Source organism: Schistocerca piceifrons, chromosome 5, assembly GCF_021461385.2.
Source record: "Schistocerca piceifrons isolate TAMUIC-IGC-003096 chromosome 5, iqSchPice1.1, whole genome shotgun sequence".
In the NCBI taxonomy this organism is placed as follows: domain Eukaryota; kingdom Metazoa; phylum Arthropoda; class Insecta; order Orthoptera; family Acrididae; genus Schistocerca; species Schistocerca piceifrons.
Window position 1 is genome coordinate 74,831,381 of NC_060142.1, and position 129,087 is coordinate 74,960,467.

At 43.5% G+C, this 129,087-nt stretch overlaps 1 protein-coding gene across 2 annotated transcripts; it reads right to left on the reverse strand.

Annotated features, from left to right (window-relative positions):
- Positions 1–1,931: 1,931 nt before the first annotated feature.
- On the reverse strand, positions 1,932–121,692 carry LOC124797895. Of its 2 annotated transcripts, none has more exons than XM_047261011.1 (6): positions 121,575–121,692; positions 51,013–51,305; positions 38,536–38,778; positions 33,652–33,897; positions 26,859–27,287; positions 1,932–2,209 (listed from the first exon to the last, which is right to left on the reverse strand). In XM_047261011.1, the coding sequence occupies exons 1-6, from the start codon at positions 121,651–121,653 to the stop codon at positions 2,180–2,182; spliced, it is 1,320 nt and encodes a 439-aa protein (XP_047116967.1). In that variant the 5' UTR covers positions 121,654–121,692; the 3' UTR covers positions 1,932–2,179. The 2 variants fall into 2 exon arrangements, with proteins under 2 accessions (XP_047116967.1, XP_047116966.1); XM_047261010.1 differs by lacking the exon at positions 1,932–2,209 and adding an exon at positions 20,040–20,765.
- Positions 121,693–129,087: the final 7,395 nt, after the last annotated feature.

A 129,087-nucleotide genomic window follows, 5' to 3' on the forward strand; every position in this document is an offset into this window, starting at 1 on the left:
AGTTTTATTACGAAAAGTAAATGATTGAGCTGTGGTAAAAATTGCTGTTTTGAAGAGCGCGCCGCAGCGCGTAGTGTGAAGCAGTCGCCCTCCATTTCTGGCGGTGGCGCCGCTGTGGCAATCGCAGCTTTGGTGTCTCCCTCTGGTGGGAAAGGGGAAAGGTTGCCTGTTCACGTGCATTTAAGGGGCGCTATGAGCTCGTCAGTGGGTCAGTCTGGGTCAGTCTCTCGTCCCCAGTTTGCTAGTCTGTCTCTCGTCCGCATTTGTTAGGCAGTTAGTGTCTGTCTGTCGTTCCGTGTGTTAGTATGTCTGTCGTTCGGATCAACCTTTAAAGCTGGCAAAATGAGAGTCTTTCCACTGCGTCAGTAAGAGATCTCAGCGAGTGGTCGCCCTGTCGGGGCTTAGTTCCTGCATCTGAGTCTGCGTGTTAGGCCGCCAGTCTGCTCGAGTTTGCTCAGGCAATGGTCATTGGCGGTTGGTCGACCGGTTGGTCGGTCGCGCACTGAGACACAAGATGACTTGTCCGTCTTGAGTGTCGGCGCATGTGATGTCGCCACGTGAGTCCAGTGGGCCGCGCCGTATAGCGAGGGGTAGTGACTTCGCGGTCGACACAAGAGCAACGGGAGTCAACCCACGACATCAGTCTGGCCGGTGCGAGCTGCGACGCCGTGAGACGGGAGATCGGCGCGCCTTCCTGCGTCTGTTGAAGGGGCTGGCAGCGGACGGTTCGGGAGAGCGTTTTGGGGGTGCTGCGCCAGAAATTCTCGAGAAATCGCAGTTTATTAGAAGTTAAGTGATTGGCGAGATCTTGTCTGATTTACTCTTGTTAAATTCTACTTGTTTTCTTGGTGAGGCCACCAGCCGTTTTGCTTTGGGGTCGTCCCACCATTCTTCTCCGTTTGTCCACACATGGGAAGGTGGTTGTTTATAAATTGGGTGGTCCGTTTTTTACCTTGTGGGGTAGGGGCGGGTTAGAGCAACCTGCAGTTCGGGTTGTTCGGTAATCTCCCTATCAATCTACCGTACGTTAGTAGCTGCCTCTGTCGTGTTTGTCGGATTTGGTGTGTTAACGGATTTATTGCTTTGAGTGTAACAGCCTAATACCTGAAATATGTTTTGATCTTTGGAAACTTTGATATTATTGCCTATGATCTTGAGAGGCGGTATCTGTGTACTGTAGAGCATCTTAACTATTGTTTGGCCAACCTTGTACAATTTTGTATAAGACTGCATTTCATGGGCTTTTATTTAAATGATCATTTTAGTATATAAAGTTGCCACCCTTTCACCGTAAGACTTTTCTTAGAAGTTAAAATCAAGTTGCACCTTCGGTGGCAAGGTTAATATTTTAATTGTTAGTGTTTGGTACTATTTACATCCCTCCTATGGGGGTGCATAGTTTGTGTGCTGGTGTAAACGGTTAAAACTCTTAGTTTAAAGTTATCTGGTGTGTAGCAGATTTGCAGCAGTGTAGTCTTTCAGAGGCTGTTGTGAGCGGTCGTAACTACGGCCGTGTAAAAAGGCAGCGGCAAGGTTCTCTGCCCGAAAGCTCATACAGTCAAAACTTGTTTCTTTCTGCCTCTGAATAAATTGTAACTTTGATACTTAGAGAGTGCTTTCTGATTATAATTTTAAATGTGTTTCTTTAAATAAAAAGTGCTTTTAGGCACTATTAAAGTGAATAAAATTCCCATTTGTTAAAAGGAATTTGGTTATGATTTCATCAGTTACTCCCTGGCAACTACTTCCATGCTTATATAGTGTGATTAAATGTGTTAATGTTGTTGATGAATCGCTAGTAAATAAAATAAGTTCTTAAGAATATTCTTTGAAAATAAATCACGGTTTAATGATAATGCTTAATTTAGAGAAATACCATAGATGTGTCGCAAGCAAAGTGCGACATTAGAAATAAACAGTCTCTACACTATAACAATTCCATATCTGAGCTACATAGAATGTACGAGCAAAGTAATGAGCTTTGACGCTTCTGTGTAGTTGCTAGTCTTGAAGCTGGTGTAGAACTGGGCCGCGACCAATTGCTTATGTTCTCTTCGCATAGAGGCCGGTGCTGTCCCGTTGTCATCCTGGAGGGGGTCGGTCATCGTGCAATTGTCTGACGTCTTCTTCACAGCCCTCTCTGCTCTCTCGTTCCCGACTGGAGTGCTGGAGCTTGATTTTACGCCTGGACAAATCCTTCATCTCGAAACTGTGAAACCAAAGAACATACAATCTTCCACATACGCTTCGATTACCCAAATACTCGCCTTAAAGGGTCGCTGCAACATATCTACGGCCTGCAGCGCTGCATCAGCAGCCTGTGTTTGTGATACATTTTATTCATTTTTTAATTTTAAAATTCTGGTTTTATCCATACCTTACCATGTTTGTACAGTTCTGTTCATCTGTATGTTATATATCTGTTATTCACGTGTAACAGGCACACGAAAATAAATAATAATTCGAAAAGTGCTCTATTGCTTTTCTGGTGGGTTAGTTACCACAAAATTTCCTTTGGTACTGTCGTAACACATGTTCAGACCAGTTGTGTATAGATCCTAAGTTCCACCCTGGTCAACAAGCCTCACCTTTGAAAAATGAGTGTGTGAATTCTTAAGGGGAGCCGGAGGTGCCTATGCTGCCCATGTTAAAATCACTAAGTTTGAGGAACATTTATGAATAAACTACCAAATAGAAAACTTTGAATTTTTTTTACATATAGAGTAGTTTAGTATTGCAGTTATGACAGAGGGATTTTGGTGTATCTTTTCTAGTTTCCTTCCAATTATTTTTTTTATTAATGACCCAAATTTTTTTACAAATAATTGCTTTATAATCAAACTGAAATGAAACTACTGAACATATTGCCAAATGGCTGTGTTAAATGTAAGTTTGACCACTAGGAGTGCTGTATAAAAATTTCATCTCTCTAGCTTAAGTGGATTTTGAGAAAATGTTCCTTATTTTCGAAAAATTCTAATTTACGGGAAATGGCTATCAAAGTTTCTCAATACATTCCTACACTATAGGATGGATTATCAGGGTCTTCTTCTTCATCCTCCAAAAGCTTCCTCTTCTGTCTTCTTTTCTGGCCTGTTGTTCCATCATACTTCATATGCCTTTCTCTTCTTTCTGCTCCTCTTATCCTTTCTCTGTCAATATTTCTTGGTGCTCGTACAGTGTTCACCCCAGCTGTAAATCCTAATGCCTTCAGAACTTCACACTGTTCCCTTGGTTGTAGGTAGCTATTGCATCATAAATGACAAAGTGCAGTGTTTTTATGCTTACAAACACCCTTTTAGGAATCACTTTCCAAATCAAATTGTTTACGCTCTCATTAGGATTCTGCGTCTTCCCGTGTAGACATTTGTGTAACGATTCTGGCTGTGCTAAGTCATGAAAAATTGGTTTTATTGTTCCCTCCTGATTCTTGTACATACTGCATATTACCCGCTTTACACAAGAAGTATAATACTACCAAGAACAGGCGCAACACTGAACTAATTCCAAACGGTAAACAGCAAAGAGACGATGTTCCGCACTCTTATTCATTGTAGTATCGCAACTTGGTATTAATGTTAAATTTCTTTTCCCTACGTTCTTCCTCTTCTTATATACACGGTTACTAAAACGTGGCATCGTAACCAGAACAAAAGTGTACGACAATATTAAATGGAGCAAGATGTTCGAAATTCTGAGGAAAATAGGAGTAAGCTGTAAGGAAATACTGGTAATATTTGTCACAGAAAACAATGTAGCCAACCCTTGCACACTCGCTGTAGATGCATTCAGCGGCCGCCCATTTCCTCTGCAGGCATGGGGGGAAATGGTAATAACTCCACTTCGAGGGCGAGTAGAACAATAATTCAAAGTTTACATTAAAGAGGAATGTTCCAATTAATTTTCGGTAGCAAAAAAAATCGTAATTTTTTGGATTTGACCACCTCCGGCTCCCCTTAACGGACCAAACTGCTGACGTCATCGGTCCCTAAGCCTACAGACTACTTACCCTGACTTAAACTAACTTACGCTAAGGACAACACACACACATCCATGCCCGAGAGAGGACTCGAACCTCCGACGGGGGCATCCGCCCGGAAACATCATTGGGAAAGCTCTTTCACTGACAGATTTTCTGTTGCTTATATCCTTCACATAACTGCTCTTTTTTTTTCAGCAGACCTACAAAGTACTTAATAGGTTTTACTTGTTCCGAGGTATTTCTTCCCAATGTTATTTTGACAGAAACTTCAAATTTGCTGATTTCGTCGTTTTGGTCTGTGTTACACTTGTTATCATTCCATTATCTTTTCACACTTTTTAGATACATACTTCTCATTATCTTCTTTGGTAGATTATTAAGACACTTGCTTTTTCTAGTGCTTTATGTTTAGGTTTCTCAGAGCAAATACTTAAAAGAGTTGATGACACGTAGCAACCCCATTAATACGAAAAGTTCGAGATTGGTCTGATGAGTATAACAATGGCGTGGACTAGATAATGGGACAACTGTAATGCCTTTTACATTAGTACAGAGACATTGAATTGTTGCGTAAATGAATATATGATCATTTCCAAACATAGGACATCATCGTCAAATGTTACGATATATCATAGCATCTGTGATACTCATATGTTTGTAAGCTCTTTGTATGTATCAAAACATGTGGTGCGTGGTAGAAATCTTCTCGGTTACAAATGTAAAGTGTTCAGTAAGAACAATTTACGTGTCCAACAATAATAATGCAGTGGGAATACATTTACATCTGTTGGACGAATGTTATGAAAACAAACACTCCAAACCGACGTTTCACGTAAGTCACATGCAACGAAAATCTGTAACGCAACCATTTGTGTGTGGCGTGTTTATAATTATGTATTACTTATATTTTAGGACAATTAATCTGTAAAAAACACACCACATGTCGTAAAGACAGCGTGTAAACCGTCTGAGGATGAAACACAACGATTCGAAACCGGTAACGGTACCCTTTGAATAAAGGAACTGAAAGTAAATTTGTGGCTGGTTGCTGTCCTAACACCATCAACATTTGTCTTCAAACAACAGCCATAGTCTCCATCATGTCATTATATGACAAAATTGCATGGGACAACTGTTGTCGCCGTAAACTCTGTAACTGAATATTATCGAACCTTTTTGGTTTCTAATGCAGAACGACACAGTATTCGAGATGTTTTTTCAACATCTCCCACGAAAACGAAAGTTTCTTTTAGGGGAATGGTTTTAAATCCCGCAGATCATCATTCAAGGTTAATGTGGCATGGATCCACAGGAGAATCCAGCCTGTTTCGAAATCCAAAGGCGATCCCACACCGTGATAAGCGTGTGTTTACGTTCCTTTCCGCAGCCCCTGTAGATAATACGACAGGGAAATAAACTCCTTCAACTGTATGCTTTAAAGCAGAAACTGTAACGCTACAGCGAAGGAAAACCTGTTTCTGCCCGAGTTTAGTTTGTAGGAGATCCACGCACAGTTCGATTTGAAGACGTCGCTCCTGTTGGTTGGGAAACTCACTTATCTACCGCCCTCCTTGGCCCGCTGCCCTGACGAACTGATAGCGCCCTGCTCCGCCAATGACGGTCACAACATTCACGCTCGGCGCTCTGGTTTCCGCGCAGAGTTCCATCAAGTGAAAAGAGTGGCGTCCCGGGAAATGTTGTCGCAGGCAGTGAAAGCTGCGGTCTTACTACTCTCTCATACGATGGAAATATTCACGTACTAGATTTCACGGCACGACATTACTGCGAATGCGAGTACTGTAGCTTTTCTGCGTGTCACTTTATTTTACAGGCCCGTCTTGATCACTCAAACTTTTACACTTCACTATTACCGGTTTCGGCGCCTGCCATCTTCAGATCATAAAATATTCCGATGTAGGTATCAAAGTCAAGTTGTACACGTAGGTACGTAGTAAACACTTACTATGTAATACATGTAAGTACATAGCAAACACTTACTATGTACCTACATGAATAATTGGACGTTGACGCTTACATCAGAATATTTTATGATCTGAAGATGGCAGTAGCCGAAGCCGATAATAGTGAAGTGTAAAAGTTTGAGTGATCAAGACGGACCTGTAAAATAAAGTGTCACAATAGGATCACGGACTCATTTTCAGGGTTCTTGGCTTCTACTGATTTTCTGTGTGTAAATGTGAATAAAGAAGTTAGTAAAGTTATTTTATACCTTGCTTCATTCGTACATCAGTCTGCCAGATGCCGCACAGAACGAAGTGGCTGAGGCAATGAACTCGAATTCGGGAGGACGTCGGTGCAAATCCCGTCCTGCCTTTCTCGCCCTTCCTCAGTCCGAGTGATCTCGTCATTGAAGTATGGTTAAACCATAACCATCCTCCTTCTACTTGTTTGCCGTTACAGTCCAACATTCCTTCCTTCCTTTAATTTAGAAATATCGTGAGGCTAGAGTAAACACTCCATTGTCTGTAGTTCGTCCTCCGTATTCTAGGTGAAACAGGCACTGGAATAGAGAGGAAACATTGTATTACATTATCGGTTCTTAATCCTTCGATAATTGGAACAACTTTTAACGCCAGTTTTGATCGTGGAACCGTTGGTGTGTTCTTATAGTATTTTATTATTACAACAATCTGTAAGCCGAAATGGAAAACGTTCTAAGTACCAAGCCCCCACGTTTGTCAGGAGAATCAAAACTCAATATGTCTGTCTCTTTTTGTACATAACTTATTCCTATCAGAAGAATTCAGAAGGTATGCAGCTAACACAGAATTATACTGCCTGCCTCAACACATTTAAAAATAATGAGAGAAATTAGGAAATAAATAATTTATTAAGAACTTTGTAACTGCCATACCAAGAAACTGATTGGTTCTAAGTGCAAGTAAGAAAGTTTTTGTTTCTAGCGCCATTAATACTCAGGCACTAAGTATTATATGTGATAATACACGTACAAAATACACTCAAAAGAAAAAAGAAAGTCCCACCACGAAGAAAGTATCTGAAAGGGACGGAAATCGGTAGATGTGATGTACATGCACTGACAAATAAATACAATTTCAGAAAAAAACTGGATGATTTATTCAAGAGAAAGAGCTTCACAAATTGAATAGCTCACTAACACGTTGGTCCACCTCTGGCCCTTATGCCCTCGGATTGCCCTTGATTGTCAGAATTGCTGGATGTCCTCCTGAGGGATATTGTGCCAAATACTGTACAACTGGCACGTTAGATCGTCAAAATCCCGAGCTGGTTACAGGGTCCTGCCCATGACGCTCCAAATGTTCTAAGTTGGGGAGAGATCCGTCGACGTTGCTCACCAAGGCAGCGTCTGGCAAGCACGAAGACAGGTAGTAGAAGCTCCCGCTGTGTGCGGGCGGGCGTTACATTGCTGAAATGCAAGACCGGAATGGCTTTCCACGAAGGGCAACAAAGCGGGGCGTGGGATATCGCCTACGTACCGCTGTGCTGTCAGGATGACGCGAATGACAACCAAAGGAGTCCCGCTATGATAAGAGATAGCATCCCAGACCATCAGCCCTGGCTGTTGGACCGTATGACGGGCGACAATCGGGTTGCGATCCCTTCGCCTTCCGGGGCGTCTACAGAAACGCCTTCGGCATGGAATTTTATTGACTGCAGTATGTCTTCATTGATGAGTCCCGCTTCGAACTGAGCCCCAGTGATGACACTATTTTTATGAAACCCAGTCTCACACGTACCAGGTGTCACTCCTAAGAGTTGTCAGGCGTATTTTATCTGGTGTTTCGGCAGATGTTTGCAAAATTTTGCAGAGTGCAGTCGGAGTCAGCTCAAATAAGTGCTACTCATCACGTCGTTTATGCGACTCCCAGTGCCAAAGCGAAGCGTCGTTTAGTTTTCCGTTGTAAACAAAATGATTTTTGTACCGAAATCCCATTTGACAGAGCGGTCCTAAATTAGTCCCGCGCAATATTCGTTTGATCGATATGTGTTAGCAGGGACGGTAAACACGGAGAATGGGCACGTAAAATTTCGCTATAAAAGTAATTTTGTTTATAACGGAAAACTAACCGACACTTTCCTTTGGCACTAGGCATAGCATGGAACATGTGATAAGCATTAATTTTTTTTTTGCCTAAGCTTCTACACAGTGCAAAAAAAGCAAATATGTCCTTAAACACCAGAGAAAATGCTCCTGGCAATTTTTAGAAAAGACCCTGTATACGTACAGGGAACGATCAAAAGTTTTCCATTCAAAGGCCATACAGTCCTGAATCGATATTCCAGTCAAGCAAAAGCGCATTGAGGCAATCATCTCAGCTATGCAAAATGTTCAAGGTAACTGTTCGTTACACCACTGTGTTTTGCTGCCTGGAAAGGCCGTAATTGGCTGCTGCACATCCTTCTCCCACAGGAATCATAAAGCCTTCAGCGGCTTTTTTAAGAGACCAAATGCGTGGTAATCGCATCAGGTGAGGATTACACGGCGGGTGCTCAAGTGCATCCCCTTGAGTTAGCGTAGCTTCGCCGTTACAGTGTTTGCGATGCGGGGATTTATGTTATCATGAAGCAGCAAGACCATTTCTCGCAGTTTCCCCGGTCGTTTTGCCTTGATTGCATACATATTCTTCATTCACCGACGGATGACTACCTGGGTTTGTCCTTCGGCCGCCAAGGAAAGAATAATAGCACGTTAGTCCTGTCTGGACGCATTTTTGTTTACTTTTCCGCATTCACCACACGCACGTCTGAAAGACAGAAATGCCACATTAGGACCTTCCCGACATGTCGGTGCTTATGTACTCGCATTGGAATCGCGCTACGTTTCATATATGCTGCTGCACCTCCTTCAAAGGGACATTTTTTGATCATCCCTTATAGCTGCAAATGACAGAAGTACGAATGCGGTCTTCTGCGAGAGCCTTCTTTTAATTTGGTGCAGAATTACGCTAACGCCATTAATCTGTAAGTGGGCTGCTTCTGTGTTGGCAGCGCTGTGTAGCGCTTTGTGTTGGATCTCTGACTGCGCTTTCTTTGTAAGAGACTCTGTGGCTGGTTGGACTCGTTGAAAGTTAATCGCCAGTAGTGTTGGGCAGTTGGAAGGTAGTCGCCAGCAATGATGGAAGTACTGTTTGGCAGTTGGAGGTGAACAGCCAGCAGTGGTGGATGTTAAAAGTGAGAAGTTAGCATTGATAGAGGCTAGAGATCTGAAGTGTTAGCGTAGGCTAGCGATCTGGAAATAACCGACTTGGAGACTGAAAATTATTCGTGATTATATATCTTTGTATTGGATGTCAATGACGATTTATATTCGTGTTTGAACTGGATGTCACATTATTAAGGTAAAAAATACATTATTTGGTTTGCAACAAATTCTTTTCTTTTGCTAACCACATGCCTATTAGTAGTTAGTGGCTTTACTAGCTAGAATCTTTTATTTAGCTGGCAGCATTAACACTCGTTGTATTGCAGTAGTTCGCGTAATGAATGAAAAAGTAGAAGTAGAATGGTTATGGTTTAACCACATATCAATGACGAGATCATTGAGAGGGTATACTCGGACTGAGGAAGGGCGAGAAAGACAGGACGGTATTGGGCTGTTATTAAGTTTTCCTGCTGAGGAAGTGAATTTACTTGAAACGAAGTTTTAATTCCACACTATTGACTAGTTTCAACTGTTCTCTGCATTTCAAGTGCACGTTTTCATCTTCTAGCACGTATGGCAATATGCCAAAATAAAGAACCAAACATGAGAAGCTGTTAATAGAAATAGTACCCAAGACTGGTGTGGTTCTGGTACTCCACGAAAATTTACGTCCCGATAACCACAATGAAAAGCTTCATATCAGGTCGAGGCCTATGTCATAGGGAATCTGGACATGCACTGTAAGGCGAACTATGCGTTTTAGTATGGTTCACGAAATTCTGATGCTCTTACAGTATCCTCTGATGTCTTGTTTCTTTTATGATGTAATGTAAGATCTTGTAATGTTTTGCACGTACGAACATACGGGCTTCCTACGTCACCGTAGCTGCGCAAGCGCAGTGACGCTCTCTGGCAACTGCTGAAATGAATCTATTTCTAACAGGTTGCGGGAAAATATTGCGAATTGTTGTTCTAAAAGCGTTATTTTCAAAGTAAATTTTCCTTTTATGCAAGATGAACTATGTGCGAAAATGTATGATGAATTTCTTAAATCACAGAGCGTTTGCTCTCTTTTAAAAATCAACTCTTTTATGACGAGCCATTTAGAAGAATTTCGAGCCCAGATCGGAGATTTATGTCGCTATTAAAAATTTTACTGGCGTATTTGTGTGATGTGTCATAAAGTGTAACATGCGCTAAACAGATCAACATTATATGTGAAAGCTTAACTTCTCTTGTAGCTTATTAATCTTCGAGACAAATATTATATGCGAAAGCTTTGCTTTTCATTTAGCAACACCATGTGTATTAATTTAAATCATTAACTTTTCCTGTTGGTGGAATTCGGATTTATACTTTCGTAATACGAAAATATGCAGCGTACATGTTGCTGCACATCAAAGATCTTTCCAAAACGTGTTTTTTTCTGGGTTTCGTTTCCTAAAGTGCCGGGAAATTCTGCGCTGCTGTATAAAACCATATCCATTCAAAAGATAAGTTTTACAGTTCCGAGGGAAAGTATACTGTCACTTAACACGGAAAAAATGTCATTCTTTTGAATTAATTATTTGAAGTCAGGTGTAATTTTTTTCTTTCTTTCCAGATTGCGTTGCGCTCCAATATTGTGGGTCAGTGTTGACATGATAAGAAAAAGTAAAGAGAAAGTAAGCTCAGTACGTTCAGTTTTACTCAGATGTTTCAGAATCAAATAACGTAGAAGATTCATCTTCTCAGTCATTCAGCAATTTATGTACAGACACACACATATAAATAAAGAAGTTTCAAATTTAAATTTTTGTTCCAACGCTGAATCGGATTTCACTTCTCTAAAAGTTTCGCCCCACTGCGGAGTTTGTCGTCTGTAAGGTTGGTGTACAGTCGGTGATGAATACAGCATTATTCACTGTTGGTGTCAGATTCGTACAAACTATAGAAATTAGTGAGTGGAAGCGGTAATTACTTGTTATTCTACTTTCGGGGAGGCGTTGATTTTTATTGTTTTTTTAAGTCACTTTGTTGAATTTTATGATGGAAACATTTAAATTTCGGGGAATCTTTGAGTAATCTCCACATAAGTTTAGGAATCTGGAGAATGTATTTTCAGTTGCACTATTCTAGAGCAAATGTTTTATTATGACCTATTTATTTCATGCTGTAGGACGTATATGAAAGTACTTTTTATGAGAGGCATTATCGGTAATACTCATTACTCTCACACAGAAACATTCTAAAATAATTGTTCGGTTTTTCAGTCGGCTATGACGTAACACATTAAAACAAATTCTCTTAGCAGAAAATACATTTGCGGTACAATAATGGAGGCGGTGTAGCTGAAGACGTGTGCCTCTCATTAAGTATTACGATTTCTGCAGATATCTTAACGTCATTATTTTACACCCGCATCCAAACTTGTACTCCGTGAGACACTGTACGATGTGTGGGTGCATTGTGAATCTTGACATCTTCCGTCCTTAATTGCTCAATTCGCGGGCAGGGTGTTGGCAGAGAGATTGTCAGGACCCTTGTGTATGAGTCCGAATACTTCTAATACTTTAGTGCCCTGGTCATTACGCGAGATGTATTTTGGACAATTTATTATCTTCTTGGCTAATTTTCTTGGTGAGCTCTTGGATTTTTTTGAGAAACGCGTGGACGAGGTACGTTTTTCTTGCAGCATCACCGACTGCGGCCTGTGATAAGTCACACGCTGGTTTAAGAAACCCATTGGCAGTCGTGGATCTCTCCTTTGAATCTCTTCTTTCCTTTAATCGAACTGAGCCTACACAGAATACACACACAATATATATATTCTGTGTAGGCTCTCTAGCGGCTATTAAAGTGAAGACACATAATTACACTGGTGTCCAAAATTAAAGCAACAACCGCTGTTTTCCCGTCCTGTGTCTAATTCACGATATTCATACAAACTGTCAGCAGGTGTCGGTACGATAGTGTTCTGCGGAGAAAATGGCATTCTGGTCAACGGACAACCACGCCAACGATGACGTCAAGGCACCTATCAAAAGGGGTAGCGTTTGCCGGGACATCCACAGTCGCTGTGTTCACAGTTACAGACGGTGCAGTATGGCACAGAGAAGACGCCTGCCAGACTCTCTGCGATGGAGGAAGAGTGGAAGTAGGATAATCCCAAACTGGAGTGGCCCGGTGGCTTAATTCGAATCGTTTCGTTGTTTCTCGGATGTGTCAACTGTTTGTAGAGACCGAAACTGTATCCCGAAGACCAGGGCAGGGCCGACCACATTTGACATCAGAAAGAGAGGACCGTTATTTGGCTGTAAAGGCACGACGGTACCGCCTCAGTACTGCACGACAACTGGCATCTGGCCTCGCAGCATCCACTGGGCGTTTTGTAACGAGCAAACGATGTGCAGAAGGCTTTGGAAGAGTGGACTTTATTGTAGGGACCTGCTGTATGTATACCTCTGACGCATCTTTAGAGAAGGGAACGTCTGGGATGGTCGAATATGTTCTTTTCACGTATGAGGCCCGATCTGGTCTGGAGAGAAATTCTAGACAGATTCGCATCTAGAGGGAACATGGAACACGATTTCGGAATCTAAACATTGTGGAAAGAGACCAGTATCGAGGAGGTGTGGGTGGGCGTTATGTTAACCACTCAAAACCTTCTTCATGAAATTGTTGGGTGAATCGGCAAGGTTTAACTGCTGTCAGGTATCGTGACGAGATCTTCGGACCTCGTTTGCGGTTGTTGCGAGGTGCTGTGAGCCCAGACTTAGTACTGATGGACGATAATGCTCGATCTCATAGAGCACGGGCGGTTGGTGTTTTCTTGGAAACGGAAGATACTGCACGCATGGCGTCGCCTGCTCGCTCTCCTGATTTGAATCGCACGCAGCACGTCTGGGATGCACTGGGGAGACGGGCTGCATTACTTCAGCATCCGCCAGCCACTCTCGAAGACTTGTGAACAGTTCTGCAGGAAGAATGGTCGTTATTGCCTCAACATGAGACCGACGAGGCATGCCGTGAAGGATGTCGTCATTGTCAAATCTCTACTGCTGACAGAGGCGATCACATTTCATACGGAGCACATTAATCGGTTGTGGGAATGTATGTGGAAATCCGTTAAGTAGGGAAAAACGAAGAACATTTTTGTCTACCTCTATGCATGTTGCAGGTGTTTACGTTCTCCATATTGTTCCCACGTTACTGTTACCTGTTTATACTGTTTCGTGACAAAATACATGCAACCTTGCAAAATTTCCTTTTACTGCTTTAATTTTGGACACCGGTGTAGTAACCAGCTGGTACGACAACACTGAATTCTCAGTAACCAGTTATTTGCAGCTGAGTAGAGTTCTAGAATCTGACTGTGAAGTAATTAAGCGATATTAGCATTAAATTCTGAACAGTGATGTTTTCTCTGTAAGAGCATAAACGTTCCATTTACCAGAGATCGTCAGCTGATACTTACGAATGATAGAGAAGCCCAAATACAGATGCACAACTTGGCTACAAGCACGTGGGCCATAGCCAAACGGTCACTTCACGAGAAACGTATATATGTAGCACTCTAGTCTCAACAGCGCGAGGTGGGCAGAACGTACGCCGCCGGCCAGAGTGGCCGAGCGGTTCTAGGCGCTATAGTCTGGAACCGCGCGACCGCTACGGTCGCAGGTTCGAATCCTGCCTTGGGCATGGATGTGTGTGATATCCTTAGGTTGGTTAGGTTTAAGTAGTTCTAAGTTCTAGGGGACTGATGACCTCAGAAGTTAAGTCCCATAGTGCTCAGAGCCATTTGAACCATTTTTTAGAAAGTACGCCGCTCCGAATACTTACAGCAATGGAAGAAAACCATCTCAAGCAAAAATCATATCTATAACTTTCTTTCTTTTTAGGGTGTTTTCAGAAGAGCAGTGACTGGACTGGAATATTGAACCTTTTGCCGTCTGTTTGTAACAGTATGACCTCTACTTTACCTTTCATAAAGGACGTCATAAAGCCTGAGATCCTGCGAATTATCCGTCGTAGTAAATAGTTGTACCTGTCATCATTTAATATTTAACTATTTTTCTATTGCACTAGGCATGTCATGTTTTAGAATCTGTATCTTCATTTTCAACTGTTTATTTTTTATTCTCCGTTCATATTTTATTTTTTATGATGGTATGGCACGAGTTCGTTACTGTCTCCAGACACCCACATCTGACTATTCAGTTACAGCGAAATCCCAGCACTTAAAATAATTGTGAAGTACACGGTCCCATCAGATGCTATGTTTCTACTGCATGTACCAAGTATTTTAGGTGGAAAAATGTCGCCTCTAATCAGAAAAAATACTTAAACTAAACTATACAGCCCTATGGGTTTCACGACACACGTTAATGTCCACTGTATTTTCCTCATCAGCAGTGACATCCGTCCGTCTATCTGGCTCACCCGGTAAAAATAGAATTTGAAAGGAGTGTCCACTACACACAAAAAAGTAATAATGAACGTGACTGAGCACTTACCGATGCAGTGTCGGAAATAAAAGAAAGATCCAGGAGTGGGGCTAAAATTGAGGGTGAAATAATATCCATATAAGTTTCGCTGGTGACACTGTTATCGTCAGAAAAAGTGAGGAAGTTTACAGGACTGTTGAGCAAAATGGAAAGTCTTTTGAGTACAGAATATTGATTGAGAGTAAATGAAAGGAAGTGAAAATAATGTTGAGTAGCGGAAATCTGATTAAACTGAAAATCCAAACTGTGGTCCACGTAGAGGATGAAGTGAAGGACATTTGCTACCTTCGAAAGACAATAATATGTGACAGATCGAAGTACAGAGGATATAAAGAGCACATAAACACAGGCAAAGAGTACATCTCTCGCTGCAGGAAGTTTAGCAGTATCAAACATTGGTCATAATGTGAAGAAGATATTTCTAAGAAGGTGCGTCTGGAGCACTGTGCTGTAGGAGCAAATCATAGACTATTGCAAATCGAAAAAACAAGAGAATCGTAGTGTTAGAGATGTGGTGTTACAGAAGGACGCTGAGAATCACGTGGACTAATAAGAATGGAATCAGTGAGGAGAGGAATATAGGAGTAGCACTAATTACGAGAAAATACATGATTAAAAGACGTGTGTTAAGACATGGAGTAATGTCCATGCTGCATTTTGGAGCCACACGGCAAGACAAGAGTTTGGAATGTGTCCAACATTATATTGTGGGTGTTGGGAGTAAGTGCTAGACAGAGATAAAGAGGTTGACTCACTAGAGGAAAACTTGGTTACCCGAATCAAACCAGACAGACGACTAAAGGAATGATTCTGTAAATAAAAATATACCACGTTTCTAAATCGCACTAAAAAGTATAAGGGGCACTCAAATGAAAACGACACAGGAAGTAATCGCCATAACCGTTAATACGCTTATCCCACTGTGAGACGTCATTGTCTTCATGGAAAAACGTTTACGGTTGCTTACTGAACCATAATTGTACCCAGGCATGCACCTCTTAGTGCGAAGCAAACCGACGGCCACGAATGTATTTCTTCAGGGCTCCAAAAATACGGAAATCGCATGGGGAGAGATCGGGACTGCGTGCAGGATGTGTGAGCGATTCCCAGAGTAACTTCTGCAGGGTACTCGAAACAACACTTGCAAGATGTCGGCGGGCATTATCCTGCAACACAATGTCGACCGCCAACATTACTGGTCGTTTGGATTCGACGCGGCTATCCAATTTTTGCTAAATTGTCCACGTACCCGCAGTGCGTTAATTACAACGCCGTGTTCCAGAGAGTCAGCGAGCAGTGGGTTGACAGACGGCGTCGTGCTGTTACGGTATAACGCCCGCCCACATATAACCAAGCCTGTTTCGACTATGACGCAGACGTTTCGCTGGGAAGCCCTTACACATACTCTATACACTACCCATCTCTCCCCTTGTAACTTCCATATTTTCGAAGTTTTGAAGAAACACATTCGAGACTGCCGATTTGTTTCGGATAAAGATGTGCAAGTCTGGGTACAATCGTGGTTCCTTAAGCAACCGCAAAAATTTTTCCATGAAGACGTTGACCGTCTTGTCTCACAGTGGGATAAATGAATTACGGTTATTACTTTTGAAACAATAAACAGTTTACTCATTTTTTTCCATCTGTCTCATTTCCATTTGATTGCTCCTTATATAAAATAATCTCTGTTGATCCTATACAGACTGCAACCTCATAGATATAGTCCTCAAACTTCGTGATTTATGACAATACTTGTAGGGCACATGCAATAGATACAAATAAGAAAGTGGACTATTCACGTATCAATTATGTATGACATGTACGCTACGTGTTTCGTTTTAAAACCTTACAATTATTTTCACAGCTATTAAAGAGGGGTCACTAACCTGTACGGGATTAGGAGAAATAATTTATACTTTTAAGTCTGGTTTAAGACGTTGGTGTATTAAAAATTGAATTTTACTTAAATAATTATTTTCTAATTTTAGTCTTTGAGTGTGAAATTTTTCAAGCGATTTCATACATTTTATGAGATTACAACACAGCCACGTGATAAATTTCATGTTTATTTTAGTTTCTCTTCACCTGACTCCATTGCTATATTGCTTCCCACATACAGACGAGAAGGTAAAAATCAGAGATATTCGAGCTCACACAGAGGCTTTCCATCAATCGTTCTTCCTGCGAACCATTCCTGACTGGAACAGAAAAATGGGAGAACACACCACACAAAAAGTGAGTTAATATCGCACTCTCATCCATTTTGTCCTATGTTTAAAATTTCAAGTCTCTAGTTCATTGAGAAATTAGGTTCAAATCAATTGCAAAATTTGCGATATTCATCTCCTCTCGCCCCTCCCCCCCCCCCCCCCCCTCCTGAGTCGTGCTCGTCTGCTCGTTTACAGCCTGGAGAGCATTCTGACACCACCTGCACAACATAAAGGGCAGCCTAGCTGTCAGGCATTACGAATTTTATCCACCTCCACGCCCACCCCTACCGAATAGACCGACAAGAAAGTGACTTAATATTGCATTTTTAACCACTTCTGAGCTATGTTTATTACTTCAACTCTCTAGCTTATCAGGGAGTTATTTTAAAATCATCTTTAAAAGTTGTATCGACCAGACAGAAAGGCAAGAAAGTGGCCTAATAAAACGTGGCAAAAATAAACTTTGTGATGGAAATACTTCCCTGGGATGAAAAATGACCTCTTACTGAGGAATATATATTAAAAACTAAGAATTATAAGACATTGGAACATACATGTTGAGGTGTGGAGCATTATTAGAAGACAACATCTCCTGGTCAAAGAATCGAGAAGGCAGAGTGGCAGAGCTACCATTCCACAGACAGCAGTGAGGGGGCAGATGGTTGGTGGAGTCTCTTCAGACTGCACCAGTTGCTTCTTGTCAGTGTCAGGAAGCACCAGTACTATGTTTTGAGTTTTAAAAAAATGTTCAAATGTGTGTGAAATCTTATGGGACTTAACTGCTAAGGTCATCATTCCTTAAGCTTACATACTACTTAACCTAAATTACCCTAAGAACAAACACACACACCCATGCCCGAGGGAGGACTTGAACCTCCGCCGGGACCAGCCGTACAGTCCATGACCGAAGCACCTTAGACCGCTCGGCTAATCCCACGCGGCTTTGAGTTTTATTTTCAATGCATGTTCATTTTCAGTTCATGAACATTATCCGTGTTCACTGTGTCTTGTCTGAAGGGAGAACTGTAGGAAGTTCAAATTATGAAAAAACAAAACAAACAATAAGCAGGTGGACTGTAAATTGCTAAGGAGAAAACTGTTAGACGTTCAGCTGCTGCTGCTGCGGAGTAGGTAATTCGTACATTAAAATCTCTGCCTTCACCTCCATGTCTTATTAGTAGCAATGATATACTTGCTGTTCCGCATCATATTACTTCCCCATCCCCCCGTCCTCAAAACGCCGGAAACCATAAGTTTCCTGTTGTGACAGGAGGAGAAAAGCATGATATATAACACAGGAAATTCGTCATTCGTTGATCTAAAATACTTCTTTCAAGCTGGTACAGATCTTTTAAATAACATACACAGAATAAAACATTTCACACCATAATATACAGTTAAATGGTCCATTAAACTACCAGTATCTCATAGCACTTCTTTTTCTTGTCTCAAAGTGTACTTTCATCTTTGGCTGAATAATGTTACGTCGCTGCTGTTGTTGTTGTTAAAGTTCATTCACAACAGATTGCAACACGATTTCCCTAATACACTAACTCATTGTAGCTTATATTTGTTACTCGAGTGCAGTGATTCCGCAAAATAAATTCTACTTTTTGGTGATCTATTACTCGATAAAGCCAACTGTGGTCCCACACTAGCAGGAGTCAACTTGGTACTTGGCTACCAATAGTCACACACCAGTTCAGTTGTTACCACTGCAGGAGAAGGCAATGGAACGTATTGCAAAAGCGTTTGAGTTGAATAAATAACAGTAATATAGAGATTCGGCATTAGATAGAGGTGAGTGGAGAACACGGGGGTGGCGAGCGCTGGGGGTGGGGGGGGGGGGGGGGGGGGGGAAGAAGAGTGATGAGATTTCACCACGACCAACAAAGAAACAAAGAAGCATGATCAACATTCATCTTGTAGTAAGTGTGATACTGAAGATATGGTAAGAGTGACCTTTTTCCCCCAGTGCAGTGCACACCCGCATGACATATGTGGATGAATTCACCTTACAGTCACTTGCACAGTTGAACATTCTGTGCTCAGCTGTCTAGTGCTCCATTCGAGAGGCCGTTGGCCACTTATGGATACTTAGAAGCAGAGACGCTACAGTCTCCCTGTCGACCGCGATGTAACGCAGATGTATAGACGAACCAGTGGTATGGCCATACCTGAGTGTGTGTCGGTGTGAATAGCAAAAGACATGCAATATTAATCGACATACTTTCGTAGGCAGCAATCACTGATTCACAGTACGTGTCTGTTATGTCTTCAGGAAAAAAATGAAGTATGCTGACCACTGAAATGAAATTTATGAGGCACCCAGAAGGGTCCCAGTGTGAGATATTAGATAAAAATGGAGACATCAGAGCTGGGGGGAGGGGGGGGGATTTATTTAGTTGACAAACGAATAAAAAGAAGGGGCCTAAGAATGACTAGAGGATATTGACTGGATGACAGGAGGAAGACTAACAAAACAAGTATTGAACGACAAACGACAAGGAAAACGAGACCCCAGAAGACTGTAGAAGAGATGGCTGGCCTTAGATTGGAACAGGCGAGGTGCCCACTACTTTAAGGGGGGTAGGACGTCAAACGGGCCGACTTGGAGCAGGACATTTCAATTTCCACTGTCTATACTTTTACAAATAAATTTATAAAACTTTGTCAGCATGACCAGGAAGGATTCAGAATTCACACTCTTAGCAGTGGCAATTGTAAAACATAACGAAATAATTTTTTTACATGTGAAATTTCATCATTTTTTCACTTACTAATGGCTGAATTTGTTGTTATAGGTACAGTTTTATTCATAAGTTAGAGAGATTCTTCGATGAATTTTGCACAGCATACAAACCATACTTATAGGTGTACGAAACTCTAGAATTTTCCAAATCTATTAAAAACTGTGCTAAAAATTGAGGTAGTTAACTACAAAATTTATGTTTTTTCTAAACATGAAGTTTAAAATACAACAACTCATTCGTTCTTTCATAAATTAAATAAATTCTAGAGTTTCATGCACGTGTAAGTGTGGTATGTATGCTGTGCAAAATTCATCGAAGAATCTCTCTAACTTATGAAGAAAACTGTCCCTATAGCAACAAATGCAGCCATTAGTAAGTGAAAAAATGATGAATTTTCACACGCAAAAAATTTTTTATTTTGTTATGTTTTCGAACTTCCACTGCAATGAGTGTGAATCCTGAATCCTTCCTGGTGATGCTGACAAAGTTTTACGAATTTATTTGTAAAAGTATAGACACTGGAAATTAAAATGTCCTGTGATGTCTCCTGCTCCAAGTCGGCCCGTTTGACGTCCTGCCCCCCTTAAGTGGTTTGTTTAGACCAAACTTAGATTCACACTTACTACCAGAGAATAAATGAAGATCAAGACACAGTATGCAAAAAGTATCGTCGATGGCGTGGGTACAGCCAATGATTGAAAGGTTGCTAGACCTTTAGCGCACTATGATGTTCCCAGAATATCGGACAGTGCGCTCCTCGGTCACGAACACCCTCTGGCTGGGACCCCAGTTGGCCTCGTCGGGTAATACGTGAGCCCACTGTCGGACAGCCTCGCTGTCAGTGTCACTGTTGCGGGGGGCCTGTCTGGAGCAGACGGTCGCCTACTGGTTTCGCTCCTGCTGCAGCTGGGAGAACACCTGGTCCATCTCGGGCAGGCGACGGCGCAGCTCTCGGTCCACGTCCATGGAGAGCAGCTCCTTCTGGACGCGCAGGCGCAGCGGCTCGGCGAACGCGGACATGATCTGCTGGCGCAGCAGGTTGGGCAGCACGTTCACGATCAGCTCGGCCACGTAGTCGGCCGTGCCCAGCCCGTCGATGCGCGCCTGGATATTGCCGATGCGGACCAGCAGGCTGTCCAGCGTGGGCCGCTTGCGGGTGTCCAGCGGCTGGCTGACGCTCACCGTCACCTGTGGGGGAGGGCAACGTCGTCACCGAGCGTGCACTCACTCACGGCACCAGCGGATCAACGGGCAGGATCGGGTTAAGCAGGCCGGAAAAGGCAAGTACAAACATTCATGCAGACTTGCCCAGGTTTGCCTGCGGGAAAGATACATCTTCAGTGAAACCGAGACGTACCCAGATCCTTCGTATGGCAGCCACACTCATTAACCGCCATTAGGCACTCAGTGGGAGAAATGAGACGGGGTTGCAGGCTGTCCCCGATGTTATTCAGTCTGTACACTGAACAAGCAGTAAATGAAACAAAAGAACAATTTGGAGTGGGAATTAAAGTCAAGGGAGAAGAAATATAAACATCGAGGTTTGCGATGATATTGTAATTCTGTCATGGAAGAGCAGCTGAATGGAATGGACTAGGTCTTGAATGGTTCAACAGAAAAATGTTGAAAATTAGATAAGTAGATCACAAAACTAATGACGAGGTACTGAATAGAATTAAAGAGAAAAGAAATTTGTGGCACATCAAAAGCGAAACGAGTATAATGGAACGTAGTCAGTCGAATTAAGTCAGGTGATACTGAGAAAACTAGATTACGTAATGAGACAATTACAGTAGCAGATGAGTTTTGCTATTTGGGCAGAAAAATGCTTGATGATGACCAACAGAGAGAGGATATAAGATTAGGTAATGAGACAATTACAGTAGTAGATGAGTTTTGCTATTTGGGCAGAAAAATGATTGATGATGACCGAGGTACAGAGGACATAAAATGTAGACTGGCAATGGCAAGTAAAGCGTTTGTGAACAAGAGAGGTTTGTTAAGAAAGTATTTGTATGGAGTGCAGCCATGTATGGAAGTGAAACATGGACGGTAAACAGTTTAGACAAGAACAGAATAGAGGTATAACGGAAAAATGTTGAAAATTAGATACGTAGATCACAAAACTAATGAGGAGGTACTGAACAGAATTAAAGAGAAAAGAAATTTGTGGAAAAACCTGACTAGAAGAAGGGATCAGTTAGTGGGGCACATTCTGAGACATGAAGGAATCACCAATTTAGTACTGGAAGAAAGTGTGTGGGGTAAAACTCGTAGAGGGAGACTAACAGATACTGTAAGCAGAGAAATGCAAGTTGCAATTTTTACTCGGATATGAAGAGGCTTGCACAGGATGGAGTAGCATGGAGAGCTGCATCAAACCAGTCTTCGGAATCAGGACCACAACAACAGCCACTCAGCTTCATAGGAGTTAGACTCTTCATTGCTGGCTAATGGTTACTGAGACATTTAGCTTTGATTTAAACTTTCTTGGGTGATCTGTCGGACTGTATTATTGAAACCTAACAAAGTTTCTGCGAGTTAGCTGCTCAACGTCTTCAAGTGTTACTTAACTGTTGCTGTGTTAGTGCAGTACCGTCGCCATTGATAATCCAGACTTTTATGTTTCATTCAGGGTTATCATCTTTGGGATATACTTCTTTAGGGCCTTTTTGTTCGTCTGTAAGTTACCTTCTACGTGTAGTGTAGACTATCCATCTGATTGTACTATGACACGTAGGACACGGTACCTTTACCAGGTTTGTGATACACTTCCGTTTACATTATTTATGTCTCTAAAAGCCCCTATAGATATGGAAACCATTTGTCAAATTTTACTATACTTGTTAAATATGTGACGATTACAGTAGCGTTTGATGTCTTTATCAGACATATAGCGCGTTTGACAGAAATTTTGATTGGCGGAAAATGTGACAAGATGGCAGACGTTACTTTTGTTGATGTTTCACCGCATGTTTGGTGAAATATAGTTTTATTAAAATTTATCTCACCACATCCGGGGTTTCCATAACCATGGAAACTACGATCAAGGATGAAGACAAAATAGCACCGGAAATTACCAAAATAGCAGAGGTATCTAAACTTTCCCAGCCTAATATTGCCCTGGAAAACCTTAAGAATAAAACCAATATTCTATACACAACACATCCACCCACCCACCATCCACATCCATACTCCGCAAGCCACCAGACGGTGTGTGGCGGAGGGTATCTTGAGTACACAAGCCGCAGTGCAATAAAATAGAAAAAAAATACTGGTTCTCCGGTTCTTCTACGGTCCATGTTTCCACAATGTGGTACTTTACAATGTGGTACTTTAATGAACTATGTTTAGAGGAACAAGTATATGAGAATAAATTTTCGATCCTTGTGTCTTCTTTTATAATGGGAGGGCCATTTACGAGTTTCACTGTCATTCACAGAAAGTTGATTTAATCATTAGGTTCCGAGTATAACATTTCTTTTAATTGGTTTCCATGTGTATATTTCTCTCTCAATTTAAATCATTCACTGGACCAGTATCTTGTTTTTTACATCTTCTTTAAACACAGTGCCAGAGAAAATGTCAGAAACACTTTCTCTGCATTCGTAGCCATTTCCACTAGTGTAAAAATACATTAGACACGAACAGCGTGTGCTTCAAAAGTGAAGTTAAATTGAAAAACTTTGTTAGTATGTGTAAGGGCTTGTTTGTGAAATATGTGGCTAGAGAAGGTAGAGAAGAGCGAATTTGACAAACAAGCTTGATCGTCTGCGACGGCCTTAACGGAGCGTCTAAAATCGTCTATTTTCCTATGCGTCTTGTGCTTGTTTTGCTGATGGCTATTTCATACACTGGTTCGCCAGAAAATAGCAATCGGAAAGGGCGGGCTATAACTTTCTCATAGGGGACGTCGACGTCCAGAGGCCCCTGCTGGAGAAAAGCATGTAAGTGTGGGCGAAGTGGTGGTGCCCGGCTTAGCTGCCCTAGTTTTGACTCCCCATCGGCCTTATCTCGCCTTGTGCGTTTGTGTGTTGTCGACGATTCCTTACTGCTGACAATGCTTTGATAACACGAAATCCTGTGTTTGTTAATTACATTGCTAGCCACAAGTATTTCTACAGCTTCTTCAAACACGGAGTCGCAATTACATCGAGGCAGACAAGAGGCTCTTGGTCTCTCTGTAGCTCATGACGTGGTCAGCAACAGCAGTTTTTTCTTACTGACTTAATCTGTTGTGACATCTATGTTCATCACTTCTGTCTGGTCAATGTATGACTTCCAGGATCTTGTGTGTTGCTGACCTCCTTAGACGCAGGTCGCCTTTTACGAACCCAGCTCGTCTTCACACGCATCAGTGAATGGAAAACACGTTTTATTGAATGTTTTTCGTTGAGCCAGCCAATCTTGAAGGACATGCTGAGGAACGCTTGGCCACAAAAAACGAATTCAGCGACACAACACGGATGGGGAATCGAAACCTGGACAACCATGTCGCCAACCGTCAACTTGCCTGTGCACTTTCAATGGAGTCTACAGCTTGCGACTAGGCATTCTGGCGCCTCGCACACAGAGCATGCAGATCTTTTGTCCAGAAGAGGGCTCTGGCAGTCAATGTTCCCTGTGATGACGTTAGAGCCTGGCTTTTATCAATGCGGTTTTCTAACGAACAAATGAAGAAAGTGGGGATACACAATAACTAGCCACTCCTTCACTCCACTTCAGGTGTGCTCCAGGACTGTGTCCTGCCCCTCCCCCCCCTCCCTTCCCCTGCCCTGCATGATTTACATCCTTTACACTGCAGACATCACCAACCTAGCTACGTAAGACACCGTCCAACTCTCGCATGCCTCCCTCCAATGTCACTTGAATCTCCTGGTTGAGTGATGGAAGCATCAAGTAAATTCACAGACAAGGCAAACCACCACCCATGATCCCACCAGTAAGCGATACCGTCATCCAGGTTTCCACTTCTCGATCGACGACAGACCCACCACTCCAACACTTCACAGAAAACTAACATGGAATGCACACCTCCTTACCTTCCAACACAGAGCCCATAACCAGTTGATAGTATTGACAGGCGTCACCTGGGATCTGCATCCTTCTACCTTCTACCTCGTCCATATATCCCCTCATCTGCCCCATCTTAGCATAATCCAACATTATCTGAACCTCTGTCTGTCATAAGTTCTCCAAATCCCTTGATATGCTAGAGAGACACAAACTCAGCCTCACTTTCAGCGTCTGCCTCCTACTTGCGTTCTACGCCTAGTGATCCAGTTTTCAGACCTCCTTCTACATACGGATCCAATACATTAACCACAAAAGTGGCCCCAATAACTTGTTCACTAACCAGTATACCAGATACCTGCTGTGCCACTGCATCCATATCCCTCCTATGTACCTTCATGCCTTATTGATCCTCTCCAGTTGAAATTTCAACCAGCTGCCATTATAAACAGAATAAATCTGTTCTGCGGTATATCCTTCTCTCCAGGCCTAATCACAATGGCCCACTCCATAGGATCCTTCCGCTATTTTTTGCTCCTCCTCCTTAACGATTCTTAGTCACCACCTGCAGTTCCACAAGGCCGCATAGTTACACTCAACATCCCACCTCCATCGTGAACACGATCGTCTCCGTGCGTCATCAGCATAATCATCATACCAAACAGCTTTATTATCATCGAGCTGTAGTAAAATTTGCTGTTTTGTAGAGCGTAGTGTGAAGCAGTCGCCCTCCGTTTCTGGCGGTGGCGCCGCTGTGGCAATCGCAGCTTCGGTGTCTCCCTCTGGTGGGAAAGGGGAAAAGTTGCATGTTCACGTGCGTTTAAGGGGCGCTATGGGCTCGGCAACGGACAGTCTGTCAGTCTGAGTGTAGTCAGTGAATCAGTCTGAGTCGGTTAGTCGGATGAAGTCAGTCGGAGGCAGTTGGTCAGCCAGTTAGTCTGGGCGAGTGTGGTAAGTTGGTCAGTCAAGTTAGACTGGGTCTGTCTCTCGTCCGCATTGGTGAGGCGGTTAGTGTCTGTCGGTCGTCCGGAGTGCTAGTATGTGTTAGGCCGCGCCGTATAGCGAGGCGTAGTGGCTTCGCGGCCAACACGACAGCACCAGGAGCCAACCTACGACATCGGTCTGCCCGGTGCGAGCTGCGACGCAGTGAGACGGGAGATCGGCGCGCCTTCCTGCGTCCGTTGAAGTGGCTGGCAGCGGACGGTTCGGGAGAGCGTTGGGGGTGCTGCGCCAGGTCTTCGTCAGACATCATAGTTTATTAGAAGTTAAGTGATGGGAGGTACGTTGTTTCAGTTACTTGTTAAATTCTACTTGTTTTCTTGGCCAGTCTCTCGTCCCCAGCTAGCTCGTTTGTCTCTCGTCCGTATTTGTTAGACAGTTAGTGTCAATTTGTCTGCCTGTCGGTCTGCTGAACGTTAATAGCTGCCTCTGTCGTGTTTGTCGGATTCGGTGTTAATGAATTTATTGTTTAAAGGCCGAATTCTTGAAATATGTTTCTATCTTGTCTATCATCTTGCGGTGCACTTGCGGTGGCATATAATTTGAGGGTTGTACCATTTCCATTCCTCTTACAGGGTCCATAGTTTACATGTTTGTGTGAGTTGTTAAAAATTTTTTTGTTTAAAGTAATCTGGTGTGTTGCAGGTTTGCACCAGTGTACTGTTTCAGAGGTTGTTGTGAGCGGTCATGACTACGGCCGTGCTGAAAGGGAGCAGGCAAGCTTCTCAGCCCGAAGGCTCCTACTGTTAATATTGTTCTTTGCCTCTAAATAAAACTGTAACTTGATATTTCGAGGGTGCTTTTTTGCTTGTAATTTTAAATCTGTTTTGAAAAGGCTTTTGGGAATAAAATTCATATTTGTTAAATTGTGACTTGATATTTCGAGGGTGCTTTTCTGCCTATAATTCTAAATTTGTTTTGAAAAGGCTTTTAGGAATAAAATTCACATTTGTTAGAAGTAATTTTCCATCAGTTATTTCCCGGCAACTACTTCCACGCCCACCTAGTGAGATTAAATGCGGCAATGTTCTTGATGAATCGCCAGTAAATAAAGTAAATTCTTTAAGAAAAGATTTTGAAAGCTAAAATTAACGGCTCAATTATCATCGATTATATTGTAACAGCAACAGAGAATCGATATAAGACCACAAACTCCACGAGGCACGGACGAAAGGAACGTTTGCCTGTAGGTCTGATCTCGCGAGGCAGTGCGCTGCCGGACGGCCGCGGCAGAAGCGGCCCCACCCGCGGTGTTGGGGCGCGGCTCACCTGTATGTAGTCGACGGTGAAGCTGGCGAGCCCCGAGCTGGTGACGAGCCCGGCCAGGCTGGCGTCCCAGTGGCAGGAGCCGCGCAGCCGCTTGGTGCCGACCTGCGCGTGCGCGGTCAGCACGTTGCTCTCCTCGATGAAGGTGACGGCCGGCTCGCGCGCCCACTTCTCGTCCTCGCGGTCGACGCGGCGCTCGAACACCACCAGCTCCTCCACCTCCTCCTCGAACTGCGCCGCGTTCGCCGTGCTGTTGTCGGCCGCGTCGTAGACGGCCGTGTCGCCCGACGTGCCGTTGGAGGCGGCCACCACGCGCCGGCGCACCTTCATCAGCTTCTGCGCGCTCACCACTTTGCGCTCCATGTCGATGGTCACCTCACCCACTCGGTGGAAGGTGGCCAGGCCGGTCATCATCATCCCGGAGAGATCCACCTGTCACCAAAGAACAGCTGCACCTTATCCGTCACAGTACTGGCTGTACGACTTGTTCCTTTTTATTTTATACAGGGTGGCGCAGGGAAACAGGAAATTTCGAAATAACGCCATTTCCATGAATAAATTCGTGAAACTAGTAATTTATTAACGAAAGTGAATGTATTCAGTATGCCATTATTCAGTATATCTTTACAATCAAAATGTACAAAAGTGTCTCTTTACTTTTTAAACATGACATCGGAAAGATGTGCTCCTATTCGGCGTCCACACTCTAACAGCCTGTTACGAAAACTCTGGAATGCGCGGTGTAGCAAATCTTGGGGAATGGCAGTGAATTCGTTTTCAATGTTCTCCTTCAGTTCGTGGATTGTTGCAGGACGTGTACGGTACACCTTGCCTTTAAGATATCCCCACAGGAAGAAGTCGCACACACTAAGATCAGGGGATCTCGCAGGTCATGCAATGTCACCGTTACGTGAAATAATGCGTCTTCCAAACAACTGACGAACTGCTGCCATCGATTGTCGAGCAGTGTGTGACGTGACTCCGTCCTGCTGAAACCACATGTTTTCGACGTTAAGACTAAGCTCGTACAGTCTCGGTGTGAAGAATGTTTGAAGCATTTCAACATATCGAGCGGATGTTACTGCCACTGCACTACCATCCTCACGTTCAAAAAAATAAGGGCCGATAACACCATGACATGGTACAGCACACCATATTGTGACCTTGGCGCTATGTAGTGGTCGCTGGTGAAACTCACAAGGGTTGTCCTGTGCCCAATAACGAAAATTCTGTTTGTTCGCGAATCCGTTCAGGTGTAAATGGGCTTCGTCTGATATCCATAAGTTACCAAGGAAATTCGCGTCCTCGTTGATTTTAGCCAATATCTGGCTACTAAACTCCATACGTGACGCTGGGTCTCGTTCATGTAAGTGTTGCACAATCTGCAACTTATAGGGATGGAAGTCTAATTCGTGCAGTATTCTTTGTAAGCTCCGTCGCTTAATCCCTAGCGAAGATGCATGCTGTCGAACGGAGCGGCGAGGAATTCTCTCGATTGCAGCTCTAGCAGCTGCAATGTTCTCTAGGGTACGTACCGTTGGAATGCCACCTGGAGGTTTCTTTTTCAAGGCAGATCCTGTTTCTTCAAAATTACGCACCCACGTTGCAATCGCATGCGCAGATGGGACACGTCCATGACGTCCAAGCTGATAATGCTGTCGAAATGTTCTCTGCGCGGCAGTCGCACTATCATCATTTTTGTAAAACGCTCTCACAGCTACTGCACGTTCCGTACCAGTCCAATTCTCCATGATTACTAAATGACAATGCGTTCACATCAATTGTGCAAAGTTTCTAACACCTGCCGCCGCTACAGTGCTGCCAACTGTAACGTTCAAAATTTCCCGTTCCCCTGCGCCACCCTGTATTTACACGTCTACTTCCGTAGGACCAAATTGAGGAGCAAATCTCCAAGGTCATGGGAACGTGGCAGTACATGAAATTACAACATAAAAGTAATAACAGACAAAATAAAATGTTTATGAATCCAAAAAAGACAAGTCCTAAGTTTAACTAAACGCAATCAACAGTATATCATAGGAATCACCTTAATTTTTCAATGAACTCCTCGACAAAGTAGAAAGAGTGACCCATGAGGAAACTTTTCAGTTTCGATTTGAAAGCGCGTGGATTACTGCTAAGATTTCTGAATTCTTGTGGTAGCTTATTGGATGCAGCGGTATACTGCACACCTTTCTGAACAAGAAGTCCGATCCAAATGCAGGTCAGATTTCTGCCGAGTATTAACTGAGTGAAAGCTGCTTATTCTCGGGAACAAGCTGATATAGTTAACAAGAAATGACCGTAAGGAATATACAGGGTGGTCCATTGATAGTGACTGGGCCAAATATCTCACGAAATAACTATCAAACGAAAAAACTACAAAGAACGAAACTCGTCTAGCTATAAGAGGGAAACCAGATGACGCTATGGTTGGCCCGCTAGATGGCGCTGCCGTAAGTGAAACGGATATCAACTGCCCTTTTTTAAATAGGAACCCCTATTTTTTTAACATATTCATGTAGTACGTAAAGAAATATGAATGTTTTAGTTGAACCACTTTTTTCGCTTTGTGATAGATGGCACTGTAATAGTCACAAACGTGTAAGTACGTGGTATCACGTAATATTCCGCCAGTGCGGACAGTATTTGCTTCGTGATACATTATCCGTTTTAAAATGGACCGTTTACCAATTGCGGAAAAGGTCGATATCTTGTTGCTGTATGGCTATTGTGATCAAAATGCCCAACGGGCATGTGCTGTGTGTGCTGCTCGGTATCCTGGACGACATCATCCAAGTATCCGGATCGTTCGCCGGATAGTTACGTTACTTAAGGAAACAGGAAGTTCAGCCACATGTGAAACGCCAACCACGACCTGCAACAAATGATGATGGCCAAGTAGCTGTTTTCGATGCTGTCGCGGCTAATCCGCACATCAGTAGCAGACAAATTGCGCGATAATCGGGAATCTCAAAAACGTCGGTGTTGAGACATCGATTGCACCCGTACCATATTTCTATGTACCAGGAATTGCATGGCGACGACTTTGAGCTTCGTGTACAGTTCTGCCACTGGGCAAAAGAGAAATTACGGGACGATGACAGATTTTTTGCACGCGTTCTATTTAGCGACGAAGCGTCTTTCGCCAACAGCGGTAATGTAAACCGGCATAATATGCACTATTGGGAAACGGGAAATCCACGATCGCTACGACAAGTGGAACATCAGCAACCTTGGCGGGTTAATGTACGGTGCGGCATTGTGGGAGGAAGGATAATTGGCCCCCATTTTATCAATGGCAATCTAAATGGTGCAATGTATGCTGATTTCCTACGTAATGTTCTACCGAAGTTACTACAAGATGTTTCACTGTATGACAGAATGGCGATGTACTTCCAACATGATGAATGTCCGGCACATAGCTCGAGTGCGGTTGAAGCAGTACTGAATAACATATTTCATGATAGGTAGATTGGTCGTCCAAGCACCATACCATGGCCCGCACGTTCACCGGATCTGACGTAACCGGATTTCTTTCTGTGGGGAAAGTTGAAGGATATTTGCTATCGTGATCCACCGACAACGCCTGACTACATGCGTCAGCGCATTGTCAGTGCATGTGCGAACATTACAGAAGGCGAACTACCCGCTGTTGAGAGGAATGTCGTTACACGTATTGCGAAATGCATTGGGGTTGACGGACATTATTTTGAGCATTTATTGCATTATTGTGGTATTTACAGGTAATCACGCTGTAACAGCATGCGTTCTCAGAAATGATAAGTTCACAAAGGTACATGTGTCACATTGGAACAACCGAAATGAAATGTTCAAACGTACCTACGTTCTGTATTTTAATTTAAAAAATCTACCTGTTGCCAACTGTTCGTCTAAAATTGTGAGCCATATGTTTGCGACTATTACAGCGTCATCTATTACAAAGCGAAAAAAGTAGTCCAACTAAAACATTCCTATTTCTTTACGTAATACACGAATGTGTAATAAAATATGGGGTTCCTATTTTAAAAAACGCAGTTGATATCCGTTTGACTTATGGCAGCGTTATCTAGCGGGCCAACCATAGCGCCATCTGGTTTCCCCCTTCAAGCTAGACAAGTTTCGTTCATTGTGGTTTTTGCGTTTGACGCTTATTTCGTGAGATATTTGGCACGGTCACGATCAAGGACAGGCCAATGTAAGAATATCCAGACTAGTCAACAGGATCGATAAGAGGTTCGCGAACTTACACCACTTATTGCCCTAACTGCCCGTTTCTGAGCCAAAAATATCCTCAGGGTTCCCGATCGGATATCAATGTTTAAAGTACCTTAAGTATCGTGGTATTTCAACACTTCCACCAGGATGGAAAACAGAGAGATTTTTATCAACATTTACAGTGCTGTATCGGTATGTCGGTTCTTTGTTTCAGCACTGTAGAATAGTATTGAATAATAGCTAGCAAGGGTTGTCGTCGTTGTCTTACACTGTGCCTCGCAGCTCGTTGAGAGAGATAAAAACCATTTGATAGAATAATTACTTTTGCCCATTGCAAGTGGTTACGTAAAGTGAAGGCCCTAGTAAGTCACTGCTCTCGTTACTATATGGAGCAGCCTTCATTTGTCTGTACTTACCAATCTGTACGCGTGTTAATGTAATCATTGCAAACGCTTGGTAAAGAAAAAGACTGGTCGGTGTCAAATTCTCCACAGACTACATGCTGCCACGTGCATGGGCGCCCGCAGAAATTTCTGCATGGCGAGTGTTAATATGAGTTAGTCAGTTTAGAGGCATCTCGTGACACTAAAATTATGGTAACGTAATGCAATAACCGATTAAAAGAGAGTTTTTCCAGAATCTCTTCTAAAAAAGAATGAGAATTCTTCTGTTGTTCTTATTGTCTTTAGTCCAAAAACTGTTTTGATGCAGGTCTCCATGTTACTCTCTCCTGTGCAACACTCTTCATCTTCAAATAACTACTGCATCCAGTATCCTTCTAAATCTGCTTGCTGTATTCATCTCTTGGTCTCCCTCCTCTATTTTTACGCTCCGCATCTCCCTCCAATACTAAATTGGTGTTCCCTTGAGATCTCAGGATGTGTTCTATCAACGTATCTCTTCCTCTAGACACCTTATGTCGCAAATTTCTTGTCTCGCAGTTCTACTTATTAGTTACATGTTCTACCTTGCTAATCTTCAGCATTCTTCTGTAGCACCACATTTCAAAAGCCTCTATTCTCTTCTTATCTGAACTGTTCATCGTCCATATTTCACTTCCACACACGGATACACTCCAGTCTTCCGAAAAGACTTCCTACCACTTACATCTATATTCGATGCCAAAAAATTTCTCCTCTGCAAAAATGCTTTTCTTGTCATTACGAGTCTATATTTTATATTCTCTCTGCTTCAGCTGTCATCAGCTGTTTTTCTGCCCAAATAGCAAAACTCATCTACTACTTTAAGTGCCTCATTTCCTAATATAATTTTCTCAGCGTCACATGATTTAATTCGACTACGTTACATTATCCTTGTTTCGCTTTTCTTGAAAAAATGGCTCTGAACACTATGGGACTTAACATCTGAAGTCATCAGTCCCCTACAACTTAAAAGTACTTAAACCTAACTAAACTAAGGACATCACACACATCCATGCCCGAGGCAGGATTCGAACCTGCGACCGTAGCGGTCGCGTGGTTCCAGACTGAAGCGCCTAGAACCGCTCGGCCACACCGACCGGCTTGCTTTTGTTGATGTCAATCTCATACCCTCCTTTCAAGACACTGCCCATTCCGTTCAACTGCTCTTCCTAGTCCTTTGCTGTTTCTTGACAGAATTAAAATGTCATTGGAAAACCTCAAAGTTTATATTTCTTCTCCCTGGACTTTAATTCCTACGCCAAATTTTTCTATGGTTTCCTTTACTGCTTGCTCAATGTACACATTGAATAACGTCGGGGATAGGCTACAACCCTGTCTCATCCCTTCTTAACCACCGCTTCCCTTTCATACCCCTCCACTCCAATAATTGCCGTCTGGTTTCTGTACAAGTTGTACATAGTCATTCGCTGCCTGTGTTTCACCCCTGCCGCCCTCAGAATTTCATTGAGAGTATTCCAGTCAACTGTGTCAAAGCTTTCTTTATGTCCGAGCTGATCCTTTCTCCCCTTGTAGGTGAGCGACAACATAATATTTTCACACTCTGAAGAGAAAGTTGGCGATCGAAATTTCGTGAGAAAGTCCTGAGGCAGTGAAATACGCCTTCATTTCTGTCCACGTCTATGATAGGGTTCTCGGAATCTCTTTATCTCAGTGATTTGCGTTTCTCCCTTCTCCAAGTCATCCATATCGCGACATTAGTTCACAGTACACTTGTTTCTTCTAGGTAATTCGTAACCTGTTTCCTCACATCCATCTGTCTGATACCTTCTAAGAATGTGCATTCCTGATTAATTTTAATGTTGAAAAATGCAACACGATGATGCCAACAGCGTCCATATCCTGAAACTAAGTGCAATAGAAAATAAAAACGCGAGCATTAAATTTTCATCATTAGTGACGCAAAAAATATATGTCATTAGGAAAAGAATATACTACAGAAATAAAATCATAATTTCTCAACACGAGGAAAAAATATTGCAAAAATAGATCACAACAAAGAAAAAAGAGGTAATTTACTATACTGACACTGCAAGAATAGTCGCGGTAACACTAATGACAACAATAAACAAGCAACCACCAGCCCAGTGCTCTCTCGATCCGCAACCCCTCTTGAGTTTAGTAGGTAGTTTACTTACCACAACTGTTCCGTGTCCGCCCTCCCAGGTGAAGTTGGGCACTCCCATGGGATCGTAGCCCATCTCCCGAATCTTCTTTCGGACGTCGAACATGGCCGTGTCAAACGGAGAGATAGAATTGGGGAAGCGCTGCGGAATTTTGGCGACATTCTTGTTGATGTCGCCACGCACGTTCTTGTTGACCTCTTTCAAGATGAAGGGCTTGATGCTGTCGAAGATGAACGTACCCACTGAGTTCAGGATTCCCTGCGGACAAATTCATAAGACAGAATCCCAGGTGAAACGATTTCTAGTATCTAATGGCGACATTACAAACATGGGTAATACATCTTCCTGCGTCGCCCGATCTCGAACAACGCATTAGACGATAAACTTCTATTACTGCCATAAGCATCTCGTTTATACCGGGTGATCAAAAAGACAGTATAAATTTGAAAACTTAATAAACCACGGAATAATGTAGATAGAGAGGTAAAAATTGACACACATGCTTGGAATGACATGGGATTTTATTAGAACCAATGAAAAAAACAAAGTTCACAAAATGTCCCACAGATGGCGCTGGACAGCAAAACGTCAGTGACTGCGCATGACGATCGTGTATAAAAGGAGCTGCAATGAGAGAGAATCAGATGCGCCAGCAGTCGCAGCATGTTGACATTACCTGCAAAGGCGCTTTTGGTGAAGCTGTATTATCAGAATGGGGAATGTGCTAGTTCAGCGTTACCATCCTATCGCCATAGGAAGGGGATTCGAACGTGTAAAGGTCCGTTGACAAATGCAGCTGTGGCGAGAATGATTTCGAAGTTCGAAGCCACGGGGTGTTTAGACGATAGACCCGTAGTGGCCGACCGAGCACAAGGCGTAATGCTGCTCAGACAGTTCAGGAAGAAATGGAGAGTGTAGCGGGTTCGTCTATGCACGGGGAAGTCAGCGCTCGTGCAGTCGCACGTCGCACCGGCATTCCATACACTACTGTTTGGTTGCCACTTAGGCGTACCCTCCGATGCTATCCGTACAAAATCCATCGGCATCATGAACTGTTACCTGGCGATTTAGTGAAGCGGAGGGCATTTGCGGTGGGGGCGTTGCAAAAGATGGCGGAAGATGACGATTGGTTGAGTAACGTGTTGTGGACCGACGAAGGTCTGTCAACGCCCACAACTGCAGAATTTGGGCTACCGCTAATCCTAGAGCTGTCGTGGAAACTCCACTGCACGATGAGAAGGTCACGGTATGGATTGGATTTACCACATCTACCGTTATCGGGCCTTTTTTTCTTCGAGGAAATGCGTGATTCTGGTTTTGTAACTGCTACCGTAACGGGTGAGAGGTACGCCGGTATGTTAAGAATCGCATCATCCTCAGCCTGGCTGATAAACACCTGCTGGAACGTACGATGTTTATGCAGGATGGCGCTCCACCCCATATTGCTAGTCGCGTGAAAGATCTCTTGCGCGCGTCGTTTGGTTCAAATGGTTCAAATGGTTCTGAGCACTATGGGACTCAACATCTTAGGTCATCAGTCCCCTATACTTAGAACTATTTAATACTAAAGACATCACCCACATCCATGCCCGAGGCAGGATTCGAACCTGCGACCGTAGCAGCAGCGCGGTTCCGCACTGCAGCGCCTAGAACCGCTTAGCCATCGCGGCCGGCGTCGTTTGGTGACGATCGTTTGCTCAGCCGCCACTTTCGTCATGCTTGGCCTCCCAGGTCCCCAGACCTCAGTCCGTGCGATTATTGGCTTTGGGGTTACCTGAAGTCGCAAGTGTATCGTGATCGACCGACATCTCTAGGGATGCTGAAAGACAACATCCGATGCCAATGCCTCACCATAACTCCGGACGTGCTTTACAGTGCTGTTCACAACATTATTCCTCGACTACAGCTATTGTTGAGGAATGATGGTGGACATATTGAGCATTTCCTGTAAAGAACATCACCTTTGCTTTGTCTTGCTTTGTTATGCTAATTAGTGCTATTCTGATCAGATGAAGCGCCATCTGTCGGACATTTTTTGAACTTTTGTATATTTTCGGTTCTAATAAAACCCCATGCCATTCCAAGCATGTGTGTCAATTTCTACCTCATTATCTACATTATTCTGTGATTTGTTCAGTTTTCATATTTATACTAACTTTTTGATCACCCGGAACATCTCAGTGAAAATGTTGTATGACCACTGAATGACCTTATTAATACTTAGTAGGTTATTCAATATTTTACAATACGTAATCAAGCGAATACAAAAATTTCACCATTAAATTTATATAATTCTGCAAGCAGTTGTTTCGTAGTCATTTGAGTCTGAGGAGAGTAATTTATCTTTAAATACTGCTTTGAATTATTACAAAACTCGCCCGTTATTTCCGCTTCGGCTTCCGAAATTAATAATTTCTTGTGCTCGGTATTTACGCTGCTCTGAAAGACGTTAATATGGTTGGTATCTGATGGCGATTTTGACAAATACTTATGACTTCAAATCCTGAAGCACGGAATGAAAGAATCTGAAAATAAAATTTCTTTAGTCTAAAATAAAAAACAAAACAATAAGCAAAGTAAATGCAATATGTTCTAACGTGCACATCTGCGAAATGAAAATATGCTGCTATGTATACATCTTGCAGCTCTTTCCTGTACTATATATCAAAAACTTTTTCACGAAAGTTCTGCAATTTCTTAAACCGTTTTCATTGCGGCTTTCACTTCAACGTACAATATGACCTTGAAATAACCCCTACACATGCACTGATAAATTGAACAGTGTACGCAAGACGAATTGCCCCGTTCACGACTGGAACCACTGTGCTTTCTACTGGACTGCGCTGAGAAAGCAGGTTATATACAAACGCCGCAGAACACCAGCACAAGCAGTCTGGCCGAGTATAGCAGCTTCTCTAGCAGCCAGAAAGGCACACAGTGGAAGACCTCGCTCAGTCCTCACGCCTGTGATTGAAGATCATGGGCTATATTCAACTGATGAAAGTTCTAAATTCTGGAACCAATGCGTGATTATTGGCAGCAGATGGTGAAATTGCCTTAACCTACTATATCATGTCCTTCAGGCCACAAGGTCACCGTGGCAGATTGCGGTTTGTCAGTGGCACTTGTAAAAAGGTGGTGCAGATCCATTGTTTTCGTCTCACTTTCTATTTACAAATGCAGTGCCATTTACAAGAGATTGTTTGTGAATTTTCATAATCATCGTGGGTTCTATGATGAAAACAGCCGTGCAATCTCAATCAAAATATAGGCAAGCGTTCTTGGCGATATCTTAACACTGCATTGTGTACTACCGCAGATGTCGATTTGGGTCAATTATCAGGATTTTTCATTAAAGTAATACCTACCTTGCCAGAGGATCTACTATGTCAGCAAAGACCGCAGATATGATTCAAGCGCAATGGTGCACCAGCACATACTCACAACATATGCATCAACTTTTGACCATGACATTTCAGGATCACTGGATTGTTTGACGCAGCCTCACACCTTGACCTCCACCGTTCCCCATTCCTCGTCATTCAGATCAATTTGCCAGCGCTTTTCCATTCAGCGTTACGCATATAGCAAAGATCGAGTCCACCGTGTATGCCTGTAGTCCACCGTGTATGCCTGTGCATAAAATTACAACCGAGTCACCTTCAATGAGTGTTGAGTGTGTGATTCCTTACTGTGAAGGGCAGAAGGGTGCATTGCTACAGCTGGAAGTCACGCTGAGCACCCATGTGAACAACTTTCACGAAAGGACCTCTCACTCTTGTGGCCAACTGGTTGGATCTCATAAGTATACATTTCCACATTCATGTTTATTGGCCTTGTTTTTATTGTAACGATAGTATCATCTCTCAGTATATTCCACACTTTTTTGACACGATACATACAGAGAGCTTCAAAAAAGTGTCTCATACTCTTACAGCAGATAGTAGGGTCACTACCAGAAAAAAGTCCCACAAACATATATGCAGAAACATACACTTGTTGAGATAAGCCATTTTGCCCCATCACAACTAACTCTCTGACGTTGTATGTGTCCAACGTGATTGCCACTCATTGCAACACATCCTTCGTTTACTGCTCGAGAAGGATTGACCATATGATTGACATGTCACACTGATCACCTACCTCTCGCAACAAAGATTCTTCCATATCCAGTGTGTAAAGTGATCAATGTCTACGGAGAAACCTTGTCCTTGTTGTGAATTATTCGGCCTGCAAGTTAGGGACAACTTGTTGGACCATTTTTTAGATGGAATGTGTCATTAACGATATCGTTATGTGTACATCCACATTCAATGACGTTGAAATCGTATTCTGATAACAGCACAGAATCAAAATTTTATGTTCGGAATGGCTGATGTCAGGGACAGATGTAAGGGCTATGTCCGTCAAACAGCATTACAGACTGGGATATAGTAGATACAGAAACAAATTCTACCGATTAGCCACGACCCTGAACTTGAACAGGGGCAGAATCTACACCATACCTAAAAAAAGTGTGACAACTCTTTCGAACAGGCAGGCAGAATTCCAATTTAAAAACCATTTTGTTTGTAACAGGAAAGAAATCAACACCTTCTGTCCCACTGGGTTTCGCATGAAAGATGTATTTGTTTGGGGTGACTGCAAAAAAAAAAAAAAAATTTGCAAATATCTGCCAAAACATCACAAAAATCGCGCGTCACAGACTGACAGGAGGGACACCCGGTGTGTGTGTGTGTGTGTGTGTGTGTGTGTGTGCATGCCCCAGATGACCTGTGAGTAGGCATTGCTGCTTTACATTACATTTCTTGCACAAAAGACAACCATGTTACCCGATTATCACTTCAGACAGCTGTTCCACGAGTACTAGTACAGAACAGTGAACGCCTCACTTACCTGGAAGACAGTGCCCATGAAGCCGAGGTTCTCGAAGTTCATGTCGATGTCACTGAAGGAGATGTCCATCTGTATCTCCTCGGCAGCCAGGCTGCCGTCACGCTGCACTTCCAGCATGGCGAGGCCCTCCACCTGGACTCCAGTCATGGTGACTGTGTAGGGGCCATGCGAGCCCGACAGCCAGGCGCGCAGTGTGTATCTGCCCACCACCTCCAGCTTCTCGATGCTCACACCCACCGACATCTGCCACACAAGCGGACAGGGACTCATTTAACTTCTACTCTCGGGGACCAATAGATGCTGAGCCGTGCCTGGCTCGTGTTCCCTCCATCATGTATTTTATTTATTTATTTATTTAACCTTATCAGATTAGGGTCATCAGGCCCTCTCTTACATCGGACCAGTGTGCCACACATGCAGCATTTCACACATCAGAGTTACATCATGACAATAGTTTAAATAAGAAAATTAGATTACTCTAGTGACAATATGAATAAAGAGAAATGACTAAGACCTAATAAAGTAAATGGTGGCAGTATTTTTACAACAGGTGCTATACATACAATTTATGATAAAAGCAATAATAATAGCAATAAAAAACAAAATCAAATAATAATGATAAACATGAGAAAAATTGGCAATAGTAATGAAGATTTGTGCAGATGTACATTAATATCTTGGTGTGTAAAGTAGATGTTTACTAGTATAGCGAGTTTTGGGGAAGGGAGATTGTAGGAGGGGGAAAGAGGGAAGTAATGAGGTGAAGTGCATTCATGTACAGAGGAAGGCATTACTGTTGCTGAAGTAGATACATCATTAACTGTTCTTTGAAGCCGGACATGTTTTTAAGTTCTCTAACATAGCGAGGGAGGTTATTCCAGAGTCGGGTTCCTGCTACTGTAAAGGACTTGGAGAAGGTGATTGAGCGATGCAGTGGAACAGAGAGGATTTTATTATGATGGGAACGTCTGTTTCTGTCATGTTATTCCGACATAAGCGTTAAGGACGAGGAGAGATATGAGGGACAGTGCACATTTATGAGGCAGTAGATGAGACAGAGTGTATGGAAATGTCTGCGTTTGTCTGCACGCAGCCAGGACAATTTTGCATATGCTCGTGAAAAGTGATCAAAAAGTCGAACGTCACAGATATATCGGACGCAGGCGTTCATGACCAGTTCCAGACGTCGCCAATTTTCCTGAGTGGCCTTGTAGGATAATATCGCTGTACTCAATGATTGGGAGTATAAACGTTTGTACTAATTTCTTTTTCAGATCGAAAGGGAAGAGTTTTTTATATTTTTGTAGGACATGAAGGGATGCTGATGCTTTTTTTGCACACTGCAGTTACATGCTCTGTCCAATTTAGATTTTCATCTATTATTACTCCCAAGCTCTTTGCTGAGGGAGAGAAGTTAATATTTGTTCTATTTAGGATAAGAGATGGTACGGATTCCCGATGTTTTGGGCTAATGAGCTTAGAGTGACCAACAAGTACCGCTTGGGTTTTAGATGGTTTTAGTTTTAGTCCTATGTCCTGTGCCCATTTTGATAGTGCATCGAGGTCAGTATTGAAATTTTCAATAGCTTTCTTAAGATTGCTTGGTTTCGCACTTAGATACAACTGAAGGTCATCAGCATACATATGATATTTGCAATACGTCAGAACCGATGACACATCATTGACATACAGAGAGAAGAGTATAGGACCTAACACTGAGCCTTGGGGAACGCCTGACACTACCTGCCGCCATTGTGACTTTATATTCCCAGACAGGACGCGTTGCTGACGAGACGTCATGTATGAGCGAAGCCATTGCACTGCACTTGGTGAGAAATTTAGACCGCTAAGTTTGGCTAGTAGGATGTTTTTAACGTACTTCCACCTCACTACGTTAATTTGAATTACTATTATCACTGAGTTACTGCATCGCCTGACCGTGACCGGCGCTAGCAGCACATATCGATATATCCCCTTTCGTAGAATCTTTGCTCGACTGCTATTACTTCCCGGTCGTTGTCTGTCTTAAGCGAGTTCGGGTTGCGAGTTCGCGTCGCGAGTTCGGGCTGCCAGTCAGCTGGAAAGCGTCTGGAGCGCAGTCCGGACCTGCCAGTTTGGGAGTTGCAGTGCTCCACTAGTGCACTCGGGTTGGAGCAGCAGTGAGGTCTGCGTAGACATGGCTCGCCCGATCATTGCCGCCACGTATCACTTGAGCCGGGCCACGGTGTTGGTGGATCGTCGGTCGGTCGTCCTACCGGACGACGCCTTTTGGCTCGCAGATCGTTCATGAGTCGGCTATATGTGTGCGTGTGTGTGTATGTGCGTGCGTCGACTCTCTGTTGTGGATTGGCAAGAGAGCCAACCCACTATGAGAGGAAGCCGAAAGGAACGCGTTTTAGCTCACGCAGGCTGGCGTGAGGTCTGGAACAGGTCAAGGAAATAAGACTAACAATAAACGTACGTAGCTGCTGGAATACTTAACTTTAATCCATAATTGGTGAACATCGCTGTTGACGGTACATGTTTTACAGCATCAATAGTAACTGGTAATGGCGCCTTGCTAGGTCGTAGCAAATGACGTAGCTGAAGGCTACGCTAACTATCGTCTCGGCAAATGAGAGCGTAATTTGTCAGTGAACCATCGCTAGCAAAGTCGGCTGTACAACTGGGGCGAGTGTTAGGAAGTCTCTCTAGACCTGCCGTGTGGCGGTGCTCGGTCTGCAATCACTGATAGTGGCGACACGCGGGTCCGACGTATACTAACGGACCGCGGCCGATTTAAAGGCTACCACCTAGCAAGTGTGGTGTCTGGCGGTGACACCACACTCTCGATTTGTCTTTGTGCGTGCTTAGTTACTGTTGGGTATCGAACAGGTCTTCGTGCAAGTGTTTGTCAGGTTCTGTGTGTAGTTGTGTGATTTGATTGACAAGTTATTTTAAATGTTGCCTGCGTATTGGCTCTGAGAGGTCGGTCGTCTCATTGGGCGACGTGTAACTGGTTCTCTGAGCGCTTCTGGGCCTCTTCAATTACCATCTTGGGGAACTTGGGTCGGTCCTTTCTTGGTGCAGGGATGTCGCTTAGCCGGTGGGTGTGTTTCCTCTGAATGGCTCGGTCCGAGCCAGTATTTGATAATTTCCAAGAATGATTGTCTATCGAAGTGGCGGGGTCCGAACGATACATATCGAACGTGCGATCGTAAAGCGATTATGCGACTCTGGTGGCGGGCGTTATGAGTATGTTTACGGTGGTCGCTACAGCAACGACAAAAGAAGAGCGTTACAAAAATACTTTTAATTGCAAAGGAGACAACTTACTTCACTCGTCGTCGGTGTTGGAATCATGTGAAAGTTCATTACGGTGGTCTGGATGGATAATTTGGAAGAGTCGAACCATGTATTCTTCCTGATACTCGTTCGTTTTCCGCACTGTCCGCAATGAAATTGTAAACGGTATTTCAGCATCGGCACTGTTCTTACGAAATTTTAAACACTTCGCACCGCCACAGTCTACACAGTTCCTCCTTTCCTCGTCCAATAGTACTCCATAATTGCGAAAAAAAGTCAAACTATTTCCTACGCTGGATAAACATGGAATTAGATTTTTCCATGTGAGAGAATCCGCCGGAGAAACGTCAAGAATGCCAGACAATCAAACTCACTAACCACGTAAGTCGTCTGGGATTCCCTAGCAACTCACAAATAATACGCGGAGGTATGTAATTTAGAGCAAATAAGGGAGCGACGGGAAACAGGTAAAAATGACGATCACAAGTAAGTCATCACAACGCCCGCCACCAGAGTCGCATGATCGATTTACGATCGCACGCTCGATATGTATCGTTTGGACACCGCAACTTCGATAGGCATTCATTCTTGGAAATTACCCAGTATTTCCGCCGTCGTGTGTCTGGAAGTGAGTGGGAGACGAACCAGCAGTGCAGTCGCGACGGAGCAGCAGTCGCGGACCGACCAGCAGGCAGTCGGTCGGTTGGTGCGGACCAAGGAAGATATCTCCGCGGGGTGCAGTCGGTTGGGTCCACTGCCGGTCCCTGCGCAGTGTCGGAGCGTGTGTGGAGCTGTCCGATCGCTACGAGCTTCGTGGTTCACCGGCCCAGGTCGTCAAAGCTGAGTAGTGGTTTCAAGTACCCAAGCCACGTCCATTCATGTTGTATGGTTCGTTCCGGTGGTTCGCTGTTGGAGAGGGTTTCGTGTGAGCAACACCGAGTGTTTGTATTTCCGTAAATTATCCGCCATGCGGTGTAATTAACTATTTTGGTTGACTACAATTAGAGTGCACCAGTGGAATTTTCTGCCTTGTGGTCGTTAGTGTTCTGGTTACCTGCTCTGGGCACTAACGTAAATTCAGGCAGTGTTCTTTTGGGTGAAGTTAACTATATTACCGTGTTTCAGATTCAAGTGTACTAGCAGAATTTTCTGCCCAGTGGCCGATTACCTGCCCTGGCCACTAACGTAATTTCAGGCAGCGTCCTTTCCTCACCTGTTGTCGCTGTCCAACATGCTGTGTAATTTTGACAACTAATACATACTCCACTGTGGATTATCACGTTTGTAACTCCTGTACCGATTAATGGGAAGCAAGCCGTTGTGTCGGTCGTTCCGTGGCTGACCTAGAGATTACCTGGCACCAGGCATTGGATATGTAGTTGCTGTGGTCTTTGGTTCCAAAGACTAAATTGATGAAGCTCTCTACACTAGACAGTGCTGTGAAAAAGTGTCAACCCTGTGTAGCTACTCCTCCAACCAACCATTTTAACCATCTTACTTAAGTCAAGTGTTGCCCCCCCCCCTGCACTCTACATTTAGTTACCCCTACACTTCCCTCGATTACCATACTGACAATTTCTTGATGCCTCGTTATCAGTCTCTCCTTTACTCAAGTTTCCCATACATTTATTTTTCCCCAGTTTTATTCAGTACCTCCTGATTAGTTATTCAGTGTAACCATCTAATCTAGAGCATTCTTCTCTAGCACCACATTCCAAAAGCTTATATTCCCTTCTTGTCTGAACTGTTTACATTTCACTTCCATAGTAGCCAACACACCATAGAAAATACCTTCAGAAGAGACTTCCTAGCATTTAAATTTATATTCAATGTTAACAAGTTCCTCTTTTTCAGAAATTCTTTTCCTTTTAGTGCCAGTCTACATTTTATAACATCTCATATGTCTTACGCAGTGAGGAGGGATGGGGAGGGGTGGAAGGGGCTGCAGCTACATGATCTCGGGGAGGCTGTGCTGAGATATGTAGTGTATAAACTCGATAACTAAGCATTCTGGTTGTTGGAAAAGGTATTGACTATGCTGGCAATGACAGGTATTAACTTGCTGTATTATAACTTTTGCTTGTCAGAACAAGCCACAGCCTGTTGGAATAAGTCACTCAGTGGGTGATGTGTGGGCAGTTTGTTACCAATGTTGTGTAAAAATTGTGATGTATGGGACAATTTCCAAATATTTCATGTAGCAATGGATATATATGGAGTTATTTGTTACAATCTCATGCAACAACAGTGATATCTGGGGTAATATCTTACAATTTTGTATAATGCTTGGGGTGCTATTTGAGATCTAGTAGCTGACACCCACTGCCATGTTATGGCACACACACTGCTGGATTCTGGTGTTTTAATACTATCTGAAGTGTAGCAGCTGACACTCACTGTCAGCATACTATTTTTCTTTACTATTTAACAAACCAGTGGTATTTTTGAAGTAATAGAAATCACCACGATTGAAGGGTGGTGGCAGTCGCCACATTAACTTAGCATCATTGCCTCACAATAGTAACCAAGTAATGGTAGTAATCATGTCCCACCTTTGCCCCACAACACCATCTTATCTCCAGCAATGGTAGTCACCTTGTCAACTGGCCCAGCAGTATTTGGTTATGGCAGTCACTGACTGTCAGTACCCCACAATAGTATCTAGGATAATGGTAGGCACAATAGTCAAAAGAGTTGTGTCTGGTGTTGTGGATATTCCAGTATCAGACAGAGAGGCTTTGATTGCCATATATTCTGCAGCCTGATGATAGGACTCTGACTGCGGTTGTATCAATTTTAGCCAAGCTAAGACCTGACTTTTATTGCCCCAATAGTATCCATCATGCATTCATGATACATAGGGCAATTTGTTACAGTTTTGTGTAACATGGTGTCATATTGGATACTTTGTTTCAATTCTGCTGTAACTTAGCGATGTATAGGTCAATTTGTTACAAATTCTGTTGTAATATGGCGATGTATGGGGCAATTTGTTACAAGTTCATATAACAATATTGATGTTTGGGGCAATTTGTTGTAAGTTCATGTAAAAAGGTGATGTATGGGGCAAGTAGTTATAATTTCACTGTAATATTGCGATGCATAGGGCAGTTTATTACAATTTCATGTAACAATGGTGCTGTATGGGGAAATTTGTTACAGTTTGGTCTAACAATGGTGATGTGTGGGAAAAGTTGTTACAATCTTGTTGTAGCAGCGAGACAACATCAAATTTTTTTTAATCATACATCGTTTGCGCTCGAGAATTTCTCGAATTTTACCCGGGTACGGAGAGGCCTGTTCCTGATCCCTCCTCCACGAGAATAACCCGGCCCACAGAGTGAAGACTGTGTGCGCGTTTTTGGCCAGCAGATAGATTGCAGTCGTGGATCACCCACCGTATTCCCGCCGGGCGGGGTAGACGTGCGGTCTGGGCGCCTTGCCACGGTTTGCACGGCTGCCCCCGTCGGAGGTTCGAGTCCTCCCTCGGCCATGAGTGTGTGTGTTGTCCTTAGCGTAAGTTACTTTAATTTGGATTAAATAGTGAGGAAGCCTAGGGACTGATGACATCAGCAGTTTGGTGGAACTTATCACCACCACCTCACCACCACCACCGTATTCGCCGGATTTGGACCCAGAATATTTCTTGTTCCCCATACTGAAGTTGGCAATGGAAGGGAACAGTTACGATACAATAATTGAGGACATCCAAGAAACTATGCTGCAGCACTATATACAATTCCAAAACCGGACTATAATCCAAGAAAATTGAACTGCAGTACTAAATGCAGTTCCAAAAACGGACTACAGTGTCAGTTTCAAAACACTTTTAAAACGATTTTAACCTTGCTTTGATTCAGGGGGAAACTATTTTGAATAAATACAGTGATTTGGTGAAGATAATCCATGGCTTTTATTTTCCATAACCACAATCCTAACTGAACTGACACACACATCGTAAATATTTCAACTGTGACATTGATTTGACATTTACGAGCACAGAGTAAGATTTAGATAATATGCCAAAGGCTGAATCGTTGGTGATAATGGAGGAAAGAGAATATCCTTCACATCTGATTGCAGCATTTCAATGCTCCTGCTATAACGCTACTTATAGGATATCTTGCAATGAGATAAATTATGACTAACAAAAGGGTGAAGCAAGATTGCTGCCCAGTTCTCACACTCTGCAACATGCGTACAAATTTGGGGTGGAAGAACGGAGTAACGACTGGATTCTATTTCAATTCTTACACAGTTTTATGTTTTAAATGCTATTCTACAAGGAAGTGAAAATGACTCCGTCTGCTCTTTCAAGACTGTGGTGGACTGTCGATATCAAAAAGGCAAGACAACATCTAACGCCTTACCGGATAAAGACCGTGCGCAATCCAAGGTATTCTAAAAATGCCACGTTTCAAATATTTGGAAAGTACACAAATTCTTTACACTGATACGAAAACCGTAACAGAAGCCACTAAGTGCAATAAGATTTATATTACAATACAAAAACTTCTGAGCAACAAGACAAGGAAAGGAAACAAGGATAAAATTTTGCAGAATAATGTTGATTCCCACACTGCTATACGGAAGCGAAACTTGGACATTTACGAAGAGGAAAGGACCTATTTTGCAGTCCATTAAATTATATTCGAAACGTAATGGGCTGCTGTAGGGAAGACTTGGTTATAAATGAAGACCTACACGAGGAACTAAAAGTATACAGCGCAATAAATAACGTAAGGGAGTATAGGAAACACTGGAGCGATGCTTTCACATTTGTGTAGCCAAGCTGCCCCCACTCTGAAAACGGGTCGGGCGAGGTCCTGAAGGTGTGTGACGACAATGGTCACAGAACAGGTTAATAAGAGCAATTGTTGGTAAGGAAACCTTTTAATGAGGATTGTGTCTTTTGGCTACTCTTCACGTACATACTCTCCTAAAACATATTTGTCACAGGATGTCGCCCTTTTCTTCACCCCTTCAAATAGGCTCTGCCACGATACCGTGAGTCCAGCACCTTTCGAAGGAGAAAATGTGGCATACCTACAGCCTTAGACTTGTTGTTGAGACAGTACGAGCGATACTTAAAGACCTGATCGGTCGTGAAATTGAAATCATAGTGAAAATAAAAAATGTTTAGTTTGCAACATTTAGCTATACCTTCCAGCTACGTCTTTACAAAGTAGCCGTTCCGAGTTAGACAATTGTCACAGAATTGTACCAAATTCCAAACACTCGTCATAGAAGGCACCTGCTTGTGCTTTCCGCCGATCCTCTTTGCTCGTCTGCTGCTCATTATCTGTGCCAAAATGATGTTCTCTTTGCCAGTGATTCATGCCAGCAATGAGTTGAAAATCAGAGGGAGCCAAGTCCGGGCTGTACACTGATCAGCCAGAACATAACGAGAACCTACCTAATAGCCGGAATGTTAAAATGGCTGTGAGCACTATGGGACTTAACATCTGAGGTCATCAGTCCCCTAGAACTTAGAACTACTTAAACCTAACTAACCTAAGGACGTCACACACATCCATGCCCGAGGCAGGATTCGAACCTGCGATCGTAGCGGTGCCGGAATGTCCACCTTTGCCACGGATAACAGCGATGAACCGTCGTGGCATGGAAGCAATGAGGCCTTTATAGGTCGCTGGAGGGAGTCGGCATCACATCTGCCCACATACATCGTCTATTTCCCGTTAATTCCGGTGAGGGGAGCAATGAACTCTAACGCCACGTTCAATGACATCCCAGATGTATTCCGTCACATTCAGATACGGCGAGTTGGGGGACCAGCACATCAGTTGGAACTCGCCACTGTATTCCTCAAGTTACTCCATCACGCTCCTGGCCTTGTGACATGGCGGCGCATTATCTTATTGAAAGAAGTCAGGAAAAAAGGGGTGTACATCTGCAACCATTGTTCTGTACACCTTGACCATCACGGTGTCTTGCACGAGCTCCACTGGACCCAAGGATGTCCACGTGAATGTTCCCCAGAGCTTAATGGAGCCGCCGCCACCTTGCTTCCGTCCTGCAGTACATGTGCCAAAAGCCCGCACGGCTAGCCGTGCAGTCTAACGCGCTGCTTCCCGAGCGGGAAGGCGTGCCGGTCACCGGCAAGAATCCGTCCGGCGGATTACTGGCGAGGTCCGGTGTGCCGGACAGCCTGTGGATGGTTTTTAAGTCGGTTTTCCATCTGTCTCAGCGAATGTGGGCTGGTTCACCTTATTCCGCCTCAGTTACACTATATCGGCGATTGCTGCACATTCACTGTCTACACGTACGCATACACCATAGTTACTCTATCACACAAACATTTGCGGTTACACTCGTCTGGTATGACATGTTCCAGAGGGGATCCACTCGGGGCCAAACTGCACAATAACCCTGGGTTCGGTGTGGGGCGGCGGTGAGGTGGGTGGACTGCTGTGGCCATTTGTGGAGTTGTGAACCACTGAGGGCTACAGCGGGAGGAAGCTTTTCCGTCGTTTCTAGATCCCCGGTTCAATACACAATACACGGGTGTCAAGGAGTAGTTCCCCTGGATTCGTGCCGTCCCACCGACATGATGAAGAAGGTATCAGGATTCATCAGACAATGTAACGCTCTGCCAATGCGCCAACATCCACCGCCAATGGTCACGTGTCCATTTAAGTTGTAGCTGCCGATGTTATGGTGTTAACATTGGCACACGTATGGATCATCGGCTTCGGAGGCCCATCGTTAAGTGTGTCGGTGCACTATTTGTTCAGACACACTTGTATTCTGTCCGCCATTAAAGTCTAACGTCAGTTCTCCACAGTTCGCCGCCTGTGCTGTTTTACCAGTCTGCCCAGGCTACGACGTCTGACATAAGTAATGAAGGGTGGCTCGCCAATGCCACGAAGTATGAAGTGGTTTCACTTTGGTTTGCCCAGGTGTTGAAGAGTCTCACCACAGCACTCCTCGTGTTGTGTTGGCAGAAGAGCCAACACCGTGTCACTAGTGGAGGCCGAAATGCACGCGTTTTAGCTCACGCAGGCTGGCGTGAGGAGGGAAGAACTATACTGACGTGAGGTCTGGAACATGACAAGGAATTAGAATTCAGAAAGCGGACATAATTAGTTTGATACTTAACTTTAATCCATTAATGATGAACGTCACTCTTGACGGTACATGATTCACAATATTATCTGTTCAGAATACATTCATAGTAACTGAATATGGCGCCTTGCTAGGTCGTAGCAAAAGACGTAGCTGAAGGCTATGCTAAACTGTCGTCTCAGCAAATGAGATTGTATGTAGACAGTGAACCATCGCTAGCAAAGTCGGCTGTACAGCTGGGGCGAGTGCTAGGGAGTCTCTATAGACTAGACCTGCCGTGTGGCGGCGCTCGGTCTGCAATCACTGATAGTGGCGACACGTGGGTCCGACGTATACTAACGAACCGCGGCCGATTTAAAGGCTACCACCTAGCAAGTGTGGTGTCTGGCGGTGACACCACATCTCGAACACCCGACAAGTCGGGAAGTTTCCGAAATGCTAGTGTCGAGTTTCTGGGCCGTCACGATCTGCCTTCGGCCGAGCTCAGATAGATCGCTCGCCTTCTCATGGACAGCATGCTCTCTAATAATACGTGTACCACGCATGTGTCTGACCAGCACTCATTCCTCACTACGTGACGCTGTTATCGCCTGGCGGGCTACTACCGATAGTAGATCGGTGGTCATAATGTTCTGGCTGATGGCTGATCAGCGTGTCGTTGGTGCTGAAATACTTCCCTTCGGAAACGCTGCAGGAGTGTCTCTGTGGCAGTTGCTGCGTGCAGCCAAACGTTCTCATGAAGGAGGATTTTGTTGTCACACGTGACAATTATGTTATACTGGCTGGACGAAAACAGGCGGAAGCCATAAGCATGATCTAATGACAGCACGTCCTTATCACTTGGTCTAGGCATTTGCACGTGTTCACTGTGCACTCAGACTGTAAAGTGCGAAGTGATACGACCGATGGGCACACTAGACACACATCGTAATTTACATGCCAAAGTTTCATCGGTTTTCTTTGTAGTTTTAATTTGGCGACCGATCAGACAACGAAAAAATTGGCCCTCGTATTTTGATAAGACAAACACTTCGCTATGAACATTCTGTTTGTAGCTGCAACTCTGCGGAGTGTGAAAGGAAACATTTCGCTTGGCAGATTGACATTGTTGGTGCATTGGTAGTGCACCGTACGGCTAATCCAGCGTTCCATTCCGACAACGACGAGCTGAGAAAGTAACCCTTACACGGCTTCGAATAGGACATTGTCCGTTGACACATGGTTTTATGTTACGTCGTGAGGAGCCACCAACGTGTCAGACATGTGGGACACAGCTGTCGATACGACATATTTTAACTGAGTGTGTTTTATATGCGGGTTTGAGGGAAGATTTCAGTTTCCCACCAGACCTGCCCTCTATTTTAACTAATAATGAGGCGAGTGTCGCTAGAGCTTTAAGTTTTCGTGTGATGTCTGGACTTCTTCCCAAAATATTGGGATTGAGATCTTAATGTGCTGTAAAGTGGTTTGGTCACCCATTATTTGTAAGTGGTCACTCAGCCACCGTTAATTATTTTTACCTGTTATGTACTGCTATTTTATTTTTAGTTTTATCTAGCTGTTTTGATGTGCTGTGTCCAATCTTGAAATTTGAACATTTACAATTCTCGCAAAGATCGGCTCTGAATTGGTCCTTGTTTAACGGATCTTGGCTGCATTCGTCAGCATTTCTTTTGGGAACGGGCGCTGATAACCTCGTTGTTGTGCGCCCTAAAACACTAATCATCATCCAGCATTCCACATCCCCATTGTAGTACACTGTTGCTGTCTCTGACATACAGACTAGATAGCATAGTGTCTGGATCGTGTAAAAAATGTAAATGTCGTGTGACTAGGGCTTCCCGTCGGGTAAACCGTTCGCCGGGTGCAAGTCTTCCGATTTGACGCCACTTCGGCGACTTGCTCGTCGATTGGGATGAAATGATGATGATTAGGACAACACAACACCCACTCTCTGAGCGGAGAAAATCTCCGACCCAGCCGGGAATCGAACCCGGGCCCTTAGGATTGACATTCGGTCGCGCTGACCACTCAGCTACTGGATCCGGCCAGAGCTGAGTTGGGTCTGGTCACGCCTGAAACTCACCAACGGTGAGGCTGACTGACCTGCGTGTCCTTGAGGTTGGTGCGGACGTGCTCGATGCGGAACTGCGACAGGCCGTAGACCTTGGACTCCTTGAGCGTGATGCGGGCGCCGGTGAAGGACTTGGTGTTGTCCGGGATGTCCATGGGATCGGGCACGGGCGCGCCCGGCAGCCCCTTGGGGTCCTCCTGCCGGAAGTGGTCCAGCAGCGCCAGCACCTGCTCGCTCATCACCCGCTCGCCCTGCTTCTGCACCAGCGACGACGGCGTCGACGACTCGTCTTCCGCATCATCAGCTCCGTCCTCGTCATCGCTCGCTGCAGGACAATTTACATCTCAGTTACTACTGCTCCAAAGTATCGAGGGAACATGATTCGAAAATACACTACTGGCCATTAATAATGCTACACCAGGAAGAAATGCAGATGATAAACGGGTATTCATTGGACAAATATATTATACTAGAACTGACATGTGATTACATGTTCACGCAATTTGGGTGCATAGATCCTGAGAAATCAGTACCCAGAACAACCACCTCTGGCCGTAATAACGGCCTTGATACGCCTGGGCATTGAGTCAAACAGAGCTTGGACGCCGTGAACAGGTACAGCTGCCCATGCAGCATCTACACGATACCACAGTTCATCAAGAGTAGTGACTGGCGTATTGTGACGAGCCAGTTGCTCGGCCACCATTGAAAAGACGTTTTCAATTGGTGAGAGATCTGGAGAATGTGCTGGCCAGGGCAGCAGTCGAACATTTTCTGTATCCAGAAAGGCCCGTACCTGCAACATGCGGTCGTGCATTATCCTGCTGAAATGTAGGGTTTCGCAGGGATCGAATGAAAGGTAGAGCCACGGGCCGTAACACATCTGAAATGTAACGTCCACTGTTCAAAGTGCCGCCAATGCGAACAAGAGGTGACCTAGACGTGCAACCAATGGCACCCATACCATCACGCCGGGTGATACGCCAGTATGGCGATGACGAATACACGCTTCCAATGTGCGTTCACCGCGATGTCGCCAAACACTGATGCGACCATCATGATGCTGTAAACAGAACCCGGATTCATCCGAAAAGATGACATTTTGCTATTCGTGATGGTACGCATTTCTCCTCCTTACACGAGGCATCACAACAACGTTTGACCAGGCAACGCCGGTCAACTGCTGTTTGTGTATGAGAAATTGGTTGGAAACTTTCCTCATGTCAGCACGTTTTAGGTGTCGCCACCGGCGCCAACCTTGTGTGAATGCTCTGAAAAGCTAATCATTTGCATATCAAAGCATCTTCTTCCTGTCGGTTAAATTTCGCGTCTGTAGCACGTCACCTTCGTGGTGTAGCAATTTTAATGGCCAGTAGTGTATGTTGCAGTGAAGACAATTACATAATTATGCTTTTCAGATATGGTGCAGAAAACTATTACTAGACCTTCATTCATTTCCTTAACGTCAAGACTGATGCCGGCGTCATGAGGTGGGAGTTGTAGTTCCTCTATGGTTATTGTCATCAGAAATGGAGAGGATCAGTGACGTAAACGCAGTCTGGGAACGTGGGATGCTTCAAATACGCCTGTGGAACTAACAATGAAGTATCTGCTCATATCCCTCGATTCCCTGGACAGGAACCCGTAAGAGTGCCTGGAGAGCAGATGGTCTCTCAGGAAGACCATGGACATATTATCTGTCACATGTGTCGATGATGTTGATCTCAGGACTCATGCTGTCATAAGATTGTTGCCACTTCCACAATGACACAATGCAATGTATCAACTATGTCCGCCTGGTACTCTCACCATCGCCTGAGAGACGGCTCATAAGTAACATTAACACGCAAACTATTGTTTCCAGAATGAGATTTCCACTCTGCAGCGGAGTGTGCGCTGATATGAAACCTCATGGCAGATTAGAACCGTGTGCCGGACCAAAACTCGAACTCGGGACCTTTGCCTTTCGCGGGCAAGTGCTCTACCATCTGGCAACGTTTAAGCCACTTACGTGGGATGCTTCAAATACACCTGTGGAACTAACAATGAAGTTGTTTCTCCCTCCACGTATTGCACATTCTGTTAACGCGAAAAAACTAGTAAGGCAGTGTGAGAGTAAAAATTTTGCTGTGTTCTAACATCCGGCGTTACTCAACCGTGCGGAAGTGTCGCCAGCCGCCATTCGGGAATGCTAAACATTTCAGCAACGTTACTGGGTCAGGCGAAAACAGCCGCTCGCCACTCTTAGCAGAGATGCGAACAAACCGACCGCAAAATGGTTTGAACAATACAGACAGAACCGCCTACTTTTCTACCGTAAAGTTACACTAGACAAAGTAAGTAGGTTGCAACAAGGCCTAGTGGCAGTGTCACTAAGCTGTAAAGACCCTGTAACGAATCCGTTGTACAAGTGTAGCGCAACTGAAGACCGCTGACGACTCGGGAAGAACAGAAGCAATTTGATCATTCCGAATAGAGCAGAGCCTCTTCTCAAGTGACATATACACACACACACACACACACCCCTTGCTTCCAGCACATAACAAGTAGGATCCATGCCGTTCACGTCGCTCGCATTCGATTCTCTGGTTATGGTTTGGTAACACCCAGCGCTTGAGACTATTATAGAGTTGATCTTGCACTTGCTGCCCTGTGAGACGATCAGCGATCTGAAGCTACGTCTGAAGGAGTCCAGCATCCAGTACTGACGGCAGAACAGCAGCCAGCGCTGACGGGTAAACCGAGAGTCCGACAAAACCACTCCGGTCACACGCGTCTGAAGGCCTACCGTTCCGGCGGGCCAGATTCAGCATTCAGCACGACTACACAGCATCCGACATCGTGGTCCATCTGAGGTGACAACGTGGGCACCGATGCGGGATCGATAGAGAACTCCCAGACATGGCGTGTGAATCGAAACACACACACACGTCATAGCCGGCCGAGCGGTTCTAGGCCCTTCAGTCCGGAACCGCATTGCTGCTACGGTCGCAGGTTCGAATCCTGCCTCGGGAATGGATGTGTGTGATGTCCTTAGGTAGGTTAGGTTTAAGTAGTTCTAAGTTCTAGGGGACTGATGACCTCAATGTTAAGTCCAATAATGCTTGGAGCCATTTTTGAACACACGTCATTGTCACCGCCTTCTCTGAGAGCAAATCCTGCCCCGCCAGCAGGTGGAAAAACTGCCGCATCACAGAGTTCTCGACTTCCACGCCAAGTTGAACCAACGCCCTCAGCGGCGGGGAGTTGGCTATTGGATTTAGTGGATTCTTCTCCGGATTACGTAGCTGCCAGTAGGTGCAGAAGAAGCAATGTTTTTACGAGGGCAGTTCAATAAGTAATGCAACACATTTTTTTCCTCGGCCAATTTTGGTTGACAAAACCGGAAATTTCTTGTGGAATATTTTCAAACATTCCCGCTTCGTCTCGTATAGTTTCATTGACTTCCGACAGGTGGCAGCGCTGTACGGAGCTGTTAAAATGGCGTCTGAAACGGATGTGCGTTGCAAACAACGGGCAGTGATCGAGTTTCTTTTGGCGGAAAACCAGGGCATCTCAGATATTCATAGGCGCTTGCAGAATGTCTACGCTGATCTGGCAGTGGACAAAAGCACGGTGAGTCGTTGGGCAAAGCGTGTGTCATCATCGCCGCAAGGTCAAGCAAGACTGTCTGATCTCCCGCGTGCGGGCCGGCCGTGCACAGCTGTGACTCCTGCAATGGCGGAGCGTGCGAACACACTCGTTCGAGATGATCGACGGATCACCATCAAACAACTCAGTGCTCAACTTGACATCTCTGTTGGTAGTGCTGTCACAATTGTTCACCAGTTGGGATATTCAAAGGTTTGTTCCCGCTGGGTCCCTCGTTGTCTAACCGAACACCATAAAGAGCAAAGGAGAACCATCTGTGCGGAATTGCTTGCTCGTCATGTGGCTGAGGGTGACAATTTCTTGTCAAAGATTGTTACAGGCGATGAAACATGCGTTCATCACTTCGAACCTGAAACAAAACGGCAATCAATGGAGTGGCGCCACACCCACTCCCCTACCAAGAAAAAGTTTAAAGCCATACCCTCAGCCGGTAGAGTCATGGTTACAGTCTTCTGGGACGCTGAAGAGGTTATTCTGTTCGATGCCCTTCCCCATGGTCAAACGATCAACTCTGAAGTGTATTGTGCTACTCTTCAGAAATTGAAGAAACGACTTCAGCGTGTTCGTAGGCACAAAAATCTGAACGAACTTCTCCTTCTTCATGACAACGCAAGACCTCACACAAGTCTTCACACCCGAGAGGAGCTCACAAAACTTCAGTGGACTGTTCTTCCTCATGCACCCTACAGCCCCGATCTCGCACCGTCGGATTTCCTTATGTTTGGCCCAATGAAGGACGCAATCCGTGGGAGGCACTACGCGGATGATGAAGAAGTTATTGATGCAGTACGACGTTGGCTCCGACATCGACCAGTGGAATGGTACCGTGCAGGCATACAGGCCCTCATTTCAAGGTGGCGTAGCATTGAATGGAGACTACGTTGAAAAATAGTGTTGTGTAGCTAAAAGATTGGGGAATAACCTGGTGTATTTCAATGCTGAATAAAACAACCCCTGTTTCAGAAAAAAAATGTGTTGCATTATTTATTGAACTGCCCTCGTACTAATAAATGGCGTAATTTTGAATATTTTGCTATTGAGTCTAACGACGCCGCGCAGGTCATCAGTCTGCATCTGGCGAATTAGCAGCGATTCCTAGGCCGGCATATGGTGACCCCTACAAATCCCTCTAGAGAAGTGCTCCAGTCCAACGCCAGTAAGAGTTGGATGGCCTCCAACGATCCGGCACACGAACATCAGTGACAATCAAAGAGGGTGTGACGGAAGGAAGACTGTGTTATTTGTTCTCAAAAGAACACTGTCCAAGTTATATCTTAAAGACTTTTAAGTGCGGATTTATCGCGGTTCAGAGGTAACAGTCTGCTAGAGTATCTCATTCCGGTACTTTGCAAAATCTGCAATTTAACGGGACACCGCTAATCTCTCATAGATTTGTACCAGGAAGATGTATTACTTGTAGAAATACTAGTGAGATGGTAGGTGCTCTTATGGACCAACTTTCTAAATTGTTGGAGGATTGTTGGAGGATTACAGCAAAAATATCACTTAACGAAGAGCTAACGCAACAAGTGCAATCGTTACTGCTAGAACAACAGTCTCAAACACGTTTGTGCGAGACTAAAACTGTAATAAGTGCTCCTTCGTCATTTGTTGATCCTTCAGCTGCAAATCTAATATTCGCTTCTCCGGGAAAGCATCAGGGCATGTTACTGTGTTTATAAGGGACGGCCACCTTAAGTCGCTGGTCGGATGAAATGTGCTTGCCGATGGTCGGGTTACACATCACGGAAGAGGCAAAATTCCGTATCTTATATCATTAAGTGCTTAACGAAGTACCCACATTCAGTAAGTTAACAGAGGCTTTTGCGTCAGACATATAGAAAAGAGAAAATACACGATTTCGTAGGGAGAAACTTAACAGTTTAACACGAAAGTCTAATGAAACAGTGGCATCATTTTCCGACAGAATACGCAAAATAATTAATGCACAGCCTTATGAACTAATGCAAAAACCAAATGTGGACAGAGTGTTGCTAAAACAAGCACAAAAAATAGAGAGTTGCTCATGCTTCTCAGAGGTATCGACCCAGATGTTTCCTGGCGGGTACAAACGGAAAATCCTGAGGATCCAACCGCAGCACTTAGCGATGTATCGCATTTACAGGAACTGGACAGTGCAACTAGGACGCGCACGGAACGGAAAATAGTCACATCTGGTAGAGAATGTTACCTCTGTGGTCGGCAGGGGCAATTAAAAGTACAGTGTCGCCAACAGTACGGGCATAAGACTTGGGAATGTGGATCTAGGGAACAGGGCAACGGGTGTCGGTGCATGAGGAAGGAAGAGACTCCTGTCATTCCAGCACAAAGCGGCTGGTATAATGTGGTCATCGGTCTGCATGAGATTCTCCCTGGTATCCTTGTGAACTTCGAGTATGGGTGTGTCCGGCTGGAAATTAAGTTCGTGGGTGGAACAGCCAGTGGTAAGATGCTGTGATGCCTACAGTTATGTCAGTACTGGGAGATGGTTATGAATTTCATCTCTTGAGGGCTTGCCGTACAGTGGCACTGCATATGTGAGTGGAAGGGCAGTTGTGGTTCGATCGGTCTTCGTGTCATCGTGCTGGCAGGCGCGTGTTGCTGCGTTGCAGGCATTCACTACGGGCGAGGCCTTCTTTGCCACAACCGGAAGACGGTTGTGGCAAAGAAGGCCTCGCCCGTAATGAATGCCTGCAACGTAGCATCACGCGCCTACCAGCACGATGACACGAAGGCCGATCGAACCACAACTGCCCTTCCACTCACGTATACAGTGCCACTGTACGCCAAGCTCTCAAGAGATGACATTCATAACCATCTCCCAGTACTGACACAACTAGAGGCGTCACAGCACCTAATGAATACGTGCAACGTGTGTTCGAGATTGCCTGTAGTAGCTCACCACTGGTCGGCAACCGCCTACAAAAATGTAGGATGGGATATGGAGTCTGAGGTCTATTTAGACCTGTCTCACACAATTAAGCACAGGATACGTCGCAAATTGTGCCCATGTTTTGGTTACATGACTGTGGACTTTTCCGTATGGGCTTATATACACAATGACTTTATCTTCCTAGACGTCTAAAGGCATTGTGCGAAGGCCAAGCTCAGCGTGATCCACGTCCATGGGCCAGTGTTGCTATCGGTGGAGGTTCGAGTCCTCCCTCGGGCATGGGTGTGCGTGCTTGTCCGTAGGATAATTTAGGTTAAGTAGTGTGTACGCTTAGGGACTGATGACCTTAGCAGTTAAGTCCCATAAGATTTCACACGCATTTGAACATTTTTTTTTTTGTTGCTATCGGAGTGTCAAAAATTTGAGTGTGCGTCGCGTTTGTTGGATAATCTCGCTAGAGGCAGCGTCAGAACTCATCTTAACAAGAACGACGTCCCTGACGAGCGATAAATCAATGCCAATGAAATAATCATGAGGTATCTTCACATCAACACGTAAGGAGTGCTCAACTACCAGTGCTTTGGGTCGCCCCTACTCATTCGAAAAGGTGCTCTCCTGTAAGAGTCGGTCATGATACTTTGTTCGACTTAGAAGCGCGGCAACGCTGAAATAAACAAACACGACACGCACACAGCAGCACAAATGGTTGAGCACAGTTCGCACTGCGGAACTACCAAAGACAGACTGATTGACTGAGCTACCCAAGCACGACTCACGACCCCTCCTCACAGCTTTGCTGTCGCAAGCATCTCGTCTCCTACATTCCAAACGTTACAGAAGCTTTCCTGCGAACCTTGCAAGACTAACACTTCTAGAAGAAAGGATATTGCGGAGACATGACTTAGCCACACACTGGGGGATATTTCCATAAAGAAGTTTTCACTCTGCAGCGGGTTTCGCCCCTCAGATGTCATCGCTTCCGACATTCTCCACGGCTGGGGCAGGCCTGCAGACTGCTTCGCTACCTGCATAGTGGTGCCTTACGCAGCCTGCTGTCAGCCTGGGTCACTCTGATCTTGATGCCAAACCGAATATGGCGGCCTTAGCTAACTAAATAACTACACAACAACTCACCGCAACTGAGGACTGTGGGTTTGGTTTCCCGCCACCCCCCCCTCCCCCCCTCTTCCTTGCCACCACTGCAGGGAGCGAACATTAAGACTTATGTGGACTACGATCAAATAAATAAATCGACTAATTTCGAACTGAACGTGACTGTATCTGCCCTTGCCCACCAACTAGAAACCCCATGAACCCCTGATCCTTACAGGGATGGCATTCTTTTGACTTCTATACTTACATCTACTTACATGCTCTGCAAGCCACCGTGGGAGAAGGCAGGCGGCAGATGGTAAATTGTACCAGTGCTTAATCATTTTTATTCCTGTTCCACTCACAAATAAAGCGAGGACAAAACGATTACCTATATTCTTCTTTACACACTCTGATTTCTTTTACTTCCCTTCGAACTTCTCATATGAATATTGGCAGCAGTAGGATTGTTGCACAGTCTGTCGTAAATGTCGGTTCTCTAAATTTCCGCAGGGATTTCCTTTTGAGTTCACAGAATATTTCCATAGAACTTGAATTTTGATCAGACCTACCAGTAACAAACCTAGCAGCACGACAATGAATTGCTTTGATCTCTTCCTTTAATTTGGCCAGGTGGTTTTTCCCAAAAACTTGAGCAGTTCTCCATAAATATTCAGACAAGTATTCTACACACAGCCCCCTTTATGTATGAGTGGCACTTTCGTAGCATTCCCTCAATAAACCTTCCCTACAACCGACCTTGCTTGCTCGTTCCATTTCATCTCAATTAACAAATTTACGCCTAGATATCGAACCGACATGACTGTAGCAAGTAGCGCACCACTGATCCTGTATTTCGGACTCTATAGGAATTATTTTCCTACTCATCTACATTAAATTACACTTTCTCGTATTTAGAACAAGCTGCCATTCATCACACCTAATAGAAATTATATCCAAGGCATTATGTCCTTCTACAGTCACTTAGAGGCGGCACTTCCTCACACACTATAGCATCGTCAGCATATAGCGGCAGAGTGCTGCTCTTGCTGTCCACCAGACCGTTGTCCGCCCCGGTAGCTAGGTGGTCAGCGTGACAGACTGTCAATCCTAAGGGCCCGGGTTCGATTCCCGGCTGGGTCGGAAATTTTCTCCGCTCTGGAACTGGGTGTTGTGTAGTCCTAATCATCATCATTTCATCCCCATCGACGCGCAGGTCGCCGAAGTGGCGTCAAATCGAAGACCTGCACCAGGCGAACGGTCTACCTGACGGGAGGCCCTAGCCACACGACATTTCCATTTACCAGACCGTTAATGTATACAGAGAACAAGAGTGGTCCTAGAATGAGATTTTCACTCTGCAGGGGAGTGTGCACTGATATGAAAATTCCTGGCAGATTAAACCTGTGTGTCGGACCGAGACTCGAACTCGGGACCTTTGTCTTTCGCGGGCAAGTGCTCTACCATCTGAGCTACCTAAGTACGACTCACGACCCGCTCTCACAGCTTTAATTCCGCCAGTACCTCGTCTCCTACTTTCCGAACTTCACAGAAGGTCTCCTGCATACCTTCCAGGAGTGCGAGCTGTGCAAGGTATGCAGGAGAGCTTCTGTGAAGTTTGGAAGGTAGGAGACGAGGTACAGGCGGAATTAAAGCTGTGAGAGAGGGTCGTGAGTCGTGCTTGGGTAGCTCAGATGGTAGAGCACTTGCCCGTGAAAGGCAAAGGTCCCGAGTTCGAGTCTCGGTCCGGCACACTGTTTTAATCTGCCAGGAAGTTTCAGGAGTGTTCCTGTCACACTTCCCTGGGGCACTCCTGACAATACCTTTGTCTCCAACGAACACTCACAGTCCAGGACAACGTACTGAGTTGTTATACTTCGAGTCTTCGAGACATGCAGATATCTGACAGCCTATTTCGTATGTTCTGTCCTTCTTTAATAGTCTGCAGTCCCTTTCCGACATTTGAAACGACTTTCCGAGCCAACTATAGGAAAGATCACAATTTATGACGGATTTCGATCCGTGATATAAAAAATCCTAGATGGACTGGGTATTGATACCCGGAAGTTAGTGAATATAAAGAAAACAGGAAGAGCATACTGAAAGCATGTCAACCGGCAGAATATCTGCTTGAAGTTGGAAATGTAAACCGTATGGCAAAGCTGATGTGTACGCTTTGAAACACTGGATTTCTAGGATAAAAACAGACGAAAAAGTCCACACATTGTGTTGTACATAAGAGGTTTTAACACGTAATCTTCATGTTTAACGCTACTGGTATTTGGACAAGTCTTGCTGATTCACTTATGGTCATCGTCGTCATAATCACTATGATAATTATCATCATCATTGTCGTCGTTGTCGAATTTGAAATCTAGTTCTTGGTAGAGACCTCTTCTTGATTTATTTTCAGGAGGTACTATTAGTTCATAAAAATATTCACAGCATCATGTTAGGCGAAACACCAAATCGTTATCGTCAGTTGATAAAACCGTGAATAATACATAATGTTAAAGCTGTAATCGGCGTTAACGCTGTGAACAGATTCATACCACACAAAAGGGACTGAACAGCTGATCACTGTCTACTGGCAGAGCCAAAGATGGTCACAGAGGTTGATCACTACGAACATCTTTGGTTCAACCAGTAAACAGTGCTGTTCAATTACCTCTGTGTGGTATGAGTCTGTTCCAAGCGTTACCGCCTATTACGCTGTTAACATTATGTATTATTCATGTCTTTATCACCTGGCGATAACGATTTAGTATTTTACCTAGTAAGATGTTGTGAGTACTTTTATGAACCTGATGAGGAACAGACGACTGATACTGGTAGTGTAAAGGAAGTATTGTACCAGTAGCTCAATGCGGTAATGACATTCCTCAGAACTCTTCTTGGGTTTCCGTGCATTATGGGCTTGAGCCAAACGCACCCACGCCACATTCATGATTTCTAATGCTAACCGCCCACGTCTTTCGTTAGTCCGTCGTCTCGGTCTTTACTTAAAACCCAGATCACGTAAGAAACAGATTGACCGTCCTTACGGCGGAACAGGCAACCGTAAAAATAGTTTTCCAGTCGGTCAACAGATGTCACAGGCGACGCTACAATGCTAACTGACCTGTCCATGTCGCGGAATTGGCAACGCTGTATCTTCGGTGACGTGAATGACGCTCATTTGCGTTCGGCTAGAGCGCTGCGCGCGAAATGCATTCGTCATACTGCTGACTGTACCTCATTATCGGCTCTGGTTTTTCCCGAGTTTTCAATCGAAGAATGTAGATTAGCTCCTGTAATTCTACAAACCAAGTTTATTTCTCACAATCATATGCGAAATGAAATAAATGAAAAGCAACACACAAACATTTCTCGCGAGTTACTGTTTAAATGCAGACTGTATTGCAGTCGCAAGGGTTTTACACTCGCCTTCCATGCCGTCGATTTCCTCTTTGCTATACAGCTCTTCTGATTCGGATTAACCACAAGACCGCTACGGTCGCAGGTTCGAATCCTGCCTCGGGCATGGATGTTTGTGATGTCCTTAGGTTAGTTAGGTTTAACTAGTTCTAAGTTCTAGGGGACTAATGACCTCAGCAGTTGAGTCCCATAGTGCTCAGAGCCATTTATTTTGATTCGGATTATGGTGGTAAAAAAGATCTCCACGTGCAGGTTAACACTAGAAAGTTTTCAAAATCCGCACTCGGTTATGATGCGAATTAAGGCTGGACATATTTCAGTGATAGTCATTTCAAATTTAAATTCTTTTACTTTGCATGTAACTTATCGTAAATGATATAAGAGTGGCACAAAACGATGAATTTTAGATTGTTGTTGAAAGGGGCTGCAAACGCGGTAATATACAAGTGAAAGCGTGTTTTTCGAGCATATTTTGGCGGTGTTAACTTTGAAGAGCCACAGACGGCAAGCCATAATTATGTTAAAAATTTACTTTGTACAGTTTAAAGATAACTACTACCACCGGTGTGTCAGAAACAGCTGTACTTCACTGACGCCAGATAGTGGAAAGCTGCACACATTTGGCCAATGTTGCCACATATTTCACAGAACGGAGTGCCATCTAGTGGTTGATTCCAGAAGTAAGGGTGTGACGCTGTTGCCGCCTGGTGGCCGTTCCCTGACAAGGGTTGCCTGCTAGACCAAGCGATCGGGCAATCTGTTCCTTACGTGATCTGGGCTTAAATATTGGAATACAGGCCAATCCTCCCTGGGTCCATCCGCCAGCCATTCGCCCAGCTATACGCCCTGTCGACCTCTGTTTCATTTCCACTACAGCCGCACATACACCTCCCACTCGACCCTATCTGTTCACGAGCCACACGTTAGTTTTCGTGTTCCTCCCAGTAATTTCGACATGCGTATCTCCCCATCGCTCGCTTAACAACCTTCAGTCCATAACCAATTTTCGCATTAAAAGTCCGCGGCTGAATGCAGCAAGTCAAAACTGGTAACACACAATGAGAATGGCTTCCCTTTGTACGCCCACGGTAAGCATAGTTTGAAAGCTTTGTCTAGATTACCAAAAGCACTCCAACCATTTCTACGCTTCTGTTCACTTCTTTTCCTGTTCATCAATTCACTAGTTTCAGATGCCCTGAAAATTACCGAACTATCAGTTTAATAAGTCACAGCTGCAAAATACTAACGCGAATTCTTTACAGACGAATGGAAAAACTGCTAGAAGCCGACCTCGGGGAAGATCAGTTAGGATTCCGTAGAAATGTTGGAACATGTGAGGCAATACTGACCCTACTTCTTATCTTAGAAGAAAGATTAAGGAAAGGCAAACCTACGTTTCTAGCATTTGTAGACTTAGAGAAAGCTTTTGACAATGTCGATTGGAATACTCTCTTTCAAATTCTGAAGGTGGCAGGGGTAAAATACTGGGAGCGAAAGGCTATTTACAATTTGTACAGAAACCAGATGGCAGTTATAAGAGTCGAGGGGCATGAAAGGGAAGCAGTGGTTGGGAAGGGAGTGAGACAGGGTTGTAGTCTATCCCCGATGTTATTCAATCTGTATATTGAGCAAGCAATAAAGGAAACAAAAGAAAAGTTCGGAGTAGGTATTAAAATCCATGGAGAAGAAATAAAAACTTTGAGGTTCGCCGATGACATTGTAATTCTGTCAGAGACAGCATAGGACTTGGAAGAACAGTTGAACGGAATGGACAGTGTCTTGAAAGGAGGATATAAGATGAACATCAACAAAAGCAAAACGAGGATAATGGAATGTAGTCGAATTAAGTCGGGTGATGCTGAGGGAATTAGATTAGGAAATGAGACGCTTAAAGTAGTAAAGGAGTTTTGCTTTTTGGGGAGCAAAATAACTGATGATGGTCGAAGTAGAGAGGATATAAAATGAGGACTGGCAATGGCAAGGAAAGCGTTTCTGAAGAAGAAAAATTTGTTAACATCGAGTATATATTTAAATGTCAGGAAATCGTTTCTGAAAGTATTTGTGTGGAGTGTAGCCATGTATGGAAGTGAAACGTGGACGATAAATACTTTAGACAAGAAGAGAATAGAAGCTTTCGAAATGTGATGCTACAGAAGAATGCTGAAGATTAGATGGGTAGATCACATAACTAATGAGGAGGTATTGAATAGAATTGGGGAGAAGAGGCGCTTGTGGCACAACTTGAGTAGAAGAAGGGATCGGATGGTAGGACATATTCTGAGGCATCAGGGGATCACAAATTTAGTATTAGAGGGCAGCGTAGAGGGTAAAAATCGTAGAGGGAGACCAAGAGATGAATACACTAAGCAGATTCAGAAGGATGTAGGCTGCAGTAGGTACTGGGAGATGAAGAAGCTTGCACAGGATAGAGTAGCATGGAGAGCTGCATCAAACCAGTCTCAGGACTGAAGACCACAACAACAACAACAACATCATTTATAAAACTCATCCGCTGGTTCTACGACATTATTATTAATTTGTAGAACCTAATTTTCGATATGTTGGTTATAGTTGCAGAGCGGAAGTGCTGTAACAAATATATTTGAAAATTGCGTTTGGGGGCGGGGGGGCAGGGTTTTGTGTTCGGTTCCTATTGGACCCAGGAATGTGGCGTAAAAAGTGTTTCATTTATCCCGGTTAGCGTCCAATTAGAACATCTGTCTTACTGTAGCTATGTTGTAACACATTAAGGAAGGTCAGAGTGACGAACCGGTGTTGGCGCGCCGGCAAATTGCACGAATCGATTCATTTCTTTTGCAAAGGATTTTAATTTGCCTGAAATTCACGCTCAGCTTATGACACCAGATTATACGTGCAAAAAATACTTTTCTCTGGGAGGATTTTGAAGCACGCCACTCCTTTATTTTACATTTTTCAAATTTTGCACCAAGTAGATAAATGGATAAACTTCAAACGATTTTTGCAACCTCATAACCTTTATCCGATGTCGAGATACGATGCTCTAAAGTCGAGCTAAAAGTGGCGAATAAAATTAATTACTACGTGAACTGAATGCGCGGAAACGGTTTAAAGTGACTCAAATGGTTCAAATGGCTCTGAGCACTATGGGACTCAACTTCTGAGGTCATCAGTCCCCTAGAACTTAGAACTACTTAAACCTAACTAACCTAAGGACGTCACACACACACATGCCCGAGGCAGGATTCGAACCTGCGACTGTAGTGGTCTCGCGGTTCCAGACTGTAGCGCCTAGAACCGCACGGCCACTCCGGCCGGCAAAGTGACTCAAATAAATAAATAAAAAACTATGTAAAACTTGCTTTCAAAAATCTAGCTTCATTCTGATTTTATGTGGGAAAAGCACGTTTTTCGTGCTATGACAGGAACATTTTTCATTGTGGTGCATTGCTACATTATGTTATGAAAAGTATCCGGACACCTGGCTGAAAATGACTTACAAGTTCATGGCGCCCTCCATCGGTAATGCTGGAATTCAATATGGTGTTGGCCTACCCTTAGCCTGGATGACAGCTTCCACTCTCACAGGTACATGTTCAATCAAGTGCTGGAAGTTTTCTTGGGGAATGGCAGCCCATTCTTCACGGAGTGCTGCACTGAGGAGAGGTATCGATGTCGGTCGGTGAGGTCTGGCACAAAGTGGGCGTTCCAAAACATCTCAGAGGTGTCCTATAGGATTGAGGTCAGGACTCTGTGCAGGTCATTCAATTACACGGATGTTATTGTCGTGTAACCACTCCGCCACAGGCCGTGCATTATGAACAGGTGCTCGATCGTGTTGAAAGATGCAATCGCCATCCCCAAATTGCTCTTCAACAGTGGGAAGCAAGAGGTTGCTTAACACGTCAATGTAGGCCTGTGCTGTGATAGTGCCACGCAAAACAACAAGGGCTGAAAGTTCCCTCCATGAAAAACACGACCACACCGTAACACCGCCGCCTCCGAGTTTTACTGTTGGCACTATACACGCTGGCAGATGACGTTCACCGGGCATTCGCCATGCACACGCCTTGCCATCGGATCGCTGCAAGGTGTAGCGTGATTCGTCGCTCCACACAACGTTTTTCCATAGTTCAATCGTCCAATGCTTACGCTCCTTACACCAAGCGAGGCGTCGTTTGGCATTTACCGGCGTGATGTGTGATTTACTATCACATCGGAAACAGCGGACCTAGGGATGTTAAGAAATGTGGAAATCTCGAGTACAGACGTATGACACAAGTGACACCCAATCACCTGACCTCGATCGAAGACCGTGAGTTCCGCGGAGCGTCCCATTCTCCTCTCTCACGATGTCTAATGACTACTGAGGTCGCTGATTTGGAGTAGCTGGTACAAGGTGACAGCACAATGTACTTGATATGAGAAACGTATGTTTTTGGAGGTGTCCGGATACTTTTGATCTCATGGTATATATCTGTGTTCAGGAATTCATCGTTCTCCTTTATAAATTGAGAGGATATGTGTTATTCTGAAATAGTTTACTTTCAATTAATTACAGTGCAGTGTAATTTACTTTTTATTTAGTAATTGCTATGCTATTATATCCCGTTATATTGTATTAGATTCTTTTCAATGCTTACATCCACGAAGCTGGAGACCAACTCCACTGATCTACCGAGGAGTAGATCAGAATTAATGGGCAGAGAATTGATATACTGAGTGCATGCAAATGATATTTCTGAGGTCACGGAGACGAAAGAAACCCTAGAGAAGGTACTCAGCACAACGGAATGGATTTTCTGTAATCAGAATGGTACGAAAATAAACAAGTCTAAAGTGACGGTATGCAGTATTGAAGAAGAGTATGAAACTTTAAGAATAAGAATTGGAAGGGAGACCTAGAAGACGTGGAGGAATTTACGTAAATAGGATGAAGGATCACTAGGAAGGGTAGAAGCAGTAAAGAAATTATGAGCAGAATACAACAAATCAAAACTGAATTTAATTTGAGAGAGAATGTACCAGCAATAATATCACCCTGGAAACATGGAAACGGATCACGAAATATTTGTCTAGAATGTGACACTGTACGGGTGTGAAACTTGGACAACAGGGAAGCAAGAGAGAAGACAGCTAGGAACCCAGGGGATTTGATGCTAGAGAAGGATGATGAAGATCACTTGGAGAGGCACAGTTACCAATCAAAAGGTGCTGGGAAGAGAACAGGATACCAAATCTCTGTGGAGGCACGTCCACCCTAGAAGAGACAAACCCATAGGTACTGAAACACATTTCAACATCATTGGAACACTAGTAGAGGGAGATGTTGAGGGAAAGAATCACCTGGGACGACCAAGGATGGTATACATGAATCAGGTTGTGTATGATGTGGGATGCACTACATACGTAGAAATGAAGAGGACGACAGACAGAAGAGGGAAATGACGTACTGCTGCAAACATACCTCAAGATTAAACACTAAGAGAGAGGGGTGGCGGGGGGAGAGAATTGCTACAGAAGTTCGCTTATTTTAGCCACACCAGGAGGAGATTTGTTCTGGAACAGACAGGATATCATGGGATGTTTTCGTTAGACTCCTAATAGACTGGACTCGAGCTATTAAATTCAGTCGCTCGGTAAAAGAACAAAACCATAGCACAATGTTGAAATTTATCTGTACTACACGCTTTCTTTCTTTCTTTCTTTCTTTCACTGGTGCCATGTCCCGCGCTGACGCATGGTCGGCATTGTTAGGAACGGATTTGGCAAGGTTAGTGGAAAAGGGTGGCCGGATGCCCTTCCTTCCCTCACCCCCTACCCCCCCGGGACGGAATTAGTGTACCCCTGCTGTCTGTGTCGAGTGTAATTAATGGAATAGTGCGAGCGTGTTCAGAAGTCTGCGAGTCGTGTAACTGAGGCTGAGCGTGGGGACAACCTGGTATTCACCTAGCGGGATGTGGAAAGTCGCCTAAAAACCACATCCAGGCTGGCCAGCACACCGACCGACAGCGGTAATCCGCCGGGCGGATTCGATTCGGGGCCGGTGCGGCTACTCGAGTCCAGGAAGCAGAGCGTTAGCGCTCTCGGCTAACCTGGCGGGTTTATCTGTACCACACGCAAACAGAACGAAACAAAGGTGGCTGTGGTACGCTCTATTACCAAGCGCTCCTTCTTCGTTTCCCCTGGATAACGTTTTGAAAAGATCTTCTAGGACACCTGAAAATGGTTTAGGCGACGTGAAATCTCCTTCACTATCTAGTTTTTCAGTTCTAAGTTTCCGTCTATCCTAAAGAAAACCAGTGGAAGCCGTAGCATTGGTGTGTGTTTATTCTTCAATATAATTTCATAGGTGAAATTGGTGTCTCGTTTCTCGACTGTTGTGAAAACAGACGTGATCGACACTGAGTCAAAAGATTTCTCAAGCTCAATGAATTGCTCCGTTGTAAAATTTGACTCATGAACTGTAAATGGTACGTTTTTCTATAGCCACTACATCTGTTCCTAATGTTTTCATTTGTAAAAACATTAAAAGTTCTGGGATGACAAACTCTCAATGCGTAACAGCTGAGTGTCAGACACATCTCGCAGACCACAATCACAGAATTTTAAAAACACCATTAGGGAATCATATCAACGTGTGCAACATTTTCGCTGTTTGCTTTAGACAGGGGCGGTACGATGCTTGTCCCTGTTGTTCTGCATTCATCTCGGCAGTGACTCAGTTCGCCACCAGACGCCGACGGAGTCTTCCCGGGGCGTTATCGCGCTAGGGGCTGGACTTCAGACCGAAGCAGAGAGAGCGCTAATCGCTCCCGGATGTTGCTTGCCATTTGCGCTGGCCCAGGAACACGTACTGTACAACGAGATGGATGAGCTGGGCGGCGCATCTGTCCGCGTATGCCTACATCGCTTTCCTGGATTTTTCCTCTAGCACATTTGTGGGAACCGCTCTTTACTTTCTTACTACTGCTGATAATATTTCTAACTTTAACAATACACCAAACAACTGCTTACTTGTAGGTAAGCCAAGCAACTTAACTGCACAATTAGTATAGTAAACAAAACGTATCCGGTCGCCTTTGCATTCAGAAATAGTTTTTTACTCGGTTTGTAAATGACAGATTTCGCTCATGCGCACTAAATTTCGGTGCACGGGTTGGAGCCGAATTTCCATTCTGTATACTTTCTGTTCTGTGGTGCTGCCGCGTTACTCATCTGAATGAATACCGACTACCAATAATTCAGTCTAGAAATATTCAAGTAGAAGGCTATGCGTTTTACAAAAAAATCTACCAGTTCCGGACTGATGCCAACAACATCACCTTCATCACACACAAGCAGTAATGGGTTTGCTTCTGTTCTGCAAGTACACTAACTGGTCGGTCTATCGATTATATGGTCTTTCTAAATCCGTTCTTTGTTGTGGTTTATATTGGAGCATTTTATGTGTCAGCCTAATGTAGGATATCGTAATAGCATGCCGATAAGCAGGCATATACACACTAGTTTTCTCTCGCTATATTTTCTAGTGAACAGGGAAGGAAATGAGCAGTAATAATAGCAGTTCCCCTCCGCCGTACACCCGACGGTAGCTTGCGAAGTAGGTGTATAGTTGTACAAGTAGCTGGTACTATGTAGATTGTTACATCACTAAATAACGTATCATTTCTTCTAACTGCTACAGCTATCTTATTCTTTCGGTTCTCACTCTGTCTCGAAAAACAGACGCCAGTTTTGCGACATATAAATCTCATCTGTGCTCTGTTTATTCTAATTTTATCATTCCGGCTACGTGTTATAATGAAACTGGACTGACTTCATCGCGTTTTATGTACTAAGTGTAAGTTCCAATACGATCCATTTTGCGATAACCTTTTTAAATTGTCATAAATTTTGTAAATATTTCTTTAAAAAAATTGAATGAATTTAAACGTCAGAGAGATATGTAAGCAAGGAGAAATTTAATAATCTTTAAGGAATGTGTTGTTATCTTTCTATTTAACAATCTGTGGACTACCAGTGGGTAAAATTGGAAATCTGTGGTAAGGTCTTATGCGACCAAACAGCTGATGTCATCGGTCCCTAAGTTTATAAACTACTGAATCTAAGTTAAACTAACTTAACGCTAAGGAGAACACACACACCCATGCCCGAGGGAGGACTCGAACCTCCGTCGGGGGGAGCCGCGCTGACCGCGATAAGGCGCCCAAGACCGTTCGGCTACTCCTACCACTGCGTAAAGTAAGTTCGTTGCTGTGGGGGTAGTATAGCGAGAGAAGCTGTGTATGGCCGCATGTGGTCAAATTTGGGTGGGTTTTACCATTATGTCTAAATTACAATGCTCTAAAGTATCTCTTTATAATTGTGAACCACAAAGAAAAAGTATTACTTTAAATTTGGAACATGATTTCAAGAATATATCAACAAAGTGAAAACTGAAGCGTGTTCATTGTTTAGATTAGAATTGATACAAGAAGATGAAACCCATGAACTCCTACAAATCCAAATTTTTTGTCAGTATTCTACAGAAAGCGAGAAGGTAGAACCTTAGAAGTCAGCGACGAGGAACAACGAAGAAGAATTTTACCAGCTAAGTACCAATTATTTTGATCAATCAGAATTACTGAACTTTCCACCATGTTTGCTCAGAGTGCTGTTACGAAGGACGAGGTATATGTCCTAAAAATCAGCAAATTTTAATGGAACTAGGATGGAAGTCGCATATTTAGCAATAATGGGAGTTTCAATCAAAAGGCAGAAGGCCTTGTCTTAAAACATTTCATGCAAATTGGGCTGAGGGCCCCATTCAAAAGCATAACAATCTTATGCCTTAAGGGCAAGACACGAAGATTAATTTAAGAGATATTAAAACTCGGCTGAAGGCTGCTCACCAACAAATAATTTAACGGCTTAAGCCCTAGAAAGAAAAGTTTCAATTTTAAAGGGCAAAAGGCCGTATCTTACAACATTTCACATGAAATAAAGAAAAACAATCTCATGCCTTAAGGGCAAGACAAGGACATTAATTTAAGAGATATTAATACTCTGGCCGGCCGCGGTGGTCTAGAAGTTCTAGGCGCTGAGTCCGGAACCGCGCGACTGCTACGGTCGCAGGTTCGAATCCTGCCTCGGGCATGGATGTGTGCGATGTCCTTAGGTTAGTTAGGTTTAAGTAGTTCTAAGTTCTAGGGGACTGATGACCACAGATGTTGAGTCCCATAGTGCTCAGAGCCATTTGAACCATTTTTTATTAATACTCGGCTGAAGGCCACTTATCAACAAAATATGTTTAACGGCTTAAGGCCTAGAAACAGTTTCAATCTAAAAGGCAGAAGGCCTTATTTTAAAACCTCTCCAGTAAAATTCGGCAGAAGAACCCATATAAAAGTATAACAATCTCATGTCTTAAGGGCAAGACAAGAACATTAATTTAAGCGATACTGATACTCGACTGAAAGCCACACATCAACCAAATGACTAAAATCGAAACAGGGAAATTACTACATAACACACAAGGAACGGCGCTCAGAAGTTTCCAATGGTCGGCCTGGGATTGTAACACTAATTCCCGTTTAGCTGAGACAGGCAGCCTGTCCAACGACTTCTTAATCTGGAGGCAACGCAACTGATAGACAGCCGACTGCCCTATCAACCTAATCAGTTCCGCTCCACGCAACCAGCAAAACGACCACAAGATTTCAATACAGGACACAATATTGGCGCCCACAACGAGCAACAACACCTCAGCTGTCGAACTACATGCGGCACTGGACAGCAACAACACGACAAGGAAAATACACTGCCTAAAATTACGTCAACGACCAGGGCAGGTAACCAGAACGTCAGCGGCCACCGCTGGTGAACTTCCATAACAGGGAATAAATTAAGTTAAATTTCACAGGAAGACGGCTTGAATCTAAGCCGACTTAAATATACACATGTTGTTGCTTGCGGGAATGTCCCAAAAGCGACAACCAGGATCAAACGAAGAAATGTAAACAGTTCAGGCTCGGTAGTAAGTTGAGTGAGGACTCAACTTTCATGTCCAAGATCGGTGGGCGACGAACTTCGTAGCACTCGCAAGCAGCACCTCACACTCCAACCACGCGTGCACGCCGCCAGCGGCTCCAGCCCGACACCGCGTGACGGGGGCTTGCTTGCTGCTCCACGCCAACCGACCGCCTGGACTGCTGGTCCGTCCGCGACTGCTGCTCCGTCGCGACTGCACTGCTGGTGCGTCTCCCACTCACTGACCACCCGACACTCGACGACACAGAAATACTATCGGTCGCTCCAGAGATGGTACGACAGTGCCCTTATCGATACACACTGCTGCTGCCACTCACGGGCAAGTAAGGCAGGAAATTAGTGACGCCAGTAAATGAAATAAGAAAACGAGGCGGCACTATCGTAATAGGAGATGACGAACAATTAATGGGATGAACACGAGCCGTGCACGGCTCACTAATGGACAAAAAAAATATCTGTCCCGAACGACGTTTCTGCGAATCAGTTGATTACCTGAGGGAGACGGTGCAGTATTCAGGACTGCAGACTGGCATTGAGATCCAGCAAGCTCCAAGTCCCGTGCAACTATTGCGGTTTCCTTAAAGTACACTGGTGTGTAATATTTAAGAACGAAAGTAACTTTCGCATCGTGTCTCATTGGCAAATAACATAGTTCGATGAAACTTGAAACATACATAGAAAGAACTGCTGCACTATAGTCCAGAAGGTAACTGAAATAAACAGTGAGATGAACAAAAATGACACTTTTATTCAAAGACAATACTTACACGGAAATTACCGTGTAAGTCGCTTACGATGGCCCTCCGGACATTACAAAATCCGGTACGGGCGGCTGTGCATGGTCTGCAACGTGCTCCAGTGCTGGCCAGAAGGTTACTTCCGTCTTTGTTCTGGTGGGGCGTTCCGTGCTCGACAGGGTTTGAAGTTGGCAGAGCGGGCACGCCAGTCCAGTCGGCGAATATTTTCTCGTTCCAATAGCTCCTCCAACTGTGCTGTTCGAGGCGGTCGCCCATTCTCATCCAAAAAATGAATTCAGGGCCGAATGCACCATGAAAAGACGCACATTGCCTAGGAGTCCAGTGTCACAATGACGTTGACCGAAGAATGTGCAGTGTTTAAAAGTTTGGAGCTGAGTGCACGCACGCAACATCATACCTCCCTACACAACACCTGGGACACCAAACCGATCACATTTGACAATGTTCCAGGGTGTATTACGTGCTCTGACCTCTCGTCATATGAGAGTACGCCCAGCACTGTAGTTTTGATGGTCGAGGAGTTGTGGTGTGGGGAGGCGTGTAGCTGTGTGAACTTACTCTCCTCCAAATCTTTGAACACACTACACTCAACGGTCAATGACATTGTGGAACTTACCCCTCCATTCGGCGCTGGATCAATTTTCATATATGGAGATGCACAACTGCATCGAATAGCGCAGTTGTAGGAGCTCTTGAAACGAGACGATATTTTGCGAATGGACTCGTCCGCCCGTTTTCACCACCTAAGTCCCGGCGAGCAGGTGTGGGATGCGTTGGAGAGACATATTGCAGCCTGTCCACATGCACCAACGATCATATACCAGTCGCCAACCGCGCTGGTGGAGGAACGGAAAGCTGTACCACAAGAACTCCTTAACAACCTTCTAGGTGACATGGGTGACGTTGCAGAGCATGTATTGTCGTCCGTGGTGATCACACACCCTATCAAGAACCATGTCCTCCCTTTTTTAATGTCCAGGGACCATCGTGAATCGCTGCGACACCAGTGTCGTTATTGTCTTTGAATTAAAGCGTCATTCCCGTTCGTCTTATTGCGTATTTCTTTCAGTTACCTTCTATACTGTACTATACTATCCTGTAGCGCTTCTTTCTACTGTAGTAGTTCTTTTTATGCGTAATCCCAGCTTCAACGAGCCGTGTCAGTTGGCACCGGCACGGGATGAGAACGTTACTTTCGTCATTAAGTGTTGCACACCGGTATATGCCCGAGAAAAACTAGGATACACCTTCAAATCAGACCACGACATTTTTCAAGACCTATCCTTGTTTAGTTGAGGCTACGGTCCTCATCTTATCACCTCGATGTCATTGGGACAATCTAACCTTTCATCTCTCTCTGAGTAACCCGACTGTACAGTTCCCACTGTGGCCCGTTCTGTTTCTTCTTCAGATCTGAATCTGGAGTGGCAAGTAAAATCCGACCTGTTGGAATTCGATCACTGAATAATGATTACTAACGTAAGTTGAATACTCGAAACCAAATATATTTCTAATCAACTAACAAAGGACCTAACAACAAAAGTTTTTGAAACTACCTTTACAAAGACCCAAATTATTGGAGGTAACTATGTAGAAATTAACTTCTGGAAGAAAGAGCAAGGTGGCACCAAAAAGGAAGGATTTTACAAAAAAAATTTCGCACTCTTCAGCGTAGTTGTGAAACGTTCCTTTTGTCGCAGGTCCTAGGATGCACGGCGTCACGTGACATCACATTCACGGCCATGGCCAGAATTAAACACACCCTTGCGCGACGTGCAGCGCGCAAGGCAACTTGCTTGAAATACTGCCCACGGATTTAATTTTTAACATTTACTGGCTGGCCCGGATTAATACTTTCTTTTGCTACACTACCAGGTTGCTAATCTCGCTACGACCCACAAAGCAGGGTTACATTTCTCACAACTCCAACATAAATAATCAAAGCCCTGTAGAACGCATCTGTTTTCACAAGCATTCCGAGATCCGACCACTGGACTATGTACATCGCTAACAGTTGTTTCAGACGACTTAAGTGGTAGCGCAAAAAGCCAGGTGATGGAGGAGTACTGTATAATGCCCATGTCCAGGGCAGTAAACTATTTGGCGCCAATGCAGCTAAAGGTCGTCGTAGGGAGAGAGGTTTGGTGACCACACACGATGACCAAGGACGCATAATTCCGATGCACGAGTAACTATTCAGTACTTGACAGTGCAGAAAGGATCAGCCATATTGCCTGTAATGTAAAGTTGGGACGTCACGGAGCGCCCAGGACAGCTGATCAAACGCCTACATCTACATCTACATCTACATGGATATTCTGCAAATCACATTTAAGTGCCTGGCAGAGGGTTCATCGAACCACCTTTACAATTCTCTATTATTCCAAGCTCGTATAGCGCGCGGAAAGAATGAACACCTATATCTTTCCGTACGAGCTCTGATTTCCCTTATTTTATCGTGGTGATCGTTCCTCCCTATGTGTCAACAAAATATTTTCGCATTCGGAGGAAAAAGTTGGTGACTGGAATTTCGTGAGAAGATTCCGTCGCAACAAAAAACGCCTTTCTTTTAATGATTTCCAGCCCAAATCCTGTACCATTTCTGTGACACTCTCTCCCATATTTCGCGATAATACAAAACGTGCTGCCTTTCTTTGAACTTTTTCGATGTACTCCGTCAGTCCTATCTGCTAAGCGCAGCAGTATTCAAAAAGAGGACGGACAAGCGTTGTATAGGCAGTCTCCTTAGTAGATCTGTTATGTCCTGCCAAAAAAAACGCAGCCTTTGGTTAGTCTTCCCCACAACATTTTCTATCTGTTCTTTCCAATTTAAGTTGTTCGTAATTGTAATACCTAGGTATTTAGTTGAATTTACGGCTTTTAGATTAGACTGATTTATCGTGTAACCGAAGTTTAAAGAGTTTTTTTAGTACTCATGTGGATGACCACAGACTTTTCGTTATTTTGGGTCAACTGCCACTTTTCTCACCATTCAGATATCTTTTCTAAATCGTTTTGCAGTTTGTTTTGGTCTCCTCGTGACTTTATTAGTCGATAAACGACAGCGTCAACTGCAAACAATCGAAGACGGCTGCTCAGATTGTCTCCCAAATTGTTTGTATAGGTAAGGAACAGCAAAGGGCCTATAACACTACCTTGAGAACGCCTGAAATCAGATCTCTCCCACCGCTACCCAAGTCTGTCCGAGCCAGAGGAGTGGGAAACGGGAAAGCTGCCAACACGCCGCACGTAAGTGGCACCGCAGCCACACTGCCTAAAGGTTGGTTTTGCGTTTCACATTTTCCAACAATACAGGTAAAAAGAAGAGGCCTAATAGAAATCCTTGGGTAACAGAAGAGATATTGAATTTAATTGATGAAAGGAGAAAATATAAAAATGCAGTAAATGACGCAGGCAAAAAGGAATACAAACGTCTCAAAAATGAGATCGACAGGAAGTGCAAAATGGCTAAGCATGGATGGCTAGAGGACAAATGTAAGGATGTAGAGGCGCATATCACTAGGGGTAAGATAGATACCGCCTACAGGAAAATTAAAGACACCTATGGAGAAAAGAGAGCCACTTGTATGAATATCAAGAGCTCAGATGGAAACCAGTACTAAGCAAAGAAGGGAAAGCAGAAAGGTGGAAGGAGTATATAGAGGGTCTATACAAGGGCGATGTTCTTGAGGACAATATTACAGAAATGGAAGACAATGTAAATGAAGATGAAATAGGAGATATGATACTGCGTGAAGAGTTTGACAGAGCACTGAAACACTGAGTCGAAACAAGGCCCCGGGAGTAGACAACATTCCATTAGAAATACTGACAGCCTTGGGAGAGCCAGTCCTGACAAAACTCTACCATCTGGTGAGCAAGATGTATGAGACAGGGGAAATACCCTCAGACTTCAAGAAGAATATAATAATTCCAATCCCAAAGAAAGCAGGTGTTGACAGATGTGAAAATTACCAAACTTTCAGTTTAATAAGCCACGGCTGCAAAATACTAACACGAATTCTTTACAGACGAATGGAAAAACTGATAGAAGCCGACCTCGGAGAAGCTCATTTTGGATTCGGTAGAAATGTTGGAACACATGAGGCAATACTGACCCTACGACTTATCTTAGAAAATAGATTAAGGAGAGGAAACCTATGTTTCTAGCATTTGTAGACTTAGAGAAAGCTTCTGACAATGTTGACTGAAATACGGCACTCTCTTTCAAATTCTGAGGGTGGCAGGGGTAAAATACAGGGAGCGAAAGGCTATTTACAATTTGTACAGAAACCAGATGGCAGTTATAAGAGTCGAGGGACATGAAAGGGAAGCACTGGTTGGGAAGGGAGTGAGACACGATTGTAGCCAATCCCTGATGTTATTCAATCTGTATATTGAGCAAGCAGTATAGGAAACAAAAGAAAAATTCGGGGTAGGAATTAAAATCCATGGAGAAGAAATAAAAACTTTAAGGTCCGCCGCTGACATTGTAATTCTGTCAGAGACAGCAAAGGACTTGGAAGAGCAGTTGAACGGAATGAACAGTGTCTTGAAAGGAGGATATAAGATGAACATCAACAAAAGCAAAACGAGGATAATGGAATGTAGTCGAATTAAATCGGATGATGCTGCCGGAATTAGATTAGGAAATGAGACGCTTAAAGTAGTAAAGGAGTTTTGCTTTTTGGGGAGCAAAATAACTGATGATGGTCGAAGTAGAGAGGATATAAAATGTAGACTGGCAATGGCAAGGAAAGCGTTTCTGAAGAACAAAAATTTGTTAACATCGAGTATAGATTTAAATGTTAGGAAGTCGTTTCTGAAAGTATTTGTATGGAGTGTAGCCATGTATGGAAGTGAAACGTGGACGGTAAATACTTTAGACAAGAAGAGACTAGAAGCTTTCTAAATGTGGTCCTACAGAAGAATGGTGAAGATTAGATGGGTAGATCACATAACTAATGAGGAGGTACTGAATAGAACTGGGAAGAAGAGGAGCTTGTGGCACAACTTGACTAGAAGAAGGGATCGGATGGTAGGACATGTTCTGAGGCATCAAGGGATCACCAATTTAGTATTGGAGGGCAGCGTGGAGGGTAAAAATCGTAGAGGGGGACCAAGAGATGCATACACTAAGCAGATTCAGAAGGATGTAGGCTGCAGTAGGTACTGGGAGATGAAGAAGCTTGCACAGGATAGAGTAGCATGGAGAGCTGCATCAAACCAATCTCAGGACTGAAGACAACAACAACAACAATGCGCTGGTAGTATTATATCGTATGGACGCCACACACATGAGCGTTATTGTAAGATGGTGTTTTGTAGGCAATGTCATTTGCAGACCGACTGCGTTTTACAATATCCTGTAAATGAAACCACCATACACAGACGGAAATATTTGTTGTGATGTTACGAGATAATTTCAAGAACGAGATCTACAAATGAAGATTTTAAACTGATGATTATTTCAACCTGTTTTAGATGCAAGGCTGTCTGGAACTCTTGGCATACAGATCATCCAACCTGTTCATAGCGAACAACATTATGTGTAATAATTTTTGTAATGTTGTTTCACCTGATTTATCGTTTTATTTTTACCGATCTACTATACAAAGCAGGTGTAGGACATGAAGTAGATAAAAACTGTCGAAATATTGTGAGTAGCCCTACGAATCGCTCTTCGAATATTCTTGTCTTCTCTCTGGACAAATAATATTTCAAATAAACTGGAAAATTTGTTGCGGCATTCGTTGTTGTTGTTGTTGTGGTCTTCAGTCCTGAGACTGGTTTGATGCAGCTCTCCATGCTACTCTATCCTGTGCAAGCTTCTTCATCTCCCAGTACCTACTGCAACCTACATCCTTCTGAATCTGCTTAGTGTATTCATCTCTTGGTCTCCCCCTATGATTTTTACCCTCCACGCTGCCCTCCAATACTAAATTGGTGATCCCTTGATGCCTCAGAACATGTCCTACCAACCGATTCCTTCTTCTGGTCAAGTTGTGCCACAAACTTCTCTTCTCCCCAATCCTATTCAATACTTCCTCATTAGTTATGTGATCTACCCATCTAATCTTCAGCATTCTTCTGTAGCACCACATTTCGAAAGCTTCCAAACATTCGTACCTGTCTGAATAAGTGCTCTGGATAATTTTTGAGCTGTTAACAGAGCAGACGAAAGTGTCTACAATGTGGAGAGTCTACATTCAAATGGTGCATTCATATCTCTCCTTTTTAATAACCCCATTTTTGGCGCGACGAAGCACCATTACTGTCGCCAGATGATGCTGAGAATATGTTTTGCGTCACACTGCAAGTAATTCACACGAGAGAAATAAGTGTTGCCAATTCTAGTGGTGAGGGAAGCACATCGCTCACGGGCGCACGGCGGATTCACAGTGGAGTGTGTGTGCTAGTTAGTGCGAGCGCATGAGACCCGCGTAGCTGTTGTCAACCGTTCATTCGCTCAGACCAGAGGCTTCTCCGGCAACTTAAGCTGACGTTTGCGCAGTGCTATCGCGCTGTCTCCCGATCACCTGCACGTGCAGATCACGTGCACGGGCCACGCGCTTACAGGGCTCTACCGCTCAACGAGGGGCAGTCAGACACGGCACCGCCAGAGTCACCTGCAAGCAGTCAATCACAGCCGAAGCTTCAGAACGTGCGGCGATGGTCGCAGCTCGACACGCAAACCAGCTCTGTATCTTTGCCTGGCGAGAAGCCTAGCGAGCAACGGTGTAGGTTAAGTGGAGCCATGACACGCAGTGCGTTTGATTCATCATTGCGGCGAGCAGCGAGCACCGGGGTGGCAGCCTATACCCACCCTTGGTTTGAACGTCGTATCTGCAAACCCATGTTCACCTGCTGTGACACATTTCAATAGTTCTACACCGTTTAGCGACTCCTGAGGAATTTCCATACGCCTCTGCTTTCGTCCGACAATTTTTGAATAAATTTTCCTGCCATAAGTTTCACACCCAAAACATCCGAAAAAATGGCATGCAGTGGGTCATCTGATGTGCCTATATCATCGTGAGGCGTAGCGCCGTATACCGATCCTGCCTTGGAGGCGGTTAAGTGGGAGATGTGTCGCAGAGCTGGATGGTGACAGATGGTGACGCGAGACTGGACGCGCACGTAGTTTATGTATCAGCCGATAGAGGACAGATTGGATAGTCGACTGTGATTTAGTTTCGATTGTGTCCACTAGAGTGCACTAAAGTAATCGATTGTTTTTCATAAACTGTTCTAGTATTTTGATGAAGTGTTATTATGTCTTTCTGTGTATGTAAAATGTTATAAATGTGTTTTAGCAGTATGAATGATGCGTGAGTGTGGTTTAAGGTTAATATGAAAATAACTGTTTAACGAGTTATGTAGTGGGATTTAGTGTGGGAACATTTCGAAGAATTATGGATATGGAAAAAGGGGATTTTTGTAGAATAGATTTGTAAAGTAAGTTTATGGTAACGGGAAAGTTAATTCAGGTATAAATAACATTAGTAAATAACTTTATGCATAAACAAAACTTCAGCATATTAGATAATTACGCCGGTAAAAAGTGCAGTCGTTAGGTTTACTATTTTGCGATTGGTTATTGATGAAAAGCGCGGACTGACGCGGGAGAATGTTGTTCTGCTATTGGCTGTTGAGTATACCGACCAATGGTAAAGCAGTATTCTTCGCGCGCCTTTGGCCGGTATTACACTATCAAATTTCTTTGTCGAATATCTTTGTCAAATATATTTGATGGTGTAATAGGGAACTTCGTCAAATGTCGTCCAATATTTGATCAAATGTAGGGCCTCGCTGTAGATTTGATCAAAGAAGTCGCTTGTCTTCTGTTCACTGTAATGTGACATGTTACCACATGGAGCGCTAGCATCGCTGCATTATGTCATCTGTAGTGTTTTTATAAACATTGCAGGTAAATACAATTGGTGTGTGCCGACAACTACAAAATTAATAGAGATGTATGATGCTGATGAGGCGCTTTACAACGTGAGGCACTCTGAACACAAAAATAGATTACGAATGTTGGAGACCTGACCTGACCTGACCTAACCTAACCTAACCTAACCCTCTCCTGTAGCAAGGAATCGGGAGTGTTACAGTGAGCCTGTCTTCTGCAGATGTAGCAGTTCTTAAGTGAATATTGTGCTTTGTGATATGAGGATACACTTCATTGAGCACATACAGAAACGTATGCTCATCCATTCTTAAGTAATTGATGTACGACTTGACGTCCTCCATTATAAGCTCACGTAACAAGTTTTGTTGAATGCTTTTATCGTGTCGTCGTAAAACCCACGGCTTTACCCAGGTTTGTTTCCTTTTTTTTCCGCCGCTTCTCTTCCGCATATGCACACAGTGCAACTATGGTACATGCAACTGCTGCAGGTAATGACAAGTTGTTGTTGTCAGCCATCTTGAACTTTGACGAATATGTCAAAGATCTTTGTCAAATATATTTGACGGAATACTTGATCAAATCTTTGATCAAATCTTTGACAAATAAATTTGATAGTGTAATACCGGCCTTTCTCTGCTGGTGGAGAAGACTTATTAGAGTTTTCTAGAGAGGAGTCGGAGCCTAGCCATGACACAGTTCGAACGTGTGCAGTGCTAGTTACGATGGAAATGATAAGTTGCCGGATCTAGCAGTGTTTCATACATCAAAAGTGTTGTAAAGTGACGGCATAAATATTCCGATGGGTGTGTAGAAATTTCGGAATTTTTAAGTGAATTTTGTGACGAGAAAAGATATAAATTCCGCGTGGCGTATTGAGCAGGTCGGTGGCTAAAAACTGTAACTGCATTAGGTACCGACAGACTTAATATTTGGCGACCGTTCTCAATCAAAAACAATCCGTATTTTTATAGCTATTACGTTTTCGAGAAATGCAACACCATAGACTTGCTAACGTGAGTGAAAGGGATTGTGAGTGACAGTGTTAAGACTAGCACGGGCTTGGCAGTGATACTTGTTCACCTAAGTTTCAGAATGTATTAATTAAGGACAAAATTTCCAACCTTTCATTTCGTGTGAAAACTTTCTCCCGAAACGTAGATTAGTGACTTTAATTGCAGCCTGTTTCACGCCGAAGTACAGTAGGTTTCTCACGGCGTCCCTACCGATGATATGCTGAGACAATGTTCACAGGTAGGTGCAGGTTCGTTGTAAAGGGACGGGAGGAACCGCACCGCCGTAATCAGTCGACTTCGGTTCATTGGGAGGATTTTAGGAAAATGTGGTTCACTTGTGAAGGAGGCCGAGACGCTAGTGCGACGTATTCTGAAGTGCTGCTGAACTGTTTGGAATCCGCACCATATAGGTTTAGGGAAGACACTGAAGCAATTCAGGGTCGAGGTGGTAGATTTGATATCCGTAGGTTCGATCAACACGCAAATATCATGGAGGTGCTTCGGGAACTCAAATGGGAATTCCTGGAGTGGAAGCGACGTTCTATTTCAGTATTTGAAGCTGACTGCATAACCATTCTGCTGCCGCAACATACACTTCGCATAAGGAACACGAAGAGAAGATGCAGAGGCATACAGACAATCTTGTTTTCGTCGCTCTAAAAAAAAAAATGGTTCAAATGGCTCTAAGCACTATGGGACTCAACTGCTGAGGTCATTAGTCCCCTAGAACTTAGAACTAGTTAAACCTAACTAACCTAAGGACATCACAAACATCCCTGCCCGAGGTAGGATTCGAACCTGCGACCGTAGCGGTCTCGCGGTGCCAGGCTGCAACGCCTTTAACCGCACGGCCACTTCGGCCGGCTTTCGTCGCTCTGTTTGCAAGGAGAACAGGAAAGGAAATGGCTAGTAGTGGTGCAGGGCACCTTCCGCCACGCACCGCACGGTGGCTTACTGTGTATGTATAGATGTAAATATAGATATAACATTTTTGACAGCTGGCGACAGGTTACCTTCCGATATGGCCAACGCTGTACTTCTCCGAGATTTTTATAAACACAACAACGAAAAAATCGTGCAAATCTAATACAACACGTGAAACTTCAAAATTCCCGTCAATTTTTGAACACACTTTGTATAGGCCTATCTTTTTCCAAACCGCACAACTAATTTTCAGAGAATAATGCAGCATGGAAACTAAGCATCGAAAATGGTAACTAAGGCCTCTGACATCGTTACGAGTGGATTCTAATTAAATTGTGCGATTATTAACTCTAGCAACAGCTAGGCATTTTCCATAACGTGCATTACCAACACAGGGTGTGTTTAATTTATACCCACTCCAAAAAACAATCTTAGCAATACCAAGGTACTTGCAGTAACTTTATGACAACCACGAAAAAAATGTAAAATGCAAATTTCATTCTTTTTAGTCGAAGTTTGCTCTCAACACATATTTTAAAGAGACAGTGATGTGTAAGTAAGGCTCTGAACCTGAAAATGTTGAATACGACACTTACTTTGGAAAGTGACATCTGCTACTGAGACTTAAATTTCTAGGTTAAGTTTAAATGAAAAATTTAAAACGTACCTAGAATGTGGTAGAAGAATGGTCGCAGTTAGTTGTAATCTAGTGAAACAGACGTGATACTTATGGTTCTCCAAGGAAGTGTTACAGGCCCTTTGCTATTCTTAATCTATATAAATCATTTGGGAGACGATATGAATAGCCCGCTTAGATTGGTGCTGCCCTTTAACGCCTAAGATAATAAGTACTGGCAAAATGATATAGAAAAGGTATCGACATGTGTGGCTATTGACCCAAATAATGAATACTAAAAAAGTGTAGTTACATTTGGAAGACTTAACTAAATTTCGATTACACCATGAATCACACAAATTCAAGTATTCAGCTTAGTACTTAGGGATTACAGTTACTAAACAACATAAACTGGAACCATCACGTGCCAAAGACTTCGTTGTATTGGCAAAATTCTTAGAAGATGCCGAGTTAAATAACTTTACTGTTACCAGTCACTGTTTATTTATTTTCACAATTCGTTTAGAAGGTTTAAACCTCCATCATTTGTGTGGATTAATATGGCATGTACGTGTTGGTTTACAATTTTCGAATAACATTTGGCTCTTTCTGCGGTGGTCACGGACTCCTTTCTTTGTTGTATTAACGTCACATGCACCGTCACCCTTTGTAAACACTCAGTTTGACTGACGGGTTTTACTCAAATGGGCAAACTTTAAACTCTGAATAACACTAGAAGGAAAGATGACTGTGTTATCCGTTTATGAATCTAATTTAGAGAGAGAAAGTGGTAAGACACGCAGCTATAAAATTCTTTGACAATGTACCCATGGAAATAAAATGTATGTCAGACAGCGGAAATATCTATTTTGAACTGTAGATTAATGACATTTCCCCGCAACAACGTCTCCTGTACCATGAAGGAATTCTTGAGTAGGAATAGTTAGCCATTTATATAGAAAAATACCTGTAAATGTCGGCACGCGGCCATACATATATTTCTTATTTTTTAAAAACATATGTTCTATTTTTGTTCAGATGACACGTTCCCCATCATAGCATTTATTGCGTGTAAGATCTTTAGAACAGGTAGCTAACAAACTGCTAATTTGGGCTTTTGAAAACATACAGTGTGCTGTCGAAACAGTAAATATATGAAAAGGAATTATCAGATTACGAGAATGCCGCTGACCAGTACTGTGATAACGCAGGGTAATCTTTGAACAGTGCCACAGCACACAGCATGGCGTGTGGTCCTTTAGTCAGACCCCAGAGCGACGGAGAAGTTCCAGAACAAACCGATTTGTTTTACCTACGTCTACATCTACATGATTACTCTCCAGTCCACAGTTAAGTGCCTGACATAGGAATCTTCGAACCACCTTCAGACTACTTCTGTACCGTTCCACTCCCTAACAGAGCGTGGGAAAAACGAACACTTAAATCTTTCTGTACGACCGTTCCTCTCTCTCTCTCTCTCCCTCCCTTTCTTCATTTCTCTCTCTCTTTTTTGATTAATAATATTATGTGCGATCCAAACATACTTGACTTCTTCCAATATGGACACCTCTGTTCTAAGTATTCTACCAATAGAACGCAAGCTTTGGTTTGCTTTTCCCACCAAAATTAACTATGTGATCGTTGCAACTCAAGTTTTTCATAATTGTAATTCCTAGATACTTAGTCGAATTGACAGCATTTAAATTTATGTGATTTATCATGTAATCGAAATTTAACGGATTTCTTCTTGTACTCATGGAGATGATTTCAACTTTTCCTCGTTGAGACATAATTACCACTTTTCGCACCATTCAGACATCGTGTCTAAGCCTTTTGCAATTGGTTTTGATCTTCTGATGACCTTACTAGACTGTATACGAGAACATCATCTGCAAACAACCTAAGAGGCCTGCTAAGATTATCTCCTAAATCGTTTATGTAGATTAAGAATAGGAGAGGATTTGTAACACTTGAGGAGCGCCATATATCACTTCTGTTTTGTTCGATGATTTCCCGTCCATCACTAAGTACGGTGACCTTTCTGAGAGGGAATCACGGATCCAGTCACACAAGTGAAGCGATACTCCATGGACACGCAATACGATTAGAAGTCTCTTGTGAGGAACGGCGTGGAAAGTAATCTGGAAGTCTAGAAATACGGAATCAGTTTAAGATCTCCTGTCCATAACATTTATTACATCGTGCGAATAAACAACTAGCTGAAGATATTTTCTGAATTCGTGCTGACTGTATGCCAATAGATAGTTACCTTCAACGTAATTCATAATGTTCAAACACAGTATACGTTCCAAAGTCCTACTGCAAATCGACGTTAGTGATACGGGTCTTAAGTCAGCGGATTACTCCTATTTCCTTTGGTAGGTATTGGTGTGACTTGCACAACTTTCCAGTGTTTTGGTACGGATCTTTCATCGAATGACCGGTTGTATATGATTGCTAAATATGGGACTATTGTATTAGAATAGTCCGAAAGGAACCTTATTGGTACGATATCTGGACTGGAAGACTTGAAGTGCTTTAAGCTGTTTCACTACACCGAGGTTATCTACTTCTAAATTACTCACGTAGGCAGTTGTTCTGGATTCGAGTTTATAAAGAAATGACCACAATCTATTGGTTATGACCTGCAGATTAAAACTGAAGAAACTGCAAAAAGGTGGGAATTTAAGGAGATGGGACCTGGATAAACTAAAAGAACCGGAGGTTGTACAGAGATTCAGGGAGAGCATAAGGGAGCAATTGACAGGAATGGGGGAAATAAATACAGTAGAAGAAGAATGGGTAGCTTTGAGGGATGAAGTAGTGAAGGCAGCAGAGGATCAAGTAGGTAAAAAGACGAGGGCTAGTAGAAATCCTTGGGTAACAGAAGAAATATTGAATTTAATTGATGAAAGGAGAAAATATAAAAATGCAGTAAGTGAAACAGGCAAAAAGGAATACAAACATCTCAAAAATGAGATCGACAGGAAGTGCAAAATGGCTAAGCAGGGATGGCTAGAGGACAAATGTAAGGATGTAGAGGCCTATCTCACTAGGGGTAAGATAGATACCGCCTACAGGAAAATTAAAGAGACCTTTGGAGATAAGAGAACGACTTGTATGAATATCAAGAGCTCAGATGGAAACCCAGTTCTAAGCAAAGAAGGGAAAGCAGAAAGGTGGAAGGAGTATATAGAGGGTCTATACAAGGGCGATGTACTTGAGGACAATATTATGGAAATGGAAGAGGATGTAGATGAAGATGAAATGGGAGATATGATACTGCGTGAAGAGTTTGACAGAGCACTGAAAGACCTGAGTCGAAACAAGGCCCCCGGAGTAGACAATATTCCATTGGAACTACTGACGGCCGTGGGAGAGCCAGTCCTGACAAAACTCTACCATCTGGTGAGCAAGATGTATGAAACAGGCGAAATACCCTCAGACTTCAAGAAGAATATAATAATTCCAATCCCAAAGAAAGCAGGTGTTGACAGATGTGAAAGTTACCGAACTATCAGCTTAATAAGTCACAGCTGCAAAATACTAACACGAATTCTTTACAGACGAATGGAAAAACTAGTAGAAGCCAACCTCGGGGAAGATCAGTTTGGATTCCGTAGAAACACTGGAGGCAATACTGACCTTACGACTTATCTTAGAAGAAAGATTGAGGAAAGGCAAACCTACGTTTCTAGCATTTGTAGACTTAGAGAAAGCTTTTGACAATGTTGACTGGAATACTCTCTTTCAAATTCTAAAGGTGGCAGGGGTAAAATACAGGGAGCGAAAGGCTATTTACAATTTGTACAGAAACCAGATGGCAGTTATAAGAGTCGAGGGACATGAAAGGGAAGCAGTGGTTGGGAAGGGAGTGAGACAGGGTTGTAGCCTCTCCCCGATGTTGTTCAATCTGTATATTGAGCAAGCAGTAAAGGAAACAAAAGAAAAATTCGGAGTAGGTATTAAAATTCATGGAGAAGAAATAAAAACTTTGAGGTTCGCCGATGACATTGTAATTCTGTCAGAGACAGCCAAGGACTTGGAAGAGCAGTTGAATGGAATGGACAGTGTCTTGAAAGGAGGATATAAGATGAACATCAACAAAAGCAAAACAAGGATAATGGAATGTAGTCTAATTAAGTCGGGTGATGCTGAGGGAATTAGATTAGGAAATGTGGCACTTAAAGTAGTAAAGGAGTTTTGCTATTTGGGGAGCAAAATAACTGATGTTGGTCGAAGTAGAGAGGATATAAAATGTAGGCTGGCAATGGCAAGGAAAGCGTTTCTGAAGAAGAGAAATTTGTTAACATCCAGTATTGATTTAAGTGTCAGGAAGTCATTTCTGAAAGTATTCGTATGGAGTGTAGCCATGTATGGAAGTGAAACATGGACGATAAATAGTTTGGACAAGAAGAGAATAGAAGCTTTCGAAATGTGGTGCTACAGAAGAATGCTGAAGATTAGATGGGTAGATCACATAACTAATGAGGAAGTATTGAATAGGATTGGGGAGAAGAGAAGTTTGTGGCACAACTTGACCAGAAGAAGGGATCGGTTGGTAGGACATGTTCTGAGGCATCAAGGGATCACCAATTTAGTATTGGAGGGCAGCGTGGAGGGTAAAAATCGCAGAGTGAGACCAAGAGATGAATACCATAAGCAGATTCAGAAGGATGTAGGTTGCAGTAGGTACTGGGAGATGAAAAAGCTTGCACAGGATAGAGTAGCATGGAGAGCTGCATCAAACCAGTCTCAGGACTGAAGACCACAACAACAACAAAGAAATGATGGCAGGGAGCGGACATTAGGAATACCGTGCGCTGTTCGACAGCTGCTGTAGATCAAATGTGCCGAGATATGTGAGCCAAGACGAGGAAAAGACAAACGACGGCACACTGTCGAGGGCAGCGGAAGGTCAGTAAAACTGACGAGTGATTAGATATCTACCTTATACGCGCCAGAGGTCAGATCACTGTCAACTGACCCATGGCTTTCTACTCCGGCGAAAGGACTCACCAGTTTGTGTCGTTAGAGCACTAGGCATTTGAGTACACCACATTTTAATTTAGTGTGTTTAGTATTATGGCTAGAGAGCAACAGTAAATTTATAGGATGACCTGCTCTCTAAGACGAATGTGGTACACGTTTCTAAATTTTATGAATTCCCCAGGCTGCAGCCTAAACCGTTAGGTTGGACGTTTCAGTGTGTTGCTGCAAAGTAACTGCCTCATTGAATTTTAGTCCACTAATCAGCCAGACTCGTGACCAAGGCCACCTATAAAAATCGTAACAGCAACGAGGACAGCAGCTTTACTTATTGTGTGTGTACAGCATAGCAGGACGATTATTTAACTAATTTCAGAATAAAAACACTCTTGGGTACGAAATTATTTAATGTCAGAGACGCGTTTCACCTTGTGGAGCATCATCAGATTGTCTATAAAAACAAGAAACCGATCAATTAGTAACAAGTAGTACTAGTATGGTATTCTGCCTTACGGCAGGTCTTGTCATGGGTTAAGGCTCTTCCACTTTTGTCCGTCCATAGCCAGTCTTTTCATTTCGACATATTTGTCTCCTTTGATAATGTCCAACATTTGATATCTTCTTTTTCCCCTTCCCCTTCCTCTTTTTTCCTCCACCATTCCTTCTATTGCTTCCTTCAAGAAACAGTCCCTCCTCAAACAATGTCCAGTTCCGTTTTCTCTTTCTGATGACTTTCAACATGTTTCTTTCTTCTCCAACTCTTCTTAATATTTCTTCATTCGTTACTCGCTCTTCCCATGCCACTTTTTCCATTCTTCTCCATATCCACATCTCTAGTGCCTCCAGTATTTTTTCATCTTCCTTCCCCAATGTCCAGATCTCCGTACCATACATCTCTAGATTCTCACACAGATGACAAAATGGTAGATATCGAAATAGATGACAGAGGGATAGAAAAACAATTAAAATCTCTCAAAAGAAGAAAGGCCGCTGGACCCGATGGGATAACGGTTCGATTTTACACAGAATACGCGAAGGAACTTCCCCCCCCCCCCCCCCTTCTTGCAGCAGTGTACTGTAGGTCTATAGAAGAGCGTAACGTTCCAAAAGATTGAAAAAGGGCACAGGTCATCCCCGTTTTCAAGAAGGGACGGCGAACAGATGTGCAGAATTATAGACCTATATCCGTAACATCGATCAGTTGTAGAACTTTGGAACACGTCTTATGTTCGAGTATAATGACTTCTCTGGAGACTAGAAATCTAGTCTGTAGGAATCAGCATCGGTTTCGAAAAAGACGATCGTGTGAAACCCAGCTCGTGCTATTCGTCCACGAGACTCAGAGGGCCATAGACACGGGTTCCCAGGTAGATGCTGTGCTTCTTGACTTCCACTAGGCGTTTGATACTGTTCCCCACAGTCATTTAATGAACAAAGTAAGAGCATATGGACTATCAGGCCAATTGTGTGATGGGATTGAAGAGTTCCTAGATAACAGAACGCAGCAAGTCATTCTCAATGGAGAGAAGTCTTCCGAAGTAAGAGTGATTTCAGGTGTGCCGCAGTGGTGTGTCGTAGGACCATTGCTATTCACAATATAAATAAATGACCTTGTGGATAACATCGGAAGTTCACTGAGGCTTTCTGCGGATGATGCTGTAGTATATCGAGAGGTTGTAACAATGGAAAATTGTACTGAAATGCAGAAAGCTCTGCAACGAATTGACGCATTCTGCAGGAAATGGCAATAGAATCTCAATGAAGACAAGTGTGAGGTGCTGCGAATACATAGAAAGAAAGATCTTCATAATTTACCTACAATATAGCAGGTCAGCAACTGGAAGCAGTTAATTCCATAAAGTATCTGGGAGTAGGCATTAGGAGTGATTTAAAATGGAATGACGATATAAAATTAATCGTCGGTAAATCAGATGCCAGATTGAGATTCATTGGAAGGATCCTAAGGAAATGCAGTCCGAAAACAAAGGAAGTGGGTGACAGTGCACTACTTGAATACTGCTCACCGATGTCGGATCCGTACCAGATAGGGTTGATAGAAGAGTTTGAGAAGATCCAATGGAGAGCAGCGCGCTTCGTTTCAGGATCTGAAATGCATTTAGTAATCGCGAAAGCGTTACGGAGATGACAGATAAACTCCAGGGGAAGACTCTGCAAGAGAGACGCTCAGTAGCTCGGTACGGGCTTTTGTTGAAGTTTCAAGAACATACCTTCACCGAGGAGTGAAGCAGTATATTGCTCTCTCCTATGTATATCTCGCGAAGAGACCATGAGGATAAAATCAGAGAGATTAGAGCCCACACAGAGGCATACCGACAATCTTTCTTTCCATGAAAAATACGAGACTGGAATAGAAGGGAGAACAGATAGAGATATCAAGGTACCATCCGCCACACACCGTCAGGTGGCTTGCGAGGTATGGATGTAGATGCAGGTGTAGAAATCTTTCATATTTTGAGAAATAATGTAATTCCATCTTGAGATAATTGTCATAGGGATCTGGAGTTATACTTCTGACATCTCTGTCACCTACCTATGACATGTGAGCATAAACAAAGCAGTTGATCTCCATTTTAGGTAATATATCACAGTAAAGCACCTTATGCCTTCCTTCTTACATCAGTGTTTGTGTGTGTTGTGTGAGTGTGTGGTGTTTTCATTACATGTTTGTGTTGATTAGAGGAAATGCTGTCTGTAAATGTGTTTCTTTGAGACATTGCCTCGACTCGGTAATAATCGCAATCTTCAATATGATCTATTATCTTCACCCTTCCTAAATTGGCGCTACTCCACAATGAGTTGGCTCAATTATACATTCAAAAATGCGTGTTCGTTTTTTGTACTCAAATAGTACTTATCTTGGTTAGAATAGTTTCGATGTTGTAGGCCTAACTTAGAACGTGAACTGTCTTACTTTTCATAAACGACATGTATTTTTGGCGTGGAAATAGTATACTTATGATTCACAATAATGATTTGCCAACCCGTATGACAAATACGTGTGGGTAATAACAGTGTGACAATTAATTTAGACATTGTGTGAAACACAGCTCGCGCTATTCGTCCACGAGACTCAGAGGGCCATAGACACGGGTTCCCAGGTAGATGCCGTGTTTTGTGACTTCCGCAAGGCGTTCGATACAGTTCTCCACAATCGTTTAATGAACAAAGTAAGAACATATGGACTATCAGACCAATTGTGTGATTGGATTGAAGAGTTCCTAGATAACAGAACGCAGCATGTCATTCTCAATGGAGAGAAGTCTTTTGAAGTAAGACTGATTTTAGGTGTGCCGCTGGGGAGTGTCGTAGGACCGTTGATATTCACAATATACATAAATGACCTTGTGGATGACATCGGAAGTTCACTGAGGCTTTTTGCGGATGATGCTGTGGTATATCGAGGTTGTAACAATGGAAAATTGTACTGAAATGCAGGAGGATCTGCAGCGAATTGACGCAAGGTGCAGGGAATGGCAATTGAATCTCAATGTAGACAAGTGTAATGTACTGCGAATACATAGAAAGAAAGATCCCTTATCATTTAGCTACAATATAGCAACTGGAAGCAGGAAATTCCATAAATTATCTGGGAGTAGGCATTAGGAGTGATTTAAAATGGAATGATCATATAATGTTGATCGTCGGTAAAGCAGATGCCAGACTGAGATTCATTGGAAGAATCCTAAGGAAATGCAATCCGAAAACAAAGGAAGTAGGTTACAGTACGCTTGTTCGCCCACTGCTTGAATACTGCTCAGCAGTGTGGGATCCGTACCAGATAGGGTTGATAGAAGAGATAGAGAAGATCCAACGGAGAGCAGCGCGCTTCGTTACAGGATCATTTAGTAATCGCGGAAGCGTTACGGAGGTGATAGATAAACTCCAGTGGAAGACTCTGCAGGAGAGACGCTCAGTAGCTCGGTACGGGCTTTTGTTGAAGTTTCGAGAACATATCTTCACCGAGGAGTCAAGCAGTATATTGCTCCCTCCTACGTATATCTCGCGAAGAGACCATGAGAATAAAATCAGAGAGATTAGAGCCCACACAGAGGCATACCGACAATCCTTCTTTCCACGAACAATACAAGACTCGAACAGAAGGGAGAACCGATAGAGGTACTCAAGGTACCCTCCGCCACACACCGTCAGGTGGCTTGCGGAGTATGGATGTAGATGTAGATGTAACATCTGGCAAGTCTTTTCCTCAGATCTTTGTTTAGTGGTCCGCAAATTAATTTCTCTTTCCTCTTGAATCTTTCTTTTGCCATTGCAATCCTTTTCCTAATTTGAGGAATACATATCATCCATTAGAAAATAGAGCAAAGGGTAAAATGGTAAGGTAAAATGACATGTTAGTAACAGAAACTTACGTCAAAGTAGCTGGATATTTCTATAGCCATATAAAGTGGAAATTGGTCACAACAGTAACTGGATATGTAATCCATCCGTCATAAAAACACATAAAAGCAAGGTGGACCTAGTTAAAAGGAAAGAAAACCGCCAGCGTATCATCAAGGAGGATGGTGGCGGAAATATTTCACCGACTATCGCATGTTACCTTGAACCCAACAGCTGACACCGCTTATAAGTATCTTAATTTATTAGGTTCACGCAGTTTTATACGTCGTAAATGTGCCTTAATCCGTTCATCGACACCACCTAGGCACCTCTTACCACACTAAACACGGTGTTTACATCTTGGTCTGTCACAGTAGTATTTGTGGGCACACCGAAAGGTCATTGTGCTGCGTGCTGTGTGAGGCTCATACCGCGTTTATTTTCTAAGTGTGGCCCTATTTTGTACTACTATGGTGGCGTCAGCTGGTGTGTTCAAGGTAATATGCTTTAGTCGGTGAAATTTTTCCGCCAACTTTCATACCTTCTTCATGATATACCGACTTTTCTTTTTCTTTTAGGCGTTTTTTATGTTTTTATGACGAATGTAATACATATTGTGTTACTTTTGCGACCAGTATATCCATTTTACGATTATATGACGGATTGATTTCATATCCAACTACTTTTACGTAAGTTTCTTTTACTTACAGTTCATTTTACCTGCGCAGTCGCTCAAGCTAGGACCATACATTTTCCTGTATTTGTTATTAATTGACTGGTTTCCTGTTTTTATAGACAATCTGATGATGCCCCAAAAAGGTGAAACGCATCATTGACATTAAATAATTTCGCAGCCAAGACTATTTTTATTCTGAAATCATTCGATACTGGTGACTGTAGCACCCTGCCAAACGGAATGGACTCCGAAGCCCATGACTAGACGTGTTCAGTGAGTAAGAGATCTTGAGAACGTGAAGGACAAATCAACAGTGGACCACATCTGTATGGAGGTAGGCAAGGAACCCATAGGTGACATGCGGTCTTGCGTTACCTCGTTAGGTTAGGTCAGGTTAGGCTAGGTTAGGTTAGGTTAGACGCTCTGGACTCAGTGTCACTTCATACTGTAACGCAGGGGATGGCCCGTGTGACGATGAGTTTAGGATGTTTGTCAAATATGTTACCGGCATCGTGTGAAATCCACCATTCTGTAGAATTCGTTGGTAATGTATAGAATAGCTAAAATCGAACGTCAAATAATACGTTGCCTAGGCATTGTATACTTTGCCAAGTTGTCTGCTGACAAAGTACCGGGTGATCAAAAAGTCAGTATAAATTTGAAAACTTAATAAACCACGGAATAATGTAGATAGAGAGGTAAAAATTGACACACGTGCTTGGAATGACATGGGGTTTTATTAGAACAAAAAAAAAACGAAGTTCACAAAATGTCCGACAGATGGCGTCGTTCGGTGATGATCGTGTGCTCAGTCGCCACTTTCGTCATGCTTGGCCTCCCAGGTCCCCAGACCTTAGTCCGTGCAATTATTTACTTTGGGGTTACCTGAAGTCGCAAGTGTATCGCGATCGACCGACATCTCTAGGGATGCTGAAAGACAACATCCGACGCCAGTGCCTCACCATAACTCCGGACATGCTTTACAGTGCTGTTCACAACATTATTCCTCGACTACAGCTATTGCTGAGGAAAGATGGTGGACATATTGAGCATTTCCTGTACAGAACATCATCTTTGCTTTGTCTTACTTTGTTATGCTAATTATTGCTATTCTGATCAGATGCAGCGCCATCTGTCGAACATTTTTTGAACTTTTGCATGTTTTTGGTTCTAATAAAACCCCATGTCATTCCAAGCATGTGTGTCAATTTGTACCTCTGTATCTACATTATCCCGTGATTTATTACCGAGCGAGGTGGCGCAGTGGTTAGCACACTGGACTCGCATTCGGGAGGACGACGGTTCAATCCCGTCTCCGGCCATCCTGATTTAGGTTTCCCGTGATTTCCCTAAATCGCTTCAGGCAAATGCCGGGATGGTTCCTTTGAAAGGGCACGGCCGACTTCCTTCCCCATCCTTCCCTCATCCGAGCTTGCGCTCCGTCTCTAATGACCTCGTTGTCGATGGGACGTTAAACATTAATCCCCTCCTCCTCCTCCGTGATTTATTCAGTTTTCAAATTTATACTGACTTTTTGATCACCCGGTATATAGTACGCCTAATCCCGACATTTGGACCTGTGTCTAATAGTTGCGAAGACAGCGTACCGTTGTACGACGTTCAGCTGTCAAGCCATGGATATCGCGTTAAGAGTTCTCCAGAGTACAGCATCTGGCTGAAGTTCCACAAACCCTCTCCCGGCATCCTTTCCCGTTCTTTTTGTAACACCACGGTGGAAGGGAGTGCAGTGCGAAGGCAGGAATCACGCCATGCTGACATGCAACGCCAGTTCTGCATTGAATTGTCTCAAGTAAGAGCCAATACTGCTAAAAGCTGTGTCTTCTAACCGTGACCAGTTACCAGAAGATAGTCAACGGTGTGAAAAAGGCTAAGACGACCACGAAGAAGGAACGACGGGACTATTGGCTACTGAAACTTTATGACATTATGATGGTCGAGAATAAGACTTTGATTTATCCTGTTAAAGAAAGTACGTGTGCAGTCCACTCTTACGTCGCGGACTCTTGAGTTATCTGACATATTCCGTAGGGGCCATTTCGCTATTGGTCATGGAGGGCGGAAAGGATGTTGAAAGAACTTTTTTCACCTACGTATAAGACCATTACCCTTTATGATATTGAGCTGTGCATTCACCTCTGTGAGCCTTATCAGGAGAAGCAAAGAGGTGTTAAGGAAGATGTTGTGATTAACCAATGGTTTTTTCAGAATTCGGTTCCCGTTTTCATGTCGATCCCAACGTCTTACGGTCCCATCCTGGTAGAGAGTACAGGTTTATAATGGTCTACCAACATCATCTCACTAAGTTTGTAGTTCTCAGGGCTTCGAAGTCAAAGAGAACTGATGAACTAGCCTACAATCTCGTCGACGTATTTACGTTGTTTGGTGCGTCAACGATTCGACAGTCCGATAAGGACAGGGAATTTGTAAACAATGTGGTAAGCAGCCTGAAGCAGTATTGGCCCACCCTGAAGATCGTTCATGGTAAGCCGAGCCTCTCATAAAGTCCTAGGGATGGGGGGGGGGGGGGGGGGTCGGAAGAGCAAAGCAGGACATTGATTGACTGCAAGATGAAAAAACTAGCTGCTGGAGTGACGGACTGTGGTCTGTCCAACTTACGAAAAACACAGCTTTTCCTTCTGGGATTAATAGATCACCATACGAAGTTCTGCTCGGCTGCAAAACTAGAGTGGGTCCCTCGCTATCGTCCCTGTCTGAAGACATTTTACAAGACGCGGAGACAAAGGAAGAGCTTAAAACAATAATAGAGAGCGTACAAACAACACAACAGAAGAAAGGAAGACAAGATGAATCAATGCAAGAGGTGCAGCTCCCTGCAGAAGACATAGATGAGAGTGCTATCCACGATGGAGGAAACCAAAACACTGATGACGCCACGGTTATCGAAAAGCCTTCCATTTCTGTGGTTACCGAAAATCCTTCTTTTTCTGGTATGTGTTGGGTCAGCTTAAGAGAAACCAGCGTGTGAATTATTTCATAGTGCCGTTCTTTCAGTTTCAAATGCGTATTAATTCATTAATAAAGGCTTTTCTTCTTTTGCCCTTTTAATACTTTGCGTAAATGATACTGGTCATTCTGTATAATGCCTAGGAGTTGCATGGGATGCCTAGGAAAAGTATTTACCATTCTCATAACAGAGTTATAGTTCGTACTTTGCCTAAAGCCATCAGGCATCTGCACATTGCCTGGGCATTCTATGTAATATCTGGATTTCACACAATGTCGGTAACAGATACCTCAACATCGCATGGCTAAACAGGACTATCATCACAGTAATCAGGCAACACACAGAAACTCTGGAGCAGCGGTGGGGGGGGTCCAGCATAAAATTGATCAACACGATAATTTGAGCTATCGAGGTGACTCTTTATGCTCCAGCTCTGCCTCGTGCGGAAGCGACTCACTTGGTGCAACGAAACTGTCGGTTGGTGTCTGACAAATCGCCGTTTTCCAGCGTCGAAGATGGACCTGTGCCTTGTGACGTCGGTATCATTAAGCTGGGAGTACATGTGAGAGTTTTTGACTCTCGGAGAGCTTCTGCGAGTAACACGTGCCGTCTAAACAGCACCGAGAGTCAGCTCGCCGGCAGTGTCCGCGACTGGGTCGAAGTCTCGCATAATCGCGCTCTGCGAGTTTAGACCTACCGTCTAGACTCTAGAGGGCAACCTTCGTTTCCCCAGAGCTGCTCGCCGTAGCTCTCAGACTAGAACAACTGCACCGGCATTGTTCACAGAGCTGAGAGTATACGGACAGTTCCGAGCGGCCATATTGCGTCCCAGATTTGGGCCGATTTCACAGTTTGTACACTACTACAGCTTGGTAATATATTTTGCCATACTCATTCACACATTAAATAAAAGTGGCATCGAAACTGAGTGTTTTGAGCCATAACATGTGGCCGCGGCATGTTTCTTATCGAATAAATCGCAAGTTTTAGCTCCTAAACGAACATCACGAGCAGTTAGCCCACTGTATTACGGGAGTTCTAGACTTAAATAGTGCTGCAAAGCATATTACACATAAAAACATCATTGATATATTATAGAGAATTAAGAAACAAAAATAGAAAATTGTCACTGAAGAAATTCGCCCGGAAATGTGAATGAAAGGATAGTGCGCAACAACCTGGGCAGATCTATAAACGTGTACCGGCATTGTCGGGACAGTTGAGACTACCCTCGCGATGGATACGCATTATGAGTGCATCTCAGCGATGTGTCGGCATAAAAAGTAATGCAGAAAGCTGCCACAAAGAGGACTCTGGACCAAGTTGTGCATTTCATTAGTTTGTATGAGAAAATGCTAGGGTTTTCGAATGTACAAGTTACTGGACTGCAGGAACTAAGATATGACACTCAAATGGTTACAATGTTTAACACAAAAGAAATTTATCAGAAAATCCACAGTTTAAGGAATCAAGAAAATGTAGTTTCATAACGTAGGTTAATTAACATGGAGAAACAAGTGAAGTAATGGTTTCCAAGTAATCGTCTTGGAACTCGGAAAGTTTCCTTTTACCTTCGAATAATAAAGCTGTGTCTATAATTCTATATGACGTGGTATCTAAGGATAATGTTATTACATTGGGTGTTGAAGAATCGGTCTTCAAAAATTTGCTAGTGCATCCGTAAGTCAATACAAGTAAAAACGTTCAAATAAGTGTATGTGCGAAAATGCTTCACTTAACAGATATCCGCCCTACTGGGCGTTTCAACGTCTTTGGGTATCAAGATGAGATTGGTGTAATGTTATGTTATGGTAATTGTTAGTTTACCAAATATTAAAGACAGTAAACGTAGCTGAAGCTAGAAATATTAGTGTCGCAAGCAGTGTCTTTAACCCTAGTGGATTTGATCATAGTGGTATATATATTGGCAATTTTAGGTCCAATTACAAACAGTGTTTCTTCTGTCTCCATCGCTGTCATTTTCGTCAAATTTTGATACTGTTGTGGCTCTTCCATCATAAACTGTACAATGACTTCCTTACGTGTTCCAAAATTATCCTCCGCCTAGTACGCTCTCTTATACAACACGAACACTGTCGTTTACGATTTTCTTTGCAGCTAAAAGTATTATAAGTGCAGCTACAGAGCGACCTTCTTCCATCGCAGTCCCTTCCCTCATGCCCAGGAGAACGACAGAAACATTTCTCGGAGAGTGACCTCTCGGGGATGGGCGACAGGTGGAACTCGAGGGATCCGCCGGAGCAGTTCAGAGTCGCGCAGTTGGATTCGCGACCGGGCGGTTCTGTCAGTGCGAGAGTGTTATGGAAATGAACAGTGAATCTAGGTGAGAACAGTTGCAGGAAGAAGACCATTTGGCGAGGTACTACTGACGAGGTTTAGAGATCCAGCACTAGCGACAGACTGCACAACAATTCTACAGCTTCCAGCGTTTGTCCCGCGCAAAGACTTTCAGGGCAAACAGGGAGAACAGGACTCATGCTGGCGGAAAAGGGCAATCTCTTTTCGCTTCTTTCATTTTCGAGTGGTACAGGAGGTGGAACGACTAGCAAAAGTACAAAGTACCATCCGCCATCCACTATGCACTGGGTTGAGATGTAGATGTAGATTTAGCAGATGAACTCATCCTTTTACTACACCACCCTGAATCTCAGCCCTGAAGAAACATTTCCCTTGGTAGTGTGCGCTAAGGATTCCCCGGGTGTCGCTTACATAAGTAAACTGGAATCCTGGGGAATACAAGTGCTACTAAGTTTAAACCTTAAAATACAGTGATTGGAGGAGCTATAAGCGTTGTTCACTAATAGACTCAGAATACTTTTCATACGTTGCTCTCGGTAGTCTCGTCTGTGTTGAAATGTAATGCAAAAGGAAGAATGTTCATCTGCGACGTCTTCCATTTCTTGAAACAGGATGTAAAAGTTTTTCTTCGGTGTCATTAGGTAGGAAACAATATTAGAATCTGACTTCGGCGCACTAAAGCGGATGCGATAGGAGAAGGGGAGGGAAAGAGGAGAATGGAGAAGGGGCGAACGACAAGGTCCTATTATATGTCTACTAGTGTATTAACGATACACCACTAAAATTGGAAGATAATTTATGTCTGTACATGACAAAAGTGTTTTTCTGATAGATGTAAAGTGTTTTCACAAGTAGAGTAGAGGATGACATTAGCACGCTGTTGACAAAAAAAGGTTTGTTGTGTAATTACAACCTACGGCAGTACAAAACATTTCTGAAACGGGTATCACGTACAGTTTTTACTACCTCAAAATGAAATTTTGGATGAAATAAAACATTTTATATTCTTCAGAGTTGATATGGTGAAGGTTTTCTTGAAAGGTAAAGAATCAGGATCTCATATGAGTACTGAATGTTGCTTTATTCGCCAGTGAAATACTAAGCTTTATCAATGGCACTCAAGTGTGAAAGTCTATTTGCTTTGATTGCTTACCGTCTATAATGCGCCATGGCATCATATTACGGAGTAAAAAAATATTTTCAACGCATATATGGACTATAGCATCTGTTTGTGGTAGCAGATCGCGAAATTTGTCCAGGGACTACAGCACTCTCTAATGGAATCAGTAGTTAATAACATGGGCTCATTCAAGACAGATTGCAACAGCAGAGAAACTAACAAAAATTAGGCATTTTCACTTAGATTTCACTTCCTGAATCACAATATAGAAAGTTATACGCCTTTTCTGGAGATTTCATTCAAAAGGATTTCCAACAGAAAAGATTAATGTGAGTGGTGAACCTTATATTATCTTTTTCAACGAACGTTATGTAAACTATACTGAATTAGTCAACGAAGTGCTAGTTCAAGTGCAGAGAGTCTCGCTTAACCCAAGAATTAAAACACAACCTTGGCTTCTTCTGCTCTCGGTCTCCTCGACCACAACGTGTAAAGAACGAGTGAGACCAGCTCCAGAACTATGGGCTACGTTAAGGTACTTACGTAGGCGTACCAAGCAGCGAAATGAACAACGGGTACTTACTACGTGCTTTAGAGCACGATACTTACAAGACGATACTGCTTCAGAAGCTGTCCTTTGTCAATGAAACTGAATGAAACGGACAAACCAGTGACTAATTCATTATCAACAGAGTACTTCCTACGTCATTACCATTACGGCCCAGTAACAAGACTTTATAAAGATAATGGCTGTCCGTTCTTAATTGCTGAAATTCGTGTGACGCAAGAGGGTGATGTGTACAGCTTTTAGAGAAACAAGCAAGTAAAACAGTGTGATATTGGCAGCCATGCGTCAGGAACATCACAACAAGATAAGGGGAGCTTCGCTCGTTGCAAAACGAGGTCTGCTGAAGGCTGCTAGCACCAACTGTGGCGTTTCGAACGATCGTTGTCCGTACTTACGAGACTGTATCAAATTAGAAAGTGAAATAAACTTCAATTACGTTCTCACTGTGTCTCAGGCGATCTCGAGCGATCAGTTACTAAAAACACAAATCGTAAAGTAATCGTGATGGGAACCAGTGAGTTTTTGTTAAAAGCTTAAAATATCTCACCGTAGGTAGAAAACATTAAAACAATATTGAACTTCTGGTCAGAAGGACATACAGTTGGGAACAAGGTAGTTACTCAAATGAATAGTGAACATACGGGTCATGGTCAGAAAGTAAGTGTACTAGATTTTTATTTTTAAAAAAATGGTTCTGAGCACTATGGGACATAACATCTGAGGTCATCAGTCCCCTAGAACTTAGAACTACTTAAACCTAACTAACCTAAGGACATCACACACATACATGCCCAACGCAGGATTCGAACCTGCGACCGTAGCGGTCGCACGGTTCCGGACTGAAGCGTCTAGAACCGTTCGGCCACTGCAGCAGGCAGATTTTTATATCTTTGTGGTAAAAGGTATTTGAAAAAAAATACAGCACACTGTCGATACACTTGTTGACTGTTTCTCCACATCATCGCTATCCCTTCCAACGCACGTGGTGAGCCGTGGCACAAGCTTATCTGTGCCCTCCTCAAAGAAATCTCGCGCCAGTTCCTTCCCTCACTTCAGAACCTCTTTCAGGAACTGCTCTTCGGGTGAAAATTTAATTCCACTCATGCGTGCCTTCACGGAGGTGAAAAGATGATAATGTGAAGGCGCCAAGTCAGGAGAGTAGGGGGATGGTTCAGTACAACCCAACCAAAAGAGTCCAACAGCGCCTTGCTGGCTAGGCTTGCGTGAAGACGGGAGTTCTCTTACAGCCAGCACACTCCTCTCGTAAGCATTCCCCTCCATTTGTCTTGAATGCTCCCTTTGAGTTTCTTTATGGTCTCACAATATCGTTGTGCATTGATCGGTCCCATCATGAGGCGGAAATTCGACCACAGTGATGCCTTTTCGGTCCCAAGATACTGTTTCTTTTGTTTCCCGAAATCGTGGTTTGAATTTTTTGGCAGATGATGGTGTGACGCCACTGTGGTGACTGTCTTTTTGTCTCAGGCATCTAGGGAGCCACTCACTCTTCACCTCCAGTCACAACACAGCTCAGGAAATCCTCACATTCCAGCTCAAGTCGCTCAAGAAACTCGCGGGCACTATTGACCCCGATTTTTCTCGTGCTGCTCTGTCAGCTGCTTTGGAACCCATCTTGCGCACAGTTTTCCGGTATCGCAGCGTTTCTGTCAGTGCTTCGTATAAGAGAGTTCTGTAGAGTTGTTGAAACATCGCAGAAATTTCATCCACCCACAATCGGATATCTTCACGAAGAGTTTTCGCGACTTTTTGCACCAACTCATCAGTCAAAATTTACGATCTCCCACTCCTCTGTTCATCATGAATATTTGTTCTGTCTCCACTAAACTCCTTACACTATTTAAAAAGATTCGTTCTGTTCATGACACCTTCACCGTAAACCGTTTTGTCCAGCGAAAAAAATTCGGAGGATGTTATTCGTTCCGCGAGTAGTAATCGAATCACAGCACTTGGCACGATTTCTTACCGGCATCTGTCACGCAACCGGACATTACAACATGAGTTTACGTACTAGCGTGTTCCTGTGAAGCTCGCTCTGGTCAGGTTATCTCCATCTACCACTCATTGTTGCTAACACTGAAAAAGAAACACAGCCCTCGAGAAACAAAAAACCATAGCCCATTACGGTCACAGTACACTTAACTTTCTGAACATGCCTCGTATGCTGTATACGTATTCCTATGACTATGCAAAAGGATTTCATAACATAAATATAGCTGAGGTAAGGCACCGTTAAGCAGGAAACGTAATAAATACTTGGAGCCAATGTCCAGCAGGAAGAAAGGGAGTTAAGGAAATTCTGCTCAGAATAAAACAAGAAGTTAGATGTGAACAGTTTTTTTGCCGGCCGGTGTGGCCGTGCGGTTCTAGGCGCTTCAGTCTGGAATCGCGTGACCGCTACGGTCGCAGGTTCGAATCCTGCCTTGGGCATGGATGTGTGTGATGTCCTTAGGTTAATTACGTTTAAGTAGTTCTAAGTTATAGGGGACTGATGACCACAGATGTTAAGTCCCATAGTGCTCAGAACCATTTGAACCATTTTTTGTCAACAGTTTTTCTTCTTTAGCGCCAGCAGCGTAATATGTGTCAGATAATCACATGATTATTAGAAAGATGCACCAGAACAGCTGCACGTAATAATTAATCTTTATTAACGAAACACTATTTCGTCATTTGTCGTCATTGTCAATTACACGCGGATATAATTTCGGTGAGACCGTGTACAAATGTGTATGTCATTTGTATTAAAGACACTATGTAGTGCTCAGTTGAGTTTATCAGTGCTCTCGCAAAGTAAGGGTTTCACTTTTCTTTACGTAATATTGCAGAAATTGCAAAAAGATCGTGCAGTCTAGCTGTAGCCGTATTTTTGCTTACGTTTCTGACGCAGTAAACCTAAAGAATCTCGTTTAATTCTTTTATCCTTCCAGCAATTTCATTACAGCGCACATCTTCAGTTTTGTAATGAATATGAAAAATAAGTTTGACGTGTTACGTCAGTTAGAAACTCTAGAGCCTCAAGCAGATGCAGGTGTAGTCAGTGAACAACAAACTTTCAACAGTAGATTGAAAAGTAAGAATATAGGGAAGTTAGTAAAGAGAAAGAAAATTTTGTTGTCAGGTAGTTTAGTTCTCATACCAGACGTGTTGCCCAACTTTTTCAGAACGAACTAGGATCCCAAAAACTGGTCACAAATGTTTCTTGAGCCTAGTGCTGGTCTGGATCAGGTGACAGAGGATTTAGGATCACTTTGCAAAGATTTCATCAAGGAAGACAACGTGGTTATAGCGAGTGGGCCGGGTAACAGCATAGACAGAGGTCTTTGGTACAGCACAGAGTGTGACCTGGCAAAGATTGCATCAGCATCGAGACATGCTAGTGCTGAGTTTGTATCTGTTCTCAGGCGCCATGAACGATTTCATTTGAGCTCTTCAGTCAGGAGAGTTAATTAGGAGTTGGAATGATGGCTGACGTCGGGCATGGTTCCTGTTGATTATCTCAGTATGTGGGATTATACTAGGCATGGCCTTCACCTCAGCGGGAATGGAAAGGGAAAACTGGGTGAGCTAATGGCATAACATTTAAGGGAGGGAAGGTACTTTCATGAGTGATAAATTACCAGTGGGTTCAGGAAAGCACCTAAAAATGGTTCAAATGGCTCTGAGCAGTATGGGACTTAACATCTGAGGTCATCAGTCCCCTAAAACTTAGAACTACTTAAACCTAACTAACCTATGGACATCACACACATCCATGACCGAGGCAGGATTCGAACCTGCGACCGTAGCGGTCGCGCGGTTCCAGACCGAAGCGTCTAGAACCGAAAGCACCTAGTTTATGGTAGGGAGGATAGAACGAAAACAAGTTTTAAGAGAGGTTAACACTGAAACAAACCTTTTTCAGAAAAAAAACAATATAATTCCAGCATATTGCATCATCAAATGCAGCTGCTCGTTAAAAATTCTTAGCAATCATCAGAAATCTTATTGCCACGTAATTTTAACTCATTCAGTTGTCAATGTCAGCTATCTTTGTTGCATCAAAATATTCGAGGACTAAAAAGAAAAAAAAAATGAACTAATTATCTGCACTGATGAATTAGTCATCAAACCCAGTTGACATAGTCTGCTTCTTTGAATATTATGTGACCACTGGTATAGATGTGTTAAGTGTTACAACATTTAGGTTAGCATCTCCCTTTTGTAGTATAGAAATGGAAAAAAGAGCGGTTGCCGTATTCATCAGGAATAGCTATAAATTTAAGAACATAAACAGTCATAAATTTTGCCTAGAGCAGCATATGGAAGCATGTGCCGCACAAGTAGAATTTCATAATAAATTGTTCATAACGGTAATTGTATGTCGAGCACCTGCTGGTAATTTTAATCTGTTTATAAATGACCCTCATGCTCTACTAGTCTATTTAACAACAAAAAACAAAGAAATAGTGGTAGTTGCTGATTTTAACGTAGATTTTCTTAAAAATTCTCCCACCAAGAATCTATTAAAGTCGGTAACAAGTCAGTGACACTATAATTCGATTTAATTGTTACTGGAAACTTCCCAGCTCACAAACAGCGATTGATACTATCTTAATACAAAGGCCTAATGAACAAAATTATAGTACAAAGGCAATAGTCAATGGTGTCTCCGAACGAGACAAGCAATTCCTCTTGTTAAATGTTAATAATGAACAGGATAGAAGATCTGTTAAATCTGAATTCGAGATGCTTGTCAGTAAGCAAAAAACTGATTATTTTAGGACACTCTTCAAAGACATGGAGTGATGCATGCAGCGCTAACGGCAAGAATGAATAATACAATACTTTTATTAATAGTGAACTTGTCTTACTTGAACAATGTTTTTCCCAAAAACTAACCCAGATGAGACCAAAGCCTACAACGAAACCATGGATCACTCATGGAATAAAATTATCGTGTGAAGCGAAAAGGAAACTGTATCTCTGATGTTAATGCTGTAGTCCATTACAAGACATACTGCAAAATATTAAAGTTAGTAATGTGGACATCAAAGGAAATACATTATTAGAAGAAGATAGTCGCACCAGATAACAAAATAAGGACAAGATGAGATACATTTGAGGAGTTTGGTAGAACCAAACATGAAAAGGACAAATAGCATTAACACTAAATGATACATTGTTAACAGATATGTGTAGTGTTGCAACACATTTTAACAAACATTTCAAAACCGTTTCTGAAAAGATGGCGTTGTCAGGTTCAGTAGACACTGCCGTGGAATACCTCAGACCAGACAATACACATAATGTCACGAATATGAATATGACCCTCGCTACCCAAGCTGTAATAATGTCCATCATGAAACCCCTAAAATCAAAAAATTCTAGTCGTTACGTAAAATTCAACAAACTTAATTAAAGAGTGTGCTTCTGAGATTAGCCAGTCGTTTATAAGTGGAACATTTCTTGAATGGTTGAAATATGCTGAAGTTAAGCCTTTGTTTAAGTAAGGAGACGTAGAAATATCGTCAAATATCCTTCCAATTTCACTTTTGCCAGCATTCTCAATTTCAGAAAAGGTAATATACAGTCGGCTTCTTAACCATCTGATAACAAATAATGTATTATCCAAGTCCCAGTTCGGAATCCTAAAGGATTCTGATATTGAGGTGGGAGTCTACACATACCACACTCAGTGAAAATTTTCTTAATTCATTAGACAATAAATTTTAGGCTACTGGTATACTGTGTGATCTATAAAAGGCATTTGACTGTATAAATCACAATAGCCTCTTAAGTAAATTAGAATATTATGATGTAACAGTAAATACTGTAAAATAGTTCAATTAGGAACTAAAGGTATCGCTAGCAAAGAAACATGAATTAAGCTGTCAGGCATCATCCAGCTGTAAGCTAGTTACATGTGGCATCCCACAGGATTCCATCTTTGGGCCCATGCTTCTTCTTGTGTATATCACTGATCTTACACCACTAACTTGCTAGACGCCAAGTTTGTTTTGTTTGTAGATGACACAAACATTGCAGTAAATAGCAGATCAAATATAGTCTTAGTAAGATCGGTTAATGAGATCTTCATGGAATCAATAAATCCTTCCTAGTCAATTCTTTGACACTAAACATTGAAACAAAAAAAAACACACTAGGTGCACTTCAGAACTTATAAGAAATTTCCCACTAGTACCTGCGTAAAACATGTTGACAAAGATATAGAAGAAGTGGGCCATGTTAAATTCTTAAGATTACAGCTTGAGAATAAATTCAACGGTGAACAGCACACCACAGAACTGCTGAGGCATGTAAATAAATCTGTATTTCCAATGTGAGTGTCGTCAGATGTAGGAAATGACATATGCTTACTTTCATTCCATAATCTCGTATGGGATTATTTTTTGGGGTAGCTCATCAGCCAAGCTAAAGTTTTCCAGCTGTAAAAACCTGCAGTAAGAATTATTTGAGGTGTGAACTCAAGAACATCCGGCAGAGACTTGTTTAGGAAACTAGGGATATTAACTACTGATTCCCAGTATATTTATTCGTTAATGAAATTTGTCATTAAAAACAAATCTCTTTTCAAACCAACAGCTCAATTAATGAAATCAATACTAGAAATTAGAATAACCTTCACAAAGATTTAAAGCCACTCACTTTGGCTCAGAAAGGTGTTCGTCCTTCAGGGATACACATTTTCAATAAATTGCGTGCAGCCATAAAAAGTCTAACTACCAATGAAGTTCAGTTTAAAGGGAGCCTAAAGGTTTTATTAATGGCCCACTCCTCGTACTCCATTGTTGAATTTCTTAGTAGAAACAACTGAAAAAACTGTTTTATTTGTTTGTATGCGTGTGTGTGTGTGTGTGTGTGTGTGTGTGTGTGTGTGTGTGTGTGTGTTTTCATGTATTTTAGTAGTAATATAAAACAATGCGAATATTAGTGCAATCTGATTTCCGTAAAAATTCAGTGGTGTATTGGGATGATTGAAAATAACTGTTGTAAAATGATTCTTCTATTCAGTTTTTATTACCTCGTAAATTAAAAGGTGTTTAAGAATTTTTTGACCCATGACGATCATTCCACTTGGGATCTGTGGAAGGTACATTAATACATTCGTTTTCCCTTGTAAATATTTTTTGTGTGTTCTTGTTCTTTTGACATGTTCTACATCCTGGAGGAACTCCTCACTATGGTTCAACTGGAAAGAATAGTACATCTAATCTAGTATAATGATGTGACTTCGATAGTACGTCGTTAGTGAACTGTCTTATAAGTCCCAATGCTTTGATTAGATGTTAAATGACGTAAATATATTTAAAACAATACGTTAATTATCGTTTGACAGTTCTACTCTTACGATATTATATGTTTACAAAGATTATACAAATGAGCAACGATATTGTTTTACTAACCAAATTTTGTTACGATTATCTTTGGTTGTTGCATATGTGATTTCCAATTTATCCTTTTTCATGTTCTAAAAGAACACAACCACAAGAACATGACTACAACGGTGGTGTTTACCTCTACATGTTAGCAACTTCGCTGTGCCAAAACATGAAGAGCAGCAGCCTGATGATATATTCCAGCAGGTTAGGGAACCACCCCACTGGTCCTAAATGTCTTTTAATTTTTAGATGAAAAGTTTTCGGATAGGCAGATTGGACGAGATGATCCTGTTCGATGGCTCCCACCATTCCCTGTCTTCATACCACTAGACGTCTTGCTGTGGAGTTTTGTAAAGGATTTGGTATACTGAATCAAGGTAGAGACCGATAGGACTTCAAGGCACACATTCGCAAACATGTTACCGTAGAGATTTTGAATCATGCGTGCACAGAAACGGAATTTCGATTAGACATTAATATAGTATAGTTCTGAGGTATTAGGATCTTAAGCTGTGGATATTTTATCACAGACTCAGTTCCTTTGACTGTTCAGAGATGTCATTAAACCCGCCCAAAGACGTATACAACCAAGCATGAGCAGCTCCTATTAGACGGAGGGGATCCGACAGCCAATCAGTTCCAGTCATTCCACCAGGAAGAAGGTACACGCCTCGTCTTTACTTCAACCATGCCTAGATGGTCTATACCGCGGTTCGATCGCGTCGGCATTGTTACTTTGTGCCAGGAAGGTCTCTCAACAAGGGAAGTGCCCAGGCGTCTCGGAGTGAACCAAAGCGATGTTGTTCGGACATGGATGAGATACAAGAGACAGGAACTGTCGATGACATGCCTCGTTCAGGCCGCCCAAGGGCTACTACTGCAGTGGATGAGCGTTACCTGCTGATTATGGCTCGGAGGATCCCTGACAGCAATGCTACCATGTTGATTAATGCTTTTCGTGCAGCCACGGGACGTCGTGTTACGACTCAAACTGTGAGTAATAGGCTGCATGATGCGCAACTTCACTCCCGACGTCCATGACGAGGTCCATCTTTGCAACAACGACACCATGCGGCGCAGTAGAGATGGACCCAATAATACGCCGAATGGACCGTTCAGGATTGGCATCACGTTCTCTTCACCGACGAGTGTCGCTTATGCCTTCAACCAGACAATCGTCGAAGACGTGTTTGGAGTCAACCCCGTCAGGCTGAAAGCCTTAGACACACTGTCCAGCGAGTGCAGCATGGTGGAGGTTCCCTGCTGTTTTGGGGTGTCGTTATGGGGGGCCGAAGTATGCCGCTGGTGCTTACGGAAGGCGCCGTAACGGCTGTACGATACATGAATGCCATCTTCCGACCGATAGTGCAACCATATCGCCGGCCGCTGTGGCCGAGCAGTTGTAGGTGCTTCAGTCCAGAACCGCGCTGCTGCTATGGTCACAGGTTGGAATCCTGCCTCCGACATGGATGTGTGTGATGTCCTTAGGTTAGTTAGGTTTAAGTAGTTTTAAGTCTAGGGGACCGATGACCTCAGATGTTAAGTCCCGTAGTGCTTAGAGTAATATCGGCAGCATATTGGCGAGGCATTCGTCTTCATGGACGACAATTCGCATCCCCATCGTGTACATTTTGTGAACGACTTCCTTCAGGATAACGACATCGCCCGACTAGAGTGGCCAGCATGTTCTCCAGACATCAAACCTATTGAACATGCCTAGGCTGTTTATGGACGACGTGACTCACCAACCACTCTGAGGGATCAACGCTAAATTGCCTTTGAGGAGTGGGACAATCTGGGCCAACACTGCCTTGATGAACTTGTGGATAGTATGCCATGACGAATACAGGCATGTACCAATGCAAGAGGACGTGCTACTGAATATTAGAGGTACCGGTGTGTACAGCAGTCTGGACCACCACCTCTGAAGGTCTAGCTGTATGGTGGTACAACATGCAATGTGTGGTTTTCATGTGCAATGAAACGGACGGAAATTATGTTTATGTTGATCTCCAATCCAATTTTCTGTACAGGTTCCGGAACAGTCGGGACCGAAGTGATGCAAAACTTTTTTTGATGTGTGTATATTGGGTTGTTCAGCGGAGAATTCCGAGCATCGCGTAATGATGTGTTTTAGGTATGATACTTTGCCCCAGTTATGTTACGAACTAAACTAGGCTACAACTCGAATTCTTTTTATATCAGATGGGTGCCCTAGTCGCGTTCTAATAATGGCAGCCGAAAGTCTTCTAGCAAGATCATTGTGAGTGTACCAAGGTGCAGTGTGTACGCAAGGGCTCTCGTTTTGAAACGCGTTCCATCGCCTGTTGTTTCATGACTGACCCCTGACCTTGAGCTTAAATTCTGATCACATTGCATTACGAACAACTGTATGTTAAACCTTGCCGGAATCGTGGAAATGTCTACTTTTATTTAGTCTATGAATATATGAATATTACATCTTAGCTGAAATGGGGGCGACATACGCAGTAGTATTTAAGAGAAACCGAATTTTTTATAGCTTTTTTCGGCCATGTCAACTTCAAGGACGCATAAGAATCAGACTGTGATTAGGAGAAAAATTTACTTTGCACCATTTAAATATACAACTTCATTCTATTCGCAGGCGAATTTTCGGTATTTTCTGGTTACCAGTACTTGATTCATCGCTGTAATATCAAACGAAAGACGCTAATCGCAGGTGTTTAATTTCCTTGTCCACTGATCGTAATATACTTCCCAAAAGGTATTCCTGCGCCCTGAAGAGCAGTCGCGAGTGTCCCAATAGGCCAGCTTAACTAAATTCCTCATATGACGTGCCATTAGATGGAAGCCGTGTATTATTGCTTTCCGTTCATTCAATAGCAGAATTCTTTCTCCGTTTCGTAGACGGATTTCGTGATACTGGATTTTTCGTCGTGTGATATGGAGCCTGATCTAAAACAATCGCAGATATGTTTGCCAATATTTCGGGAACACTCCTAAATCACTCTTCGTAGTGTTTGGCATTCATTTCAGAATGATAATCTGCACTTCCTTCTTGCCCAATAAACATAGACCAGAATTTTTCACGAACCTATCTCCGTTTCCAATGCGGCATTTTGTAATCCTTTTTCCAGAATCGAACGGTGTTTGAATTCCTCGTTTCCAGTCATTCCACTCTTGAACACTTCCTCTGTGATAATCGTATAGATTTCCTCATGCATAAGCCATTTTTTGTTCCTGTTAACCAAACTATCGAACGATTTGCACCACACTAGCTCTAATTAGTGTAATAAATAGTCCATCCAGTGTTGCGCAAGTGTCCTATTTCCCGCAAGAAGTCGTGTCTTTTTCCTACTGCTTGGTTATTTTCCATCAGCACAGGTCTTTTTTTAATTTTTTTAACTTTGTGTATCTGAAGCCAATTATCGAATAGCGCGCCAAAGAGTAGTTTCACCCATATCAGGAAAATCTTCCACCTCATTCTTCAACTTTTATAACTCGGCCGCCACTGTTGGAAACAACTTTCCCACATAGAACTCGTGGATTTTTCTTATTATGGCTCCTTGTGCAAACTCATCCAATACAAACATCTGTCACCTGCCAGAACTCTTTCTTACTTACTGTGATACGGAACTGCTCGCGTGCTGTTCTTTTTCGGCCTCAAAGTAAGCCAGCGCGGCTGATCACCATAGACTTTTCACAACTCCGGCAATGATGCATGGTTTCACACAAGTACAAGGCAACCAATTATGTTACGAGCACTGTCTCAGGAATACACAACAACGAATGGGAGCACGATTGTTTCCTGTCTGACGGGAAGTCGCGATGTAAACACTGCAACAGCAAACAATGAAGTGGAAACACTGTTCAGAGGTCCGGAAACATAGCACACGCGAGCACGCGGCGCATAGAAACGCAAAAGGAAATAAATTAAAGATGTGGTATAAGTTAAAGATGTGATATTATCGCTTTAACATATCAGTTGTGGAAGGCCACAACAGAGCCTGTATTTCCACTTTTCGTCTTGTTAATATGTAGCACCATAAGGCGAATTGCAGCAATCTACGCCCATCATTATTAGGAAAACACGCCTATTGGAAAACAACGACAGTTCGTCTGGAAGTTGAGTATGGTTGTATCTTTAAACTGTGCAAAAGAAATTTTTCTCCTAATTGTGGTCTGACTCCTATGACTCTTCAAATTTGACACTCGCCAAAAAATGGTCGAGAAAGCACGCCTTCTCTTCAATATTACCGTGTATCCCCTCCACTTTCCAACTAAAATGTAATATTCATACACCAAGTAAAAGTAAACATTTCCACGATTCCGGCAAGGTATAACAGGCCGACGTTTGTCGTGCCATGTGACCAGAATATGAGCTCAAAGCCGGGGGTGAATCTTCATGAAATGGATTTAATAGGGTCTCTCAAGACCAGACGGTGGTACGCGAGGACATTCCAGGTGGTAGCTCAAAAGTAAACAAAACACGCAGTGATGTAAGTAAAGTTATTCTCTTGTGTTATTTTTGAAGTAAAATGATAGGAAGAAAGGTGGGCTTTGTGGCCAAGCGGTTCTAGGTGCTACAGTCTGGAATCGCGCGACCGCTACGGTCGCAGGTTTGAATCCTGCCTCGGGCATGGATGTGTGTGATGTCTTTAGGTTAGTTAGGTTTCAGTAGTTCTAAGTTCTAGGGGACTGATGACCTCAGATGTCAAGTCCCATAGTGCGCACAGCCATTTGAACCATTTTTGATAGGAAGAAAACGGATCGATCAAAGTAAAGAAACTGGATTTACCGCAGAATATTTTTTCCACTCTGTGCGCAGGACACAGGAAGGTCAGGCAGTACCCCCCCCCTTCCCCCCCCCCCCCCCCTACAGCCCTTCATTAGTCATCGCTGCATTGGCCGGGAATGATTCATCTCGTTCTGATGTTGGCGATACATATTTTTGTCGGGTCTTGTGTCGAAAGCTTTCGTGCCGCTCTGCAACTGCTACAACTTAATGTGCTGTACCAATGTGTGGCGCTCTGCTGCAATGAACCGTTACCTCTTGTTGTCGCTTTGTTGGCCGTTGCGTTACACTGCGCAAGATGGCGAAAATTACTCCCCCGATAGCGTTCCTCTCATATGCGGCAGTCGTCGCTCAACCATCTCCCCCCCCTCCTCCACCTCAGGGTTCGTTAAAAAGTAAACAAATTATAGTGGTACGCTCATATTTATAAAAATGTCACGTGGTACGCAGTGAACAAAAGTCTGGGAACCCCCTGGTCTAGACTTCCCATAGTTGACGTCTTTTCTTACTCCATGCAGGAAATTTGTGTGTGAGAAATCTATGCATTGCCTTTTAGCTTGTAGAATGGTCTCATGTCCTAATTCGTCCACTGCTTCATTACGACTTATACCAGAGTCACACTAGTTCGTGGCGACAGATTTATTTCAGTAATGTGTAAAATATATCTGTCGGTGCATGAGGTCCACTTACGTCGTTCCAATAGCTAAAGAGTTCTTTTAGAGTCAGTCAAAACACGATTGCAGCTGCGTGTAGCTCGCTGCGCTTCAGGCGCGGATGCAAGGAGAAGGGTGGAGGGGGGGCTACCACGCTCTCTTCAACCCTCTCCTCCAAAGAACATTTTGATGCCGAGAGCGTTTATATTTTTACTAATATCAATTTATGGATTTCGTAGACAATTTTCGGAAGATAAAGTTGCGTGAAAACCGTTTACAGTGACAAGGAATTCCTGTTTGGCACAGTTGCTCGCTTGGTTTGCGCACTGGCCAGCAGCAGAGAGTGTACCAGCCACGCGAAGGTGCATACTCTCATAGATCGGCCACACCTGCTGCCAACAGCAAAGACGACACAGATCTATAGTCCACAGTCAGAACCGGCCAACCACAGAATGCTGAGTAAGGGAGGAAGCAAAAGACCTTCCACTGGGGAAACAACATTCCTCTTGTCCGCTGAGGGCGTATAGCCGTAGTCTGCGTTCGCACTCGTAGTGAGAAATGAAATAGTAGGCTAACAATGGCGAGCACACAACTCGGTTTTATATCATGTTGTTATTATTACTGTAAGTTGTCCTAAAGCGAGTTTGTTACTATTACATTATAAAATTAGGTTGCTGCTTAAGTTGCTGCAGTCTGCAACGCTGGGGTAACTTTTCGATTCGGTGACTAAAGAAATTACGCAGTTTTGAGGCGAAGAACTCGTCGAGCCATGTTCGGAGCGCATTTTCATCAGGAAAGGAATTTCCTTGGAGGTTTTTCGTAGGAGGGCGGAAAAGATGAAAATCTGACGGCTGCGGAATGAGTTCCCAACCCATCTACTGCATAGCGTTTTTGTCAGTCTACCACAAAGCGTGCGGGCGTCATCGAAGAGCAACATCACTTCATGCAGTCTTCCTGGTCGTTGTTCTAGGATTGAGTCTGCAAGACGTCTAGCTGATGACACTAAATGGCAACAATGGTTCAAAAAATGGCTCTGAGCACTATGGGACTTAACTACTGTGGTCATCAGTCCCCTAGAACTTAGAACTACTTAAACCTAACTAACCTAAGGACATCACACACATCCATGCCCGAGGCAGGATTCGAACCTGCGACCGTAGCAGTCGCGCGGTTCCGGACTGCGCGCCTAGAACCGCTAGACCACCGCGGCCGGCGGCAACAATGGTGGTTTCATCTGTTGCACGAGATGCATAACATTATCTTCTGTGGATGCCCGCAGGTCTTTGTACCGACAGTTGCTGCTTTGTTTGGGCTCAACCACTCCTTTTCTTCCCCTTTTGTCAGCATAAAGACACAATTTCTTGACACCAGTAACGGTACAGGATAAGGAATTGCCGGTGTTGTTTGCGAGGCAGTCGATGAGAAGCAAGTAGAGATGCGCGTGCGGCCCGCTGATTTTTGTGATTTTGGCTTAGGGCGTGCGGCACCCAGACTCGCGATTTTTGAACCTTCTCCACTGCATGTGAATGACGCACGACGTTGGAACGCTCACAGTTCATCGCATATGCCAGTTCTCGAGTACACTGACGGTGATAATTGTGGATTAATGCGTTTAAACGATCTCCCTCAAGCTCTGAAGGTCTTCCCAAATGTGAAGAGTCACTAATGTCAAACCGATCCTTCTTAAAACGAGAGAAACGTTTCCTCGCCATGTTCCCCATACACGACGTCAATGTTTCTGGCTGCCTGCGCTGCTGTCACTCCTCTACTGATCTCAAACAGAAGGTTATGTCGGAAATGTTTCAGTTTCTCCACTTGCCACTCCATTTTCTAGCATCCACAGCTCCACTCACTATCTCCACATCGAAAAATTACCGTATGTATAATCAGATAGCAACAGTGAAGTACAAATGAAAAATGATCCATAGCAAACGGTATACCAAAATTCAAAAGAAAAACGCTACGAACGTATGCTGCAACTATGGTACAGAGGAGAGCGAAAGACCTTCGATACAGTTCCACACTGTCACCTAATGAACAGAATACGAGCGTACCGGAATATCAGACCAGCTGTGTAACGAGTGGACTGAAGACTTTCTAGCAAACCGGAACAATGCTGACGAAATAAATCTCGGGTGAACAGCCTGGTATGAGTGTGCACAGGACACAATATTTCGGCAATCGACCACGTTGCCATCATCAGGTGCGGTGACGTACTGACAAAATTCGGTAGCACACGTTCTTCTCGGCACTTCATAAGAAAAACAAAAGAACTCAATAGACGACTTCTCCGATGACGCAGCTTGTCGATCCTTTTCATGCTGCGATACATCTCCTCCCCGTAGAGGTATGTGATGTGATTCTTCCATTTCTCCAGGCGTATTTTATGACGAAATAAATCTCGGGTGAACAGCCTGGTATGAGTGTGCATACGACACAATATAACGGCAATCGACCACGTTGCCATCATCAGGTGCGCTGACGTACTGGCAAAATTCGGTAGCACACGTCCTTCTCGGCACTTCATAAGAAAAACAGAAGGACTCAGTAGACGACTTCTCCGATGACGAAGCTTGTCGATCCTTTTCATGCTGCGATACATCTCATCCCTGTAGAGGTATGAAATGTGATTCTTCCATTTCTCCAGGCGTATTTTATGACGAAATAAATCTCGGGTGAACAGCCTGGTATGAATGTGCATAGGACACAATATTTCGGCAATCGAACACGTTGCCATCATCAGGTGCGTTGATGTACTGTACATCAGCGCACCTGATGATGGCAACGTGGTCGATTGCCGTTATATTGTGTCGTATGCACACTCATACCAGGCTGTTCACCCGAGATTTATTTCGTCATAAAATACGCCTGGAGAAATGGAAGAATCACAGAACAAAGCTTGTAGTTCTCAACTGGGAGAAATCTTCAGACGTAAAAGGAAATTCGGGCGTACGCTAAAGGGTTGTTATAGAATAGCTACTTTTCACAATATGTACAAGGGCGTGCTGAAAAGTAATGCCTCCGAAGTGTTATCTGAAAAGTCTTAAGTATTTCCAAATAAAACAAACGTTCTGCGTCTTTGTCCTTCACATCTACATATTTGTAACCATCTGCCGCTAGAAGCGTCAGAATTGTAGGGTGTAACATGGCGGTGTGTGACGTAACTATGTGTGTTAGAAACGAGATGCTGTAATCGAGTTTGGAATTCGACTTCGTCCGCACATCGGGCACCTTCTCCTTCAGCAGGACAATGCCGCAGCACACACGAGCGCTGCGACATCGGTAGCAGTCCGACTCCTTGCGGTCTCCGTCATCGATGATTAGCCATACAGTCCCGAGTTGGTACCATCCGATTCGGATATGTTTCCAAAACCTAAAGGACACCTTCGAGGACTTTACTTATTGGTGGCCGGCTGGGGTGGCCGAGCGGTTCTAGGCGCTACAGTCTGGAACCGCGCGACCGCTACGGTCGCAGGTTCGAATCCTGCCTCGGGCATGGATGTGTGTGATGTCCTTAGGCTGGTTAGGTTTAAGTAGTTCTAAGTTCTTGGTGACTGATGACCTCAGAAGTTAAGTCCCGTAGTGCTCAGAGCTATTTGTGCAAACTTAGATAGTGATGAAGGGCTGTAAGCACAGGTGAGGTTGTGGCTCCGTCAACAGTGTCAAACATGCTACAGCAACGTATCAACAAACGAGTCTGGCGTTGGGAGAAATGTGTTCGTTGCCGGTGTCAGTCCACTGTGAAATTCATATGTAGACGTGAAGAATAAAGACGAAGCATATTAATAACGTTTGTTTTATGCAAAAACCTTAAGTGTTTTCATATAAAAAAATCCTGAAGCATTATTTTACAGCACGCCCTCGTATAAACGAGTTAGTGGATTAAATCGTAAGTTCCATTACGGTTTTCGCAAATGTTGCCGCTGTACACAAATAAATCTGAACGCTAGAAAACGGTGGCAGAATGCAGGATCGACGCTTGGTGCAACGCTTGGTATTTGACTTTCAACATAAACAAACAGAACGCACTGCGCACAATCAGGCTAAAATATATGTCTGCACGATTAGCAGAACACTCACTGGAAGCCGTCACATCCATAAAATCTCTCGGAGTATCCCTACGGAGCGATTCAAACTGGAAGTGCCAACCAATACGCTGTTTCCTCCTACGCATACTGCGAGGAGAGGCCACCAACGTACATGTAGAGAAATTCGAAAAATGGTTCAAATGGCTCTGAGCACTATGGGACTTAACTTCTAAGGTCATCAGTCCCATAGAAGTTAGAACTACTTAAACCTAACTAACCTAAGGACATCACACACATCCATGCCCGAGGCAGGATTCGAACCTGCGACCGTAGTGGCCCCGCGGTTCCAGACTGTTGCGCCTAGAACCGCTCGGCCACCCTGATCGGCAGAGAAATTCGAGCTCAAACGGAGGCCTACTGATACAGTCATTTTTGAAAGGACCTTACTCCAAAACATAAGTTTTCGGGGATCACCGGAAACACTCTGCGGGTGAGAAATTGGAATGTAACAGGATGGGCTTTAGAGTGTTTAAAGAACAGAGCAAAATGGATATTTTGCCTTTACTGCGGTTGCTAAGTTTTGCAATTTTTTTGAAAAAAGGAAGTCTAAAATCTTGGAATATGGTCCTTTTCTTGACGAAGTAATTCATTTGCTTGATGAAGTTACATTTCTAGTAATGTTTTAAGTTCTTTCTTTTTCTTTTTTTACGCAATCATTTTCATAGTATTGTAACTCTAATCAAAGTACATACAAAATGGTTTCACTGGTCATCATCATCGGCAGCACTCTCACGTACAGGCCATTTATTCGAAATACCTATGTTCGTGGTCGGCCGGGGTGGCCGAGCGGTTCTAGGCGCTACAGTCTGGAACCCCGCGACCGCTACGGTCGGAGGTTCGAATCTTGCTTTGGGCATGAATGTGTGTGATGTCCTTAGGTTAGTTAGGTTTAAGTAGTTCTAAGTTCTAGGGGACTGATGACCTCAGAAGTTAAGTCCCATAGTGCTCAGAGCCATTTTTGAACCTATGTTCGTGCAGAATATATAATCAAATAAACGTTGTATGTCTTATATTTTACTCGTGTTTGTAGCCACTGATCCAGCGTAAGGCTTTTCAACTTTAAAAACAACAGACACTACCGGAAATAAAAGATTCTTGGTACGTGAATTACGTTGAAACTCAGTACTAGATGCCATTTCACATCTCACAAAAATGTTCAGAAATATCAACAGTTCAACTACCGGAACCTAAACGTAACCCATAGTGGATTAGGTATTTAGTAGATGGCATGCGAAAATGATCCCCATTCGACGGGTATTATTACTGTAGGGAGTAAAGCCCTTTCAAAAATGACTCCACTGTAACGAAGTCGCTAAAACACATCAACAATGTGTGGAATAAAGCCCCTCTCATATAGAAAGATGCATCTATGTACATAAAATTGTAGTGTAATAAATATGTAATGTACTGAATCGACTGTGAGAAAGCTAAGTGGCAAAGACGTTATCTGAGAGACTATGATAATTATATCGTTGACTCGGAATATTACTCTCTCTGTGGTTTACTCGTAACTATGAGTAACTAGAGTTTTCTGCCCAAATTCGGGGTAAAACTCCTTTAAACGATTTTATGAACACGATGGGATGAATAATTTTCTTTTCTGGATTGAAAGTTGGAAATTGTCTATATTTAATAAGCTTTTCCTCCATATGAAGTGTTGCATAATCTGATACACGATGATGCATGCCACTACTATATGGGGAATCGTCAGTATGTCGATGTTCATGTACACCAGCATTTTGTTGGAAGCGAGATGGATTAACTCTCTCGCCTGTGTAGATGTTCTCGGAACCTACTAAAGAAAACCATTGCAATTCTCAATACTGAAGACCTCAATGCGGTTTTTTGCCTGGTTTTCCCGTTATCCATGCTCGAGTGAGGAGACAAGATATAAATCCAGGATTGTCTTTTTGTTTTCCAGTATTGAGAACAGTAGTGGAGACACAATCATACACTCACTTACACCATACAATACCATCATTCACAAAATAAATATTAAAAAGTGTTATCAGTTTGTTGATATTATACATGTGTGTTAAATAATGAACAGCTGTGGATAGGAGTTCATAAACGACCTTCAGTCCTCTTATGTACTCCTAGAGCGGCATGTGTAGTGTAATAAATATGTAATGTACTGAATCGACTGTGAGAAAGCTAAGTGGCACAGACGTTATCTGAGAGACTCTATGATAATCATATCGTTGACTCGGAATATTACTCTCTCTGTGGTTTACTCGTAACTAAGGGTAAGTAGAGTTTTCTGTTCGCTTCTTTTGATGTTATGTGGAGAATTGTACAAGAGACATAATAAACCGTTATTATTTCATGAGAACAAAGGTGAGCGTCACGACCTTTATTAGTATTTTTGGAAGTATTGAAATAGCAGAATTGTTTCAGATTGAATGCGACGTGTACGGGAAGAGACGTGGACAACAGCATTCGAACCTGCAATCTCATGTCTACATCTACATCTACATCTACATGATTACTCTGCAATTCACATTTAAGTGCTTGGCAGAGGGTTCATCGAACCACAATCATACTATGTCTCTACCATTCCACTCCCGAACAGCGCGCGAGAAAAACGAACACCTAAACCTTTCTGTTCGAGCTCTGATTTCTCTTATTTTATTTTGATGATCATTCCTGCCTATGTAGGTTGGGCTCAACAAAATATTTTCGCATTCGGAAGAGAAAGTTGGTGACTGAAATTTCGTAAATAGATCTGCCGCGACGAAAAACGTCTTTGCTTTAATGACTTCCATCCCAACTCGCGTATCAAATCTGCCACACTCCCTCCCCTGTTACGTGATAATACAAAACGAGCTGCCCTTTTTTGCACCTTTCGATGTCCTCCGTCAATCCCATCCGGTAAGGATCCCACACCGCGCAGCAATATTCTAACAGAGGACGAACGAGTGTAGTGTAAGCTGTCTCTTTAGTCGACTTGCATCTTCTAAGTGTCCTGCCAATGAAACGCAACCTTTGGCTCGCCTTCCCCACAATATTATCTATGTGGTCTTTCCAACTGAAGTTGTTCGTAATTTTAACACCCGGGTACTTAGTTGAATTGACAGCCTTGACAATTGTACTATTTATCGAGTAATCGAATTCCAACGGATTTCTTTTGGAACTCATGTGGATCACCTCACACTTTTCGTTATTTAGCGTCAACTGCCACCTGCCACACCATACAGCAATCTTTTCTAAATCGCTTTGCAACTGATACTGGTCTTCGGATGACCTTACTAGACGGTAAATTACAGCATCATCTGCGAACACCATAAGAGAACTGCTCAGATTGTCACCCAGGTCATCTATATAGATCAGGAACAGCAGAGGTCCCAGGACGCTTCCGTGGGGAACACCCGATATCACTTCAGTTTTACTCGATGATTTGCCGTCTATTACTACGAACTGCAACCTTCCTGACAGGAAATCACGAATCCAGTCGCACAACTGAGACGATACCCCGCAGGCCCGCAGCTTGATTAGAAGTCGCTTGTGAGTAACGGTGTCAAAAGCTTTCCGGAAATCTAGAAATACGGAATCAACTTGAGATCCCTGTCGATAGCGGCCATTACTTCGTGCGGATAAAGAGCTAGCTGCGTTGCACAAGCACGATGTTTTCTGAAACCATGCTGATTGCGTAGCAATAGATCTCTCCCTTCGAGGTGATTCATAATGTTTGAATACTGTATATACTCCAAAACCCTACTGCAAAACGACGTCAATGATACAGGTCTGTAGTTCGATGGATTACTCCTACTACCCTTCTTAAACACTGGTGCGACCTGCGCAATGTATGAATAGTTGCTAAAAATATCCAGCCGTCTCTCCCAAGACTCTTCATACGCGCAACAAACAGTAATTCTTTTAACAGCACTATCTGGGACAATTTTATCACGTTGTTACGACCTTTTACTGCGAGCATAATACATCGACAACAGACAAACAAAAAACAGACAAACACATAAAAGAATCTACCACAGAATCTCGTACCGGTATTAGTTCGCCTAAATTTGGGGTGAGACCCTTTTAAAAATGGTGGTATCAATTGTTCTTCCCGCGAACAATTGACAACTGAAATTGGCAAAAGAGATTCTGACAGTGGTACACAAAGTAACCTCGCGGAGTATAGGTATAGATGTGGAAATTATATTCGGGCGAGAGAGGAGAGGGAGAGAAAGTAAGAATAGTTTATGACCCCCAGAACCGAGACGCTGCTACGCTTACCAAAAGAACAGAGCAGTCTTGAGCAGGTAGGCAGCAGGTGCCGCCGTAGGAACTGGCGCCCAGACAGGCACGGTGACAGGGACAGGGGGAGGGGAGGGGGACAGGAAGCGGGCCATCAGCGCGCCGCACTCACCGCGGTCCGCTAGGGCCCCCAGCAGCAGAGGCAGCAGCAGCGCCGCCAGACACCACGTCCTCACTGCGCCGCCCTCCATCGCAACACTGACCGCGGGCCGCTCTGCCGCAGCGCCGCCCCTGACACGGACCTCGCGGGTCAAAGACCACCACCTCCTCCTCCTCCTCCTCCTCCTCCTCCTCCTCCCGCCAGAGCACGTCATGCGCGCCGCACGCCCAAAGGCGTTACTACGTCTGCGACGTACTGTGTACCACGCAAACCGTCCCACAGATAACAGCTGCCACACACTTAGCCCCAGTGGTGGCTCGTGACGAAAGAAGATGGTGGTGCACTTCGCTCACAAAGGAAAACATCAACAAAAGAGAGAAAATCAGTACACTGCTCATGTTTTTGTAATGCCTGATATACGAGGTTTGTCCAGAAAATACGTACAGTAGAGCGTCGATTATCCGAAGTAATTGGGGGACATGGGTGTTCGGAAAACTGGTTTGTTCGGATAATCGAACAGCACATGTTTATTTGCCAAAAAAGAGTACTGTACAGTAAATTTATTCATAAAAACAGGCATCTCTGTTAGTATTACAAAGTAACATACAAAGGCAACTTCAGTAGGAATACACAGGGTGTTACAAAAAGGTACGGCCAAACTTTCAGGAAACATTCCTCACACACAAAGAAAGAAAATATGTTATGTGGACATGTGTCGGGAAACGCTTACTTTCCATGTTAGAGGGCATTTTATTACTTCTCTTCAAATCACATTAATCATGGAATGGAAACACACAGCAACAGAACGTACCAGCGTGACTTCAAACACTTTGTTACAGGAAATGTTCAAAATGCCCTCCGTTAGCGAGGATACATGCATCCACCCTCCGTCGCATGGAATTCCTGATGTGCTGATGCGGTCCTGGAGAATTGCGTATCGTATCATAGCCGTCCACAATACGAGCACGAAGAGTCTCTACATTTGGTACCGGGGTTGCGTAGACAAGAGCTTTCAAATGCCCCCATAAATGAAAGTCAAGAGGGTTGAGGTCAGGAGAGCGTGGAGGCCATGGAATTGGTCCGCCTCTACCAATCCATCGGTCACCGAATCTGTTGTTTACGAACACTTCGACTGAAATGTGCAGGAGCTCCATCGTGCATGAATCACAAGTTGTGTCGTACTTGTAAAGGCACATGTTCTAGCAGCACAAGTAGAGTATCCCGTATGAAATCATGATAATGTGCTCCATTGAGCGTAGGTGGAAGAACATGGGGCCCAATCAAGACATCACCAACAATGCCTGCCCAAACGTTCACAGAAAATCTGTGTTGATGACGTGAATGCACAATTGCGTGCGGATTCTCGTCAGCCCACACATGTTGATTGCGAAAATTTACAATTTGATCACGTTCGAATAAAGCCTCATCCGTAAAGAAAACATTTGCACTGAAATGAGGATTGACACATTGTTGGATGAACCATTCGCAGAACTGTACCCGTGGAGGCCAATCACCTGCTGATAGTTCCTGCACACGCTGTACATGGTACGGAAACAACTTGTTCTCCCGTAGCACTCTCCATACAGTGACGTGGTCAACGTTACCTTGTACAGCAGCAACTTCTCTGACGCTGACATTAGGGTTATCGTCAACTGCACGAAGAATTGCCTCGTCCATTGCAGGTGTCCCGTCGTTCTAGGTCTTCCCCAGTCGCGAGTGAGTCATAGGCTGGAATGTTCCGTGCTCCCTTAAGACGCCGATCAATTGCTTCGAACGTCTTCCTGTCGGGACACCTTCGTTCTCGAAATCTGTCTCGATAAAAACGTACCGCGCCACGGCTATTGCCCCGTGCCAACCCATACATCAAATGGGCATCTGCCAACTCCCCGTTTGTAAACATTGCACTGACTGCAAAACCACGTTCGTGATGAACACTAACCTGTTGATGCTACGTACTGATGTGCTTGATGCTAGTACTGTAGAGCAATGAGTCGCATGTCACCACAAGCACCGAAGTCAACATTACTTTCCTTCAATTGGGCCAACTGGCGGTGAATCGAGGAACTACAGTACATACTGACGAAACTAAAATGAGCTCTAACATGGAAATTAAGCGTTTCCGGACACATGTCCGCATAACATCTTTTCTTTATTTGTGTGTGAGGAATGTTTCCTGAAAGTTTGGCCATACCTTTTTGTAACACCCTGTATACATATTACATACGCATTTTGCATGAACAATACACACAGTATACAAAATTAACGTTTAAAAAAATCCTTTATTTTGGTCTGCTCACTTTAAAGTTCTAAGGCCCTCCAAGTTTTTCGTTGAACTGCATTGCCTTCTCACACAGAATGGGACCTGAGATGGGTTCTCCTTCCGATCTCTTTTGTGTAAACCACTTGCAAACAGCATCATCTGGATCTGTGTTAGTGGCGAGCTTCATAGTTTTACGGCTTGTTGATCCATCATTAGAATCAAGCATAGCTATAAAATTTGCTATGCTCGTCTTTTGTTTTTTTATATCCGTAATTGTCGACTTCCCCACCTTGTACTCATTGGATAAAATGGTTACAGATTCACCTTCTTCTAACCTTTTAATAATCTCGTACTTGTCCCTCATAGAAAGAGCAACGCGTTTACGTTTAAGCATTTCGTATTGGTCCGCAGCTCGTGGTCGTGCGGTAGCGCTCTCGCTTCCCACGCCCGGGTTCCCGGGTTCGATTCCCGGCGGGGTCAGGGATTTTCTCTGCCTCGTGATGACTGCGTGTTGTGTGATGTCCTTAGGTTAGTTAGGTTTAAGTAGTTCTAAGTTCTAGGGGACTGAAGACCATAGATGTTTAGTCCCATAGTGCTCAGAGCCATTTGAACCATTTCGTATCGTCAAGTTCACTTCTTTACGCACCAGCACACAAGTGGTCTTAACAGAGAACAGAAGGTGACTGTTTGCACCGTGAGAAGCTCTTCTTGGGGGCGCGCAATCCTTCAAACTGCGCGAAGCGGCACGCCCCAACTCAAAGCTGGCGCAGCTGTTGCTGTGAACAGCTTTGATACTGCCGCTACTTATACTGCCAGTGCCAAGCGGACAGAAGCGTGCTGATTGTTCAAACACAGCGACTGGCGGCTCGGCCGGTCAGCAGCGCCTTATGAAGGCCCCATTAGAAGCAATGTTCCGCTAGCGTTGGCCCAGTGCGGCGACTACTGTGGGAAACTTGGTTTGGGAGTGAGGGGGATGATGGACGGTAGGGTGGGAGAGTAACAGGTGCGAGCGAGTACACAGTTCGGTTAAGCGGTCGTCCGGTTGACCGACGTTCGGACAATAGACGCTGTACTGTATAAAAGTTGAATAATGTCTTTACGTTACAAGTTACAATCACCGCCAGGTGGGACTACTGCTGCAATCAATCCCATCAACGCTCAGTTCGAGTCGGAGCACTCTGCCTGAAGGTGGGAGTGTGCGGCAGCTTGTTGACAGTTACCCTTTTTCACCTGCCGTCGGCATGGAGCTCTGTCTGATCGAGGAACAGCGCGTCAACACCAAGTTTCTTGCAAAGCTAGGCAAGAATGGCCGTGAGATTTTTGAGTGTTTGAAATAGGTTTATGGAGACAATTCTCTGAAGGAACCAACCGTGAACAAGAGCGTAAAAAGGTTCCGGGATGGCCGAGAAGAAGTGAACGATGACCCTCGCCCAGGACGCCCGTCGACATCGAGTTCCGATGCAAATGTTGAACGAATTCGGGCTTGTGTTCTTAATGACCGTAGATTGACAGTCAGAATGATTGCTGACGAGCTGTCAATCCCCAAAACAATCGTTCACGAAATCCTGACACAAAACTTGAAATGAAGAAATTGTGTGCGAAAATCGTACCGAAGCGCCTGACGCCAGAACAGAAAGCAAAGAGGGTTGGCTGCTGTGAGGATTGGTTGGAAGCAGAGGAGCGAGGGGACTTACTCAACCGAGTCATCACTGGAGACGAGTCCTGGTTGTACGAATTCGATGTGGAGCTCAAATCTCAGAGCAAGGAATGGAAACTAGCAGGAGAACCGAGAAGAAAAAAGTCGCGAAAATCAAGATCCAATGTGAAGACAATGTTGATTGTTTTCTTTGATTCTAGGGGCATTGTTCACAAGGAATTTGTTCCTCCCGGCCAGAGAGTGAACGGAAATTTTTACGTTGAAGTTCTGACACGTGTCAGAGCTCGTGTGGCCCGAGTTCGACCGGAGTTGGCAAAAGGAGGCAGGTGGATCCTTCATCACGACAACGCGCCCGCTCACGCGCTCGCCGTGCGCGAGTTTTTGGCCCGAAGCTCAATCACCCTGACAGACCACCCGCCTTATTCACCCGATTTAGCCCCGTGAGACCTCTTCATGTTCCCGAAATGCAAAATGGTGCTTGGGAGATGTGGAAGCCATCAACGCGGAAACGACACGGCAACTGAACAACATCAGCACTGAAGACTTTCAGCAATGTTATCAACAGTGGAAACGGCGTTGGCAGAAGTGTATCGCGTCTCAGGGCGAGTACTTTGAAGGAGACCATATTGTAATACCTGAATAATTGTAAAATAAAGTTATTATTCAACTTTTATACATATTTTCCGGACAAACCTCGTAAACAGACAGTTCGCTCGTGTCACTCCTGCATCTAATCATAATAAAACCAAAAGGTGTACACAGAAAAAAGTATTACTTTTGCAGAATAAAAAGGAATTAAAATCAACTGCATCTCTATGTACTCAAAAAGTGGTAGGCATGCCTTACTAACCTTTTCCAGCAGGACTGATGTTAACGCTGTTCGATTTTATCTGTGAATTTGGATGTGGTGGTGATCACTTGTACAGGAACTCTATTCTTCTTTCCTTCATATTTTCAACTCTTTCAATCCGTCTGTGATTGAAGTCTGCAAGTTCTAAAACGAGGTCTCGTTCAATAGAGAGCATCGCGAGTGCTGACAGTCTTTCTCGGTCCATAGTGTTCCGCAAGAAGGTTTTGATGCGTTCCAGCGAGTGCTGACAGTCTTTCTCGGTCCATAGTGTTCCGCAAGAAGGTTTTGATGCGTTCCAGCGAAGAAAAACAATGTTCTGCTTCTGATGCGGTCATTTGAATTGTAATTATCGCTTTCAGGACCTTCACAGATTCGTTCAGTGTATCACAAAGATTATTGTCTGTTATGTAATCCAGAAACCTCAAAGCTCCACATATGCTTCTGAACACCTCTCTTCCATTAATAACAGACAGCTCTGTTCGGAGTTTCTTCGCTTCCAAAAAAGAGTAGCACTTAATTGCAGCTCTGAAAGAAGTTTCTGGAAAACTGGAAGAGTAAATAGCGAATTTCTCTGGTAGAAAGAGAGAGGCTGCAAGTAGGTGTCCAGTGAACTTGACTCATTCTTTTGCCTCGTAACTTATGACATCACATACTTCTTTTGTCTCCCGCAGTAGACTACGCATCGCTGCGACATCTTCAGTTCTCACTCTTCCATGCTACTCGTGTAAACCTGTTGAATTTTCTGCACTAAAATTAACCAAGGAGCGAAAAACACCAGGACTGGAAGATGATTCAGTCTCATCATGTCCTCTAAGGGCAAGTTCCAACACACCACAGAAACGAATACAGTTAATAATTAGATTCGATATGTACTTATTATCGGTAACTTTTTGGTTGTGTAATGCCACGGACCTTCTGTACCCACTGTCTAATTGGGTATCTATATTTACATTGCCTAGAGTTGTCACAATCAAAACGTTATTTACATGGTCTGAAGAAAGTTCGTGTTTTCTAATTTCGTCATGGAGGTGGTGAATGTCACAGGACTCGGTGTTTAGACAATAATGAAAGATCTCCGCTAAACAATAAACAAGGAAAACAAAATACGGCATTTTTCATGTCACAACCGCACAGCCATTCATGCTTGTTGTACGATTCAGAGTTACATTTCCTACTGAAATGCCGACTTTTCGTTTTAACGGTCTCCGAAATTGTTAAAGAAGGAGTACGCCTACATAGCCTCTTAATTTCTAATTTTTCTTTAAACTTCCGTGAACTGAAGGGTTCAGAGAGCTATGGAATAACCTGGTTCATTATTTCACGTATTCACTTGTCACTTGAGCCTCAAAATTCACGTGGTGGCACACGCTAAAATAACTAACACAACGCACAGGAAATAGTTCGCTCGCAGCTACACCTAAACTGGTAAGGTGGCGCGAGAATCTCGCTTTGTTCGAAGATCCGATAGTTCCGTTTCCCTTAGGAAGACTTCGGGCCCTCTTCCTGCGGCTGGCAGGGTGGCCCGGGTGAGGTGTTTATACACACAAGGCCCGCATACTAGTACAGCGTATCTTAGGGTTGCCCCAGCACCCCGCACCACACAACCCCTCTGACAAGGAGACGGCACGACCGTGGGGTCGAGGATTTGTCCGAAATTTCGTGTGGTGAAAGAGGATCCCTAACACCTCACGTGGTTAAAATATTACGACGCACTATCCGGAAAATCCCGAGAAAAATCAATCCAAAGTTTCTTAGGTGCGCTATGAGTATAAAATGTTAGGCCATTGCCGAGCTGATGTCTGGCGTAGATGGTTAGGGCTCGCAAGCTTACGCCAGAGGTTTCGGATTCGATTCCTCCTCTGGCACTTTTTTTTCTTCTGTTTCATTTTCTTTTGTTATTCCACCAATTATTCAAAAAGTTTCTCAAACCTACATTATTTTTAAAACATTATTTTAGCTCAAAAACGTAAAGTTTTTCATTCACTGAAAAATATTCTTGCTCGTTGTTCTACTTCGTTTTATGGGGTTTCATGGTTTAAAGGGACTTTGGCCAGAATCATTTGCGCATAGGACTGTGCGCGAGCCGTGAGCAGTAAACGGCAGTTTGTTTTTCGATTTTGTCGTGAACAGAGGTGCCTGTTTCTAATTTAAACGTGTTATTCCGATCCGAGGTTACGCATGTCGACTGAAGAAGTTGCTGGTTCGTCTGGAATGTTGTTGTTGTTGTTGTTGTGGTCTTCAGTCCTGAGACTGGTTTGATGCAGCTCTCCATGCTACTCTATCCTGTGCAAGCTTTTTCATCTCCCAGTACCTACTGCAACCTACATCCTTCTGAATCTGCTTAGTGTATTCATCTCTTGGTCTCCCTCTACGATTTTTACCCTCCACGCTGCCCTCCAATACTAAATTGGTGATCCCTTGATGCCTCAGAACATGTCCTACCAACCAATCCCTTCTTCTGGTCAAGTTGTGCCACAAACTTCTCTTCTCTCCAATCCTATTCAAAACTTCCTCATTAGTTATGTGATCTACCCATCTAATCTTCAGCATTCTTCTGCAGCACCACATTTCGAAAGCTTCTATTCTCTTCTTGTCCAAACTATTTATCGTCCATGTTTCACTTCCATACATGGCTACACTCCATACGAATACTTTCAGAAATGACTTCCTGACACTTAAATCAATACTGGATGTTAACAAATTTCTCTTCTTCAGAAACGCTTTCCTTGCCATTGCCAGCCTACATTTTATATCCTCT

Coding starts and splice junctions, on each gene's coding strand:
- LOC124797895 (XM_047261010.1), bottom strand. CDS start 121,653: ATGGAGGGCGGCGCAGTGAGGACGTGGTGTCTGGCGGCGCTGCTGCTG. Junction 27,288..33,651: donor GCGGACACGGAACAGTTGTG/GTAAGTAAACTA, acceptor CTTTGGTGACAG/GTGGATCTCTCCGGGATGAT. Junction 20,766..26,858: donor TCACCGTCGACTACATACAG/GTGAGCCGCGCC, acceptor CCTCCCCCACAG/GTGACGGTGAGCGTCAGCCA.